The sequence below is a fragment of the Puntigrus tetrazona genome, chromosome 21 (genome assembly GCF_018831695.1).
Source record: "Puntigrus tetrazona isolate hp1 chromosome 21, ASM1883169v1, whole genome shotgun sequence".
NCBI lineage: Eukaryota > Metazoa > Chordata > Actinopteri > Cypriniformes > Cyprinidae > Puntigrus > Puntigrus tetrazona.
In genome coordinates, this window is record NC_056719.1 from 6,577,948 (window position 1) to 6,721,106 (window position 143,159).

At 36.5% G+C, this 143,159-nt stretch overlaps 13 protein-coding genes and 3 pseudogenes across 20 annotated transcripts; 7 read left to right on the forward strand and 9 right to left on the reverse strand.

The window, feature by feature from the left end:
• Nucleotides 1-1,425: 1,425 nt before the first annotated feature.
• On the reverse strand, nt 1,426-4,156 carry angptl5 (angiopoietin-like 5). Of its 2 annotated transcripts, none has more exons than XM_043221757.1 (8): nt 3,812-4,156; nt 3,320-3,479; nt 3,090-3,193; nt 2,927-3,017; nt 2,749-2,846; nt 2,514-2,634; nt 2,072-2,257; nt 1,426-1,877 (listed from the first exon to the last, which is right to left on the reverse strand). In XM_043221757.1, exons 1-8 carry the CDS (start codon nt 3,857-3,859, stop codon nt 1,558-1,560), a joined length of 1,128 nt encoding a protein of 375 aa, XP_043077692.1. In that variant the 5' UTR covers nt 3,860-4,156; the 3' UTR covers nt 1,426-1,557. The 2 variants fall into 2 exon arrangements, with proteins under 2 accessions (XP_043077692.1, XP_043077690.1); XM_043221755.1 differs by having other exon boundaries at nt 2,749-2,852; nt 3,812-4,154.
• A 642-nt stretch (nt 4,157-4,798) lies between these two features.
• cfap300 (cilia and flagella associated protein 300) lies at nt 4,799-7,087 on the forward strand. The gene is made up of 7 exons (XM_043221758.1): nt 4,799-5,100; nt 5,514-5,595; nt 5,680-5,752; nt 5,866-6,023; nt 6,116-6,288; nt 6,500-6,566; nt 6,671-7,087. The coding sequence occupies exons 1-7, from the start codon at nt 4,940-4,942 to the stop codon at nt 6,794-6,796; spliced, it is 840 nt and encodes a 279-aa protein (XP_043077693.1). The 5' UTR covers nt 4,799-4,939; the 3' UTR covers nt 6,797-7,087.
• Nucleotides 7,088-7,765: 678 nt separating this feature from the next.
• birc2 (baculoviral IAP repeat containing 2) lies at nt 7,766-16,015 on the forward strand. Of its 6 annotated transcripts, XM_043220817.1 has the most exons (11): nt 7,802-7,893; nt 9,323-9,758; nt 12,681-12,771; nt 13,177-14,140; nt 14,241-14,340; nt 14,417-14,495; nt 14,582-14,630; nt 14,755-14,997; nt 15,087-15,341; nt 15,569-15,610; nt 15,752-16,015. In XM_043220817.1, the coding sequence occupies exons 2-11, from the start codon at nt 9,598-9,600 to the stop codon at nt 15,943-15,945; spliced, it is 2,178 nt and encodes a 725-aa protein (XP_043076752.1). In that variant the 5' UTR covers nt 7,802-7,893; nt 9,323-9,597; the 3' UTR covers nt 15,946-16,015. The 6 variants fall into 6 exon arrangements, with proteins under 6 accessions (XP_043076758.1, XP_043076756.1, XP_043076753.1 ...); XM_043220823.1 differs by lacking the exon at nt 9,323-9,758 and having other exon boundaries at nt 7,766-7,893; XM_043220818.1 differs by lacking the exon at nt 15,569-15,610 and having other exon boundaries at nt 7,800-7,893.
• Nucleotides 16,016-16,021: 6 nt separating this feature from the next.
• Nucleotides 16,022-29,345, reverse strand: polq (polymerase (DNA directed), theta). The gene is made up of 32 exons (XM_043220816.1): nt 28,898-29,345; nt 28,245-28,350; nt 27,520-28,162; nt 26,977-27,159; nt 26,632-26,762; nt 26,323-26,479; nt 26,138-26,246; nt 25,829-26,042; nt 25,580-25,721; nt 25,357-25,503; nt 24,890-25,102; nt 24,375-24,517; nt 24,096-24,294; nt 23,875-24,017; nt 23,603-23,796; nt 23,394-23,518; nt 23,047-23,290; nt 20,124-22,636; nt 19,902-20,039; nt 19,635-19,822; nt 19,306-19,546; nt 18,669-18,862; nt 18,432-18,560; nt 18,182-18,356; nt 17,979-18,093; nt 17,782-17,900; nt 17,499-17,683; nt 17,215-17,326; nt 17,011-17,135; nt 16,794-16,935; nt 16,614-16,717; nt 16,022-16,523 (listed from the first exon to the last, which is right to left on the reverse strand). The coding sequence occupies exons 1-32, from the start codon at nt 28,957-28,959 to the stop codon at nt 16,410-16,412; spliced, it is 7,749 nt and encodes a 2,582-aa protein (XP_043076751.1). The 5' UTR covers nt 28,960-29,345; the 3' UTR covers nt 16,022-16,409.
• A 460-nt stretch (nt 29,346-29,805) lies between these two features.
• On the forward strand, nt 29,806-32,806 carry ddias (DNA damage-induced apoptosis suppressor). Of its 2 annotated transcripts, XM_043220949.1 has the most exons (5): nt 29,806-30,167; nt 30,267-30,428; nt 30,516-30,621; nt 30,713-30,779; nt 30,856-31,037. In XM_043220949.1, exons 1-5 carry the CDS (start codon nt 30,055-30,057, stop codon nt 30,906-30,908), a joined length of 501 nt encoding a protein of 166 aa, XP_043076884.1. In that variant the 5' UTR covers nt 29,806-30,054; the 3' UTR covers nt 30,909-31,037. The 2 variants fall into 2 exon arrangements, with proteins under 2 accessions (XP_043076884.1, XP_043076883.1); XM_043220948.1 differs by having other exon boundaries at nt 30,713-32,806.
• A 249-nt stretch (nt 32,807-33,055) lies between these two features.
• On the forward strand, nt 33,056-42,196 carry pcf11 (PCF11 cleavage and polyadenylation factor subunit). Its single transcript, XM_043220997.1, has 16 exons — nt 33,056-33,443; nt 35,332-35,457; nt 35,706-35,888; nt 35,985-36,146; nt 36,382-37,382; nt 37,495-37,678; nt 37,789-38,023; nt 38,203-39,551; nt 39,638-39,689; nt 39,808-39,924; nt 40,078-40,192; nt 40,315-40,498; nt 40,635-40,790; nt 40,878-40,970; nt 41,061-41,096; nt 41,215-42,196. The coding sequence occupies exons 1-16, from the start codon at nt 33,276-33,278 to the stop codon at nt 41,425-41,427; spliced, it is 4,374 nt and encodes a 1,457-aa protein (XP_043076932.1). The 5' UTR covers nt 33,056-33,275; the 3' UTR covers nt 41,428-42,196.
• A 1,704-nt stretch (nt 42,197-43,900) lies between these two features.
• On the reverse strand, nt 43,901-46,428 carry ccdc90b (coiled-coil domain containing 90B). Its single transcript, XM_043220904.1, has 9 exons — nt 46,034-46,428; nt 45,841-45,960; nt 45,526-45,629; nt 45,332-45,433; nt 45,160-45,201; nt 44,987-45,058; nt 44,850-44,903; nt 44,562-44,676; nt 43,901-44,320 (listed from the first exon to the last, which is right to left on the reverse strand). Exons 1-9 carry the CDS (start codon nt 46,131-46,133, stop codon nt 44,265-44,267), a joined length of 765 nt encoding a protein of 254 aa, XP_043076839.1. The 5' UTR covers nt 46,134-46,428; the 3' UTR covers nt 43,901-44,264.
• Nucleotides 46,429-46,983: 555 nt separating this feature from the next.
• On the forward strand, nt 46,984-50,823 carry alg8 (ALG8 alpha-1,3-glucosyltransferase). Its single transcript, XM_043222173.1, has 13 exons — nt 46,984-47,081; nt 47,270-47,348; nt 47,447-47,640; nt 48,076-48,182; nt 48,272-48,339; nt 48,451-48,577; nt 49,105-49,208; nt 49,303-49,423; nt 49,533-49,672; nt 49,821-49,960; nt 50,035-50,132; nt 50,219-50,291; nt 50,387-50,823. Exons 1-13 carry the CDS (start codon nt 46,993-46,995, stop codon nt 50,619-50,621), a joined length of 1,575 nt encoding a protein of 524 aa, XP_043078108.1. The 5' UTR covers nt 46,984-46,992; the 3' UTR covers nt 50,622-50,823.
• A 154-nt stretch (nt 50,824-50,977) lies between these two features.
• Nucleotides 50,978-55,739, reverse strand: guca1d (guanylate cyclase activator 1d). The gene is made up of 4 exons (XM_043222174.1): nt 55,545-55,739; nt 54,246-54,395; nt 53,441-53,528; nt 50,978-53,362 (listed from the first exon to the last, which is right to left on the reverse strand). The coding sequence occupies exons 1-4, from the start codon at nt 55,737-55,739 to the stop codon at nt 53,226-53,228; spliced, it is 570 nt and encodes a 189-aa protein (XP_043078109.1). The 3' UTR covers nt 50,978-53,225.
• A 2,985-nt stretch (nt 55,740-58,724) lies between these two features.
• dub (duboraya) lies at nt 58,725-70,573 on the reverse strand. The gene is given in 9 exon segments (XM_043222091.1): nt 58,725-59,095; nt 59,169-59,414; nt 59,449-59,574; nt 59,577-59,690; nt 59,777-59,965; nt 60,058-60,120; nt 60,414-60,491; nt 61,732-61,818; nt 70,460-70,573. Coding segments are annotated over 8 exon segments (903 nt in total). The 5' UTR covers nt 70,466-70,573; the 3' UTR covers nt 58,725-59,095; nt 59,169-59,174.
• Nucleotides 70,574-72,300: 1,727 nt separating this feature from the next.
• cysltr2a (cysteinyl leukotriene receptor 2a) lies at nt 72,301-75,426 on the reverse strand. Its single transcript, XM_043220914.1, has 2 exons — nt 75,413-75,426; nt 72,301-74,629 (listed from the first exon to the last, which is right to left on the reverse strand). The coding sequence occupies exon 2, from the start codon at nt 74,619-74,621 to the stop codon at nt 73,611-73,613; it is 1,011 nt and encodes a 336-aa protein (XP_043076849.1). The 5' UTR covers nt 74,622-74,629; nt 75,413-75,426; the 3' UTR covers nt 72,301-73,610.
• A 1,686-nt stretch (nt 75,427-77,112) lies between these two features.
• Nucleotides 77,113-101,827, reverse strand: LOC122326986 (annotated as a pseudogene).
• Nucleotides 84,347-86,350, forward strand: LOC122326049 (annotated as a pseudogene).
• A 7,838-nt stretch (nt 101,828-109,665) lies between the features above and the next one.
• Nucleotides 109,666-115,611, reverse strand: LOC122326987 (annotated as a pseudogene).
• Nucleotides 115,612-119,226: 3,615 nt separating this feature from the next.
• usp28 (ubiquitin specific peptidase 28) lies at nt 119,227-136,271 on the reverse strand. Its single transcript, XM_043221905.1, is given in 27 exon segments — nt 119,227-119,324; nt 119,326-119,401; nt 119,497-119,692; nt 120,469-120,592; nt 120,676-120,755; nt 121,026-121,104; nt 121,204-121,382; nt 121,489-121,584; nt 121,672-121,893; nt 124,738-124,874; nt 124,955-125,257; nt 126,859-127,087; nt 127,197-127,267; nt 128,527-128,741; nt 128,836-128,991; nt 129,114-129,209; nt 129,697-129,821; nt 130,105-130,253; nt 130,329-130,405; nt 131,053-131,123; nt 131,329-131,466; nt 131,665-131,751; nt 133,072-133,234; nt 134,253-134,340; nt 134,480-134,603; nt 134,861-134,935; nt 136,114-136,271. Coding segments are annotated over 27 exon segments (3,498 nt in total). The 5' UTR covers nt 136,162-136,271; the 3' UTR covers nt 119,227-119,230.
• Nucleotides 136,272-137,057: 786 nt separating this feature from the next.
• Nucleotides 137,058-142,900, forward strand: htr3b (5-hydroxytryptamine (serotonin) receptor 3B). Its single transcript, XM_043222211.1, has 9 exons — nt 137,058-137,081; nt 137,575-137,730; nt 137,899-137,943; nt 138,395-138,504; nt 138,637-138,806; nt 138,996-139,153; nt 140,786-140,996; nt 141,107-141,316; nt 142,059-142,900. Exons 1-9 carry the CDS (start codon nt 137,058-137,060, stop codon nt 142,322-142,324), a joined length of 1,350 nt encoding a protein of 449 aa, XP_043078146.1. The 3' UTR covers nt 142,325-142,900.
• Nucleotides 142,901-143,159: the final 259 nt, after the last annotated feature.

Here is a 143,159-nt window from a genome sequence, read left to right on the forward strand (position 1 = left end):
CTTTGGCAGGACAAAATTTGGCAGGATTCTTTGCTCTAAATAGACATAGTACAGATGGTATACATATACACATGTAACAACTGACATATTTACCCAAGGACATTGATGCTAATGGTGGCCCACACACCACGCAGCTTATTTCAAGCGTGTTAATTATCTCTGTCCTGCCAATGAATCAGGACAAACAATAGGCCACCCACGTCAGTGGCGACGCCGCTGTGCTCCCTTATTTCACGGTGCCAGGTCATCTAAAAGCGTTGCGTTGTCAGAGCATCATAAAATCTTTTTTCATTAATCTTAATGTATGCAGTCTAAGAGAAAGCTGAGTAAATATTTTAGGAACGCATTACTGGTTTTGTGAATTTGTCATGCAACCATGTCTTTGTTTCTGGAATTTAAGATTTTAAATCTCCCAAAGTGACTTTATGCCGCAGCGTGATTGGCTTTATTACTTATAACCGAGTTATTATAGTTTAATATAGGGTTTTAAATTTAGTTTATGTTTTTATTTCATTTTCAATTTCAAATAATTTTTTTATTGTTTCCATTATTGTATACTCGTCCGTTAGTTTAGGTAGTTACGTTAGTTTATATATATAATTAATTTCTCACACAAATAAATTACTTAGCATTTACTTTGTGTAACGTTAGAATTCCTTATTCAGTCCGGATTACTTACAACGTAACAACTTTACACACATTTTATAGATTTATGGGCAGCTGTGTGTCCTCTGATGATCTTTGACAAGGCTCTTCCGAACGAAGCTGGGTTTTAATCAGTGATGGTATTTCAGACTTGTTGAACTTTTATCAGAATTTAATTCTGCTGTACAAAGAGCTATGCAATGATATTTCTCCATCAGTTATTAAAAACCTCTTTACTGTTTATATTTTAGGGATTTCTGGGGAAACCTCATGCAACGTATTAAGCAAAAACAAAAGTATTTTAGGTATTAAAGGTTTTGTAGCAATGCATGGTAGTTTCAGTTGTTTTTAAATGTGGTATTTTGTGGTATTTGGTTTCAGTTTTAGTTTCAGTTTTGGTTACCTTCGTAACTATCAGGATTTTATCATGATTGGGACTTCATATCTTTTGAAGTTTTTTTATTTTTACACATTTTTATTTTAGATTTATTTGAAACCTTATCTCACACATACTTTATTTATTGTTTCTCTGAAAATAGCGAAAACAAGCTTTTGAACCCTTTGTAAAATCTAAAGTAAAATCTCATGCAAACATTCAGTAGAGAATTATTCCAGTGTTGATAGTTCATGTAATGTTCTTTCGATTGAATTATTTGGTTTAAGCGTGTGAATAAAACATTTTAGTAATTACACAGTTCCCTTTATTCATAACAATGAAAATATTTATATGAATATAAATCCTGGGCTGTGACCCAGGATTAAAAAGCATAGTGGACTAAATCACAATGCCAAAAGGTTTATTCTTACAAAATGCTTTTTAGAAAAGCTCACAGCTCTTAAGTGCAAGTTTTTAGTGACTCTAAATAAAATGTTGTTCTACTTCAATGCAAAAGCTTCAGAAGCTTCAGGGCCTTATTTTAAATTCGGGATCTCAGCTCTTCTGATCTTCATAGTCACTGATTTGATTTTGACAATCGTGCCATTTTTGGTCCAGGTGTCCCAGTGGATATGTGGCTGGGTCGAGAGATCTTGGTCCAGCGGTGAGCCATTCAGATTTGCCTTGCCACACTGGTTAAACCACCATCCTGTGTTGTTCTGGTTCACACTGCAGCTCTCAACGGCTTTATTAGCAAAAGTGCAGAATGGAGAACAACCGTCGTTGTCAACGTCAGAGGTACTGAAAGGGGCCGTGTCTTGATTCTGCTCTTGGGAATACCCTCGAAAAGCATCACCTGCAGAAAGAGAAAGTGAAAATGAAAGAGGAAGCGGAAAAGAAAGAGAAACTTTTTTATGTAGTCTGTCAGTAGGTCTCTAGAGTGTGCAACTCATAAATGAATATGTATATGTAGAAATTATTTGAGTTTCCCATGCTAACTGTGAAGCAAAAAAGGCAGTGTTATGGAAATAGTATTTACTATGGGCTGACCTGCGCTACCAGCATATCTGCCGAGGTGAATTGCAAAGAATTTGGTTTCGTCCTCAAGCCAGAAATTGTCGTATGAAGCATAGGCGGTGGTGTCGTCTTGAGAGACCAGAGACACATGCAGCTGGAAGCGTGTGTTTCTCTGATTGACAATATTGAAGATTTTTCTCAAACCCAACCAGTGTTCACCTTCAGAGACACAGATAAACTGACACTAACTCACTCAGAAATTACCAAAACGTTTTATACTATTATTTACCTATCTTCAAACCTGTATGGGTTTCCTTCTGTAGACAGAATTGACTTTGGTGTTACTAGCAACTGTTGTATCAACAGTCTTCAAAATATCTTCTTTCGCGTTCTAAAGAAGAAAGAAACTCATACAGGTTTGGAACAACATGAGGTTGGATTAATGTGAACTATCCCGTTAACTGACTTACTCTACCTGGCAAGTGTCCAAATCCATCCAAGTACTGTGACCACATTCGTTTGAAGTCGGTGAGGCCGTCCGTCCTTCTCTGTATCACTGTCCATCCGCCCTCCATGTAATCCATCTCACAGAACACCTGTTTAAGATGCTTAATTCATCATGTGTAAACCTAAAACCATGTTTGATTTGCTTTTGGATTAAAATAACTGTGGTTGGAAAGTTGTTAACAAAACTAAAAGACGGTACTTTCCTCAAAGGAAACATCTGTGTTTTCTGGCTGAATTATATAAATTCCACTAGGGATTTTTGGAGAAACGACACCTAGAGTCTCTTGGATGTCACTGCAATCTTTACCTGTGGATTAAAAGGGAATTCACTATGAGGATGTATAAGTGATAAATATTTTGACAGCATGTTAATCATCTCACCGTGGGACTCCATGGGTTTTACGGAAAAGTCGCTGTTGCTTCTCTGCACATCTGAACTGAGTGTGTTTACTTTGGCCATGAGCTCGATTATCTAGAAAAAGAAATCAAAGCAATATGTTAAAGAATGCAGAACAGGATATGCGGTTTGGAAATTGTAGAATACCTGACTTGAGAGAAATTCCGAAGCTTTCTGCTGTTCATCAATGAGATCTCTGATCAACTTCCTAGTGTTTCTGGTATATGACACTATGGTATGCTGGAGGTTACCTAAGATTAAAAACAAAACTACATTGTGAGAAGCGCTGTAGGTTTAAGACAGAGGAAATGCAAAGGGTGTGTGAATTACTGAGTTACACATTTCACTGGTATGCACAAAAAAAATGAAACACCTACTGCACAAGGAATGTTTCTCATCACGCATTAGCTTTGCAGTCATTTCACATGGCATAGTGCATTTGTCTGCGTCTGCGTCTCTGTGATAATGCTCTTTTTGGCCGTCCTCAGATTCACCAGTCAATATAGCAGGATCATTGCGATGAGTACTGCTCATATTCTGTTAAGACAAACAAAATCCACCCCACATTATTACATATTCTGAGTTGCATTATACAACAAAAGTTTGAATTATATAATTACAAATTATAGATCATTTGAAAAATATGATTTGACATTATTTATTGGATTTTTTAACATTAAACTAAATATATTTTCCTTAAAAAAGTATCCTTTAACAGTTGTTATACAAGTACCATATGTTATCTTGATTTTTATTTTTATTTTATTTTAATAAGAATGAAATACTAATTCATTATAAAAAATATTGCAAGAATTGAAATTAAGATTTATTAGCATTAATTACAGAAGGGATAGGTTTACAACACTCACCACAGCTGATGATGCTAGAAGATGCAGAAATAAAGTGATCCAGATCATTTTGGTGTATGCAGCAGTCCCACATGTGCAAGTGTGAAGATGTGCACCTTCCTGAGACTGAGACAGCAGTTTTCTTGTGGACTGGACTGCCGCTCTTTGCCTCCCAAAAAAAAAGAAAAGAAGAAAAAAAAAGAAAACCTCCCAAAAAAAAAAAAAAAAAAAAAAGACAAACAGCTGTTCTCACCTCAACAAAAAGTGTCCAGACCAATTCAGTTTCATTCTAAAGTACTTTTGCTTTATTGCACTTCGACAACATCCTGTATTGACTATGAAAACCAGATGCTGAAATGCGACACTTCTGTCTGTTGAGGTGGGAACCAGCGGGACCCATAGCAGCATACGTAAGTGCATTCCTTCCAGAAGCACAGTAAATACTGGACATGACAGAAAAAAACACACTCAGACATATTACCTTCAAAACAGTTGGACTGGTAAAGATGTATTTTTCTTTTTACAAAGACCATTTATTGCATGCCCGAAGCTCATTAGTGCTGTGATCAGGTAGAATATTATTCTAAGCATTATAAATATAAATGCACTGTAGGTTTTTTTGGGCTAAAAGCAAATGCCAAAAGTGTTAATGCAGCCTATATATGTAATTGCTACTGTACTGTTGACTTTTATAAAGACGTTCTTGGTCATGGTCAAAAAGGTTTTGCATTGCACTGCCCTTTAGTGCCATTCAAGGAACACATCTGTTGGCCATTAGACAGTACTGTTGCTTATGCAATATATAGATTGGCTTTATGCAGTAGATTTAGCTTACATTGTGTGTATTTTGTCTACAGCCAAACAAAACTACTTTTATTGCTAAGGTCAAAATATAATGCCTAGTCAAGATCTAATAAAGATTAAACAGAACAAAACATTGCTTATAATAATAATAATAATAATAATAATAATAATAATAATAATAATAATAATAAATTATTCACGAAAAGCACAGCAAGTTCTCAAAGGTTCTCAGATTACTTATTACAATAAAAAAATAATAATAAAGCTATTTCTTATATATAAAGCTTAATTTACTGAATTCAAACTTCTACTAAAGCTCTCCTCCCTCAGGCGTCATTTTGCAGCATGAACGCGACTCTCATTGGTTGGCATGGAAACCAGTGGACAACAGGCAACATGGCGGAAAAGAAACTTTCTTTTGAGCAAGCGTTTACCTTTAATTTGCTTCCTACTAAACGATTTACGTTTCAGCAAGATCCTACGATATCAAGACTCTTGATGAAATGGTAAGAACATGCTCTATAGGTACAACTAAACTAAACTCAAAGTTAAGAGAGATAACGCTGAGGAAGAAGAAACGCATCACATCAAAGACTCATCATATGTCCAGCAATGTATTTCTGTTTAAAATGACATGCGTAGTGCGCTGATTCACGACAATATCATATTACTACAAATGTAAAGATTTGCTAAATTATTCATTTGGAAAATAAACAAATAGGTGTTGTATTTTTTTTTATATTTATCTTACTATATCGTATTATATTTTATTACCTTAATGCCTATGTATGTATGTACTATATTTTTTCTGCACTGAATATTTTATTCCCTTTCAAACATTTTTTTTTAGGAATTGCAGTCATACAGTAAAAATGTTTTTCCTACCAAACATTGGTCAATGTTTTCAATTACCTTTTAGGTCCATGTTGGGTCGAATTACCGTCCAGGCCTTCAACTTTGACCAATCTTTCCAATCTTATAGAAGCAATGACTTTGTTTGGGTAAATATTCACATATTAATTTGAACTTTGATTGTCAAAGCGACATCAAATAATATATATCAACTTTTTTTTCTTTTTGTTCAGAACTTCTTTCAAGATCCATGTGTGAAGAGCAATTTAAAGACACTTGATACCTCTGGATCATGGACACTGCTGGGTTTGTTGATACATCTGATAATAAGGCATATTGCTATGTTTTTATTATTTCACTATGTTTTATATCTCATCTCCTTTTATAAAGGCTAATAATGACTTTTTACACATTCAAAGGTAAAGACATCACACATGCAAATGCTGAAGTTGTTCCATGCACAGAAGTATCAGTGGATATATTTGATCCACTTTACTCAAATGGAGTTTTGCGTCCATCTGGCCACATTGTCAAATGTTACCATGAAATATACTCAGACTTTGATGAGTTAAGGAGGGTATGGATAGTTTTTTTGCCACTGATGATCTCAAACACACCTGAAATGGTTTAAAATGTTGAATCTCTCTTGTTTGGCATGCTTTCTAACAGCTTTTGCTTGAAGAAGATTCTGACAATTATCATGTAATCAGTCTACATGATCGTCAGGAGTTTTTGTTCAGGCTATTTAAGCATATGGTCTTAGGTGGTGAACTTTGCCAATATGAGGATGCCATCAGTCCCTACATTGAGACAGCAAAAGTGATGTACAAAGACTTGGTCAGGTGAGAATTTTATAGACGTTATGTTCCATTTTCATACTTCACATGAGTATGGGACCAAAAGAAGTGAACTTCAATACACATAAATGTTTAAAGGAGTATTTATCTTCTTTTTGTCTAACATAAGGCCTCTTGTAATATTTCACCATGATATCTGATCAAATGTATGTATGTCATATGATAAATGTTACAACTTCTTTTATGTCTTTTAAAGTGTTCAGAAGGATCCAGATACAAAAGAGATCCGTGTGGTCACAACAATCTTGAAAGTTTCTGCTTATGTATGTAGCCCAACTTTTTTTTTTTTTGCACCATTATCCTTAAACATGCAGTCAGTATTCATTACTTATTAATTATATGTTGTATTACTGTTTTTGTTTTTTAGGATCACAGTGGATTATGCTACCCATCTGCAACAGAAAATGAGCAGACATTTGCTTACCTCTGCATTGATCCATTTAAAAGGCATGTGTATGTACTGTACCATTCATTTGGTATAGGAGACTTTTAATTGATCAGTTACTCAAGTGATAGTAGAATTAAATGAATAGTTTGTCAAACTTCCAAAAATAAGAACATAAGCATCTATAAGAATATTTCTGTAAATAAATGTTGAATGCTGTTTTAAGAGATTGGCATTTATGTTTTTTATACATATATACATACATACATACACGTGCATACATACACAACCTTGATGACACCCACTTCTACCGGCCAGGCCCCCCGGGCCAAGAGGTTGATCCACTGAGCCAGAACTTGCCAGGTGTCTCCATGCACACAGGTGATCAGGATGTTTGTTTTTCCGAGCACGTTGCCAGGATGTGCCTGAGTTCAGGGACCAAATGCCCCACAAGGATAGCAATACCAGTAATATTAACTGAACATTAATATTAATTAAACAGAATACGATTCTGTTTCTGATACAAAATACTGACCTCGCGGGGACTTTGTTGGTCTCTATGAGGAAATAAGCTTATTAATAAAAGAATGTTTTGAAAATCTTAAAATAGATTATACATGACAATAAATGTTTATATTAAAGGGTTTTTTATTTTTGTGTTTTATGTGTGTGTGCGCGCGCAATTATATATGTATACAAAGGAAAAAACTTTACAGATTTGCTCATATTTTGAAGCATTAAGAAAGTTTTTTGCAAGAATGTTATTTTTCTCTAAAACTATACAGTAAAATGACTTGAAAATAAATATATTGATAGTCGGGATCACTTTGAACAATAATTGAATTAATATTCTCACATTAATATTTCAAAATATGAGCAAATCTGTAAAGGAAAGCTTTTTCCTTTGTATACATATATAATCACACATACACACAAAAACTTTAACGTTTATTGCCATGTATAAATTATTTATAATAATTAATATACATATTGCATATACACAATAAAATAAAAATAAAATAAGCAAACCGTAAATGCGCACCAAAAAAGCAGTAAATCACCGTCTCTAGGGGGCGGAGTAAAGCAGGAAATTCTTTGGAAAGTCCCACAAATTCCGAGCTCGACGTTATACCGAGTCATTGCAAGAAATGGTTACTAAGAACTACTGACCACTGACTCGAGCTAGACTACCAACATCAACTCCGGTAAGTAATTAAAACAGACATGTCAACTAAGACTGCACAAGATATTAGTGAATATATCACAATAAATTGTAACCATTACAGACCAAACAATACGTATTACTGTAAGGATAAATTAATAAACGGTTTGTTCTTAATTTAATATTGTTTATGAAGTGATCCTCCTTAAACTTCTTGGTGATTATTAACATTTTAAAGCAATGCCTGGTTGGGAATAAAAATGATTAGTAATTGTCTCTAATTGGTCTGTTTAGCTAAGCTAAGTTTTTTTATTTATTTAATTAAAACAGTAAATTTAATACATTTAATGAAAATAACAAGATACAATTAGGAAAAGTAAGTTATAAGTCTAATAAAAATCAGCAATTTATCTTTGCATGGCACAGAAGAGGTGGCATTAATGCATTTCATGGTAACAATGTTATGAGATTATTGTTTTAGATAAAACGTTTTTATAAAGAAATGTTAAACGATTAAAATGACTCAATTCATACATATTGTTTAAACTATTTATAAAAATACAACTGAAACTCCACTACAGGTGGCAGGAAGTCACTCTCTTTGTCACTGAATCATTTATTCAACCCTTACATTTAAATGGCTGATTTTTTTTCCGGAACGAACAAGTGACTTTCTTCATGAATATGACTCATTGAATCGCTGACTCACTAGATTTGTTAAAAAAAATGCAGATTCATTCATAAATGCAGCACAGCTGTGTTTGCTTGGTTGTTTGAAACTAGGGCCTATTTTCATTGATGAAATAGAGCGCAATCAAACAGTGTTCCTAAAATGACAATTAAGCAATTAAAGTAATTTAAAATAACTTTTGTATAAAATCATAAATGTATAAAACTGTCTTATAAATTAAGTTTCACATTTGCAAACCCCCTTTATAGTCATTATAAAGCTACTAAACCTTTTGACTGCACCATGAATATATAATTTGCATCGTCTCTGCATTTAGTTTGTAATAATGAATGATAAAACGTTCAAAACAATATCTGGATCTTTGAATCAATTTTGGGCATGCACATTTCCTGAGCAAGCTTTCTGGAGAAGAAAAAAGCATGCATGTATGAATTTGGAGAAACTGAAGATCTCTTGATACGAGACAAGATAACATTCAGCACAAGTGACCATGGGCTTTTTGAACGGCTGCTGTCCATACCCAATATTGATATATGCAGAGCTGAATAAATCACAGAGGCACAAGTTGCAGCAATGGCAGCATCATCAGAAGAGAAGCTCAATTTGTGCACAAGTGCATTTTAAGCAAAAGATCAAGAACTCCTGCAGCAAACATGCAAATAAATTCCTGCAAACAAGCAGAAGACACCAGGAGGCACCAGCATCAAACCAGGAAGTCTTGTTATACTACATATGAAGGCTAGAAACAAAACAACTGACATGTTGTTCTTTGTGATCACAGCATCGGATATAGCCCTGCTGAGGAGAAAGGCATGCGTGGAGTTGGACCACATCAGAAAAGTGGAGACACTTATACCATCGCCACCGAGCTCCTTAGCATCACTATGCATATCTACAATATGTTCCACCTGTCATACATATCTGCACAAAGATCTCATATGCAGTCCTTGAGAATTTCAACCTGAGTGAAGAGAAAATCATCTACACAGTGAATAGGCGAATTGCTTAGTGGTAACGTCATGCACATGATCCAATGAGCTACGCACTGGCTGTTACATGAGCAAGGACGGCAAGACAGAAAGAAGAAGGTCGCATTGTCCGATCAGGCAGAGTCTCTCTGGAAATAAGAAGGATCCACTGATCTTCCATCAGGTTCTAGAGGGGCCATGGCAGAAGACAGCTGCTGACATTTTTAACTTTCAAGGATGTCCACCTGTGTGAGTTGAGTATATACAAGAAGTAAAAAGAAGTCCATGTGCGAAGTCGGTTGTGCATGTACACCAATAATACATTTAGGCTGCTAATAAATGATTGCTTTTGTCTTTATTTCCTAATGCGCTTTTATGTCTGTTATTGTTCATTAAAACCTTCCGTCAGAGGAGTACCCAGATTGTTCGACCTCCAAACTCACTTTATTTTAAGGACAGAATCTTGTGTTCTCATCCTAATTTTCATGTCATGTCTTTGTCCTGAGACAGCCTTAATGATTCACAGAGCGGGGTGTCTTTAATTCACTCTCATAAAAGCAGTTTAGCCCAAAATTAAAACTTTGTTGAATATTTAAACTATTGGTTAAACTGTGTGATTGACACGGGACCGGAAAATGTAACTTTCGGTGTTTTTTGAAACGAAACAAAGACCGTTTCTCAAGTGGAAGACTGCATCCACCAGAGGTCGCATTTGTAGGCTGCATGCATCATAATATCTCATTTTAGAATATTAACAGTCATACATTTGATCATTATTCTCAAATAAGAGTACATTGTTGTGTTACGCTTATGCCTCGCGAATATAGTGCTCAGGTAATTAAAAATAAACCAGGCTTGATGACGAATGCAGCCTGCAAATGCCTTCCGAGAAATGAAAAAATATCCCCCTCCCTCTCACACTTCCTCCCACCCTCTCTCTTTCGTCGTCCCTGTTTCTAAACATAAAAGTATGATATAAAACATGAGCACCGCCATAAAAAGGACAGTCCTGATATGGCATCTAAGAATTAAACTAACATATAATCATGACATCTCTAGCATTTTAAAGGCGTTAGCATGACGTCATTTCCGCTTCTCGCCCGCGCAACAGAAGAAAGGACATTTTGTTCTGAGAAAAAAATATATACGTTTTTTCCCCTCTCGGTGAGTCAGTCTTTTTAACGCTTTATTGAACAAAATCAATATTTGTTACATCTGCTGTGTATGAATCGTTTCTGGTCTTTAAACAGTATATAACCAGTTTATCTGTTATTAGAAGTCTTCAGTGAAATGGCAGCGTCACGGAAAGAGACGACCTACACAGCTGTTATTGATTCATAGGTCATGTCGTGTGGAGTTATTTCCGTCTGATTCGAATTCATCAAAGAACACGCATTTAAAAGAGAGGGTTGAAAAGGGTAGATAAACTCGTGGCGATTGCAGAAATGTGTCAGATGTTTGTTTTTCTTTTTACTGATATGATTCACACGGCTGTTTTAACTCCGTGTTTTGAGTTAATTGAGTGCAAAAAACGAAACTCTAGAGGATCTCCCTCTATTTTGTTGTAATTCAGCTGGCTGTAAAGACTGAACAACGGAAGACCTTTTTCTTCGTCTCTCAACGGAGGGCGCTATACCGTAGAGTGATTATTTGAATTTAAATACTTCGTGTTAAATAATGAAATAGCAATCTAATAAAATGTGTTTTTATCATTCTGGGGACAAATCCCTGCTATGTGCTTTTTAAAATTACTTTCACAGTTTTCAGGTTATATTGTTGGCTCGGAAAATATGTAATTGTGCATATACCCAGTAGCCGCCGCTGTTTCCCTAATGGCCTTAACCACAGCTCAAGAATAGATTAACTTTAGTGGACTTATTGTGTGTATGCTTGAAATAAATATGAATAGATGATCAGTTTGAACTGAGGCAATACAAGAGCCACAACACGGTATTTAAAGTTTGAATTTATTAAAAAAATTATACAGTTTAAAGTTACATTTTTTTTCCATGTAATCTGTATTACAAGAAATTATAATACTGTGTTATGTTCATCATTTCACTTTGTTGATATTTAAATAATGTGCAAGCGTGTCTTGATTTTTTTTTTTTTTTTTTTTTTTTTTTTTTTTTTTTTTTTTTATAAACAACCTGTTCTGGTTTTTCAGTTATATGAGGAATGTGACATCTCATCTGTATTGAAAAAAAAAAAAAAAAAAAACACGCACACCAGCTGAGCATCAAAGCAAAAATAGTGAAAATCTCAAACTGAAAAATCTTAATGATCAGTAAAATCCCTGTTCCAAAGTGAACCTTAGGCTATTGTGGCCTTCCTCAGAGTCCACAATTTAATAATGTAATGCTACTTTTACAGTCAGGTCTGCCGTTGCGCTCGTCTCGTGTGCACTTGCTTGTATAGAGCTGGTCCAGTATTCCACGACCAGGACGAAAACCGCATTGTTTCTCCTGGATCCGAGGTTTGAGTGTCTCTCCTCTCCAGTACCCTCCCTCTCCTCTCTGAATTCTCCTCTCCAGTACCCTGGCATAAACTTTCCCAGGGAGGCTGAGGAGTGTGATTTCCCCCTATAGTTGGAGCACACCCTCCAGTCCCCCTTCTTGAAGAGAGGAACCACCACCCTGGTCTGCCAGTCCAAGGGCACTGTCCCCCACCTCCATGCATGCTGCCGAGGTGTGTCCTCCAAGTCAGCCCCACAACATCCAGAGGCCTTGGGAACCTTGGTTCACACGTTATGGACAAACCGTGACTAGCACAGTCCAACAACAGAACACCACTCTGGTTCAAATGAGGGGGGCCGTTCCTCCCAATCACGCCCCTCTGGGTGTCACCCACGTGAGCGTTGAAGTCCCCCAGCAGAACGACAGAGTCCCCGGTCGGAGCACTTTCCAACACCCCTTCCAGAGTTCCCAAAAAGTGCACATAAATAGTTCCATTTATGACAAAGACACCTGCCTTTTCACATCACAATAAGAAAAGAATAGATGATCGTAGCTTCACTTTAAGGCTATAACTTATTACATTTACATTCATTATTTGTAGACTGCTTTTGAAAACTGTAGAAAGTCAACTGTAGGCTTCATGTATTTCATGCTGGGAAAAGGAAGAAATTAATTTAGACCTGTTAATAATTGTGAATTTCTGTGTTATTTTCAGGTTCCTGCATCATAGGGGGAAAGAGTTCAGACCTTCTACCTCAACCTTTAATCTGTTCAAGAGATCATTTAATTTTTTTAATAAGATTATGCTTTCTGTCATGGACGACTAGACACCCTTCATGGGGTGTCCAGCAGAGAGAAAGGCTTGAATGGGCACACCCTGTGGTCACATTTTTAATGCTTTTATGTTGGATTTCATATTGATTTCATGTTAGTGCCTATAGAAACCACCATTTGCTATTTAAAAATGTGTTTTGTTCAGTGTAGCTGTAGTGTAGTTCTTAGTGATCCAGGGTGAGCTTTTTAGAAGAAAACACTTGTTTTATGCATCACATGATGTTCATGTTGTCATGCCATCATGTTGTTTACACAACAAGGACCATCAAAGAAGGGTTTCTTCACAGAACTGGTGAATGTTGTAAGGTTTTGGTTTTTTTTTTTTACGCAAAAGGTATACTCCATCCTCTGAACACACACAGGGTATTCAAGCCTTTCTCTCTGCTGGACATCCCTTTCCTAAACTTTTTTTTGAAATGGAAATTATACAAAATAGTGCTTTTCTGAGGGGTTTGTGTCGCAATAGTGCTCCTGCAGATTTACAGTACGATCATTCGTCAGAACTCTTTCGTATATCCACATATGCTAAGTTCCCCACCACTGCAGCGGTGACAGAGAGGAGTCTCGCTCGAGCGGGTTTTTACTACACTGGAGTAGGTGACCGTGTCCAGTGTTTCCGCTGCAATGTGACCGCTGACAACTGGCAGTCCGGCGACTGTCCTGCCGAGCGCCACAAACAGCTGTCTCCCAACTGCAGCTTCATCCAGAGTTTACCTGCCACCGCAAACCTCCTGTCGTCTTCGCACTCAGCCTTTTCCCCACTTCGTAATGTAGCCATCCTGCAGCTGTCCGCCCCTGCAACCACAGGAGTGTCGACTACTGCGGCATCATCTTCAGGCCAAACAGAGGAGCAGGTGGGTTACCTAAACATGGGATTCAGTAACCTGGCACCATCCAGTCCTATTTCCTCGCGTGGAGTAGAGGATATGTCTCACCAGAGACCTCCGGCTTGTCACAATCCCAGTATGCGTCGAGAACAAGAGCGCCTTGACACATTTCAGAATTGGACCCTTGCTACAGTAACTCCAGCTGAGCTGGCCAAGGCTGGTTTCTACTACCTTGGCCAGGGTGACAGGGTGGCTTGCTTCAGTTGTGGCGGCCAGCTTAGTAATTGGGAACCAGGAGACAGGGCAGTATCTGAGCACCAGAGGCATTACCCCAACTGCCGCTTTGTTCGAGGTGACCGTGCAGATAACGTGCCGTTATCTAGTGGAGGCCTGTCCAATGTATCCAACTCTGCAATGCAACAGTGTGAAGAACGACTGCTCACGTTTGTGAACTGGCCCTCGAGAATACCTGTTCGACCAGACCAATTGGCTAAAGCTGGGTTTTACTATGTTGGTAAGAGTCTTGATGAAATTACAAGTCATTCAAGGTATAACATTTGTTCTTAGATCCTCATGCTTGGGTATTGAGTATTTCTTTCTGATTGTTTTGGTAGGTCGAAACGATGATGTGAAGTGCTTTTGTTGTGATGGTGGACTCCGATGTTGGGAATCTGGCGACGATCCATGGGTAGAACACGCTAAGTGGTTTCCGAGGTAAATAAAAGTGGCATCATTTTCTGTCATGTGATGACATTATGTGAATATTAATTATGCATGCATGTTCTTCTAGATGTGAATACCTGTTGCAAGAAAAGGGCCAAGAATTTGTTCATCAGATTCAAGCAAGATTTCCAAGACTATTTGAACAGGTATGTTAAAAATACTGGTGTCATTTGTTAATCAAACATTACAGTGCATACAGATGGGTATCTTACCTAGTTTACATGTTTCACAGCTTTTGACTAATGGAGACAGCAACTCAAGAGAATTTGTTGATCCACCTGGTACGTTTTCTATAGAGTTGACCTTTGTAATGCTAATTTCCTTTTACAATTAGTATTTGTATATAATAATTTTAGTCAAGTTTACTCTGACTAAAATAGATTAAATATGTTAAACTATGTGCAGTTGTCCACTTGGGTCCTGGAGAAGATCGTTCAGAAGATGCAGTGATGATGAACAATCCAGTAGTGAAGTCCGCATTAGAGATGGGATTTGAACGTACCCTGGTGAAGCAAACAGTCCAGAGCAAAATTCTTACAAGTGGAGAGAATTACAAAACCGTACAAGAATTGGTTTCTGATTTACTAAGTGCAGAAGATGAGAAGAGAGAAGAGGAGCGAGAGCTTCTTGCTGAGGAGATGGCATCAGGTATTTCTACAAAATGTATTTTTTACCAACTGTCTAAAGATTGAAGAGTTTGACTCAACTGAATCGAACACTCATTTTTTTCTTTACAGATGGTTTTACTTTCCTTAAGAAACATCATGCTGCTTTGACACAGCGTCTAAAAAGTGTCCAGAGCTTAATGGATCATCTTCTGGAGGAGAATGTCATCTCACAGAAGGAGTATGACACTATTCGTAATTGCACTTCAGTCAAGCAGCAGACAGGGCAGCTCATTGATTTAGTCCTGTCGAAAGGAAATGCTGCAGCAGAGGTTTTCCGCAACTGGATTAAGAAGAATGACGTGTACCTGCTCAGAGAATTGATGGGTATGTAATAAATAAATCAGATATGAGAGAAAATTTCAGTGTTACGTGTTGTTAGTCTGTGTCAGTGTGGATCTGCACGGCCAGTAGCTAGGAACACTTGAATAACTTAAAAAAGGTGATGCCTTTTGTAAAGATCCTAAAATGAGCAGGGACAAATCCACAACAAACAGAATCACTACATAATATTGACAACCAATTTTTATTTTTTGTTCTTACTGCAATTTCAGCCCAGACAAATGAAGCTGCATCACCGAGTCAAGATCTTTCAGGTATATTCAAACATCAGAAAAGGTTTTGTTTTGATTTTGCCCCTTTTTATCTCTAGCCATCACACTAAGGGAATCAGTTAGATCCCACTCTGAAACAGAGAGGTTTTATAAAGTGATTGACTCTTTCCATCATGTTCACAGATTTGCCTATGGAGGAACAACTGAGGAGACTTCAAGAGGAGCGCACATGCAAAGTTTGCATGGACAAGGAGGTCAACATTGTCTTCATACCTTGTGGTCACTTAGTGGTGTGCAAAGAGTGTGCGCCTTCTTTACGCAAGTGCCCCATATGTAGAGGATTGGTAAAAGGCACTGTCCGTACTTTCCTATCATAAAAAAACCTACTAAACTAATAACAATTCGTATGTTTGTCTAATTAAAACAAATAAAAAAAATTTAACTCCGCAAATGTCTGATGCTTGATCTTTTTAATTCATTAACATTGTATTTAAACATTAGTTGTAGACAATGTACAGAAATATTTCCATTTCAGGGATCTACACATTTAATAGCATCTGAATTTTATTTCAAATTAAAAACACTTTCGGCATATACTAAAAAATATGGCACATTTTGTCAACAGTTCATTCAAGTAATTGATAATCACAATCTGTAATTAACATGTAAAAGACAATTATTTTATATTCCATTTCATGGTTCTACACCTTTAATAGCATCTGAATTTTATTTCAAATTAAAAACACTTTCGGCATATACTAAAAAATATGGCACATTTAGTGTCAACAGCTCATTCAAGTAATTGATAGTCACAATCTGTATTTACATGTAAAAGACATTTTTATATGTCCAGGTCTTGAAGGTTACCCCAGCTTGGACCCACTTTGACTTTTACTCGAAGCTTAACGTACAATTTCACAACACACTCCATTTCTCGCTTCATAATCTGTGCAACCTGTAAAAACCGTACTATTAGACTTCTCACCACTGAACTTTTCTTGTAGTCCAAGGTATATGTAAAAATTAGAACAGTGGTCTTAATTACCTGAATGACATCTTCCTCTGCAACCTCGTAGATGAGTTCATCATGCAGTTGAAGTATAAAAAAGCCTCCTCGAGAGGGTCTATACTGATTTTTATGCCTACCACCTGACAAGAACATTACATATTAAATTCACATCTTGCATTTATTGGTGAAAATGCTATAATATAAAATTGGTCATACTTAATCTGATTGGAGGGTGTTGATGTGAAGTGGGAACTCCAGGAAACGCTGCCTCCAGTCTACGTTGGATGTTGATGGTAGCTAATTTGACAATGTCAGCGGCAGAGCCCTGCACGGTTGTGTTTACTGCCTGTCGCTCTGCCTAAAAAATGAGGACAGAAATTAAATACTAATACCACTCCAGATATATTCTAATCAAGTGATCAGGAAGACTTACGTGAGACTTTATGTAAATATTTGTATCTTTTATTCCAGGCAAAAAACGCTTCCTGCCAAGTAAAGTCTGCACATATCCATTTTTCCCACATTTCTGCACAGTTTCACGCAGAAAGTTCTGTATGCCTTTTAGAAAAATAAGAAATGACACATTATTATTATTATTATGATTTTGATCAGACACCAATTTTAAATGGTCATTTACCAGTATATCTGGATTTAAACGTCTCAATGTAACAAGCAGCATCATTCTCCTCAATGCCCATTTGTTCTCCAAGCGACTTTGCTCCCATGCCATAGATTATTCCATAACAAATCTGTTGACAAAAATTCTGAGATTTTAGTGACAACAAATACAATTTCAATAATCATTTGCAACTGATAATGTGCTGTATAGTCATTTACATTTATAAAAAAAAAAAGCTGCTTTTAGAATGTTTGTACCTGTGTGCATTACAACATGTGTAAATATATTCTAATGTTGCAAACCTGTTTGGCTTGTTGCCTCATGTTATCATCAACTGAAGCAGGGTCCACCATTTTCCACTCTGCTGCTATGCTTTTAAACACATCTGCACCACTGTTGAGCACATGGAGGAGACGCCTGTCCCGAGACAGATGAGCTAAAATGCGGAGCTCCAACTGTGAGTAGTCTGCAGCCAGAATCAGACCTCCTGAAGACATGTACAAGGTTAAAGCTGGTAAATGTGTCAATGTTTATATAAGCAAACAGATTAAATTTTACCCAGACTCCTCTAGTAAAGTTTCATACCTGAAAAAGGAACAAAAGCATGCCTCATGCTAACAGAAAATGGCATCCCTTTTTCTGGTGATTTGTCTGATACCTTTAAAATGGGTGCCAACTGCTGGTTTATTTTTGATCGTTTACTCCTGAAATAAAAAAATATATATTTGAAACACATACAGACACACACAAAGGGGAAACACTGCAATAATATAAGACTGTACCATGTTTTGCTTGCACTATTCTGTGATGGTTGACTTTCTTCTATAAGTGTTGGCATCTGAATTTCAAAATCTTTTGGGACATTTTGAATGTTTGGTTCAGTAAAACTCACGCGCCCTGTGTGAGAGCAAGATTCAAACATTCAAATTCTATCACAAGAAGATTCATATATAAACTTTACAGGGTATTTCATCTTGCTCCACACCTGTGGCAGTGTGAGACTGTGAGATTGGATGTATTCTGTCCATCTTCAAATATGAGTGCCACTTCTTCTCTCGTTGCAAGGGGAAAACCACTTTTGTCAAAGCATTTGTGATCCTTCTCCACTCAAGAATAACACCTGGTAACTGATGAAGTGGCTTGAGCTTTTCTAAAACATCCTGATGAAAAAAGGAAAGATTAGGACGTAAATACCCCAAGTTTAAATGAAAGAAAAGAAACGTTGTGGAACATACCTTAGTTGTGCTGAACTGTTTTGAAAGTTTGATACGGGCTCCTGCTCTCCTAGTGTAGCCCAGAGTCTTCTTATTCTTTGGAGCATTTAAATCTCCATTGGGAGGCAGCTTCAACTCAAGAAACAATACCTGAAAAAGTTGAAATGGGTATTATAAAAGTTTTTCATACAGGATAATGCATTTCTATGTGGGTATATGTATAAGGCCATTATTATTTTGGATGGAAATAAAGATAACCTCTGCTACATCCTCTGGACTGGTCAGTGAGAAGCTGTGTCCTGCTAGCTGATAAGCTTGGGATTCTAGTGCACTTAGCTTAGCCTGCATCACATGTTTCTGAGCTTCACATTCAGCAACGCTAAACCCAATTCCATTTAGCTCCAACAACGCCAGACAGTACTGGGTAGGCATCTCTACTTTCTTGAATACATCTAAAACAGAAAAGAACAAGACATCAGTTAATTAGTATGTACACTATTAAAAATAAAGATGCCATAAAATAACATTTTTAGATTAAATGGTTCTATAAAAAACCTTTAACATCTGAAGATTATAAAGAGATAAGAAAGAGATGCTTCTTTAAGGAACATTTAATTGTTCTTTTATGGCATTGCTGTTAAGAATTTTTTTTTAAGAGTGTATTTTTACAAACAAATATAGACCAGGTTTATTCAGTTCTGCAACTGCTGTGCCACTATCCTGCAGAGTTTCTCAATTCTCAACCAGCTAATCAAGATCTTCAAAACTACTAGAAATGTCCAAACAAGTGTGTATGGGCTGGTCGGAGCTCCTACTCTGCAGGACATTTGCCCTCCAGCAGCAGGACTGGACACCCCCATACAAACAAATCAAGAGGCTCAAATTATGTTTTTACCCAAGAAACCATCCTTTTCAAGAAGAGAGTTGAGTTGCATCATGACCCTGAAGACCAGAACAGACTCAACAGCAGCTCTGTAGCGCCCAGACAGACTGGCATCTCCATAGATCCCTAAACTCTGCACACCCTGACCAGGACTAATTCCTTCCAGCATCAGGAGATCTTCAGTAGCAAAACTAGATACCATGCTGTGGAGAGTGCGCTCTTTGGAGCTTGAATCCAGAAGCCAGCATGCAATCTATTAAAAGACAAAGAATTTAATGTAGTTGCATATCTAATTGCCACCAAATTCTGAACAGAAATGTTAATCTTTTTTTCGGTCTAACCTTTGGGTCTTCAAATGTGCAACGCAATGCAAGCTCGCATGCGAGTAGCAGTGCCTTATAAACATGTATGAAGTCATAAGAGACCATCACACTTGATTCTTTTTCCATGCAGCATTGAATTTGCTTCAGTCGCTCCTCAACTGTAAGAGTCTCATCGAGAGGTGGTGGAGCCAAGCTGGCACTTATATCTGTCAAAAGTTGGTTTGGAGGCATTCAATAGAACAAGCTCACTAAAGTAGGTCAAGTTCACAACAACATTTTTCCTACCTGTGTCTGACAGCTCCTGTTGTAGAGACAAAAAATAAGCATCTTTTGCACCCCAGCATACGGATATGCCAACGACAACAAGATCCTCATATCCTTTAAGAAAGAAGCCATCTTTTCTTTTCCTCATTGGGGTAGCAGCTTCAAACAGATTACATAAGTTTACATTTAAATTACATTTTCTTATATGTATATTGGGATTTTTAAAAAAATCTGAAGTCTTACGTTTTTTGAATTTTCCACCTATAACCGTTTCAGCTTGCATTGAGGCGTCCATCTTCTCACAGGCAAGAGCAAGAGAAAATCTGTCCTTTGTTTTCCACTCCTTTATAAATGTATGGAAAAGCCTTTTATCACTTGCTACGTCAATTATGGAAAATGTTTCTGGACTGCAGGAGTTTGATGTAGGAAGTGACTGACACTGAGAAAGTCTCGTAAAGCCATCATCAGCCAGATAAATGTTTAACTCTGATGCAGCATTTGTCCTTAAACTAGAATGATAATCGTTCTGGGAACTAGATTTAGAATTTGGTTTCAGTTCAGACCTGTGCTTGGTGACATTAAGAGGTGATTGTATAGCTGAAGTGGTCATTTTAACTCGTGGTGAAACTGGTTCAGAAACCGGCGTGGGAGGAACAAGGTCATTGTGAGTCACTGGTTTGGCTTGGATAATTACAAAATCTTCTGTTCTTGAGTTTCTTGTTTGAGTTTCTTCCTGATCAATTCTGAATTTTGTTACTGGGAATACTGCCTTTTCAATAACAATAGCATTTGGTTCTACCACAGTTGAATTTGACTGCCCTGGAATCTCAGATAGGGTTGAAAACTGATCAGACCATTTGTCAAAAATGTCCTGCATTCCTGGGCTGATGTGAAAAGATGAACTGTTTAATTGCTGTCTTTCAGTTGAAACACTTGAATGAGGCTCATCTCTTTGTGATACATGTAATTCAGACACAATTTCATCTGTATAACTGGGCTTCTCTGCACCCAATCTTGGACCATCGCCAGCCTTGACAGTATTGTTCATTTTATCAAGGTACTGCTCCCCAATAAGTAGTGAATCTCCCCATTCTGAAAGGTTGAAAGATGATTCACCCCATTGGATTGCTTCCTGATCCTCTGTTAACACAGCAGCTCTTTTATCTGGAACAAGTTCTGGAGAAGAGCCGTTTGAATTAGCTTGCGCTTCAACCACCTGTTCTTCTTTGTTGTCTTGATCCATTGCTGCTTCCTCCATGAAATCCAAGATGGAGTTGTCATAGAGACTGTCAAACAGAAAACTGCTGCTCCGGTTGAAGCTGTTGTCAGTAACATGATTAGAGGGCTCATGATTTTCCCTTTGCTCAGCAGGTTTATCAGAACTTGATTCTTCTTCAGTAACCTGGTTACTGTAATTTAAAATATTCTCCAACTGACTGTCAGTAAGAGAGATGTTATATTTTGGTTTGAATTCAGTGGCTGTGTCATTTTTATAAGGTGATAAACCTTCAGCTGGGTCTTTGTTTTGGTCTTTAGATGCTTGATTCTCATTTTCCAGGAGAGAGGACTGTTTGACAACATTTAACTCACTTTCTGAATCAACATGATTGCTCTTTTCTTTTAGATTGTTTAAATTACCAATGCTGGTGCCATCATCCCCTTGAATCATTTTCTCAGTCTGTGTATCAAGTTGAAAACTATCACCAAACTCTTCCAATCCATTTGTGTACAAGTCAGGAGAACTAAGCTTCTCAGAACAACATACTAAATCATTTTTAACTCTGGCGTTAATCTTTAAGCCAGTTTCAGTTTCATTATCTCTGCTGCTCATTTTCCCGAAAGTAAGAGTTTCTTCCTTTTCATTTTGAGTTAAATGTTTAGTTTTAGATGTGCACTTTTTCGCAGTGACATCTAGGGTTTCCCCACCCTTTTGTGGGTAATATAAGTGAGTCATTGACTCGTTGTTCAGTCTAGCAATGCATGATTGGAAATTCATCTTATCTTTATCTATTCTACAGACAGTTTCAGGTTTATTAAGGCAAAATTCTTCAACATTTGATATTAGTTTAGAGTCTTTTGAAATTACAGCCGTTTTTGAGTCACTGACTATGGGTATTACATCAGCATCCACAACACTCATCCTCCTACGTTTTGAAACTGGACTTATGCAATATTCATTGCCAAGGTTGCAGGTATTTTTTACAGCGATACTGTGTCCTAATTTCTTTTGAAGTGATTTTGAAGAGCAATCTGATGACTCAGCTGTTTGTTTATTTTGACAGCCCTTGTCTTTCGTATTTATTGATTTGAGAACTTTATGCAGTGTACTTGATTGCTGTTCACATTTCTTAGCAGGTTGACAGTCAGCAGATGATACATCTGAGTCAACATCCATTGGCTTTTCTGAAACAGTAGTGACCTCCAATGGTCTAAAAGGAGGATGGGAAAAACTGTCAGATTGTTCATCCACATTTATGGCAACATTTTGCTCCTCTTCGTGTTCTGGGCCCCTTGACAAAGACTGTAGAGGTTTTTTGGGTGAATGGGAATCTGGCTGAGACTTTTTTGTGAGGGATGCCGGGTTCCATTCCACCCCAAGAAGAGCCAAATCTTGCTGGAGGAGCAGCTGGGCCTCTCCCACAATTTGCAGAGCAGCCTCCCTTTCAGTCAAGGCCTTTTTCCCACTGACCCAGATGCAGCGCATACTCTTACGTTCTTGAGCCTCTACCTCGCTTTCATCCACTGCTTGCCTGGAGCTGCAGAGATTCAAATTATCACATTATGACTTAAAATGAACCAATATTCAAATTCTGTCCATTATACAAAATGTTATGGATGGTAAACAAAACACAAACTAAATTAACGCCCAACTAAAAAAATAAAACACTAAAAACCATTTTAAATGCAAACTTTTAAATGAATTTATGTATCACAACATTGTAATGTATTAACTTAAAGTAACTGTTCAACAACAGCAAGTGCAACAGCAAGAAAAAACAAAACAAAACAACCAAAGTCAATTATTTTAATCATTGATACTATGTATCAGCCAATAACTGATAAACATCTCTAAAATTACCATATTCTGCACTAATTAAAATGCTTATCAAATGTAAGAATACCATCAAATAAACCTTTTAAGCTGATCATCTCCTGATTTCATTACCTTTTGAAAGGGATAGCTTTCCTGAGGGCCTTCTCCACCTCTGTAACATCAGCTTTGGCTACCTCTGCCACAGTGACAAACCCAGAGCTGTAGAGAGTACGTGCTCTTTGTGCATTTAGTAAAGAAATGCGAACAAGATCGCACAACTCCCTCTGGACTCCAAAGCTCAGACGACTCTGGAACTGGGACAGAAGAAGCTCTAGATTGTGCCATCCAAGTCGATTACAGAAGACCGTAACCATACCTGAAAATGTAATTTGCCAATTTTTTTTACTTTTAAGCATTGTTTATCTCACACTGACAAGTAAGCAAGCTCATGCCTACAGTATGAAGAGATGTCAATATACCTGCATATGTTGAGGCAGACTGCTGAAGTGACTGAAGCTGTCCTCGGCTACAGCCATACTTCTTTGCGACAGCTCCAAGTGGTTCTTCACTTACCAGATCATGAAGAACTAATGTTGTGAAAAAACTGCACAAACAAAAATTTCCATCAACAAACTGCTACTTCACTGTAAACATAAATTGAAGAAGATATTCAGAAAATAAATAGTACCGTTTGTGAATGGCCATCTGTCTGCGTTGCCTTTCTGTTTTAGCAATTAATTTTCCACCAACGGAGCGGGCTAGGAAACCTTCTTGGATGCCCACCATCTCAGCCACCCTTTTCATTGCAGACGGTAGTTGCTCCCACAGACAAAAAAACTGGTACCAGTCGACTGTAGTCCAGTCCACATACACAGGTGTTATCTTAAAAATGCATAACAACATTTTTAATAACCCATATTTTTAATAAAAACAACAAATCGCTGCAGTTGTTTTGTATACCTGATAGAGAATATGGAGATCATTTTCCAACACAAATCCTTTCATTGCTCTCTGGAGATCTGCAAAAATCCCCAGGGATTCTGGAGGCGATAAAGATGAGGACAAGGTTGCAGAACCCAGATGCGTTGGGCAGTACCTCTCCACTGTGAGACAGACAATTATCAAATTAGCAAAATGTCACCATATATCACAAACCACATTTTTTGCTTTTGATAAATTACCATCTCCCTCCTTCTGTATATTTATAAACTCATTGTCCATCAGCCAGTCTATGCAGGCATCAATAGCCCCCTTGTTTCGAGCTTCTGTTTTAGTTTCCTCCTCACGTGGCTGTTCGACTGCGATACTGGCTGCCAGAAGAGTGCAAGAAGCATACATCTTCACATCCTGTGGAGAGCTGGCGACTCCTCCAACGATGATCTTCAGGCAACATAAAGAAATTAAACATGTACATTCTAACTAAATACAGTATCAAACAACATATTATAAGGAGATCACACCTCGAGGATGGCCCTGAGCATGCTGGTAGTGATGCCTTCACCCTCTCGCTTCACCAGACAGCTTCCGATAGGTTTGAGCGAGCCTTGGATGAGGCTCATGCCCTTTGCACGTTCAGCCTCTTTACAGACCAACACACTCTCACCTGAGTCAACACAGATTATTACTTGACTGTTAACTCTAAAATTTTTAAGTTATTAAAGAAAGATTGGATAAAAACAAAGACTTTTTTAATTTGAATTATTTCGTGATTAAATTGCATCCAAAATAATAAAAATTGACAGAAAAATTAGACTGGACACTGACTAAAAAAAATATTTTAAATGTTAAAAATATTTCACAATATTACTTTTTTCTGTATTTTTGATCAAATAAATGCAGCTTCGATGAACATAAGAAACATCTTTAAAAAATATTACAGTTTCCAAACTTTTGACTGGTAGAGTACATCAGGAAATGGATAATTACCACTTTAAAAATCTCTAGAAGAATGCAGTTATGAGACTGCAGCACTCACCCATGGTATCTACTCCTTTACGGCCTGCTCGTCCCACCATCTGCTTATAGGTTAGAATGTCCAACAGATGACCATTAAAAACAGGGGTTCTGATAATCACTCTTCGGGCAGGCAGATTTACACCAGACGACAAGGTGGAGGTAGCAGCTAGCACTCTAATGTGTCCTTGACGAAAAGCACCTTCTAGAATATCCCTCTCATCAAACGTCAGACCTAAAACAAGGATTACAAGCAAACACAATAGATTAGAATAGATAGGTTGCCTTGATTTTTTGACATTTTTACCATTTTAAAATGTTTTTTAAATTTTTTTATATTAATTTCTACTTAATTACATTCTTGTCTAGCTGTAGGATAATACATTTACTTATTTTAAAATAGCACAAAAACTGAAAAGGTTCATAAAGCTCAATAAAAGCACTAAAATGTTATATTTACTCCAAAATCAGTTATGTAATCACATGTACCTGCATGATGGAAGGCCACTCCCCAGGCAACCGTTCGCTGAAGCACCTGGTCCAAGCCTGCAGGAGTACGCTTGAGCTGGGCCACAACATCCTGGAGACCTTCCTGATTCAGAGAAATACTCTGCACTCCAGGGCCTGACTGCATTTCTGCAAAAGGAAACAATGTTAAAGCATAATGCATACCTGAATAGTAAAAAGCATACAACTGTATATATCTGTAAACCTTTGTGGTGAAGATTGTAAAACTCTCTTCCAATGCTGTCTGCTAGTTTCTCACACCAGTTCTTTGAAGGGCAAAACAGCAGGGCAGAGTGTCCATCCTGCACTGTCTCAAAGCAGAGGCTGACAATGTGATCATCATCTCCCTACAGACACAAAAACGAGATGTCTTGTAATAATTAACATTAGCAGATACATTCTATGTCATGGCAGATTTAGTTGTCAGAAGCCAACAAATATGTCTAGCTCTGACCTTTACGGGCAGAGCTGGGGTGAACTGTCTGACCAGGTTCATAGATCCGTCATAGACATTTGTGCCTATCTTGACCCACTCCATCAGTGGCACAGGACGATAGTTAGTGCTATAGAGCTCAGCATTTAACCAGCGAGCAAGAAGGTCCAAGTTTGGCAGTGTGGCACTCATACCAACAATCTGGACACCCGCAGAGGCACTTTGAGCAGAACCCCTTAAAATAGAAAAAATGTTAACCTTCAATAGAGAAACTCATCATTAGGACCATTTCTAGAGAATTTTTGGCTTAAACGTTGCAGTATAACATACCTTGCCGTGTTTTTTTGGCCAATGTATTGGATTTTAGTCAGCAAAAGTTCTAACAGATATCCACGACCAGAGTCCCCGATCATGTGCAGTTCATCAACCACAACAATTCCTACAAATTGGGTGAAAACTTAGTTTTACGAGAATACATTTAAGTAGTAAAAAAAAAAGAAAAGTCATTATTTTACCAAGAAGATCCAATTTGTCTTCTTCAATTAGTCTGTTGATGAGTCCATTAGCTTTCTCTATTGTACAAACAGCTACATCCAGAGCTGAAAACCCACCAGCTGCTGAAGTGTTACCCATATACCCCTCCACTCTCACCCCTGCCTCCTGAAATACATTCTGGGTGAAAATGGCAAGCATAATATTAGTAAAATCTCATTAAAAACACTGAAACACAAATTCAACAATTACCTATGTAGATACTTTGCTATGCATTTACAAACTATTATCAGTGGGCCAAATATATATGCATTCATCAAACAGGAACCAACCTGTAGATAAAACATCTTCTCACGAGCCACAGACACGAAAGGAAGAATGAACATAGCCTTTTGTCTTGTCTCCAAAACTCTCTTAAGGATCAACAGCTCAGAAACCAACGTTTTTCCTGCACTGGTTGGAGCTTAAAAAAGTAAATTGAAAATGTAAAGCTGCAAATTTTAAACTGGGGAAAAATGAGAGAAGTACATATTTTCTAGAGAAGTATCATGTAATCACGAGTACTAAAAAGTAGTAAGTTAGATATTTAGTATATGATCAGATGCTGTTTCTCAGGAAAATGTGACTAAGTACAAACAAAATACTTGCAGTCAACTAGAGGACAAACAGTTATTTACCAGAATATACCAGGTTCTGGCCCTCCAACACTTTGCCCAAGGTCAGACACTCAGCCTGCCACTCAAACATCCTCTGAACACCGAGACTCTGGTATTTCTCCAGAACAGGCTTAGGGAGACCCCAACTAGAGAGCAAAAGCTTGTCTGACTGATCGGCAGGACGTCCCATATGGATGCTTTGTGCTGTTTGGTATATAGCAAAAAAAAAATTATGTAATGTATTTAATTTATTATTTCACATTTTTTTAATGTTGTCATTTTCAATAACAAAATACCACAAGAGTTTTAAAATAGTGGAGTGCGAAAGTTATTTTAAAGAGTATTTAATTGCATATTTATTTTCATTTATCAGTTTCCTCTAAACTAATACGCAACACAACTGTTTTTAACATTGGCAGATGTGTTTTTTGATCAGCATATCAGAATGCCTTTTGAAAAATCATAGTTAAATAAATAAATATAACATGAATGATAAATTTAGACAGTTTTTTCTGTTAGCAAAATTTAAAGTCAAGGTAAACAGTGCAACAGTGGAAAGTCTACCTGCATCTGGAAGTGTAGCATCACCGAGGACACTGAGATCTAGTCCAGGAGGAGGCGTCAGCACAGAGACTGAAAGGTTTTTCATTGATCCCTTCTGCTGCTGCATGGATCGCTCTTTAGCAGCAGCCATATGTGTCGGACTGAACAGAATGTAGTCCTTAGAGTTACAGAGAGAGTCATTTGGGCTGGTATCTCTTCTGAACTTTAGCTTCTGTTTGCTGTTTGCTGCTTTAGGAGTTTTTTTGACGGGGTTGATGATCTTTTGAGGTGAAGCATATTCCTTGTTAAATTTCATCTCATGGCCACGGGCCCGTCCTCCTGCTTCAGTCTTTTTGGTTTCACTGAACAAAAGTTTCTGGGCCAAATCCTTCCAGTCGGTCTCTTTTTTGGCTTGTGTTTTTTTGCGATCTGATGGTGACCGAGCTGAGCCTGGACTTGAAGGGCTGATGTTTTCTGCTTTTTGCACTTGTCGCTCACAAATATTTTGCAGAAAGTCCTTTTTCTTAAGTGGTGCCGATTTAGTTTGTTGAATCTTTTCATCTTTTTTGAATTTCAAGACTTCTGGACCATCAATAGCTTGTAATATTTCCACATCCATCGCCAGAGTGGAGTCTCCAGGCACCCATTGCTTATTCTGGTTTTGCTTTAAATAGAAAATGTATATGTTTGTATACAGAGCTTATCAGTATCATAATATCAAATATGCCAAGGAAAAAAAAACATACTTTTGGCTCATTGCATCTTCTGTTCTCAGATATATCTGTTGCAGAGGAGCATGCCTGACCACATAGACTTGATTGTATATGTGGTTTCTCATCTGCAAGAACGAAGCTACACAAATAAAAAAACCTACCAGTTAGTAGTAGAATTACAGAATCAAAAATTAAAACTGTGTGATTTAAACACTATGGTTTTCGGCGGGAACTCATTTAAGGCTTACTTATTTGTGTACATGAAACAAAGTTCTTCTAGGCCAGTGGTTTTCATAATATAATAATATTGCTAATGTACGTAAAAATGTGTAGTAATAATTAAATATCATAATTAATTAAAAATTAATGACCTATTATGCACATTTTCTGGTTATTCAACATTACCCGTTTATTCAATAAAGACAGTTAAAAGTCATGCTTCTGAGTACTCAGTTACTAACCCGACACAAATAACAGGTTCATTTAAATTTTTTTGCAGTGGGCCGCGGAAACATATGTGTTTGGTTGTGTGGGCTGTGAGTTAAAAAAGGTTGGGAACCACTGTTCTAGGCGTTAAGATCAAACAGTGAACCAATAAAAGCTCCATGTCAACCAAGTTTGTAAACAAAACCAAGGAAACGCACACAATACAAGAACAACGGTTTTAGACTTACAACATATCTTACCCCTTTGTTTTCACAATCCGATGCTGTCCCAAATAAATCTTTCTTGTCGTTGAAGTAGTCATCACATTTAGAAATTAAATGACTAACAGTAATGTCTTTGCAATCGACGCTTAAATTAAAATATATAAATAGTCAAATAAAATATTCTGTACGTAACTGTTATATTGATACCTCCCGTCGCTCCACACAAACAATTTCATATTAATATATTTTTTAAAAAATTACTGCCATTTTCCCTTCATTTCAGCCAGTTCAGCTAGCATTTATCTTTTTTTAGAATAAAGCTGTTTACATAAGCTCATCGTAAAGTATTGAACAAGTGATATTACACTGATCCTGGCGGCTATACAGAATTTGTTTGTGTAAAAAGACAATTCTAAGAAATCAATAGAAAACAAACAAAAAAGGAAAAAATCAAATCAAAGAGCCCGCGGTGTTTGCGCACAAAATTGTCCGGTGGAAACAAGTCTACAGAGTCGAGGTTCCTCCCGCAACTGTATACAATAGCTTAAAAATCTACATCATATAAAAACTGCCTTTAGACATGCCCTTATACACTACTGCCGTCTTAAAGTTTTTTAACAGCATGAGCAGATAAAACAGTCAAATTAAGTATACTTTTGGTGATTCCAAAAATTTCATTCCATTAGATGAATTAAAATCTCGCAACACTGACATCTGCAGTACGGATAATGCTCAGGGTAAAGACATATTACATCGAGATCATAAAGAACGAACATTTCTTTAACTCATTTAAGAATACATTTCTTTTACTCATTTAAACCTGAAATTATAATACAATTCGGAGGTTTGAGATTAATCGTAGTTTGGTTTGGTTTAAAACTACACAGAGCATGTAAGGTCTAATACTGTACGCTAGATGGAGCTGTGTTCGTTGGGAACCGAGGGATAAACCAACGAGGAAGAGATTCGTGCTCGGTTTGAAACTCAAATTTTGTAGCTCACTTTTTTTTTTGTGTTTCTGGTCTTTTTCATTTCACTTTCTTTATAAGTGTATGCATTTAATATATTGCAGTGTAAAAAATATTTTAAAGGTAATTTAACACTCGAGTCCTAATTTTTTTTTACCATTTCCTTATAGAGAATAGTAGTATTATGGTCATTGTTTTTAAACCTTGCCAGTATTTTAAGCACTCATGAGCAACACACGGGCTCTGGTGAGTTGCACTATACTTTCTCTGCAAGACACTTGCTTTGTGTATCCATGTTGCAAATGCTGTCTATCCAGATTAATTCAGGAAAGCAAAAGGTACGTTGTAAAATTAAGTTACATTTTTTTATATGAGTGTGTGTGTTCAATTAAAAAGCGCATGAACATTATGAAGAACTTCTAAATCATTGTCTTTAGGGCTATATGCGGAAAATGTGGATTCACTTGTGACTTACAAAACGTGGACTACAGATACAGGTTGTCATTTAAAGTGTCCAGAAAGCAAGATATATTTGGCGTGACAGTTTTCGGGGGCTGTTTAAACCCCTTTTTTGGCATTACTGCTGGTGGCCTTCAAAGGTATGTTTTAAAGCATTTTCAAATTTGAAACATCTTGAACAAACATTTGTGTTGATTCATTGCTGATATAAACTGTGAATTTTCCAGATGTATTGATTTGGAGAAAACTGAAGGCACACATACTGTTCAACAACTGCTTGTCAAAGCCGTGGAAGACTGCTTTATTGGAAGATGTGTCATTTTTGGATTGAAGGTATGGAGCATGTCTTCATTTAATTTGGGGTGGAGCATCAAGATTATCTTCATTTTATCATTTTCGTTCATTCCTTGTTTCTTCCTACTAGGTACCTCATAATGTTGGCACTTCTTCACTGTCTGGACAGTTAGTGGCCTGCCAGATCATTTCTCCATGTGAGTCTTTGATGGGATGTACAGTAATTGGTTATTTTAAAAACCTCCTGCGAGCAAATTCTCACTCTTCCAGCAGTATCGGTCCATCACAACAGAAACACTCACAATGTTCTCAAAGAAATGAACTAAGTTTTGGTTATACCCCTCCGTCGTGTGCAAAGTTGGATTCTCAACCCAGCAGTGAAGGATTCACACTCTCAAGCGCATGGCAATCACCTGGGTTATGTTTCCCTCCAGAAGAATTAAGTAACGATGTGTTACAGCAGTCCAGACACTGTGATCGTTATATTCTTTCACCAAAGCATGAAGAGACAAAAACATGTAAATGCAGTTCCCAAAGCAACATCAGTCATTTGAAGCAGGATGAACTGAAGAATGAAACACAGAACAGTCACAGGAAACCTTTTTGCTTGAGCTGTGACATGTTTGAATCACCAGTGCATTTTAACAGTTCTACTGCATGTGATGCTGTGAATCCACTTAGCACCTTATCTTGTGGAAATAATACTGAAATGACTAAATCCGAATGCCTTGTAAGAGCTAAAACCTGGGAAGAATATGATGCACCTTTACATGAGAAGTCACTTTACAGTCTCGATTTAGAGGATGCACCTTTATCTGAAAGCTTACATGATTTTGTCAGCGCGGAGCCTCAGATATCAGAGATGAATGACACAAAGAAGCACACTTCAGGTAAAAGTGATCATGTGATTCAAATACAAAATACATGCTCACTGACTGAAAATTCATCGAGCATCTCCAAAACTATACCAATGACTCTTTATAGCAAAAAAATGTCCTCACCAATGTATGTGAACAATACAAGTTGGAAAGAGAACAGTGAAAATGATTATCCAGAAAATCTTGAAACTAAGACGAACAATGTTGAGATCCGTAACACTCACACTCTTTTGTGCGATACCAATTATTCAAAAAAGATGACTCCTTTTAGTCCTGACATTACGTGTGCATTTAATCACTCTACAAACAACAGGTTGTCTCTTTCAAACAAAAAAGTCACTTTAAAAAGGAAAAAATTAACTAGGAGCATACCCTATGTGGCTTTTTGTTCAGTAAACCATGAAAATGGCAAATGTTTCAGGCACTGTGCACAAAGTGAAGTCCATTCTGTAAATTGCAAAGTCAGGCAGGAACGTATTGTGTTTGATGACCATGAGGAGAAGTACAATTGCTCTGTAGACTTGTTTGCTTCTGGTCAGAGCAGTATGGACATGGACCTTTCCGACGTGACAGAGATTTGTAAAGGTAATGAACCAAGGCATGTCAACACATCAGAGCCTGGAGGTTCAAGTTCTCTGCTTTTTTTGCCATGCTTGCAATCCACCCCAGTTTCTTATTATAACAACTCATGTGGACAGAAGTCTAGACGAAGCCAAAAACGTGTAGACTCGTTGTGCTCTGGAAAAATTAAATGTGAATTTAAAAGCAAGATCATAGATCTGAGGTTAAGTGATGAAAGACCAAAGGTGGATCAGTTGCCGATTGTTGGGTCTACTGAGAGTTTCTCAGGCGAGTTTGACATGCAGGATGCAAGTTGTAATTTGTCTGTAAATGAGTGGTCCAAAGATCTTTTTGAAAATTCATTCTGAATTAAAATTTAGATTAATTACAATATGTGTTCTGTTTAGTAATTGTAAATAAACTGCTGGTTGATTTGTTTATAAATGTTTATGGAAAGATTAATTTTTATTATTATGATGAATACATACACAGAATTGTATATTCGTATGTATTTATATTGTGCAAATTAAACAGACTCAACATGTTTAATTTGAAAAGTTTGACTTAAAAATGTGAGAAAACACGTTTGTTTAAAAAAAAAAAAAAAGGAATCCATTTTGCTCAGCGTCATGTCTACCAATACTTCAGCAACCTTGATGTATTAAAATAGACAATCAAAATGCCATATTGGTAAATTAGTGATAAGTAAATCTATTTCCACATGTCTGAACAGCGTATTGAAAAAATAATACCAAGATGAAAATATTGTTTTGAACCCACTGAACCTCTTCTGTGCAAACTACCCTACAGTGTTTATTTCATTTTCAAGGTGATGACGACATTGTACTCTCTGTTGTGATTTTTGTTGATTTATTAAATTATTTAATTCTGATAGGCTCTTCTTGAAAATAATAGTTCTGTTTCGACCAATGGCAGTGAGCGCATAGTCTCCATCGCCCAATCATACACGAGAGTTTCAGCGCAGCCAATCAGGAAGCAGTGACGCTCGTTCAACTATAAAACATTTCAGATGACGCGCAGTCTCCGTTGAAGTACGACGGACATTTTGCAACGCTTTATCCAAACAGAAAATATCGTTATTCAAAACGCAAGACACGAGGAGTCACGGCACTACATTCGACGTACAGAGGAAACCAAGAGGAAATACAGATGTTTAAGAGGACTGTGTTGCAAGTAATGTTTGTATAATAGTTTAAATTGTGTGGCGACAGCCTTCGACTCAACGGCTCAAAGATGTCGGACGAAGGCGCGAGGGAGGACGCCTGCCGCGAGTATCAGTCCTCGCTGGAAGATCTGACTTTCAACAGCAAACCGCACATCAACATGCTCACCATTCTAGCCGAAGAAAACATCCAGTTCACCAAGGATATCGTCGCAATAATTGAAGCACAAATTGCCAAGGTTTTTATGAAAATAGATTTATTTTTGTTCCGTTTCAGTCATCGTCTTTTAGCTCGAGTGTGGCTAGTTAGATAAATGACGACATGACATGAGGCCTGTAACATGGCGGCAGCACGACTAGTTAGCTAACCACTTTGTATAATTGGTTTTAATGCTATATTGTCGTTAAATAGTATTGAGTTTCTTAATATATGCAGGCATTTTTTAATACTAGCCAGCATCGTTTTTTGTAGTTGAGGAAAAGCACACATCGCTCCATTTTTAAATTAGGCCAGTTGCAGCAGCGTGTTTATCTGCTCGTTGGGTCACAGCTGCTCATAAAGTCGGACTTACTGTTGACGCACATTTGGCTTGAAGTTAATAATCCATGTTTTACCTTCTCAATAAGCTTATCGGATAAATATACCAGCACAGTGGCTTCACGTATAGTCTTGATAGTTCGTTTAAATATTATTCGATTTAATAAAAATAAACGCACATTATACTACGTTCTATTGTTCAATGACGATATTTAAATCTTTTAAATTGCAACTTGGCATATGGTTTTATGCATCGTAATTTATTCATCATAACCCTAGTTGGGGAAGATACGAAATTTCCGTATTATGCAATCAGCCCGAGTCATCGTCGTGGTGTAGTTGATTTGTGTACTTCGAGTAGTAATCTTGTAAATATCGATTGACTAAATTTAAGGTGATAATACAAACCGTGTTGAAATCAACAATTACTCGGGAATAAGTTTTTGCATACTCATGGCTGTAGTTATGTCACCAGCTGGTACACGTGGTTTGCCGCCCATGTACATAGATGCATGGGTGTTAAAGAAATTCGTGGAAAGTTTTCATATTTGTTTGTTTGCAAACTATTTGACATCTTGCATTAGTTCGGGTAGTCGTGTTGGGCTGCTCCGTGAAAACGAGCACGCCTGAATTTTAAAGTTTAATACAAATGTGCGCCATTCAACTATCTGTGTACTTGAACCAATAAAGGGTTTGGGGTGTTAGATTGCTGAGTAATTATTCATTCTTTACTGCAATGTTAATAAATGGTATACAACTGTGACAATAAACTATGTGAAATGTCCTTTTGTCTTTATTTCCCAGTGTATTATTTTTGTGGTAATGTTTGCTATATTGATTTCATTATAATCTAAGTGCTCTTTAATACGAAGACATTTACATTGATGCATTGTCAGTTCTAATGACATTCCAAAGCTGAATGTGTAAAACTACTTAAAAAGAAACATCAAAAACTGCAAGATAATACGAAAACTGTGCTTCCCTCTGCACTGGGGCATGTTGGTTACAACTTGTCAATTTTTTTTATGGACTTGCTAACTGTAAAGACCAAGAAGTTTTTTTTTTTTTTTTTTCCCAAACATGAAGATCAAATCTAAACTTGAGTTTAAATGGATCCCGAGTTGAATTCCTGGTCAAGTACAAAAACTACAAGTGAAAAAAGCTTTAATTTTTTTTCCCACTTTAAAGGACTTGGGCTTATTGCTAAAATGATGCCAATAACTAACTGAATTGTACTGACAACCTAACAAAACTTTTCTACTTGATGGACTGAACTTTGTGAAGAGTGAACATTGAAGAATTTTAACCCCTTCCCCCTTTTTGTTTTGTGTTTAACTGGGACATGGCTATTTTTTTCTTTCAGCATCTGAGAAACCTTTTTCCTGATTTTTGATGGATCTGGTTTTTGAGGAACTTTTTTTTTTTTTTAATCTGCAAACAATGGACTTCCCCTTAAGTGCTTGATTTTTGTTTTCTCTGCCAGTATTTTTAATCCAACTTTAGCCATTTAATAACCTCTACTTAATTTTATGTAGTTGTGCATTTCTCCCATGTTGTTCTCTAAACTTGTCAGTTTTCTATCACTTTAGGCACCTGCTGTTGAGAAGCTCCCAGTTTTGTACTTAGTGGATTCCATAGTGAAGAATGTTGGAGGGGAATACCTTGAAGTGTTTGCTAAGAACCTAGTCAATTCCTTTATTTGTGTATTTGAGAAGGTACATAATTCTTTGAAATCATGTCCATGGTGTTTCTGATTGAACGTCATGTGCTCTTTGTTCTCATTTTAAATACTGTATTGTGCTAATTCATTACTTTTTATTTTGATAGTTTTTCACACCTTTAATAATAACTTTACATTTTTGTTCACTTTTTGAATGGTAACTTATGTAGTTTTGTCAGTGTTCTTTGAGAATAAACAAAGGAGTCAGATATTCTTTCCCCCCTTTCTTTTGATTCACTTTAGGTGGATGAGGCCACTAGAAAAAGTCTCTTCAAATTGCGTTCCACATGGGATGAAATTTTCCCCTTGAAGAAACTATATGCACTAGATGTGCGTGTGAACTCAATAGATCCTGCCTGGCCTATTAAACCATTGCCACCAAATGTGAATGCCAGCATACATGTCAACCCCAAATTTTTAAAACCGGTAAGCATTTGAGTTCTAACTAATTTGTTTTACCCAGAGGTGGGAAGAAATGTACTGCTGTTTTTTTTTCTCAAATGTATGTTTATCTCTTTGTAGACTGAAGAAACCTCTCCGAAACCTCCTCCACCACAACCTCCAGCTCCAAGCTTGACACAAGAGCAATTGATAAGGCAACAGTTGCTTGCAAAGCAAAAACAGTTGTTAGAACTTCAACAAAAGAAGATAGAACTAGAACTTGAACAAACGAAAGCTCAGTTGGTGAGTTTATGTGCTTTGTAATGAGACAAACTAGAAAGCGCTGCATGTTAATATTTTAGAAGTATAAACCCAGTTTTCTGTGATATCAGGCACAAGTGTATGCATATAGGCACAATATGTAGCAGCATTGTATAAGAGCTGTAGTTGGTCTAATGGTTTGACCGACATTATTCATACTACATAAATTCTTAAAACAATAGTTTTTTTTTGTTTTGTTTTTTCTTTAATTCTCAAGGCTGCCAGTCCTGCTGTTTCATCAAACCACCAAGCCGGTGCTCCTGGACGCTTCAATGTCTCGTCACAAGCCACTCATACGGTTCCTGCCTCACAGACAAAACCTTGGCTTCCAGCACCATCAGAAAAAATAGCAACCAGGGATCCTAGATTAAACAGACTTGGTGCAACTGTAAATGCAAAGGAACAAGTGCATAAGAAGGAAAGTCAGGTCACACCAAACTTTCCGACTACTTCAGAAAAAAGAGGACAAGTCTTAGTTGAAAGACAAAGTAAGTTGGAAAAGTTAAGGATTCCCAAAAAGGATAACTCTGCAGTTGAGGAAAAACATAAATCCAAGTCAGTGTCACCATCTGGAAAATGTGTTGTCGTCAGACCCAGAGCGATTGAGTCTGAGCATTCAAAAACTGCTGAAGTGAATAAGAAGGACCCAAGGCTGCATAAGGAGATGCATAACAGGACCGATTTAAAAGATGATGATGTCAGAGAGAAGAAAAGAAGTTCAGAAAAGAAAGATAGGGATGAAAGTATCAAAAACGTGGATCATCAGAAGTCCAGCAGTGCTAGGGGCAAGCTTATAAATGGCTCTGTAAACAAGCATGAAAGACTCGAGACATTTCTGAAACAAGAAATTAAAGTCAACAAAGCAAATGTCAGAAAAAGGTCTCGGTCAAGATCACGGTCACCACCACTGCATTCTCCTAAAAGAAAAGAGAGACGGCCATCTCCGAAGAGAAAAACCAGGAGTATTACTCCACCTCTCAAATCTGGAAAGGCTAGGATAAGTAAACATTCACATAATGATGATGCTTTTCCACAGTCAAGTCTTAGAGATGAACGAAGCGTCAAGAAAAATGCCCCAGAACCAAGACGATCAAAAAGGCCACTTGACGATAGAGCTGCTGATCAGAAAGATGGACCACAGTTGAGAATTTCTCCCGCGGAGCATAAAGACATAAAAGATAGCAAGAGATGGAGGAGTGGGTGGGAAGAGAATAAACAGTAAGTGGCTTTTTTTTTTTTTTTTTTTTTTTTTGCGTCATTACTTAAACATAATTTGTCTTTCTGTTATTAAACATGTTATCACATTCAGACTAATAAACTGTCTCTACAGTCCTAAACAGTCAGATTCAGATCTATCCCATGGACGACTAGGCAACCAGAGACACAAGACTTGGAACACTAATCAAAGACCGTCCACACCTCGTACACCTAAACAACATCGCTTAAGTGTTGATAGCAACATACAAATACCAGAAGCACTTAATACTGCAAGTAAACGGGACCTTTTAAGAAAGGTGTGTCAATATATTTTGTAGTTTTGTAATACACTTTTCCTTTCTAAAACATAATTAATTTACAGTACAATAATTTATAATATTTCTAAACTGGACATTTTTCATTTCAGGCTAGCAAAAGACATGCTGATGGAGAAATATCCAATGATGAATTCCTGAATGTAGCCCATCAAATAAATCAAGTTTTTCAGTATCAAGAGGAAAGACAGAGGTCTGACTCTTGGGATGAGTCGTGTGATGAGGGAGTATATCAGTCAAAAAAGAAACATGAAGCCATTTCTGATGCACAGCTTTCTTATCTTGAACATAAATCAAAGCTGAGAAGAACACAGCTTCAGCGTCCAGGTGAGATTTGTCCTGTTTTTAAATATTTATGCGAGTAGTAGCACATTTTTAATATTACCTAAAGTTTTAGATTTGTATTTATTCATTCGACTTCATCATGGCATGTAATATTTCAACACACCCTAGGTTGTTGGTCGTGTTTTATAGATGGTCTAAACTTGAATTGTTGATTTCAACAGTGCAAAAAGAGGGCCAGTTTCCTTTGGATGAAATTCTTTATCAGCCTCAACATGAAATGTCTGAACAATACAGTGAAAGCTCAGGAGTGCATAAAATGACTGGTGATCCCATAAAGCCTGACCGTGAAGATCCTAGAAGAACCAACAGGCCTCCATCATGTACAGGTTCCACATTCAGAAATTCACCAAGTCCAGTCAACTTAGATGGGACCTGTGGAAAATCTGCAGCACCACCATTTGAACGGTCATCATCTCCAGTTGAAATGGATCAACAACCAGGGGACATTAGTCCACGTTTTGAAAGTCCCAACAGTGTGCACTCTGGTACAGGTCCAGATGATGGTCCTATAAGTGTAGAAGGTCTTCCAATGCAAGATCATTTCTCTGAACTGGGAAGAAGTGGACGAAACCATGAAGAATCTCCTGGGAGTACACCAACGCACTCAACAGAAGGATCTATGGCACAGGCAAACCCACCACGGCATGAAGGACCAAATATTTCTCAACGATTTGATAGATATAAGAGTTCTCAAGCTCCTTTTGATGGTCCACCAAGCCACATGAGGGAGCAGAGGTTAGATGGTCCTCCAAGACCATATGCTCCTTCTCGGTATGAAGGCAATGCAGGCGGGTTTGAAGGGTCTGGTGGACCCGTAAGGTTTTCTGGACATCGCTTTGATGCCCCTCACCGATTTGAGAGATTTCCTAAAGCGCATGAAAGACCTGTAAGATTTAACAACCCACCAGTATCACACAGGCCATTGAGGTACACAGAGCCTCACAACATGAGATTTGACTCTCAAGCCCCGATTCATTATGACCACTCGATGCACCAAAACAGATTTGTTAATCCAGCAAGGTTTGATAATTCTCACATGCAACACGGTCCATCAGGATACGAGGAACCACGGTTCTCGGCTAGACTAATAAATTATGATGAACAGCAGGGTGCAGTTAGATTTGATAGTCCATCAGGTGGAATGCACTTTGAGAACCCTGTGCAGCCTGAACCTTTAAGATTTGATGCACCGCCTGTCATGCCAAGATATGACCCACAAGGTCCTCCAAGATACTGCAGTCCAAATATTGCAAATCAGCTGAGACCACAGGAGCCAACAATGTATGATCAAACTCAAGGTCAAGCTCCTGTGATAAACCCTGTTCCACCACCTAATTTTAACATGCCACCCATAAACACGTATGGTGGCCCAGCCCAACAGTTTACCATGCAGTCTAATGTTTCTCAAGCGTCTAACTTCAGTGTGTCAGGTCCTACATCATCAGATTTTCAAGGTTCATTTAGACCTGCTTCATTCCCTGGTCCAGGTGTTGGGAATGTTCCTCAGCCTGTAAGTATTCCTTACTCAAGGAGTCCCACACTTTTTAAAGTTTTCTTTGTTAAACATGGAAATTTACAATTTAATTTATGTCTTAGATCATAGGAGCTCAACCCTTCATGCCACCAAACCAAATATCTTTCCAGCCTGGTAAGAATGTTTATTTTATTTGTTCACACATCCTGAAAGAGAATTATGCACTCTTGTTTGTTTTGACTGTGACGTTCTACTTTAGATCTATATTATAATAAGTGAATTATTGATTCAGGTTCCCAGTTTCAGCAGCCTGAGGCCGAGCCACTGAGGCAAATAGATGTGAACGATCTGTTGTCTAAACTCATATCCACTGGAATAATAAAACCTGCACAAACAGACTCAATCACTGGTAAGCATACTTTTATTTCTTTTAAATAAGTAAACTTAAGTAATTTCTTTTAATTAACTGTTATTATCTCCTTTCTTACTATTGGGCAATTGAATTGCATTAGTTGCAGTCTTATATTTCAAATTAGCTTAAAGATTTATATATCTGTTGTAGACTCTACTTCAGCAAGTCAGACTTTATCTGTGCCTGAAGAGGAAGAGGAGGAGGAACAGGAGGAAGATGAAAGTGTCCCAGATCTGACTGGCTTCGTTTTGGACGAAATGAAACTGTATGTACATATAGTATCTACATACGCTCTGGAAAGTTGAACATTAGTGAATCTGATAAATACTTTTACTATGGTGCTTCACTGAGAATGACTTAATATTTTGTGAAATTTCTGTGTTTTAGGAGACATGACAGCATCATCACCAAACTGTATACAGGAATCCAGTGCTATTCCTGTGGCATGCGTTTTACTGCATCTCAGACGGATGTGTATGCAGATCATTTGGACTGGCACTACAGGCAGAATCGTTCAGAGAAGGACATCAGTAAGAAAGTTACACACCGTCGGTGGTACTACACTCTGACGGTAAGCTGGACACTATCCTACTTCATTTCTTTTATTTGATTTTGTATATTGTCAGACAGTTGTGCCACTGAGAACGAAAATGACCTCTTGGATGGAAAAAAGGAGTACCATGAAGTGCTTTTTTTTCCTTTTTAAGGATTGGATTGAATTTGAGGAAATTGCAGATCTTGAGGAGAGGGCAAAGAGTCAGTTCTTTGAAAAGGTTCATGAAGAGGTTGTGCAGAAAACTCAGGAAGCAGCCAAAGAGAGAGAGTTCCAGAGCGTAAAGGCTGCAGCAGATGTCGTTCACGAGGTCAGACGATGTACACAGACTGTGTGATCATTTCAGAATACTAGAGAAATTGTGCAAAATTAAAGATTTATTTTTCTTTCTCTATAGCTGTGTGAGATATGTCAGGAGCAGTTTGAGATGTACTGGGAGGAGGAAGAGGAAGAGTGGCACCTGAAGAATGCCATCAGAGTCGATGAAAAGGTAAGAATTCCACTAATTAAAAGAGCAGATCAAATGTTGTGTCTCTTGGTGTTTGATAAAACTCTTAAATTGTTTTCCCTTCTCTTTTAGACATATCATCCCTCATGCTACGAAGACTACAAAAATGTAAGTGTTGATTTGGACTCTTTATCATGTTGTGTTTAGTAATCTACTTATGTGAAGAAAAACTTTCCATCTTAATTTTCCTTTAGTCAATTTAAAACGCTTCCCCTTTTTTCCATAGACATCCTCTTTTGTGGACTGCACACCTTCACCCAATAAAATGCTTACAGAAAACCCTTTAACAGCTTTCATAAAACAAGAGCAGGGTGATGAGGCGTCATGCTCCAGTATTAAAGAAGAGCCCCCCGAGGATGATACAGAAGCACCAACGGTAAAAGAGGAGGTTCAGGTTAAGTTAGAAGAAGAAACACAAACCAGTGCAATTATTTTCTAACTATGCTGCTCCTTAGCCACCTCTTTTTTGTGGTTACTTTAGCTGGTCTTTTGTGTTTTTGTAAAGAAGGATATTTTTATATTGCAGAGCTCTGGGGCCGGGACCTCAGCTAGTCACTTTAAATACATTTTTGTATTTGTATTTGCCTGCACATTTCAGGTTTTTTTGCCATGTGAATGCCCAATGAAATGTACTGTGAAATATGTACGTTTGGGGTAAATGTATATGTATAATTTAATTTATAAATAAAGATATTTTTGGTATTCTTTGTGTAGTATTGATAAAAAAAAAAAAAGAATTTGAATTAGTTTTTTGGGTTCTCGATGAGATATTTTGTTTTTTGACTTGGAAATGGTGGTTGGATACTAATTTATGAATGACTTTTTGTTTTGCCTCCAAAAAACAAGGGAAAGCCCTTTTCAGTCACTGATAATTCCTTAAATCCAGGATTGGGGCTGATTGTAAATTAACATAATTTACTATGAGAATTTCCCTGACCTCAATATGTAAATAGTTATCTCGTTTACTACTGTATTTGATTCAGAGTAATGTGTTTAGTTGAAAATGGAAAAAAAAAACATCAGGGTGGGTTTTTTTCTCTTTTTGCAGAAATTCAAAGAGCAATTTTTGGTTTATTCAGAATATTCAATAAAAGAAATTTGAGGAAGAAATAGCGTCTTGTGTGTAAAGTGATTATTGTGTGTTTTTGACTGGTTTAAAGTTGTCAGTTTTATGCATAATCCTAAATAAAGTTTCAGTGCTAATGAAACGGTCTCTGCTCATTTTTTTGGTTTTGATTTATTATAGCCCATGTCTGTTTAAATGTCTTGCGAGTATGAGAATTTAGTTAAAACCACATTTTTTGTTTAATATTTATAAAGCAAAATAATACATAAAATTGTCTGTGAATTAAGCATAGTTTGCGTAGTCTAAAACCGAAATATCTTAATTTCCTTTTATAGAAGAAAATGAAACCTTGGTCAAGCAACATGATAAACAGCTGTTTTGTGACATGACTTCCCTTCAAAAATGTCCCACAGTGATATGGATGTGGCTCTAAAATCCAGAACCCACGTGATATGATTGGGCTGGCGCTCATGGACCCTTAAGATGGACATTGTTACATATATACAATGGGGCAAAAAAGTATTTAGTCAGCCACCGATTGTGCAAGTTCTCCCACTTAAAAAGATGAGAGAGGCCTGTAATTTTCGTCATAGGTATACCTCAACTATGAGAAATTTTATGACATTTTATTTGTAAATTATGGTGAAAAAGAAGTATTTGGTCAAAAACAAAATCTCAGTACTTTGTTATATACCCTTTGTTGGCAATGACAGAAGTCAAATGTTTTCTGTAAGTCTTCACAAGGTTTTCACACATTGTTGCTGGTATTTTGGCCCATACTTCCATGCAGACCTTCAACTCCCTCCAAAGATTTTCTATGGGGTTAAGATCTGGAGACTGGTCAGGCCACTCCAGGACCTTGAAATGCTTCTTACGAAGCCACTCCTTCGTTGCCCGGACCGTGTGTTTGGGAACATTATCATGCTGAAAGAACCAACCGCGTTTCATCTTCAGTGCCCTTGCTGATGGAAGGTTTTCAGTCAAAATCTCACAATACACGGCCCCATTCATTCTTTCATTTACACGGATCAATCCTGGTCCCTTTGCAGCCCCAAAGCATGTTTCCACCCCCATGCTTCACTGCAGGTATGGTGTTCTTTGGATGCAACTCAGCATTCTTTCTCCTCCAAACACGGCAAGTTGAGTTTTTACAAAAAGGTTCTATTTTGGTTTCATCCGATCATATGACATGCTCCCAATCCTCTTCTGGATCATCCACATGCTCTCTAGCAAACTTCAGACGGGCCTGGACATGTACTGGCAGGGGGAGACGTCTGGCACTGCAGGGTTTGAGTCCCTGGGGGCGCAGTGTTACTAATGGTATCCTGTTACTTTGGTCAAAGCTCTCTGCAGGTCACTCACTAGGTCCCCCTGGTGCAGGTCTGCAGTTTTGTTTCCTTTGACAGCTCTTTGGTCTTGGCCACGGTGGAGTTTGGAGTGTGAATGTTTGAGGTTGTGGACAGCTGTCTTTTATACTGAGTTTTTTTTTCTTTTCACATTTTGTCTCCCATAATTGAGGTATATACCTATGATGAAAATTACAGGCCTCTCTCATTTTTTTTAATTGGGAGAACTTGCATAATTGATGGCTGACTAAATACTTTTAGCTCACTGTATGTAGTAGGTGTGTTAGGATTAAAATCAAGATTGATTACAGCAATAATTTAAGGAATATTTGGCTTCATGCATACAAACATTCTTTAAAAATATTTAAACCCTTCAAAAACATGTTCACTGGAAAAAAATAATAAATTAACCCACAGTGACCTTTGTTTTAGACCACCATTTCATTTAACACCACCAACAAAAAAAAGCAAAGACAAATGCCATTAAAGAATATTTCCAATTTTTGTTTTAACTTTTTTATTATTATTCCTTTTAAATGTAGAGGGTTTTTTTATTTCAATATTATACATTTGGACATAAGGCAACATTTACTTTTCGACCCATGGACCTCAATCAAGTTTGATTTTTGGCTCTTTATAGTTAAACACTGAGGCCCCACAGATCAAAAGAAACCTGAACACATTTACGCTGTTCACATAAAAACATAATATTGAAATATATATATATATATATATATATATATATATATATATATATATATATATATATATATATATATATAAAATACACACACAATTAATACAAAAAGGCGGGAATTTAAAGATAAAAACTCTAGACATTAATTCTCTCCTGTTTTGTGAGATTCATTTCCAGAAGCGATAGAATCCCAAAGCAATTGCCAAGCAAGTGAAGATGCATGCTGTCAAAAGAAATACAAACAAAAGAAAATGTATTCAATTGAACATTGTCAGTGCCTATAAAAAGGAACGGGCATCAACAAACTGAAGAACCACTAATAAAGCAGTTAAGTAAATGATTTTGTCTGTTATCAAATTCAGTGTGTGTTATCTGAAGGACTTTACAAACAAGTCACTGCTAAGTCAAATATGTGTAGAGGTACAGTAGCTGTAATCAGTTTGAAAAGCATCTTGAGTACATACCTGCAAGATATCTTATTGTCTCTAGCTTGAGTGATTCCAGGAGGGTTTTCAAAGAGGCAACCTGTATGTCTATTTTCTTTGAGGTTTCCACGGCTTCACTTTCTATATCTGCATTCTTAAAAAAAGACCTTCACTGTAATAAGTTACATTTTTTCAATAATTATGATAATAAGCATTATGTAATTAAACTGTAATTAAACATTATGTAATTAAACTCATAATTTCATAATTAAATTCATAATTTAAGTGTTGCTGTAAAACATGTCGTGAACTATTTTTAAACCTTACCATTTTTTGGAATTCTGTTTTAACGTCCATAAGTTTCTTCTCTTGTTCTGTAAACTGGAATAAAAAAACTTTTTTTTTTTTTACAATGAAAGCATTCAAAGATAATACAAACTTAAACAAGTAATATATACACATACCATGTCTGTAACTCTACTTCGCTCCAAATTAATGTCTAACTTTGCATCTGCTCTGATTTTATGGCTTTCTTCCTTCAGTGTAAACATAAAAATATAAATAGAAAAACAATGGCAATAAAAAGTGCAAAATAGTTTATCAAATTCACATAAATTCCTAAAGTACTTCTACTCACCAGTAGACTGTTCTTTATTTGTTCCAGCTCTATTTTCATTTTCTGCATGTGAAATAATTGAGAAGATAAATCACCAAATAACACTGTCTACGACACATGGTGTTAAATTAATAATACTACTTTGTACAGCCAACAACAAATTATGAAATACAGGTTTCAACTTTATTCTTACTGCATTTTCGGACCGTAAATTGGCAAATTCACTCTTCTCCAGGATAACCATGTCTTTCCTGATAGCATCTAGATGAGCCATGATTTGCTGTAGAGCTATTTCCTAGGCCAGATGAAAAGAAACCAGAAACCGTATCATTCAGTAGAGTTCATTATTAGTCATTTCTACTGATGGCGGTTTTGTTGGTTGTATACCTGATGGGCTCCGGTGACCATGTCTCTGTATACAATATCCATATTGGCTGAAGTAAGAGTCACCAATGCAGTGACGATCACCTCTGCCTGTCTCTTTTCAAAGCCTGAATTACATGTGCAGAAAAAATAAAAAAAATTACAAAAACATTAGTGCGTTTAGTACATTTAAGTGACTTTAAATCTCAAATTAAGCTTCCATTTGTGTCTCTAACAACAAAAGGTAAGATTGTCATTGGTTTTCACCAATAAATATTAAACTGGCTTGCCGTGCCCATTAAAAAAAACTATACAAAGTATTTAGCAGCCTTAACATACCGCTGGATTCCAGCTCTTTCACGAGAGCATGTGAGTCAAACGTGAGTTTCCTCTGCTCCAGAGGCGTCAGCTCCACTTTTCTTACATCGTATGTCTTAACGGCACTCGTTTTATGGAAACCTAAAAGGGAAAAAACATTTATGTAAACCCTTGAAATGTGCAACTTACTGCAATGTATCGTCGAACAACTTACCTCTCTGGTGACACACTGGTTGAATATTGAGTTTATGCAGTTTTAACAGCGAGGAGGAGAACTGGTATTGTTTCCGAATAAACATTCCCCAGTATGACATTGTTGTATAGAAAGCTATGTAGGTAAACTATATAAATATATGATTATCTATGTGAGAACTAACTGCTTTGTGCATGTAGCTTCTGTACTTTTTGTAAACTGCTCAACAACAGCCAAAGACGAACTCTTCCCCTCTGCCTTTCTTTCCAGGTCAGCACGATTCACCTTTCAGGGTCAACTCGATTAGCACCGTCTTAAAAACTCTTCAGATCTGTTTGTTTACTATACGTGGGTTCCTGTTTTGGTATACTATAAATGACGAAGGTGGAGTTTTTCTTTTTGATGGTAGAAATAGAATAAACAACTAGAAAGGCAGTTAGCGGGAAACAAGTGAGGCGTGGTAGCCCGGATGTTGTCTCAATTTTGTCAGGTACGGTGGTTCTAAAGAGTATTTTTCTACTTTTAACTAGTGACTATGTATTTTAAATAAACACACTTTTGTTAATTAATGGGATAATGCAATGAATTATTATCTTTTCCAGAGCGCTACTGAAGCGTTACGCAAAAGGACGGTATATGTTACTTATTTCAGCGCTTTTGTATAATTGACCAATCACAGTCGTTTACAATCCCTGTATAAGCGTTCCAATTCATCAATTTATAAGGATTTCTGGTGCGGATTTCTTATTGTATATTAGCAACCAACTTTTTTTTATTTAAAAACAACAACAACAGTGTACAAAATATTGGGCGACATACAAAACAACGTCCTGATGTGTACATTTGACTCTAAAGAGCTTTCAACTATTTGAGCCGCAAAACGCCCCCTGCAGGATATATTTATGTCAGCAACATTGAGCCACCCAAAAGTTGTGTTTCGGCTTTTAGAAATAAAGTTTTCTTTTCACCAAGGGACTGTCATGGCTGCGCCCATGACTAACGATCAGAGCTGTTTTTTTGCTCTTGCTTTCGGAGTTTCATTTCTCAAATGTCTTTTGATAAATGCATAGTAAGTCAATTTATCTCACATAATATACATTTTCTCTCATGTGATCACATTAAAACGGAAAACCCATTGTTATGTTAGAAGAGCGACCAAATACTCGACAGTCATTCATTTTATCTTCCCTTTAGGAAGAGGAAATAATTGTTTCGCATCCTCTAATCCTAAGCAATTTAATATTTATTGTATTTCAGCCATTCTACGGATTTTGAAGTACATAGGAATTGGCTTGCCCTGACTCACAGTCTGCCAGTATCACAGTGGTATTATGAGGTAGTCATATACGAATATGAATTATATCGTTTTCAAGCAATTACATACACGGGTTTTAAATTTGTGGTTTATTATTATTATTTTTTATATAATTTCAGGCTACATCTGAGTGGACACTGGATTATCCTCCCTTGTTTGCTTGGTTTGAATATGGACTTTCCCATATTGCCCGTTTTTTTGATAAGGAGATGCTGGTTGTTCACAACCTGAATTATGCAAGTCCAGCCACAATCCTGTTCCAAAGACTGTCAGTCATTGTGGCTGATTTGGTCTTCTTTTATGCGGTTAAAGAGTATGTAGCTTCTTTGTGCCATCATTTGAATGAATATAGTTTTTGTGCCAATGTCTTTTTAGGTTTGAAAGACACTTTTAAAGAAATAGTTCACCCATAAATGTAAATTCTGTCATTAGTTAATCACCCTCAAATTGTTCCAAATCTGTATGAAATGTCTTTGTTCTGCCGAACACAATAAAAACTATTTTATAAAAAGTTTGTAACGAGTCTGTTTTTGGTCAACACTGACTTCCATAGTATTTCTTTCCTACTGCAGAAGTCAATAGTGACCAAAACAGCCTGGTTACAAACGTTTTTCAAAATAGCTTCCTTTGTGTTTGACTTAAGGGTTCATAAATGATGACAGAATTTACTTTTTTGGGTGAGCTATTCCTTCAAGGAAAGACTATGATAAAGGCTTGCTTTTAACTATTTTATATTATTATTATTTAGATGCTGCAAATGTTTGCGAGAAGTCAAAGGAAAGGACCTTCTGGGAAAGCCATCTTTTATCTTGTCAGTGCTGTTGCTGTGGAACTTTGGCCTTCTAATTGTTGATCGTATCCTTGGAGATCATGCATGCTTTGATGTGGCTCAGACATCTGTTTCCCTTACCTGAAATTAATTTTGCTTCACTGAATTCCTGCAGATATTCATTTTCAGTATAATGGATTCTTGTTTGGAATTCTTCTGTTATCAATAGCGAGACATTTCCAGGTATTAGCTGTAATTTCTATTATTTAGTGAGTTTCAAGACATATCTAATAAGCTGAGATTTGGAAAGTTTATTTAATTTGGTAATTTATTTATTATTTTGTGTGTTAACAGAATAGACACTTTGAGGGGGCCTTGCTGTTTTCAGTACTTCTAAACCTGAAGCACATATATCTGTACATTGCACCTGCATACGGTATCTACTTGCTGAGATGTTTTTGTTTCACCCAGAGCAATTCAGGTAATGATCACACACACACACACACACACACACACACACACATTTGAAGTTAAAAACTTAAAACTAAAACAGTACCAGTTCTTGTTTTATGACAACTTTGATTCATATGTTGCATTTGATATACTTATATATATATACTATATATATATATATATATATATATATATACATATATATATATATATATATATATATATATATATATATATATATATATATATATATATATATATATATATATATATATATATATATATATATATATATATATATACATATATACATATATATATATATATATATATATATATATATATATATATATATATATATATATATATATATATATATATATATATATATATATATATATATATATATATATATATATATATATATATATATATATATATATATATATATATATATATATATATATATATATGTATATATATATATATATATATATATGTATGTATGTATATATATGTATGTATGGAAGATGTTATATAAGTTTTGTTTTTCAGATGGCTCTTTGCAGTGGAGAAGTTTCAGTGTTGTGCGGCTTGTAACACTAGGAACTATTGTCTTGTCTACATTTTCGCTGTCATTTGGACCCTTTATAGCACTGGTAAACAATCTTTGTAAGCACAATTTGATTTGCATTTGTTTGCATTTTTCACAGGGGTTCATTGATCATTTTTATTTTTTATTTATTCATCAAGGGTCAGCTTCCACAAGTCCTGTCTCGACTCTTCCCTTTCAAGCGTGGTCTGTGTCATGCGTACTGGGCACCAAACATCTGGGCACTTTACAATATAGCAGATAAAGCTTTTTCCATCCTGGGTATGTTCAATAACTCAAACAATTGTGTTGTATTGCTGTAGGTTATTATAGTATGTTTATATGTCAAGTCCATTTTTTTATCCTGATCATTGCTAATTCACTTATTTAGGTGTGAAATTCAAACTGCTTGATATAAACAAACTTCCCAAGGCCTCAATGACTGGTGGTCTGGTTCAGGAGTTTCAGCACTCTGTGCTTCCTTCTGTCTCTCCTTTAGCAACCCTTGTTTTTACGTTACTCTCAATATTGGTGAGTTCTTTTTGATTGCTAATCTAAAAATTCAGATAGATAGCCTTGATTTCATTCATTGAAATAATATAAGTAATGATACAAAAGAGAAAGTTGATTTCTAAATTTGTCAACGCATATACCATTTTTGACATTTTGTCTCTCGCAGCCTGCACTTTTCAGGATATGGCATCGACCTAATGGAGCAAGAGGATTCTTGCACTGCCTTGTCATCTGTGCCCTTGGGTCCTTTATGTTTGGTTGGCATGTGCATGAGAAAGCCATCCTGATGGCCATACTTCCTTTAAGGTGTTAATCTGATGGCATTGTTACGTAACCGTGCTCTGCTAGCCGCCTACTAAAAACGGTCTCTTGTTTTTCAGCTTGCTCGCTGTGGAGAGCAGAGAGGATGCCAGGATTTTTCTAATCCTAAGTATAACCGGTCATTATTCCCTATTTCCGCTCCTCTTCACAACTCAAGGTTAGTCTCATTTATAACATCTCACAACAAGAATTTTGCATCGTCACTGACTGTAATCTTTAAACATTTCAATTCTTAATTTCCAGAGCTGCCCATCAAAATATTTCTCATGTTGCTTTTTACAATCTTCAGTGTCACTTCACTAAAAACGCTGTTCAGGTAAGTACTTTTAAAACGGGACTATTGGACCATTATTGCATTTATGTTTGAGCATCAAGTATTGGTAAAATGATTTTTCCTCTTATTATTTTTAGGAAGGACGGTGCTTTGTTAAACCCACTGGAGGCGTCGTATCTATTGGGCCTAATTCCTCTTGAACTGATCTGTGAGTTTGTTTACCCACTGACAGTCTGGCAGAAGACCTTTCCCTTCTTCCCTCTCATGCTCATCTCCGTTTACTGCGCGTTGGGAGTGACATACGCCTTCATCAGACTGTACATTTCATTTCTGACATGTTCAGACAACACCAAAAAGATTAAAATGCAGTGAATTGTGATTCAGATGCTGAAGGCTATTGAACAAAAAAAAAAATATTGGACCAAAATGAATGATTTGTAGTTTATATCTTGGGATTTGTTTGTGGGATATGGGTTTGTGTTCAGTTGATTATTTCTTTAAATAATTATATAATGTAGTGTATGGATACAAATGTTTATTTTTTAAGGTGTTTTATAAATGTATTTGCTTAGAATAATTGCCTATGGCCTGCCATTTTGTTATCAACTGAAACTGGGTTTAAAAGCTGGAATAATTAAATATTACACTGAAAAACATAAAAATAAAAAATGTTGCTGAAATAAATGTACTACAATACAGTACTACAATTACTAAAATTAAAATAAATAAAAAAACAAACAAACAAAAAAATACTACAAAAGCGAATAAAATTATAAAAGCATATACCTAAAAGAAAATATATATATAAAAAAGCTAATTCAAAATATAAATAAATACTGCAAAAAATATACAAATAAAACTAAAAGAACCTGCTTTTAAACATTGGTTTGTTTAAAGCATTTTATTAATAAGGCAACATAAATATTCCATACCAGTTGACATATTACCTAAGTATGTAAAGATTATATCTCATTTCTAGAGTTCAAATCATCAAATACAGAGATTCGTCATTTTAGGCAGGGTTTGAAAACGATAATCTCAACGCTTCATATTGAGCATTTGTGGCTTCCATTATAGACATTATTTAGAAAACAAAGAAATCATAAACAATTCACACTTGTCTTCTTGCGAAGGTGCCAACTCAATATAATAAAAACAGTCAGGGATACCACATCATGCTGAAGAAATCCCATCTTACTGCCTCAGATCTGAGACCTCATTTATAACACACAATCTACACAATGATCTGATTTAATTGATCACTGATGTGTGAAAGTGCTTAGTGTCACTTCAGGTTCGTGCACTTTTTATGTGCACTTATACACTTGTTCGCACATATGCATATCTGAGGAATGGTCTTAAATTAAAAATAAACATCATTTTATAAACAAGGCCCCCGATCTCTGATGTGCTTTCAACCGAACAATGTCTCACTAAGCGTTAACCATACTCTATGCTATGGTTAAACAATTAGAATTTAGTGCTAAAAGAACAAGCCTAATGTTTTGACAGACATATTAGTGATGCTGTTCAAATATTTTCGAGAGTAAAAGCACTTTTAGACCCACTTTGTGATTTGCCTGTGTTTTTCAATGCAAGGCTTATCCAAAGGACTCAAAACACAAACCCATGCAGACCTCTAAGCAGCAACATATATACATTTAAATATACTTTTAAATACGCGCATTAAAAATATAGAGTTTTGAAGTCAGTAAGATTTTTTTTAATTTGCTATTTATAGGCTGCAGTTTATAGTAACCGTTTTCTGTTTCAATGCTTTTTAAAGTATAATTCATTCCTGATGCAAAGCTGAATTTTTTTTTGCATTAATTCAGTTTTAAGTGTCACATGATACTGGAACATTTCTAATATGCAGATTTGATACTTTTACCTATCATTAGCAATATTGAAAACTGCCGTGTTGTTTAATTTTTTTTGTGATTAAAAAAAATAAATAAATGAAAAAAAAAATCTTACTGAACCCAAACATTTAAATGGTAGTATATAGAAGTCTGAATATGCAGTTAATAATTTTTAAAACTTTTAGTTTTACTGTTTTGACAGCTATGTTTATATCAGCTAAAAAGATGTGTAGAAATGAATGTAATGAATTATTATTTGTGCACCTACTGCATCAGCTAACGTTTATCAGGTAATTTTGATACTTTCCTTCAGTAAAGTTTTATTTGTGGTGATGTATCAGTGGTTCTCAACTGGTGGGTTTCAAAAAAGAAATGGGTCTTGGGTCTGTTCTGGTGGGTCGAGGACAGCAAAATAAACAGGCACTAATTCCTTTAACATAATTTTAACATAATTAATAATTTAACATGATGTTTATGTCAACATTTTGTTGCCAAATATTGTGTAAATTTAATTTGTGTTAATTATTCAGCCTATTCAGTTCCTTGTCATATACAATATTTTACAGAAATTATAGTTAACGGGTACATTTTGCTCAATAAACTATTTTTGTTCTGTGTTGGTTGCTATTTGATGTCCAGCGTAAAACAATTGAGAACCACTGCTCTATATAATTTAATTTCACAGTTTCAAGGGCAATTCAGGCCACGTCGGCAATGGACTGTCTCACTGTCTGAGTTCACTCTCAGAGCAATAGCGATGCCATAAACAGTTCATGGATTATAGGATGTGCTCACCCAATGAAGGTCACTAGACATGTGCTCAGTGTTCTTCACTGAGCCTTTCCTTAAAAAGCCCCACATTGCTCACTCCTTAAGCATTGCCAGCAGTTCCTTAGTCTCCCTTATAGCATTAGAAGATCAATGTTCAGCTGAGGACAGCTCGGATGCAAGGTATCTCCAATGGGGTCAGACAGCTCCTTGCTTGGGCAAAAGTCCAAGTTCCCCTTTTGATTTTCTGTCGAGGAAGTCACTCAGGTGTGGTGGGAAGCTGCATCTGCTCAAACAGATGGAGAATTCTCTGGTTTCTCTGTCTTTAAGATAGAGTTTATCCAGCCTAACTCTTTATTGGTTTCTGTCGCCCTTCGACTATAATGACCAGGACTGGAGTGAGGTCCATCAGTTGCTTCAACATATCCATAATATCAGGGTGATCTTTGGCTCCGTCAATGAACTCCTCCAGTGTCAGTTCACCTGAACATTTAATTAAAGAGAGATGTAGATGAATAAGTGCTTAATGATGAGGATTGTAATAAGTTAACTGGTTCTCACCTTCTCCGTTAACATCAATTTTTTCAAATATAAGAGCCACTACTTCCTCCGGCACGAGGTCTCGATTTCTTGTGATGTCTTGTATGGCCTGAAAAAAACATATAATTTCAGAACTTTTCTTTTTATACAAACACACATTGAAATCTAACACAATATCCCATTTCTAGAGCTGCAGCATTATTGTATGGAGGTGTCCAGCAGCCACCTGAGGTCATCTGAACATGACACGCAACACTATTTCCGCTCTAAGAAGTGTCAGTCTCAGAAACCTCAGTACAGAAACAGCAAAAGGAAGACAGTTCTCTAACTGGATTAAATTAGATCATCTACAAGTTAAGCAGACTGATCCAGTGTCCATTTTCACCTGACCTGCCCTGACCTGCAGTCAGGATCTATTTTTGGCTTTCTATTTTTGGGTCGTTCACAAAGAGCTGATGTGGGAGAAATACATGTAATACATGTAGATAATTCAGTGCCTGCAGAGGTTACGTCCCATGCTGATGAACTACTCTTAAAAAAAAATAGTACGAGTGGAGTGATCGCTCTAAGATTTCCAAAAAGAGCGCTTTAAGGTGCACTTTAAATACCTGCACTTAAATAACCTAAAAACAAAGTGTGTAATTTTGCACACTTCATGCATTCTAGTAGTGCACTATGTAGTGAAGGGCTCGGGCTGTCCGTTTCCAATCATGAACGAAACACTACGTGGTTGAGTACATGCATGTTGAGTGTATCTGGCATCTGTTGTGTTTTGTGCAACAAAAAAGAAAGGAACCTAAGAATGGTATTCAAAATGTTCACTTACAGTAAATATTGTTTCCAATTCATCCTTGTCAATTTTTCCATTGCCATCCTGGTCAAAAAGTTTAAAGTACCACTTGAGTTTCTGGTTGATTTCCCCCTTGAGCATTAAGCTGATAGCAGCGATGTATTCCACAAAATCTATGTATCCATCCTAAAGAAAAGACATGGAGAGAGAGAGAGAAAATATTTTTGTTAGGATATTTTAGTGCGTAGTTCAGCCATGAAACACTAGATGGTGCAGGCTGACGGTATTGACATAACTGATTACATACACAGGGTTGACTTGAATATCATGACTTGGCACAAGCTGATTGGTTCATGTTTTATACACAGCCAATGAGCTTGCTACTTTACATTTAAATGGCTGGCTAGCATTCCTTTGAGCATTTGAGCATGTCTCTCTGAAGCCCCCAGCTCCACCTGAATAGATCTGCTACAGGTTTATTTTATATTCTATTTGTACAGCAGCAGCATGTCTTAAATACTCATGGCAATGTATTGCCGTATGCACTGACAAATAGCAAGTCGTGATTGAGATGTGAACAATCTGGCAAAGGAGATCCAGGCAAAATCATTACGCTTAATCAGTCTGCAATGAGATCTCAGTGTTGTATTTGATCAGTAAACCAATCAATTTAGCTTAGAACAACATGTAACCTTCAAATTTCTTAATAAACATCACATATCATATTGCCTGTTGTTGACATAGTTGACATAAAAATAAAACAAAATGGTTAAACAATGCTAGAATAAATGCTAGAATGTTACATACATTTAGTTGCTATTTTTAGCTATATTTTAAATATATTTATAGCTATATTTTAAATATATTTAAGCTGGCCATATAATGCTTTAAAAGTAGCATTTTGCATGAACTCAAAATACATTATAAGACAGGGATTTGAAGTATTTTCCCAGCTGTTGAAGTAAATTTTGTCATTTTCTTAACTAAATCTATTTTCAGTATAAAAATATTTTTTATTTTACTATACATTTGGCAATGTACTGTACATTTATTTATTTACTACAAGTATTTGATGTATATTACGGCCTATTCTTTATTTATTTCTTTTGCAGAGTGGGTCAGAAGGCTTTTGAACATGATAAAAATAACTGTACGTTACTAAATTCTACATGTGCACCAGAGATCAAACTGCATACTATTAATGTTTACAAGTCTATTTGATTCATCCATTTAAGATCAAAAAATAAAGGATATCTGTGTAACCGGTCTAAGAAAGATGATTTGCAAGATTGCATTACTAGAACCCAGATAAAACCCTTCGAGAATGAACCTCACCCCATCCATGTCGAAAGTGAAGAACACCTGGTCAACATAGCTGTTAGCATCCTCAGTCATGCCCTGCAGTCCCAGGATGGACTTGAGCTCAAAAAGTGTGATGAGGCCTGATGGAGACTCCCGCATAAACTTGTTGTACCAGTGGTGCATGTCCTCAGCGAGGATGTCGTCCAGACTTGCGTGTGCGTTCCCCATGACGGTGCCCTGCAGCCCTCGCTGGTCCAGGCGGTTATCGTCCTGTGAGCTCTGATGGCGAGCTGCAGACTGTCCTTCGGGATACTGAATGTCTGAACCTATTAGATCCAGGTACCAATAAAAGGCGGCACCTTAAAATAACTGGTACTAATGAGATAATGGCAAGGCCTGACCGTTAAAGAGTAACTGGCACAGAGAAGAGAATGCTTATATAACAGCGTTCAGCCTGCAGATGAACTATTGTGTGGTCAGTGTAGTCCAAAGTGCATCAGAGGCCAACTCTTACTATGCTTTAGCCTGGGAGCTCTAACAATTATAGCTATCCATCTGTCTCTCAATGCAGACTTTAAATAACTCTTAATTTTCACAGAAATAGTCCAATTTAAATAGGCTTGCTAAAATTTGGTCTGATACGGATTAATGGTTTAATTAAAATGTGTGATAATGACACATTAAAATTCTGTACTATTTTGTCTACATAAAAAAACAATAATTTAAAAGACTACAATTGCATAGTGTTACATAAACATAGCATAGTGTTATATGTCTACACTTTATATTAGGTGGCTTTAACTACTGTGTACTTACAAATCAATCATTTGGTGCCACGCACTTACATGTTTTTACAAAAATATGTAATAACATCTGTAATTAAGTTCTGTAATTACATTTATAAAAGTAGTAGTATAAAAGTTATTTCTAAAGGAATGCAACATTATGTAACTAAATAAGTTACTTTTTATGGAAACTAATGCGTTATGGCACTTTTTTCTTGTTACCTTTTAAATATGAGCAGGGCTTGATTGTTTGTTTTTAATATAAGTTGTTCTATTTATAGAAAATGTAAAAGGCCTTTCACATCAAAAAGTGTAATGAAAAAACCTTAGGCTGAATTCATGTCTGTACAGCACATGAGTTAGTTTATCTCAAGTCATTTTTGCTTAGGACAGTTAAACTGTATCATCAGAGGTCAGCAGCAAAGACATTAGTCAATGAAATGGTATTAGAAACATTTGTATTAACATATTTAATTACTGCAGGTTTGTGTATTTTATATTTATTTAACTGCTTTAATTGAGTTACGTGTGATGAATTAAAGCACATTCACATTCATCCCAGCCTTAAACCTTACCCATGCAACCAAACCTGGCCCTAACCGTACACGTATCCCACCTCAATAGCAGCAGACGTTTTCAACACAATATGAGCACAATAACTAAATTGCACTTATTTTTACAAATTAAGTACATCAAATTACATTTTATGACAAGTAGTAAAGGCCACCTATATATATATATATATATATATATATATATATATATATATATATATATATATATATATATATATATATATATATATATATACACACACACTCACATAATACAAATATATTGTGCATCCCAAAGTTCTTTTGATAAATGCTTGCATGTAGTTTCTGGTCATGCAGAATCAAAATAACATTTTATACTTTACAAAATCTTATTATTGTAGGATTATTGTTTTGCATAATTCTGACATAAATTCAATTAAATACATTATGCAGATAAGACATTTTGCGTAACCAGCTAAACAGTTTTTGCAAAATCCAAACTAAAAATGTTTTATATCTTTAGATCTATGAACAACAATCGGCTGCAAATTTCATAATTCCTTTTTAAAACGAAAATGGTGATCATAGCAAATGTACACTGCATCACTGGTGAGAAAATTGTTGTTGACTTCCACATATAAACCACTTGGAATTAAATAGAAATGAAAGGTGAGAAAGCATTTTTTGCAATTCACTGGTAATGAAGTCACAACACTTTAATGCAAATGCTACTGGTGATACGACCTGATGATCTCCCAGCTTCATTCTGTCTGCAAGCCAGTCTGATCACTGACTTTTCTCACTTGAAAGTGGTGACGAGGCAGATCTGTGCTCTCCGTTAGGGTCTTAATGTGGTTTGTAGCCACTGCAGTAAATGGGATTAAGTGACTCTGGTCATTAGCTCAAACGTTCATTGTGAGCATTAGCCTGAACCTCTCAACTCATTACTTTCCTGCCATTTCTAAAAGTCTACCAGTAAATTAGGGATTCTGGGATTCAAACATAACATAAAAAAACTAAACAAATGAAAACATTGATGACATGCAAACACACATAATTACAAGACAGTGAAATGTGATTAGCTCGTGTGCTATGCATGCTTATCCCTCACACAGAGAGCAACAGGCACATGTCACTCATCTTTGGAAAAGATTTTATAAACCGTATAGCATAAGCCAATCTCTCCGAGCAGAACAGTTAGTAAAGCAAAAAGTCACTTCTGTAAAAAACATTTTAAATTCTCACAGCAATGGCTATTATCCTAATCAATTTCATATTTTTTATTTTTACATCACATTTTCTCGTAAACAATATTAACGATTAGGACGAACCAAAAAGGCTGCTAGTATTTCGTTGAAAGCCAGATTAGGAAACATGAGTTGATCCACAGTAAATCCTTCCTCTCCTGACCTTGAATATCTGATTCCAATCTTTAATTAATCTAATTGCTATTACTGGATAATACTGCATCCTTTCACAACTTAGAAAACCAGCATGATATTTGGGTCCAAGCCATAGTTAAATATACTAGTCATAGTAGTGTTCAATGTGAATAATTAAACAGAACACTTGCTTAAAGAGCGAGAGAGAGCTCTATTTAAATGATAAGCTGTGCCTCTCTAGAGCTTCCATGAGGTCAGGTCCAAGAGATGAGAACAGGACTAATGCTGAAAATCTGTCAGTGACCTGATTACAAGATTTTATAATGGAAATGAGAAGATTCTGGTACTTACTCTGAACATATATGTAGCTAATATTACGACCAGAATACGACCAGCCAGAATCATGACCTCAAGATCTCATCTTTATGATCCTTTCAAATACTATTATATTTTTACATCCAACATTGCACAGAGAAAACTACAATATTTTCCAATAAAATGTGGAAATGATTTTTTTTTCATATTCCCATTTTTTTATTTTTTTTTTGATAGGAATACAACTATAAACAAAAACAGAATAAAAAAAATGTCCTTTAGTGAAGACTATATACAAAAGCACTAACCAAACTAATTTGTCAATTCACACAAGAGGCTCAGAATAGACCGAAATATTAATACAACTGTACAGAAGAGAAAATACTGTTGTTCTCTGCACCTGCCGGGTTTCACTTGCTCATTCAAACCGCTCAAATGTTTGAAGTCCAAAACCAAGTTATTCACATTATTCATCTTTTCCTGATGTCTTTGCTTTGGGTAAGCACTGAAGAGTTCTCCGGTCTGAGGCAGATCTGTCCCTTTCTTTATTTAGAGGCTTTGCAATCCTGCAAAATACAAATGGTGAGTAAAAAAAGTTGGTGCATGTAACTAGTGTGAACGGATGTGACTCGCACTCACTTGGCTCTACTGGTTTACTTCATCCTTTTTCTGTTCCTCTTCTTTCTCATCTGTTGTGTCAGGTTCTGTTTGTGGTTGTGTTTCTGGCTCTTCACCCGTTTCTTCTGTACGGTTAGCCAGCTGTGGTTCATCTTCACTTTTCTCTTGTTTGTCTTCTGGGTTTATTTTCTCTTGTTTGTCTTCTGGTTCTATTTTCTCTTGTTTGTCTTCTGGCTCTGTTTTCTCTTCTGGTTCTCGTTTTCTCGTCTTTCTCTTCTTCCTGTTCCTTTTCTGAAGTCACAGTCTCCACTTTTCCCTCCGGTTCTGGCTTCTCAGAATCTGTGGATTTCATTTCCTGCTCAATCTGTTCTTTAAAGGATTCTGGGTCTGCCGACGTCTTGTGCTCTTCAAACACGTCTCCTTCGTGTGCCCGTTTGGAGTCGTTTGATCGAGGAGGGCTGTTTTATCCACCTCTTCATCCGTACTGGACTTCCTGTGTCGTCGTGACGGCGGGCGGCGTTTGATGGAATGTCGAGCTCTACCCTGCTCAGATTTAAAAACACGTTCAAACACTGAGCGGCTTGTATTGGTTTGAATTCACTGACATGTGAAATGTCGAAGTCTCAAACCTTGTTGATGCTTTTGAGGACAGTTCCCTCGGCGGGGCTCTCGAAGCTGGCAGGACTTTCCTCTTGTTTGGGTGTGACAGCTGCAGGAGGACTAGAGGGGCTGCTGGGAGAGCCGGGCACCGGTAACTTCACCGCCCCTGGGCTCTTTGGGAAGGGCGGAGGTCCCGTGGGAGAAAGTGTAAGGCTGGCCTGTGTGAAATGGGATGGAAAATCACTTTTTATTATCTAAAGCAACACTGACTTCTGTCCACTAGAGGGAAACATTGCTGTGAACAACCAACCTGCAGTTTCTCAATGAGGGCAGAGTTTCTGTTCTTCCTGGTTGATGCAGTTTCAGCTCCTTTCTATACAGTTATAAATAAATCGGTTACGTGTATATATATATATATATATATATATATATAAAAACATAACAATACTAATGTTTTAATTTGAGAAAAAGCACTGAAAATCTGCATTATTGCTACAGTGCATTGCATGTAATTTATTATCAGGTAATAAGAATTAGTAAATAGTAAAACATTTTTACACGCATTCATCTACCAAGGATATTGTTTTAACTACACTGTTAATGACAGCTAGTTTTATTGCTGTCAATGTAGGTTTTTTCCCCCCCGTCAATGAGGGATAGTCTCACCTCATCCTGGCCTTGACCTGCATCGTTACCGGAAGGCAGCGGCAGAGAACGAGGGGGTCTTCTCCTGACAGGCTTGTTCTGAAACAAAAGCAGAGCTCAGGTCCACATGCCTAAACACGTACATACCTTACTAGCACATTACTTCCACAGAATTCCTAATGATCAAAAAAGAGAAAGAGAGAAAAAAGAACACCCCTGAACATTTAATATTTAAAGTAATACAAATAAACTAAATACAAATACACAAAACCTGTAGAAATAAACAATTAAAGACCAAATAAAATTAATAAAACATTTCATTAACAATAATATTAACAAAAGAAACATAAAAAACTAAAGTCAACACATAATATTTAAAACAAAATAATTCCAGTAATACTACACTATAATATAGAAACAAAAAATCTTACAATATATAAAAAATATATATTTTTAAATAAAATTGATAAATATATGAAATATAAAAAAATAAAATATAAATTTTAAAATAAAATACACTCTGTAGATCAAACATTAAGATATGCACACATACGACTGAAGGGGAAAGGGGGCAAAAGGCAGAGGAAAGGTAAAAACCAAGATAAGCCATCTGTCACTTGCATAGACATGCAGCATAGTGGTTCTGCATTGCATAACATTCACCCTTATTAATATCTGTGCTTGAGGGCACCTTCCTTCGATGTCTGTTTCCTAAGAATGACACTTTGCCAAGCAGTTCATGAGAATTTGCAATATTAAGTCTTAACATTAACAATTAGGCACATATAACAAGAGTGGCACATTCATAAAGACAAAAATCTGGGTGGCACAGAACCAAAAATACATAGCAAAGAATGAGACAAGAAAGTTTGCTTCCTTGTCTTCGGTGTATGTGGCTGACATGAAACCCTTTGAGATTTTCCCCTGAATTATACACTTCCTCTTGCTTAATGTGCACTGAGGGTATCAGAAAATATATCATACAGTTATACATTCTAGACTTAAGTACATATACTAATTATACTATTAAGTACAACATATACATTCATTTGCTATTGATAAATTTAATTTTTCACGTCTTTTTTGCTTTTCCACACTAAGCCTTGGGGCTAACTGTTTTGTTTTTGTTTGTTTTGTCTTTTTTTTAAAAAGAAAAGACAGCAGAAAAACGGAAGATTAAATACAAAAATGGTAAACTATAAGCAAAAGCAGGAAAAAAAAGGTTAAAAAGATAAGACGACTTTGTTAAAGTCATGAAAAAAGGAGATGGGACATATTAGGAAGTTGAAGTGCGAAAGAAGAGAGGATGTGATCATATTCGGATAATATGAAACCTCACCACTTCAGCCTCTGTCATGTGGGATATTGGACAACTGAATTTTCCAGCTAGTTCAGCCACAGAACGCTTTTTTACAACAGAATGCTCCTGAAATATAAAAATGTTAGTGTGAATGATAATGCCGCTTCTTTTTGATATATTTTCTTAATAAGATTTTCTTTATATTTAATAAGCATTAAAATCCTTGACAAAGCACTCTAAAATAAACGCATTAACTGTAAAAACACCTGCCACCTTTATATATTCATAACAAATTCTCTTAAAACGTATGAAAACGCGCAATATTGCAAAGAGCAAAGCAACACCTTATATTAGAGGATATTAGTCCAGCTTTGACTTTTTAATCTTCTAGTAAAGATTTCTAATTACAAGCCATTAGGTTCTGTTATGCTGACAGTGAGGCTGAGAAAATGTCTTGTTTTTCACCACAGGAAACCAGCCGTGAATACTCATTTGAGCGAAGTGATGAAAACAGCGTATTTCAAAGGAAATCTTTGAGAAAGTGCTTTTTGAGCCACGCAAGCATCCTCGGGGGGACACGGGATGACTTAAGCCCACTGTTATCATTCCCGTCTCAGGCTCTTCCATCCACAGGCTTCCATCTATGACCATTAGCACTCTCACTATCAGTGAAGGGAAACCAGTGCTGCCTTGTCAAAAGTGATAGCAGAATTTGGTATTTTAGGGCTGAGGCAATGTCTATGGACATTCACAACTGTTTGTTTTCAAGAGTTTCAGTTTTAGAGCGTTGTGGGAACCCACTAACACTAAGCTGCATGCAGTCTATACCTTACAGGATGTTGGTTATACAATGATGAGGCAACTTATGATAAGACTGAAGTATATAAGAAGAGTCACAAACAGGAAGGGTGTTTGAGCAAACCAAACCATTTTTGAACAAAGTTATTCATGAATACAACTTTTCTCATGAAGTTTCTCAGTATGCAGATAAAAAAATGTTGGTAATACTTTAAGTGCCTCTATTACAGATTTTTGAAAATGACCTTTCATGAAGTGTGTAACACAGCTCTAAGTGAATGAAAGCATCCTGCAAAGTTTTAAATTTGAAAGTTTCATGTTGACATCAAAATGAAACATTAGAGTATCGCCCACCCACGTGGTCTTTTTGCATTCATCTGAATAAAAAAGCTAATTCATTCCTTGCCACTAAGTGCATCTTTTGAAGTGTTAAAAGCTCACAAACACTGCTTTAAATGAAATCGACCAATCACGGAGAGCTTTGTAAAAGTTCGTAATTTGAACAAATCGTCAAGTCATTAGAACAATTAAAGTAAAAATAAATGCATATTATAAAACTAAAGTGTTTTTCACCTTGCATGCATGTCAACCTATTGTTTGGACTCCCAAAACAAAAATATGAACCTTTCATAATCCATAATATGGTCACTTTAAAGCCTTTCTGTATAATGCATTATAATTATTCATATTGTTTGTTGTAATAAATTATATCTTCTTGTAAATAATTTTACAGTGCATAGAGAAAATAATTATAAGTGGTATAATGTATTAACTGTGGTTATAATAATCGTGAGGTGAATTAAGGCATAATTATCGCAGTAAAATATTAATGCATTAATACACTAAAACTACTTTTATAATGCATTATACAAAAAGGCTTTAAGTAAAGTGTTATGCTTGTTTAAAACAGAAAATGTATCATCATCCCAAAATACTGATCTTCTCAATGACCTGAAATTGCATGATGATCAATGGCTGTCAAATTAATATTATGTTTTATTTATTCTTATATACAAACAACAGTTACTTTAGAATCAGTAAATAGCAAATTTTATTATTAAATTTTTGAATCGTTCAAAACTGCTCATTAATCCAAGAACAAAACAAGCGACTACTCTCTTTGTGAGTGAGTCATCGAATCATTTTGGATTTAATGATTCAAAAAACAACTGATTCAGTAACTCAACTGATTCAAAAACACAGATTCATCCAAAATTGAAACACTACAGAGTTATGCTTGTGCTATACTTCCACCGTGACTTAGATTGGGGTAAAAACTGTTAGACGATATGTTGGTCAGTGTAAAATTTTATTTAATCAATGCTTTAATATACTTTTTTTTGAACCCGAATCTTAATTTCTACACTCCAATATATCAAGCTAACACAAAGTACTACAATTCTTTCAAATTCTTGCTACGGTGTCCATGTACACCTGGTAGCCCTTTTAAAAAGGCATATGACAGCCATAATAAAAAAGCCAAATAAGAGCTGGTAAACACCTGGTACCTTGATGCATTTAGGCCTCCATTTAAATAAAAAAAAACACTTTTGCTCAGCCTCTTTCTATCTGCACTGCTCTCAGTGCCGTCTGTGTCTGCTGCCCATGTGTTCCAGCTCCACTAGATCCAGTCCTCTTTAAGATAAAAGCATTCCATCATGACATCATTTGCCTTATTTAGTGCCCAAGATGGACAGAAAAAAAAGCTTGTTCTGTGAAATAGCTTGTTGCCATTTTAAATCGAGGCATGTTTACAATTCACTGATATATCAGTACAACCCTCAAAAATTGATATTCCATGTATCTGAGTAGAAATTGTGTTCACAGGAACACAATTAAGCATTTTAGCTGATATCAAGCAGTCAAGCATGTATTTTAGCACCCAGCTCATTTCAGACTCCAGCCTGAGAAAACATTCTCCAGTGTGACCCCCAAGAAACATTCACAGAAATTTTTAGTGTCACTGACAAATTGACAAATTTATGCTAACCGCCAAAAACAACATGGGAAGATGATGAGGACCTGCCCCAGAGACTGAAGCGCTCCCAGAGCAGAGCTCCCATGCTCAAAATGCAACATAAGAGCATGCTTGCCATTTTTAACAACAGCAACTGAGAAAACACAACTAATTTCCTTCATCCATTTCCCCTCTATAATCAGATTTTTGGTTTTTCAGTAGATATAATGCAAGTATGAGCATAATCTAGCATTGCTAACATTTATTTCTGCTCTACACTGTGAGAATATTACATCAAAAACTGCCAAAAATACATCTTGGATTGCCTGAGGGGAGTAAATAACCAGCCATGTTTTCATATTTGGATAAACTATGTCTTTAAAACATGAACATAAATGACAAATGCTATGGTCTTTGCTTTTGAAAGGTTTAATTCATACTCAGTGTGTATCTCACATGTTAAGTACAAGGCATTGAGCTCATTACTACTCATTTAAGGCTGGGTGTGGGCAGCTCTTCCCTTGAGACCCAGTGGGTGGTGAGATTTACAGCAAAGAGAGTGTGTGTGTGTGTGTGTGTGTGTGTGTGCACCTGGTATTTATCACGTTATGGGGACCAAATGCCCACACAAGGATAGGAACACCAGGAAATTTTGACCCCCCATTTTGTCTCCTCATGAGGAAACAAGCTTATAAAACATACAGAATGATTTTTTTTTGAAAATGTAAAAATACCAGCAGTGAGTGAGTGAGTGAGTGAGTGAGTGTGTGTGTGTGTGTGTGTGTGTGTGTGTGTGTGTGTGTGTGTGTGTGTGTGTGTGTGTGTGTGTGTGTGTGTGTGTGTGTGTGTGAGTGTTAAACGTGTACACATCTGCAGAGGTGACCCCTGAAGATGACATCACTGCCACTAATAGTTTCTTCAACAATTTTACTACCTCAATAAACACTGTTAGCAACAAAAGAGAGATTCATTCCAAAGCTTACTTTCTCTTTACAAGAGCTGGCATCAGTCAGATGACACGGGGTGAGTAAACAATGCTACAAAAACATAATCAATTCAGCATGAGCCTTTCTTCATCTCCAGAACAGGGGCATGATCATGATGACATACTCGCTGTTAAACCGCACTGCAGAGCTGAAGCAAGAATCAGCCATCATGAGTGTGGGAGCAGTTACGTGTAAAAAAAAACCAAAAAAACATCTAAGTTAGGCTCTCGGGTATTTGGTCTGTGTTTCATCCTGAACTGTTTCAGCCGTGTTGTTACCAGCTGCAGTTTGTCAGAGGCAACAAGGGAGGCAGTATCTCTTAAAAATAAAAATAAAAAATGAAATGTGTAAAGAAATAAATTGCAAATAACACTTTAAACTGGACTTTTAAACAAATGGACTTTTACATTGTCACAAAATATGGTAACACTTTAGTATAGTGACCGATTCTGACTATTAACTAGTTGCATATTAGCATGCCTATTATTAACATATACCTGACCATAATAAATACCTTACTAACTATTAATAAGCAGCAGAATAGAACTATATTGAGGCAATGGTAGGAGTTAATTGTTTGTTAATAGCAAGAACTGGACCTTAAAATAAAGTGTGACTCAAAATACTACTATTTAAATAATGTTTTTGAAAAGTTACCTTGAATTAAGCAGCAAATTAAGCTTGACTTATTATTCATGTTTGATAATAATATGAAATAATATGTAAATACCACAATGATTTCTTAAGGACCACGTGACATTGAGGACTGCAGTAATGGCCTTTAAAAATATAGTGTTGTCACTTTACAATGCATCACAGGAATAATTTACATAAAAATGAATAAACTGCAATAATATTTCTCAATATGACTTCTCACTGTATTTTTGATCAAATAAATGAAGCATAAGAGACGTTTTTTCAAAAACATAAAAACAATTCTTACCCACCCTATTCTTTTCAATAGTAGGGAGCCTTTGCCTTGCCTTTTATAAATACTATTATTACCATATAAAACTTAATTATTCTAAGTATCATTTTACATATGCACGGTGTTGCATCTGTCTTTAACCTGTGAAAGCGTTAAATGTGACTGGAACATTAAATTCAATATGTAAAAAAATAGTAATAAAAAACCCTCGATCCTCCTCATTTTAGAAGTCCACCAGTACATGCTGCTGATTATGAGCTAAAGAGTGGAAAATAGAATCTTATTAGTGTGCCACAAAGAATCTGTTGTATGTCTGAGGGTTGAAGGACATGACTCAATTTACACAAATACATTCCCTAATGGGAAAGGACGCACAGGGAGGAAGACAGAATTGTATAACCCAAAACATATTCCACAAAAGGCACCGAATGTAGGCTCTTCTACCTACAGAGACTCTTCCTCTTCAAAACATGCCAGAATCCACTTTATAATATAGAGGTACAAACTGCATTCTTAGCATTGCTGCATGGGATGCACAGTAGGAGTATAAAGAAATTCATAACTGAGCAAATGAGAGGTTAACCCTGGCCATCATATATCTCAGTGGAAGCTTGACTGGTGCAGGACCCAAGTTGTGATTTGCTCTGCATGCAGGCTCTTATTTCAATATCTGTGACACTTTAACAGCATTGAGTGGTTAATGGCACCACAAGAATAATCACAGAGCCAAGTCCTTAACTACCAACTACCCTGAGCTGGGATGTTAAATTCAACACTCATTACTCATTATATAAATAATATCATATTATCTAAGTTATATATGATATTCTTTATATCCAGTCCATTCTATACTCTTAGAATGGTCAAAGGGATAGTTAATCCTTTAAAATATTTTGAGGAATGCTGGTAACCAAACTGACCTCCTTTACAAAAAAAGATGACAAATTTCACAAAAAAATAAAACTGAAAAATAACAATAAACAACAAAAAGGTAAATTGTCAATTGCAAAACATCTATAATATGTTTACAATTATATTTCCGTGAAAACCCATAAATTTAATGATAATACATTGCTACATTTAAAAAGCAGTCAATAGGAAAAGATCTTCTCCTGGCTGGGTCATGCTAACTAGCCAAACCTTGACCTCTTTAGTTAAAGTTAGCTAAATGTCTGTATGTGTACAGCCAGTCCCCCGAACAACAATCATAACGCCACCAACATTTGAGGTTTGTTACACCCACAATAATGCAAGGTTGAATGTTACGTATAGCAAAACCGAACATTTTCGCATTTGTATGAAGTATGTTTATGGCGTAAGTCACCGTTTATTTACTAAAAGGCAGCAGAGTTCAAGGAAAATCACGTTTTTGTAGAGTGATCTCTATCCAAAAGTGCCCCAGTTCTATGACCTCATGTACTGGCTCAGAATACTTGGAGCGGATGGTGTGCTGGAAAAGTCGAGGCTTCGCAATACACTCTGGTGTGAGTCAGTGAGTTATGATGACGGACTCCACCTCAGGATTTGAATCAGTCACACAGTGTTCCAGGAGTATGTAATGACTCCATCTACAGAATAGAAGTCCACTTCCTGTAACAGCACAACCTGCATCCACTTGACATTATCTGACAAGGTCTCACTGATCGGAATGACTATGAACCAGAAAAGACATAGACACCGTGTCTAGCCGTGTACATTTACACCGCTTGCTAATATTCCAAATGAAGTCATGTCCCTGAATTTTGAAGGGTGGCTGGGACAAGTTCACACCCATATGCTCTCACAGTCTCCCAGCACAAAGTTCAGCAAGTTCTTTATGAGGTAATGAACGATCGCTCTCCTAAATGCACGGAACGCTCTCCAGTACACAGAACTAACAAAATATACACATTTTTTTTTTTTTTGGGAGGAAGCTTGTTGTAATCGGTTAATGTCGTGTTGCAATAACATTTTCCTTCTCCAAATCTCTCATCTATGAACACACTCTGTGGTTGCGTACAGCTCTGACAAGAGAGGACCGTCGCCCTAACAGCTGCTGAGGTGGGACTGACACTGACCCGCATACTCACATAGCTGACATTCAGGAGATAATCAACTTAAATATCCCGACGTCCGCGCGGTACAGCGCTCTGAGAGTCAACACGACCCAACACAAAGCTGTAATCAATCCAGTCATCACAACTCCAACAGCCATGATACTAGCCATTTGAAGTGGATCAAAACCTTTCAAAGTCGTCCTAAACCTAAAACCAGAATGCAACTTTGATTAACTTTTTTCACCCACATCAAGTGTATATTTTTAAGGTGCATCTTTAAATGTGGCTCAGCTCATAATATATTCAGAAAATGGTTCCTCAGGCTTAAAAGTGTGCAAAAAATGAGTTGAGAGATCAATTTATTTTGTCTTGTTTGTGAGGTTTGTGCTACTTGGCATTGCATATCTGAGTCAGCAAACAGTTCTCCTCACCACAACGTAATTTTCAGAGCAAGACAACAGAAGCACATGCACATGTTGTTTTGTATGTTATAATTCACTTTCCAAGAAGCAGCAGCACCTTAAATTTAGCTTTAATTAGTATGCTATGATATTGTGCAGCCCCATACTGTTCCCTTAGTCTGCATGGTCAGTAATTGTAAACAAACATGATAAAGCGCCAAATATGGCACACTATTAATGTTGATGACTTTAACCCTTTCATTTCATAATTTGCATGAAAAAGATCTGCATTAAATAATAATAATCATTAAGAATATCTTTTATTTTGGTATATACAATTCAAACAATCACTGATATCAGAGATATTTAGAGATTTTATTAAAATAACCAGTTTGCAAATGTCTCTGACTTATGTATGGCAGCTTCAGTGGGATATAATAATATGTAGGGCCTATGTAGGTCATGGTATAAAAACATTCAGAAACCTATGATAAATGTAACATATTTTGCCCACAAGTCACTAAAACTGCACTCAAAATATTTAGCAAGCCGTCAAAGCTCTTAAAAAGGCTGTCTATTTGTAGGCCAATTGTTTTTCTATAATCGCTCAAAAATGTCCCAAGATGGAAAAAGTGGTTTGAGCATTCAGCCACTAAATTAATCACAAACTGTACGCTGAAATCAGTCGACAAAAACTTCCAATCTGCAAACACAAGCACGTGGGTCCACCATCCAAACCCGCCATTTTAATCTGTCATACGGATGAGGTTACACCACTTCCTGTGTCAGTTAGCTTGCTGCCATTCCAGTCATACTTTCTAACTTGAGACATGTGAGGGAGGCAGTGTCAAGTCAACAGGATTCACTGGTCAAACAGAATTCAGAGAGTTACTGGCACAAACACAACAATAAACTGCTAGACATGAAAGCAGCCTCTGCAAACAAGATTATGTAAATCAAAGGAGGTTTGCAGGTGGCTTGGCCGATATGGATGACGTAGCCACAGCTATGCTTTATTAATTTTTCACCCACTAAACACCCACTATTACTCAAATACACGCTGAGAGTGATATGTGGAATGTAAACAGTTATCTCTTAACCTTGACAGCACATAATTAAAAACATAATTATTCTGTCTGTAGTAAAAAAATAAAAAAACCAAAAAAACAAAAACGTGTTAAATTAAAAAAATACAAATACAAAAATTTAACTTGTGGAATATAAACTTATGGATACAATGGAGTCTAAAAGTTTAATTCAAACTTTTACTAAATTTGTAAACAAAATGCTATGATGTGAACTAAATAAGGTAAAGTTCAACATAATCAAAGCTTTATACAAAAGTGTGGAGTTCGTGCAGCTTTTTGATATTAAAGCAATAGGACAAATCGATACATATTTAAAAAATATATTTTTTATTCTGTATCTTTTTTAAAAAAAAATACTGAAATGTACACTATATAGCATAATGCAGTAATTTCTATGACATCTGTAATTGCTGATGCTTTGCCATCTCGAATCATCTTGTGGCATCTTATGGACTGAAATGCAACAAGTTTTGTTTACTCTGTAGCAGACAACGCGTGAAGAGCAGTATAGAAAATAAACTTTTGCAAATAAAACAACAGTTTGAAGCGCAAGCACAGAAAATAATTTCATACCTCCATCTTGCAGCGCTGTTGGCGTGTTCTCAACTTCTTGTCGCTGTTTTGGTGTGACACTTGCTGAAGCAGCGCGCGCGCTTTCTCCTCACACGGGCGCGCGCGCGCTCTCTCTCACAAGTCAAGAGGGTGGTCGTTAGTTATATTTAGGTCTGACTCTTACAACATTTCCATGGTCAAAAGATTGTGCCATACTCTGCTAGAAAAGCTGTTGCAGTGAAACTGGCTGCAGTTTCTTACATATTTTCCCAGACTCGTGAAATGTGTGCTGTTATCACCAAGGTTCATTTGCAGACATGTTTCGTAAAGAACGGCACTTTTGACAAATGGAATTAAAACCCTGTTAAATTCATGAGGACTTCATACATGTGTTTTACAAACAGCTGTTTTATTCTACGTTGAGAAGGTCGCCCCCTCATGGGCGCGGCCGTATTTACATCAAACGACATGCCATGGAATGGACAAAACTACCATCACCAATACTACATCCATTTATTTATTTATTAGTTTTTGTTTTGTGATTTTTAAACCTCAAAACAATTTCTAAAATAGAAGACTAAATCTAAAAAATAATACGGGCTACTATACAGCCCCTTAGAAAACTTCTAAGAGGGCCTCAAGATAACTTAAAATGACAAAACATCGAACAGAGCTGCGTTAACAGCATTGCACAGAAGTGTGCAAACACAGAAACAAAACCGCTTCGTTGCGGCACCAGAAAAAACACTGGTACTGTTGGAATAAATAGGTTAAATGAAAACAAAAAAATTAAATGCCTGATTGCACCTGAAGTTACTGTTTGTATCCATTTGTTAATATCCACATGGTACTAATGATAGTTTCTCTGATTAATGATTAATTAAAAAAAAAAAAAGTCATAAGACAAAATATTGGTAAAATTTAATAAACAATGTAGGCAAAACGCAGTCAAAAACTGATGATACACTGGGCAACTTTAGGAAATGTTGTCTTAAAGGTCAACCAGGTGAGACGCAGGGCCCAAAACTGATCTAAATTATCCAAATAGAAATTGTTTACCCATTCTGAATTGAAAAGTGCCCAAACAACATTGCTCAAAAAGTTGCCCAGTGTCTCATCAGTCTAAGGCTGTGAGATTGTGAGGCACAACCTTTGCGTTGAAGCAGAGAATGTTTCCAATGTACTTTGCGCAGTATGCACCATAATGGGAGGTGCTTTAGTAAAGGAACAGCGGCTTAGTGATTGCTAACACTTCCATTTATAGATAAATGAAAGAGGAAACTTTAATTTTATTTTTTTTTACAGACTGTTCAATGTTTATGTATAAAAGAAAACATGCTATGGAAACAGTTTCCTGGAGATCGTCTCTTTTAGCATTGCATCTTTTAAAAACGAAAAAATGTGTTGTGGATTATACATGGGACGTTTTTGTAATGAGATTTGACCATTGACCATGACTTTTACTTTACTGTAACAAACAACCCACCCATAACCCCCCCAAAAATGCTTAAAAGACAGTTTCACCTAGAGCACAAACAGTGAAAGGATGTGCAGATATGAAAACGTGATATTCACCACACAAAACTAAGCTTCCTCATGCAAAATCTGATGACAAACAGTGTCGATGTCTACCACAAAGCACAACTGTGTCAAGTATGGAAACCTAAACAGAGCTATGTGCGCAGTTTTAATGTGGCAACAAGAAGAGCTGCAAAAAAAGGTGAATGCAGAAAGGCACACGCTTTGCTAGCATTACTTTTAAAGCTTTGCTAGCATTACTTAGGTTTCCTGATTGCACAGACTTCAACATGGGACTCTGCAGACACGTGCCATAGACGCACAGAGAGAAGTGAAACCTTCAGTACAGGACTAAAACATGTTTAATTGAAAACAAACTGAAAACATAACATGTGCTACAGTAAACACCTATGAGTTTAACAATATCGCCTAACTATTAGCATCATTAACATTCAACACTATAATACTGTAGAGTTTCCACTAACAGTGAAGAGAAAAAAAAATAATAATAAGTGACCGTTCATTCAGTTTCATAGAACAAGAGACTGCCCGGGAAAGCTATCACTGGCTGAGCTATGAAACTGAGCAAAATGAACTTCTTAGCAGTGACGCAACATGAAATATGGCAACAGAAGTGCAAACAGTTCATTGCAAATCAACAGCATTGGCGACATTACAACAATTTTTGGTGCCTTCAAACTACAAAACATATTTTTAACTTAACTCCTACAAAATGACAAATAAAACTGCACATCATATGTAAAAAAAAAGAAAAAATTAAACAAACACACATATATCAGGGATTGTACACCACTACCTTGTTTTGTACATGCAAGTAGTTTTCTAAGTGGGAAAAAAAAATGCAATTTACCTCACCGACACACATATAACACTTGTAAAAGACTCCTAAATCTTTCTGACATTAGTTGAACCGTTATAATAGAAGTAAATAGGGTTAATTTTTAAAGGCTTTTTCACTCATTTAACTCTATAAAAGCACTCTCTCAACTGGTTTCACACTGGTTTAGATTAAATCAGGATTATGCCTTAAATTAGACAATGATGTAGAAAACATTACTGAAGATACTGGCATATTGCAAGTTGCTTTCAGTTTAGACCGTTAATGTATTTTAGTCTAGGACTTGGCTTAAGTCTTGTCTGTGAAACCAGGCATTAGAGTTCTGTTTTAACTAAAGCTATGAGCTATACTAACTCGTATGGTCAATTTAAAAGTTTATGACATTGTGCTCTCATTCTGACAAAGTTGTATAAAATACAGGTTAGTATTTTCTCCCCACACTAAAATCATGTAAAGACATGTAACTTGAGGTCTTGTTGTTTAGAAATGAATCTTAATTCAGTTTCATGTTTGTTAGTTTCTTAACCTCTTGAAGACCCCTCATCTTGCCCCCTCAATTTACTCCAAAAATCTGTAAAAAAATCCCCAAAAATGCCGCAGGGCTGAAGGGTTCAAAGAGAAAGGGATCAAAAGTAATTTGCAGAAATTAAAATTTAGTTGCCTTGTCCCAACTTGACTGAACACGGTGTAAACAAAAGCCAGTCAAAACATGAGCCTTTTATGCCGTACACCTACTTATGAAGCACACAAAAGAAGAATGAGGTACTTCTTTGTTATCTGTTCAGCCATTTCCATTCAGTTCTGCAAAACCTGTAACTCTTCCTGCTGTAGGTTTCTCCCTGCAGTGCAAGTGCTGTTTTTTCTTCCTCCCGTCCATTTAGCGAAGAACGATCTGAAATTTTCACCGACGCAGAAGAACAGGATAGGGTCCAAACAACTGTTAGACGTGCACAAGCAATGCGCTATAACAGCAGCCCTGCGGATTACCAAAAGGTCGTCACACGAGTCTTTGTATAAACTCGTCTGGACGTGCTTCTCGGTGTATAAGAAGACTGTCCGCACTATGTGATAAGGCAAAAAGCACACCAGAAAGATCCCAAGGCTGATGATGACCAGAGCGCAAGCCTTCTTCCTGCAAGGTCTGGTCCTACCGAGCGCAGGACTAGGCCTCAGAAGGTTCTTCGCAAGCAAGACCGAGCAGAAAATGACAACCACCAATGGAAACACGAAGCCCACCGGAAACGTAACGTTGTTGATGAGGAGCAATTGATCCACGTTGTCTTCCGCCAGCTCCAAACATCTGCTTTGGTTTTTTTTCTCTGCGAACAACAGCGGACTGCAGGCTAAACCCATGAAGAGCCAAATGAGAGCACAGACGATACCTGCGACGTAGTGCGTCTGTATGCGTATGTACAGGTACGGTCGCACCAGAGCCAGGTAACGCAAGATATTCAGGGCCACTAGGAAATACACAGAGCTGTACATATTCAAATAATACACATATGAGATTACTTTACAGGTGATGTGACCAAAGATCCAGTGAGAGTTCATCATATAATATGAGACCCTCAGGGGCAGAGAGGACACCAGCATCAGGTCTGATACCAACAGGTTCACCATTAGCAAGCTGACTGGAGTGAAGCTCTTCTGGGTCCTCCATTGGCTGAAGAAGACGCAGACGGATAAAGAGTGACCGGCGACTCCCAGGACAAAAATGAGAATGTATGCTGCAGGATACACTTGGCGTTTGAAGACATCAGTGCTGTTGGAGCTCAAACAGGAGAGCTCTTGAAAAGATGCATTCATGTCCTTTCCTGGAGAGTGATTACAAAGTGTCAGTGATTTAAAAAAAACAAACAAAACCCTTATGATGTTCTAAACCTTAAACCTAATGTTCTTCTAGATCCAACTAACTTTTATTGCATTTTAGGAATATCCTTTGTTTCGGAATAAGCAAGTTTTAGTTGAAATTTCCCTAACCTTAGAATGTTACTAAATACTTTTTTTTGCCATCATGAGGTTTCATGAAGAACCTTTTTATTTTACGATAGGTTTTTCAGAGTGGAAAAATGTTCTTTTAAAAATGTACACTAAAGCAAAACAATCCACTACAGATTCTACTAATGTTAACTCTGAGAGTACTGTTAGGATTAGAATAAGTTTCTCACAGTCAGTACATTGTATGTTGTGGATCAATCAAATAAAGCGTTAGAAGATATTAGGCAGACAGACTGCAAGCTGACATCAAGTCAAATAGTTCAATAAAGGTTCAGAAACTCAAAATGTTTTTTTTTCCTGCTAGCAATCTTTATTAAGATTGTACATGCTTTGTATTTTTACTGAATGTATCATTTGCATTTTACTTTTATAAGCGATCCTGGAAACAGGTTTTTCTAGCCTTGTGAACTATATCCTTCACAGTTCCATTTAGTAGAATCTTATTAAAAAGAAATATAAAATTATTTTCTAAACTTCACTCCACAGTAGTGCTCGCATATCATGTTAACACACAGATGAATGGTTTTGAACAATTGCAGCGATTGATTTAAAACAAGGTGCACGACTTCACAGCAAACTGTAAAAGCTAAACCTCTTACCTTTTCTGCAGAGTGGAGAGAGGTGAAAGCAGGTCGTCCAAAAACGCTAACAGTTTGTCACTAGCCAAACCAGCACAGAATTGTCAGCTACTAGAGGAGGTATGAAGTAGAAAACAAAGTAGAAGGAGGATGTCCCAAGACCGCCTCCCATCATCACTTTAATCTGTATAAAAGGTCTGATTCATTTCCTTCTATAAGAACAGCAGCCTTCCTTATACCTGCATTGTTCAGTAAAGCAGCTCTTTCAACTGCTACAGATGAAACTTTTAAATGATGTCTTTATATACAGCAGGTACGTAAAAGTCCAATGTCCAATGCTTATCATTAGGCAATTGACAGAAGCCATTCAGATGCAAAACAAAACGCAGTTTACTCTGAACTGTGCATGCCAGCTTTAAACCACAACTATATATGCAAATGTGCATTTTACAGCCCCCTTATTCGTTTCCTAATGTAATGTGAAAGTTTGGTTCAGAGTAACTGGGTTAAATTCCATAAGCACAAGCACTTCTGATAAAGATGTACTGATAACCTTTTAAAAGAACCCACTGCTGACAAAGCAGAGCCTTTGTGAGCGTCTATGCTATGACGATAGCAGCACGTTAGTAACCCTAAATGATGCGAGGGGAATTTGAGTGAACATATTAAATTTCATCTCCTGCCTTCATGCACAGACATGTTCCAGTCATCGTTCAGAAGATTAACCTACTTAAGAAATCAACGCTTTTGCAACTTTTGGGAATATGGGATGCAGAAATGATTTCAAAGTAAAAATGATCTTTCAAAACAACCCCCAAAAAAACAAGACGATGCGAGATCAATCTCTGAAGTTTAAACGCTACTATTGTGAGAAAGACATTTGCGAGCATGTCATTTCTTGACAAACAGCATTCCGGTAGGAAGTGTATCTGCCAACACAAAAGAAAAAACAGGTGTGATTTATCATTTTAGCACCATGCGCTATGGCTACGGTCTCAGTTTGTGGTTACAAGAGGCAGGCAAATGTGCCACTGTCTTCTTTAAATCAAAACAGGACACATTTTATCGTTCTTTAACAAACAGTTGTTAAACATTTGAGGCATTACATAATTTTTCAAAAATGAACATTTGAGGTATAACATAATTGTTTTGAATATTAGTAACAAAAGCTCTACAAATCCAACAGCAAAAGCTCTTAAAATCCAACAGTAAAAACAACAATGCGGTCCAGGAAGAACATGAAAAGTCAAACAGACAATGGTCTGTGTTGACAAACACGTGCACTTCCACGCACACAACAATCACATCCTAAAACCCCAGCAATGCTTGAACTGCAACCAATTTAGAACAGTTTCAAAATTAATTCCATTTACTTCTATAAGGGGGTCCTCAAAAGAAATGAGAGAAGTCACCAGCAGGGTTCAATACTTGATTCAAGGAAACACTGTGGCGTAAATCTCAATTTCCTGTACAGCAATGAGGAAAAAGTAGGCAGCTTTAAAATGAATGAAAATTTAAAAAAAAACTAAACAAAACAATAAATTATCAAGACACACTAAATCAGCCAGATTGTATACGTTAGTAGATCAATTATCAAAGAAAAGTTCAACCAAAAATAAAAAATTCTGTCATCGTTCTCACCCTCAATTTGTTCCAATTTTTAGTTACCTAACAGTTCATAAACCTGATTGACTTCCATTGTATTTTCCGCCTGCACTACAGAAGTCTATTAACTTTGGTTGCAAACATTCTTCGAAATATCGTCCCTGGTGTTCAGCCGGAGGAGGAGCAGCAGCTTGGGGGGGGTGAGTAAATGATATCGTTTTCATTTTGGGTGAACTGTCCCTTTAAGAGGTATGCGTCACGTTACTTCCTCAACATAAACTACTAAAAGTATAAAACCTCCTTCATGGGCCCTCACACACTTAAACCTAAAATTAAATAGCACAGGTAAAGCACCTATGCTATCTCAGGAAATGCAGTGCACCACTTAAATATTAAAACATGTGGAGTCGTCCAAAATGTAGCAACATATAACACTCAGGCAAGTCAGCGTTTCCCTTTCAATGGCGGAGTGGTTTTCTTCAGGCATTAAAAACTGTATTTATTTAGGGCTCTGGATGCTCTTTAACGGACTCCTCCTTCAGCTTCTGTTCCTGCATACGAGTACGCGTCGAGCCTAAAAAGACAAGAAAACCGTTTAAGTGATAGGCCTAACGTGGCACTGAATGATTCTTCTACACTGACTGATTACAGTATTGTGCAAGGTTTCTATTAGAAAATATATTCTATTCAGAATATTTAGCATTCTTAATTATAAAAAGGAAAACTCTGGAAAAGGAAAGAAAAACTGCACAGAAATATAACATCTATTAATAATAAATAATATAGTAAAAAATAAATATTGTGAAATATCATCTAATTTAAAATAACTTTAAATTTAAAATAGTAAATTCTAATTTATTCCCGTGATGGCAAAGCTGAATTATCTGCACACATTACACCAGCGCCCAATCCTGTCACATCTTTTTTTCTTGCAGGATATATAAGATATATATTAGATACAATTGCTCCAGTCCTGGCCGTTAACCGGTTAATAAAACCAAAATGCACAACTGTTTTTGCTTTAAATTTAATAGTGCAGCAAAAGGCGAAGTAATGCAAAAGTGCAGAGAAGAATGCATCCAAAACAAGACCAATATGAGGATCTTGTTATAAAGTGATTATTGCTTATCGCAGGTATGTATAGCTCATTTTTTAATGTGGCTCAACATGTTTTACATGATGTAAGGTTGTTATTTCACTGATCCAAGACTTTATAATTCCCTTACAAACAATATTTTCTCCACATAAACAATAAAATAATCAAGCAAGCTGAAGTATGTGTTGCTTCACAAATATTTAGTTTATCTGATTATTTTTTAAATTATTCAGACTGACTGACTCATAATGAAAAACTGCCAAAAAAAAAAAAATAGGCAGGAGGAAGTGTGATGGGTTGAGTGTCTTGTGGTTCTGGGAAATCCAGCTCACAATTTAGACAACAGACACGCATGAAGACTGCAGGAAACTTACTCATCTCAGCCAGCTTCTGGATCAGTGTTGACTACACGCTGTTTTGCTAAAAATGAAGAAACATTCTTGATGATTCACTGGACTCAAAATAAGAGAGATAAATAAAAAAAACCCCAGAACATAAATAATCTCACCTTCCATCAGCTTCATCTTGTCCATCCATGTCAAAGCGTAACCTCTTCAGGGGCTTGGGGGCGGAGCCTCCATCCAGACTTCTCTTGAGGGACCAATCGGTGCTGCTCACCATCTCATTAATCTTCTGAAATTTGTCTGCAGACTGTTGAGATGAGAAAAGAGATTTTTAAATAAAGTCTAACACATTTGAAATAGACTGAACATTTAATAAGTGCTTTTTATCACTAACCCCAAAGGATTCGCCAATAGATATAAGAATTCTGTCCAGGACACCATAAAAAAAAAGATACAGCATGATTAGTATAAAAACAACTCACACAAATTCACATAATCAAGTGAAAGCTTGTCAACAACTGTTTATATATATATATATATATATATATATATATATATATATATATATATATATATATATATATATATATATATATATATATATTATATATATATATATATATATGTGTGTGTGTGTGTGTGTGTGTGTGTGTGTTTGTCTATCAACCTAAAAAGTTGTATTTTTTTATATACATGTGTAAAAACTGTATAATATTTAATTTTGGCTCAGAAAAACAAAATTGCAATTAATTTAAAAAGAGAAAAATTTTTAAATTTAGGTGGAAAAACAACAACAACTAACAGCAATATTACACTTCTTGTTGTTATGGTTAAACCCGTTTGTCTTTGACCTACATGCATGTGTTTGTATTTATATATGCATAATAAATATACATAGTGCCCCAACATATGTTACATAACTTTTATTTTGTATGTAATTAATCGCTTAAACTAGTCAATCTCACTGACCACCACGCCAATAATATAGCAAAAAAGAATTCTTGTCGATAGACTATTCAGGATTTAAAGAGTCCAAAAGTGATAGACGAGCTCCTGATTGCACACAGACCTGCTCCGTGGTGTCATGACCACTGGGGACATACGGCTGCTTTTCAAAGGGGAGACATAGACGTTATTGCTGCCAGGCACCCGCAGAGGAGAGTTCTTGTAGGGGCTGCAGGGGATGCGGGGAATGGGAGACAGAGGAGGAGGCTACGAGACAAATGAAAACACCCTCAAGTCAACCAAAAGTTCTACTGAATTCTTTATTTCATTTAAACATCACTTGATGCCACTAGGGGGCAGTATGATACAAGTAAAGTTTGCTTGATGAAAGTAAAAGCGAGTATCTCACCCGAGAGAGGAATACTGAAGAATGTTAGTCTTCAGCTTCTGCATGAAGACCAGATTGTAGAAGACAATGATGGAGTCGTACTGCCCCCTCTCTGATAAGCACACGCTTAAATGTCTGACACATTCAGGAAAATAAAGAGTTTAGAGTGTTTCACTTTAGATTCGTTCTTTAATGCATCATCAGAATCCAATCATTTAAAAGACAGGTTGACTCTCACCTCTTGATTAGTATTAGGCATCTCTTTGTAAGCGGTAACTATCGTTTTGAAGCGCAAGTCCACATTTTTCACCTTGCATATGGCATACATAGCTGACATAATCAACTGTAAATAAAACAAGCAGTTGATGGTTTCAAATATTGTGTTTAACATGCATTTAAGTTAACAGAACGCAAATGCAGGATATTACAGCATTCATGAAAAAAAGAGCTGGTAGTACCTGATCCAGGTGTCTGTCACGCATTAATTCATACTGTTCTGGAGGGTGTGCTGAAGCAGGGTCCATATTATTGGCTCCAGTTCTGGGTGTGAGGTCAGCAGATGTGAGAACAGTGTTTTCAGTTGCAGGTATGTCATCCTGTACACTGAAAAACAGAAACAATTAAGGATTTATTTCCCTGGTAATAAGTATATATACAATATAGTTCAAAAGTTTGTAATCAGTAAAATTTGTAATGTTTTTTTTTTTTTTTAATAAGAGGTTTCTTATGCTCATCAAGACTGTATATTTGATTCTTTAGGATTCTTTCATTTATAAAATAGCAAAAGAAGTTTTTTCACAAAAGAAATGTTGCGTTTCAATTTACACTACTATTGAAAAATTTGGGGTCAGTAAATGTAATTTTTTTTCTTCAACAAATAAATCAGTGTATTAGAATGATTTCTGAAAGATTGTGTGACACTAGAATAAACGGCTTATGAAAATTCAATGCCATGTCACAGATATAAATTTTATTTTAAAGTACATAAAAATAATATTAGAACAATGAAGATTAGAAATTGTAAAAATATTATTTTATCAAATAAACAGCCTTGATGAGCATTAAAAAAAACCAAAAAAACAAGGATTGGTAAGAGTATTTCTAAAAGTGCTGTTGACGTTTTCACCAGCCAACAACCCTAGTAATTCATACATACATACAAAAAAAAAAAACCTAATAATTTAAGAAATTATGTTATTTGTAATAAATTGGAATGACACAGGGGAACACATGAAGAAAGGGAGGTTCAAAAAGGCATGGAAAAACAAAGACCCCAGCTGAAATCTATCAGTAAATAGAAAGAAAACCTGCCCCTAGTCAGTGGAAGATAATACCAGCTGGTATAGTCCCAACAACTACAGTAACAGGATGGAGATAAAGAGTGGACATATCCGCAATGATCCCAAACACAGCCAAGGAAATTCTCAATTAGTTTCAGAAAAGGAAAATAAAGCTGCTAGAATGGCCCAGCCAGTCGCCTGACTTGAATCCCACAGATCCTTCAAGATTTGAGTGTACGGGACTACAGGAGGTGTCTTGAGGCTGTCATTAATAAAAGGCTTCTGTACAAACTGTATTAAATACATTTCAGTAGCTCAATACGCTTAATTCACTTTTCCTGTGCCATTCCATTTCATTACACTCAGTTTGTCTTGTTTGCTTTGTATGTATGGATTACTTGGGTTGGTATCGACATCTGGTGAACATTTTGTGTCAACAGCACCTTTAGAAATATATTTGATGAGAAACATGGTGACGTTCAATACTTATTTTTCACCCGCTGTATAACATATAAACATTTATTTTAGGAGAGAAAATCCAACACAATAAATTATAAACTAACAAAAAAACAGCTTTACATGTCATTTACATGCTTTGCTTTTAACCTACATTTTTTGTAGAAGAGGCTCAGAGAGTTTGAGCGGAGTGCTCTTGTGCCGGGTGTGGGGGGCTCTGCCTCTGTCGCTGGGGATGATGGCTCGGCCGCAGGAGACAGATATCTGAGAACGTAAGAAGGTCAAACACATCACATTCACATTTTGACAAATTTCCCCCTCAATAGAAATTGCCATCCGTAGCCTTTCCAGTGGTTTCTCCGCAGTCCACGACTCCCCAGACTGATTTAACTAAGCTCAATGATCCAGTCACAGCAGTTTTTAGGAGTTAACTCACTGGAGGGGAAGATATTTGTTTGCTCATGCAATAACTTTGTTTCAAAGGGGATTTTAAAACCACAGACACTCTGCACAGTGAGAAAATATTAATGCAACGTGATTTTGCATGAACTCAAATGTCAACTGTTTCCACCACTGCAACAAAACTAGCGTATGAGGCCGACTGTGTGCAAGTGGTTGACCATTTTAGACACACACACACACACACACACACTCACACTCACACTCACTCCTCACACACCACACTCACACACACACACACTCACACACACACACACACACACACACACACACACACACACACACACAGAGCATAGCAAAGAGCCTAACTATTTATGAGCTTGTTTGAAAAAAAGAAAAGAAAAAAAACCCAGACTGGTTCTGGTTTTGGTTCTCTGTTTTGTAATCAAAGGAAATCACACTACTTTTTTCTCACGCAAAAGGTCACCCTAAAACATTAATCTTAAAGTACAGCAAAACACTAAACCATGACTAAAGCTTTTCATAGCTATTTCAACAACTATCTCTGCTGCGAAACTAAATAAGTCAAAATAATTCCAAAAAGCATTTTTATTATCAAAATGAACTACAGTCCAGAATTAAACGGAATTTAATAACAGAATTAAATATAATCCCTTAAAAATGGCCCAAAAAGTGTCAATTATAAAGTAAAAATCAATAAGTAAACTATGAACATTTAAAGCGCCTTTTTAAATTAAGATTAATGCTAAACCTATTGTGCTGAGGTACTTTGTGTCAAAGGCTGAATACCTTCAGGTCCTCATGTTTGAGCATGAGAGAATGTTAGGAAGGAGGCATGAATAACTGAATTTGAAACTGATATCAAAATAATTGATTTCTTAATTTCAGTTATTTCTAGCATTAAAAAGGTAAGTAGTACAAGAGTTGATTCTGTATCATATGACGTCATATCCTATTGAACAGGATGTTGTGCGGTTCAGAATTGCACAGCTCTAGGTCTGACGAATCATGACTTACAGGTCAGCAGCGGTGTGGTTGTGATGCAGGGGCTGGTTTAGAGTAGCGGGGCTCTGCTTGTTCACCAGGTCCTTCCTCACGAGACTGTTTGAGGAGGTCAAAGAGAGGAGAGTCCTGCACAAAAGAAGCAGTTGCATGATTGATTTTAACTTGAATACTATGTGATTTACACACACACACACACACATATATATATATATATATATACATATATATATATATATATATATATATATATATATATATATATATATATATATATATACATATATATATATATATATATATATATATATATATACATATACATATATATATATATATATATATACATATATATACATATATATATATATACATACATATATATATATATATATATATATATATATATATACATATATATACATATATATACACATATATATATATATATATATATATATATATATATACACACACACATATTTTTTTAAGTAATTATAATGAAAATAAAGAAAAGAAAAATAGAAAAATTATTTTCCTGGTGTTCACATTTTTACAAAATTTGAAGAGGAAAAGGGTAAAGACTGGATCTTTTTTTTTTTTTTTTTCATTTAATAAATTTCATTCAAATAACCAGTTGGACAAAAAGTAAAATGAACTTGACGCTCCCTTAATTCACAAGCTGTATGGGTTTGCATAATGTGTTACGTATGATGTCACACAGAGTTAAAGTGTGAACTTTGGACTGGCAAGCCCTCTTTATAAGTGCCTAGGAATCAGTGAGCAATGTGCTCTTGCATACAACACACAACACACACACACACACACTTCTAATCAAAAAGATAACCAAGGAACAAATCAAAATAAAAACAACAACCCACTTTCTAGCAAAGGTCTGAACAATCAAAATATACTGTGTGACTATAACATATGCTTTTCTAAAACTAAATTAAACAGTGGATTCACCTTGATTTTTAAATAGAAAAGTCAAACTTGTCTCAAAAACTGCTTATTCTAGCATCTGAGAATCACAAATACTTATTACATACTATTGTGCTTTCCTCAAGCCTTTTTCCTTAAGTAATGACCAATGATACATGGTTTAGGTGGCACCAATCTTAAGATATAGTCTCTACTATATATCATCCAATTATGCAATGAATATCTAATTATGTAATGAAGCAAACAAACAATTTAAATTGGGAGGAGATAAAAGTTTCTCTTTAACATTACAGAAGTAATGCCTGCCTATAATAGTCAAGCACGATTCTAAAAGAAGCATTCAAACCTGTGTGAACTCGACGACAGACAACTCATTCTCATGTCTGGTACGTGCATGAGAGTGTAACAGATAAAGAGGAGGTGCTTTAACTCCAGCCCCACCCTCTCGTCTATTTCCACTTGTCACATGAAGAAAAACTCACTGTGAAAACCAGAGGCTGAACAGTAGGTTGGGCTTTAAAAGCCTCAAATGGCTACAACAAAGTGACAGGCTATGACTAAAATCTTGACGAGACAAAGATGATCACGCCTCAAGTCACGCACCGAGGGGAAGCCAATTTAAAGGAACATGAAACTGAAATGAAATCAGACTGTTTGGTGGAAATTTCACATCACTCTTCGTTGTGAAGATCATCATCAACTGAGTATGGATCCTCCATTCATGAAAGGCTCAAGACTGAGGTGAACAATCTTCTAAACTATTTGGTACTGTGGATAAGAACAAACAACCATCTTCCTGTGCCGGTAAACAAGGGCGACTACCTATTAAACCATGCGCAAAGCATCCATTATGTCTTGAGAGGAAAAGAAATCAAATTGACGTGGTTTGCTCATGCATATGCTTGCAAGAGCTTTTTGCACTCTGACAGTAGGATTACGCAACACAAATGGTAAGAAGCTTCTTCTGGCAGCTTTGCGAAATGTATACACACTGGATTTGTATACTTTTACATGGAGTTTCAATGAATTTCATGTTCTGGTTCTGACCTTTAAAAGCACTGACTGATTACTTTGAAGTCAAACTCTAATCGACGACAATGACAGAGAACAATTCAAACACAAACTGTACCAAAGATGACTTTAAATATGTGTTATACAGCTCCGTGTTCAGTATTGTCTTTATTCTTGGGCTGCTCTTCAACATGGTGGCCATGTATATCTTTCTTTGCAAACTGAAAATATGCAACGAGACCACAACATACATGCTGAACCTTGTGGTCTCAGACACCTGCCGTTTTCAGCTTGCCTTTCAGGACATTCTACTTTATTAACCGACAGTGGCCTTTTGGTAATGCTCTCTGCAAAATCTCAGTGGCCTTGTTTTTACACCAACATGTGTGCGGCAGCATCCTCTTCCTCCACATGCATCAGCGTGGACCGCTTCTTGGCGATCGTTCATCCCTTCGCGTCAAGAACGCTTGAGGACCAAGCGCAATGCTAGAATCGCCTGCTGTGTGATCTGGGTGGTTCTGCTGTCGGGAGGCCTAACTGCCGCAAGTTTAGTAATGGACACTACTTCATATAATTAACAATAAACGCATTGTTTGAAAACTACTCAAATTCCCAGTGGAAGTCCAAGGTATCAAAAGTTGTGGTGTTTATTGAAACTGTGGGCTTCCTGATTCAAATTGATGATCAACTTTACTTGCTCCATGAAGGTCCTACAGACCTTCGACACCCAGAGACCATCAGTCGCGTGGTGGGCAGCTGAACAAGGCTAAGATATTACGTATGATTGTGGTGCACTTGCTCATTTTCTGTTTTTGCTTCATTCCGTTCAATGTCAATCTGGTGTTCTGCACGCTGGTTCGCAGTCAGGTTATTACAAACTGCACTCGCGGAGTCAGTGGTCAGGACAATTTATCCAATTGCGTTTTGCATCGCTGTAACCAACTGTTGCTTTGACCCAGTGATCTATTACTTCACCTCTGAGACAATTCAGAACTCTATTAAACGGAAGTCTTACGCTGTCGCAAAAACACGTTAAACAACACAATTGGCGACAGTGTTGAGACGAGCGATTCGATGAATAAAATCAAATCTCTTAAAGTTAAACTCATCTCATAGAAGAGTCTACAATATAACCAAATCAGGCAGCAATAGTTTTTTTTAATACTATTTCATATTCAATTCCCTAACCTGACATACGCAGCCAAAGTTAGGAATTGGTTGGCACAGGACATATTGACTGATAACTTATTGAGAGACTGACTAACTTGCAGAAGTATGAAATTTGAGTATCATCTTGGTGCTAGAATGGATGCATGTTTACAGGCTTAACTCGACTACCATTTTCTTTAACAGATTATTGAACCTGTAATTGCATGAGAACTGTATATTACTGAAATCTGACAAAGAAAAGCCAGTATTTCTGTACAAAGTGCTATATTTAGAGACAAACAACAGATTAAATGAGCCTTAAACTTTTCAAGCTTAACATTCACAAAGTCTAAATGTATCATGAATTGACAATTAAAACTTTACAGCATTTAATAATCCAAGTTTGTATTTATTTCACAAGTTCATAAATTAATTTATGTTCATTCAATACATTAGTAATTTGTACAAAATACATATGTAGAAATCCAACTGTTAAATGCTGTTGTTCACTGTTTTTCATATGAGATAAATGTTAATTGAACCTGTAAAGTGTTTTACATTTCAATGTATTCATGCCATACACCTCTAATTTATGTATATTAATATTCAGCAATATTGCCATATTACTATGTGTCATTTTATGTTAATTGTTGGGCAATTCGGGACAGTTTGTATTGTTTTTCAATCGCGATTAGGTAAACAAATTCCATTATATCCGTTTAGCCTGACCCCAACAGTTAGAGGAAAAGGGAGTGACTTGGGAATGATGACATTATGTGGGCTTTGGTCTACTGATTATACCAAGGTTTGTCAGTGTAACAAATTAAGCTGATGATGAACAGGCCTGCAGGGTGTGCGCTTACATGTGGTTAGAGATTTACCAGCAAATAGCAGTATTCTTTATTATTATTATTATTATTATTATTATTATTATTATTATTATTATTATTATATTTATGGAAATTTCTGATTCACATTATCCTATTCTTTTTATTTTTAAATATCCTTTTCTGAATACGGTTTTAAAAGCAACGATGAAACAACTGAACGTCCCAAATCAAGCTGCATTTCAGAAGCTTTTGACAGGACTGAACAGGCCCTGCTTAAACACTCACACTGCATTCCTTGTGCAATCACATGGTCGAGGGGCCACACTCACACTCAAATCATACCTCTTAAGGGCATTTAAACAGTGTGCGATAGGCAGAAGGCTTTGCATTTGATCTTGCTACCACACACATAGGAGTCTGAATGGAGCGCAGGCAGAGCAACACTGGCCAAGACATTTCCAGCTCAAAAGTTTGAGAGAGCTGAAACCTGTTGTTCTTTTTCAGAGCAGTAAATGCTAATAAAATGAAAAACTTCAAGTAAATGTCATGTGTTTATTTCTTGCAAAAATAAAAAATAGGACAAAGTTACAAAATAAATGATTCACAAAATGTCAGACTTAGGAAACTATGGCTACGCTGCCTAAAATGTTTTGGTTTAAAAATAGGTATCTGACAGATTCACCGTATAGATACCAATAGTATCTTTGTTACGTGTGTGCCACTAGCAGCAAGACTTCGTGAATTAATTTCTCCAGAGCAACCCAAATGGCATTAAATGCACTGTGTGAATATAGACACTATAGTTGTGATACTCCAACAACAATATGGTCTGAAACTTAAGTAAACATAAGTAAGATAAAATATATTTTAATCTGATCTACCTATGCAATGTGTGTGATGATTTGTCAAGATTTGTTTCTGAGAAAAATTGTTAGGAAATTGTTCACTGAATTCAGATGAATGAGATGAGTTTTTGTATACGCATAGCAAAAGTAATATTTCCTGTGTAGTGCTTAAGACTTAAATAGGTCAAAACATACAAGTCCTGGAAAAATTCAGCGAGACAGCACAAGGCCAGCATCCTTGACCGACAGACAAGTGAAAGTAAAAGCAGAAAGGGTGACAAAAAAAGTGCAGAGAAACTCTCTACAAAAAATAAAGCAACCACTCCCTCCAAAAACTCCTACACGTATAATGTCACAAATTCATTTTACAAAATTATGGCATACGAGTAAAACATTACTAAATTGGACTTATGGCTTTTAATATGATTTAAAAAATAATTTTCAGTTATGTATATATTTTGCAAAACTCATATGCATGTTTAGTAAGATAATATCTCTTGTGGGAAATGATAAGATTACAGACAACCAAAAAGGTTATGGCAAGATCAAAGTCAAGTAAAATTAGCAGAACATTGTTTGATCAACTGAAGAAGTACTTTAGGTGCTTGTAAATCATGCATTATGAAACTGTATCTAGTTTGATCCAAAAACAAATATTAAGCAATAGAATAAATTTAAATGACTTTTTTATTTTTTCAGTCTGTAAACAACAATCTTAAAATTGAAACTGGAAATATCATCCACGATACACTTTTGGCTCATATTTTAAGTATATTGTACAAGCCCCAGAGCTTTCAACTACTATATTAATAATAACCCACAGCCCTATCCAGATTTGAACAGTTATATGGCAGGATGCACGACACACACACACGCTTATTGGATTTAGTGTGACTCCTACACATATAAAGACTTCCAATATTATCTGTTAAATGCACCTTCACTAGCTTCTTGAGAGGAGTGCAGAATATACTGTCAGATCCAACTAAGATTGCAAAGAGATTATTTAGCCAAAGATGGATGGGATAAAGCAAATGGTGAGTTTATTATACTTTATCTATGCTATCTAAGCACCTTTCTCATTAAGAAACAGCTGCCTCTATGAGTTTGTTAAAGTTTATTTATTCTATATACATTCAATGGTTCTATATACAAACAAAGATTAACCCAAAGAAATTATATTAATACACAGCATATGGTATATAGTGTAATTTGACATGACTCAATGATAGGAATCTTTAGAATAAAAATAAAATAAAAAGCAATGGTATAAATTGGGGATGTGATATAAGCAGACATTTGAGCTGACTCAAATTATATAATCTTAGGTATAGATTCCAAAATGATCAAAACTATCTGTCAGCGTTTTTTGCAATACATTAAGCTAAATATTTAAGCATTATCAATACAGCAGACATTTTTTTTATTCAATCAAATTCAATATATATAAAAAGAATAAATGCGCAAAATGTCAGGCAGTTTAGCTTTCTCATTAAATTCTACGCTTTTTTACTGGCAAGGTTCAATAAAGACCTCTCTGTCATAATTCATTCACTTTACATTTACATTTTATAAACCCAGGTTATATAGACAATAGCTGCCCTGGGCTGATTATGACCATGTGCAGTTTTTCTTTATATGAAGAGGAAGTTGTAACTTTGTAAATTTCTTTATGCTTTGAGGTGGCTGGATTGTACTCTCAATTTTTTAAAAATGTCTCACAACATACTGCCTGAAACTCTCCTATTATATTCTAATTCAAAATGTAAGCATTTACTAACAATACAGCTATTTTCCTCTTGCCACAAAGATAGGTTCTTTATAATTAGTTCTGACAGTAAGAAGTGCAGGTTTTGACTGGATGCAAACTAAGCCCAGCTGCTTAAAAAAGTGATCATGGATTCCATAATACAACGCACATATCCATTCACAATCGCACGGTGGACACTAGTTACCGCTACCTACTACAAGATCTCGGCAGCGTGATTCTATTCGTGTAGCCAGCAATGCCACAGCACCCGCGAGGTTTTTTGTGCCAAATGCCTCGTGACGTTCACTTCAGCACAGCCATCTACATGGTCAACCTGGCAGCTGCGGATATCTTCTTTGTGATCTCCTCCCGCATCTATTACCACTACAACAAAGACGCCACTAACCTAACATCACCAACGACTGGCTCCCAGGAGGTGCTTGGCCAGCTGACCTTCACGCTGGGCTACACCAGCCTATATGGGAGGCATCTTCTTCCTGGTTTCCAGGCTTTGGAGCAGACCGCCACTTCTACGCGGGTTCATCTCTCTGGCATCAAAGCATTCATGAAAGGTTCGCGACCGCTCTCGCATGCTCAGCGCATTGGGATCTGTGCTTGGTTCTGGCGCTCAGCCTTAACTCTCCTTGCTATATTCGCATCTCGATGGCATGGTCATGCCTCTGATCCGCCCAAACGCCATCGTAGTATAATCCTAGCTGCCTTAGGGGTTTGCAAGTAGCTTTCACTGCCGTCTGCCATTGCTCCTCCTTTAGCTACTGCAGCATACTCCGTGGTGTCTTGGCGCCGGCTGCGACCGCAGGGAAGATCCGGCAATGACGGCGACACTCACCGCCGTCATCTACTGGGTCCGTGGTCTTTTTCTGCTTTACCCCATATCACCCTCACCTCCATAGGTTGGTACTTTGCCACAGGTGGGCTCGAAAGCTGCGCCTGGCCTGGAGCCACAAAAAGTTCTTCATCCCGTAGTGCTCCTCACGGCTAGTACCAATTGTTGCCTGAACCCCTATCTACTACTTTCCAGTAGTTTGTCTACAAAGAGCAGACAGGCAGCAGAGGAAGTGCTAGTTAAGTAGTGCTAGTGTTTGCCTGATTTTAACTAGAAATTAATGTAATAGAGCATGAACAGCTTAAAACATCATTTAAAGGAGATCTCGTTGTGGCTACTTTTTACAAAGTGCATTAAGTCTCAGGTGTCCTCAGAATGTACTACAAAGTTTCCAGCTTAAAATAATTTATTGTATCACACTAAATGCCGATTTGAAGTGTAAGCAGAAATTACGCTGTTTTCGCATGTCTTTAAATGCAAATGAGCTTCTGTTCCTACCCTCTTTCTCCAGAATAGGATTATGCCTTTTATAACTTGTACCTCAGATATTGCAACAAAAATCATCTGTTTTCTGCTGAATTATGGTTAAAACAATATAAGTTTAAATCTTACGATATACAATTTTCTAATGGCATACATCTGAATTACGGAATTAGGGCTGCAATGACACTTGAAATGAAACTGAAAAATGCGAGTAAATTGCAATTAGACAAAGATGCAATTGTTGTGCATCCTTTAGTGCAGCAGTGGTTCTGTGGTTAGTAAATAAATTTCCCTTCCGAAATACTATGAGGGCTCTCAAGGAAAGCCCAATCAAATTTGTCCTGAAGAAGAAAACCAGGAAATGCCTATTAGATATTTCTGGATAAACAGTAATTTTCTACCATATTATTATTATTATTATTATTATATTAATTATTAGAATTTATAATTTTACAATGAGGAAAATTATATCTTAAAATGAAATGTTAATCATTATAAATTTTATCACTGCTTAATACTATGAAATATTGATGAATATTTCAAAACACCCACTGATGTTATGAAGTGAGTTTTTGGAGTAAAACATGCTATTAAATGTGGTATTTCACTTCAGAATGAGCAGCACTTAATACAGAGCCTTTGTCCAGTGAGAAGCTACACAAACAGCTGTCACACGAAATGTAATGTACTGTGCCTACATCAGCATGCCCTCTGCTAACATTTTTTCCATGGTTTTGTAACTGGTGTACATCACACACATGTGAAAACTGGCTATGGGTGGAAACTTGTAGAGTAATATATATATAAGATTATAATAAGATTCCTCATCTATGCAAAAAGGAAGAGCTGAATTTGAGCTACTGTTTTTTCCACTAACAGAAAGGTTTACTGTAAGGGTTGTTTTTATATACAACACATTTCCAAAGGGTCACCTGCCAAGGTTGCAGTGTAACTAAACTAAAATCAAGGCTTGTTAAACAGATGCTTTACTGACTGAACGAAGGGAACAATCCAAGTAAACATCAGTGTACAGTTACTCACCGCTTGCCAGACTCTCCAGATGATGATACGTTCGCACTGCTCCAGGTGTTTATCATGCTTCATGTTTGGTGGTGGGCTCGGCTTTAATGAAGCTCTCAACACCTTGTAGAAGTTTAAAGCAGGCAGCCAGAAGACGCCCAAGATCCAGGGGAAGCACAGATCCGCTTCCACAGAGTCATGGGTCTCTGTGCTGCGGCCACTTAAGGAGTTCCTAGAAAAGGGAAACATTTGTATAATGATACAAGACTGTTCTTAAAAATGTAAATCTATAAACTGCAGCCTACAAAAGGCATTGGACCACTATGAGTTGTAAAAGCAGTAAATGGCAAGGATCATCGACATAGTTGCCACAACTTCCCAGGGCACAAGCAAGCATGAGGTATGGAATACAACAGCATGAGAAGTTTACTGTGTGCTGCACATGATTAATTGTCAGTGTATATTCTATAAGATTATTTATAATGTGAATGATCTGATAAATGATGATTAATGATCTGAGATGATGTTCATATTGTTCTTACTCAGTTTTGAAGATGATAATCTTCTCCTCCTAAAACAGTACAAATGTGACCACTAGAAAAAGTGATGACTAATAATATGATTGAAAGTTTTATTAAGGCTTACTGACGGCATGGACTCATGACTTTATAGTAGAGCTTTGGGGCACCAAGATTAAACCATTGGAAAATACACTACTAGTAAAAAGTTTGGTTTCATTGTTGTGGCTGGTAAGCTACATTTACCATTCAAAAGTAGTTTTTTTTTTTTTTTTGAATATAAACATTAACAAGATAAAAGCTTTAAAAAAAATCCCTGTCAGGATATTTATTTTATCATTTTATCACAGATTTGAGTTTTTAAAACTACATTCTCACAATTCTGAAAACCTTAAAACCCATAATAAGAGTAAAATTAGTGTTTTATGACTTTTATCAGTCCACAAGAACAGAAAAAGAAACACATACTGAGAAACGGGTTATTGTCTGTGCAAAATATTAAATTATAAAATAAGGCTTTATATTTTTGTTTCGCTTTCACGACTCTGATATAAATAAGCCAATGTTAATAAACTCGTTATGACATCAGAGCGGAACAAGTAAGGGGGATCCTGCTGATCACGCAAAGTAACTATTCTAAATAACTAATCAGGTTCTATGTATAGAGAGTTTAGCTTCCTCACCTTTATACCTTTACAAAGTAGGTACTTATTTAGCTGTAAGTACCAAAATTGGTACGGTATGGTTCGCCTTGGTACCATCTTGACAATGGAAACGGATTCTAGCATCAGAATACTGTACCGCTTCAGTATGCTATTAGTCTTATTTGAAATCTTTGTTAGATTAATTAAAAATCTTATAAACCAGTTACTGCTATCTAATGCGGTTATTTATGGATTCACAAACATCTATATAATTTTAAAAAAAGGTGCAATGTTTTGCACACTTTCTGCCCAACCTCAGTGCTGGGCCTACAGCCTGTGCAACCTCTGATAAAGACTCGACCCAGCTTCTTCAACCCTATTTCTGATCTCTTCTAGATGGGCCGGGCCAGTAGTTCTGATAAATACATCTAAAAAAATGACATTATATGACGTCAGATAAAATATATTATACGCTTTTCGTATAATATCGATCTGGTTTTTCCATTTGGAAAATATAATATTTTTTAAAAGGAAATAATTCTGTAATAGAATTAGGAGATTGGGTTTTGAGGGCTGGTCACTGGCTGAGGTAAGACTGAACCCTGACTGCTGTATAGAGTCTATTGCATGGTGCCCTGGAAAACGAAGTGATAGTAAAGTGTTTAGTTTAAAAAAAGGTTTTATTACGATAAAATGTTTTCAATGACTTTGCCATTGGAAAATAAACTTTTAAATAAAAGCAAAGATTTATTGTTGCTCTTATACATCCCTTTTCAAGAAACCACCATTGATATGCATTTATAAAAGCTTCTCAGCTGAATAACATCCATTAAAGTAATGGTAAGCGTTAGTTATAAGCAAATCCCAGGATTTGGGCTTTGAGGCCAGAAAACACCAAAACCAGATCTCAGAGGGAATCCTCATCATGTGGCATGTTTAGAGCATTGGCAAACTGCTGGGTGAGTTATAATGCCATTCTACAAGTGAACCTGACTATGAGCAACTCCCAAGTGGCTTTTCAAAAGCTTCTCAATGATTTAGAAATCACCCTTATATTTCCTTTGATTTAAATACTTTCATTGATATGCTTTTTACTGATGTTTATTAAAAGTCGCGACGGATTGGGGTCTGTGGAATTGGAATTTCGCAACATCATTCTGGTGACAGATTCTTTCTTGAGTCATCACCTTTGACCTGGAAGTTAGATTTACACTATTCCACTACCTATCGATCCGCACAATGTGTGACAATAATATTTTCATTTGAGATCACACTCACTTCTGTTTTGCTGAAGAAAGCGCCTCATCATTAACCAAGAACAACCTAGCATCGTCCTTTGTTTTTGTAGTGTACAGCTCTTCATTGCTTAGAAAGGGTTTCCAGCTATAATAAAAGCAAAAACAGATACAAGGAAGCATCACTTTAATTCAGGATTTGAAGGAAATTGTACTTGCGTTCTTTCATAGCTGTTACTTTATTGTTAATAATCAAATGAATCCTGCAATAAATATTCATCATGCAAACAAAAAGTCCATAAAACTGTGTAATATAGTCCAACGCAATGTTTATAAAATACAGGCAAGTCTGGACCATAGTCCAAAGTGGAAGTACTCTCACAGGGATTTGATTCATTATCTAAAATCTCTTAGCTTCTCAAAAGTAGAAGTTGCTTATTTATGACATTCTACAGGTGAGGAAGCCTTGGAGACCTGATATATTCTGCTAATGAGTCCAGGGAATGTACAAAAGGTCTGGTACATTTTTCTACCCAGCAATTACACGAATACTTGTTAGGAAAAACGCTATGCAAGTTCCTGTGCGAAGAGCTGTTTTTCAGATAATTGTTATGGACATAGATGAGATTGTTAACAAGACTCCATTTTATGATACACTAGCCGTGTTTAAAAAGCTGGTAAATCTGTGCTCTGATTGTGTTCTAAATGAGTGCAGACTTATCCACACTGCAGTCGCCTTGCACAGTGTTTCAGTAACTGCACGCCCATCTCCTCGGAGTGACGGGTTTTGACTTTGCCTCTGATTGGCGCTGGATGTCCGGTTGGAGGACTCAAGGTGGATGAACTAACTGCTGACTTGAAAATAGAAGAATAATAACATTACCAAATATAAGGGTGGTTAATCTAAAATCTGAAATTACAGGGTTGTTGTGTTTGAAAAGGCCTATTCTTGAGATATCATCACTATGCCTTTAAGCCATGCAGTTAATCACTAGTCTTTCAAAAGCAGGAAAAGGTTGTTTTAGGTATGTGTCACAAAAGCAAATCATATAACTTAATTTCCAAAAGGACACTGCAAATATTTCCGTTAATGTGTACTAAAATGTAATTTAAATAAATAATTTTTGTATGAAATTTTACTTAACTCACGGCATTTAAAATGCGGTTCAAGCAGAGGAATGTGAACACTTGCATCGTATGGTGACTGAAGCAGAGACGGAGGAAATGCTTTGGTGAAGAACTCCAGAACACACAGAAGCTAAATTGGAAGGCTATCACAAGGTCATCCTCCATCTGCAGAAATGTCTTGTTCAGGATATGAACAAAACAACAAGAAGTGACAATGCGCCAAGGAGGATACTTCATCCATGGCACACAATCTAGAATACTCCACTTACAAAAAGGAGTAAAACTGTAAACAGAGCTTATTATTTACATGGACAAACAAATGGAAATGTGAGCAAACATTTCCAGTTTTCCTTAACACCCACTCCTGGCCAAAAAGGAATATGGTCCAAACTAAGCTTCAAAGCCTGTCCTCCTTAAAGAAAACAAACATGGACAGCAGATCACTGGTGTTTCACAGAACTACTACAGAATCTTCTTTGGCAACTGTGTCATATCAATAACAGAATAAAACAGGATTTTAATTTCACTTTGTTTTTGTCAGGCTTTCTGCAGAAATCTTTTCACAAGTCCTGGAGAGAAATTAAAATAGATTTTAAGCAACCAGCACGGCTGAAGAACATTTGGAAAAGGATTTTATACATGCCAGAAGGACGCCTTGCAAGCAAAAAATAAAGAAATGACGATTATTATTAATAAACATAACAGCACTAATAAAAGCCATCAATATTAATACTATAAATTACAATAATATTTAATATTTTTATTATTTTTTTAGCTATTAACTAAAATATTATTATTTAATCATATTAAAGAAAAAGCAAAGTAGACAAAATCATAGCCAAACGCTTATCCATAAGACTTTGACATGGAAGAAATTAAATCAAGGCTGAACAACAAATGCACTTAAAAAAAGAACTAGAATAAATAAATTACATAAAATATCGATTCATTCAATAACTCCTAATCCATAACAAAATAACCTCAATATATCTAGATTGTCAATTTAAATTTTGGTGCATCATTAGGACATAGCTGCAGGCATTATCACCACAGATTTGTTCATTTCTAACTTAACATCTAATTCTCACCAGTAAGAAAAATGTTAAGAAGCGTATTGTTTTGTAGAAGAACATCACTATATAAGACATGAGAGCAAGTTATGGTGTTCAAAAGTACAATATTTAAAATATTTTTTTCCTTCTCAAACCTTGTCTGTGGTGTAATAAACAACTCCCACAACACAAAACCTCAGAGGGCATCATCTTACTTGATAATTACTGTAGTTACTATGTTCAATGTCACATCCTCTTAGATGCACTCCATCCAATCGGACATTTAAAAAAAAAAAAACATTACCGCCTCAAATTTAGCACCAGCAAGCTTATCTAGATTTGCTAATAATTATCTAGAATCAGTTAACAATATGTACTAATTTAATTATTTTCAGCAATGTTGTTGTTAACCGTGGGAATATGAACGCAGCATGAGTATTTTATTTAAGATCATTCGGGCTAAGGCGATACAGTGCTATAAGAATAATATGCGTTTTATGAATGAATCAAAGCAAAAGTACTCATCCCATGTTTCCTGAATGAAGTAAAAGTTACTAAAAATAAAATCATTCGTAAAGTATACAGATACTTGAAAAATTGTACAGTACCAAAGCAAACTACTTACTAGTTACCGTCCATCACTGTAATCACGCAACAAAGCAAATAACAAACTGAACTGGGGCCAATACAAAATAACCCACAAAGCGGTATCTCTCATACCGAGACAGCTACACCTTCAGGCTTACAAATGGAAGAAGGTCTGGTTTTCACAAAGCAGAAAATTGCCTAGGTTTGTGAACCTTCAAAATGACTACATGAACAGACATGATGCGGATCATGCACAGTGAAGGCAAAGAAAATAAAAACACAATGAATACAGATTTAATATGGTTGCCAGGGTTTCCCATCACACAGCAGGATGGAGATGAGTCGATTCTTTGTAATGATACGCAGGTGGGCATTATCTAAATAAAGGATTTGCGGAGGGAAGGACGATAATAATTCCCGAGGCATGCCCCAAACATCACCCCCACACAAGCGTTTAGTCATTGACTAAGGAGCCTGTTAACCCGGGGCGTAAGGTGGCTGTATGGTGTTAAAAGAAACAGAATGATGACAGAAATTTAGGGGTCTAATTTAGTTGGTAGGTAGCTTGAACACACAAATAATTTTATATATGCTTTCTATGTTTTGTCACTGCAATGCATGCAGAATAAACAACAATATCACTATCATGGACGCAAATATAATTATTGTTATACTCATCGGTGATATTGACGGTTTTAAGCCATTATTTAAATGTCGAATTAAAACTGTTGCATTATGCCCACTTAATTAGGTAAACTGGGCTATTGACCCAATATACATTATTATTATTCAAAGGTTTATGTAGATATAAAAGATCAAATGTTTTGTCTTTGCACTTAATTATCAAAGAATCCTATAAAATATAAAATGTATTGCTATTTCCACCAAAATCTTTAGGCAGACAACTGATAATAATAGATGTTTCTTGAGATTCAATCAGTACAGAATGACTTGAATGATCAGCTGATATCCAATATTACATTTTAAAAGTATATTAAAATCATAAACAGGATTTTTTAAAATGTGTAAAAATATTTGGAAAATAGTAATATTTTAAAATATTACTATATCTTTTAAAATAAAAAATTACTAAAAATATCAATAATTGAAAAACTGTACAAATATAGGCCACAAACAGATTCATTACTGAACTAGAGTATAGCTTTATAGTAGCTATAGCTTTACGTTACTTTAATAATACCATGGTAGTAAGCACTGATAAATATTGGCATGTCCAATTATACACTAAAGTAAATAAATCAAAATAGAAGCTATGAAATATCACAAGAAACTATATCACTTATCTAAGCTACAGTAATTACAATAAAAAGTACGTTTGGTATCTTATTCATTCATGCTGTTTGTCGCGCCGGACAGCTTAAAATATTACTATTTATTTTATATTATTTTTCATTTATTGATGGCTAGTAGATCTTGAATGATTTCATCAAACTGTACAAAAAAGCCAAACACTGCCAATTAATCTCATTTAATTCTAAAAGAGATCACTTCATTAATAATTTCTAAAGCAAAACTGCATAACAGCAATTTACTTCGCATAAATCTTTGGTAGAGAGCCAGTGTCAAGCATCGTGATTTGTTTCCAGTCGCTTGTGAGCAGTGTCTACTTTAGGGCTACAAACTGACGCCACGCCCATCTTCACATACAGACTGATGAATCATAAGCCACTACAGAGGAGAGCAACTTAGTTAAAGCCATCACGCATTATTAACACACCTTAAAGACATAATCACGCCGATAGCTCAACCGATCATCAAGTGAGAAAATCCAGACATGATATTTAATAACCGCGCTATTACACCTCAGTCCAATCCACTTTCAGGTACTGTGTGAAGGTGAGGCTGATACTACTGGCTCCATGCTCAAGTACAGAATGGTGCGTTCCTCTACCGCTGTCTGGGTTTGAATACAGACCCAGCATGGAGGACAAGCGGTTTCAATAATAACACAGTTAAACGGTAACGCAGATATAAGAGAACGCGCATTTGCCTGGTCCATCGACCTAAAACAAATTTCCATGCATGATCACAGATGGGATTTATGGCCTGGAGCTCCTCTACTGAGAGACACAAACCCAGCCCTTTGTCCTTGTGTCTAGTAAACAACACAGTTGACAGACATGAGTAAACACATTGTGGGGTGGATGCTGACACTGGCGCTATCATGTGCAGTGGTCGCTTATACAGCGCAAAACATTTGCCGCTGCCGTGCGGTGTGGGATATATTAAATCATTTGACTATTTTACGCTTGTTACTTTAATAAGGCAGAGGTCAGAATAAGATAATTATCTGAAAAAACATTAAAAGCAGATGTTTAATATGTAATATATAAAATCACTTGTAAATGCTGTCATTTGGGATAAAAATAGGCTTTACATAATACAATGCTGAAATGAAGTATCTTGAGTTTACTATTTAGAGGAAAAACAGAAATTGTGTGGAAAATATGCAGGCCAATAAACAGATATACAAACCAGTTACAGTATAGTATTTTAGTACTACAGCTTCTAATTGGTGGTTACTGTAATACTACAGTAGCACTATATCATTAAGGGTCCTAATTACTGCATACTAAAAGCACAAAAAAATAGAAATAGAAGAGTTACCATGTTCAGAACCGTCATTTAACATCCGCTACAGCACAATGAAAGCGTAAGTTTAGCTTCCTCTTCCCTTTCCAGATTTGGCAGACCATCATTGATTCATACCGTTGGTCGCCATTTCGCCATTACCACTAGTTATTAACTAAAGACTGTCAGGACTATTCGTTCATCAGCAGCGCAGCTGCATCCGTCATTCTGGATGGTGGCAGTGGCGGGCGCGTTTACTGTTCGGGCCCCAGCAGCACCGCGTTCTCGCTATTGTCTGGAGATCCGCCTTCGTTCCTGAGCCTTCTGCGGGCCCTGCTGCCGCGCTTCTCGGCGGCATGTCGACGGCGTCGCGATGAAGAGCGCTTAACTCACAGCACAGCGAGCGATCACGGAGCTGCTGTTGTTGTTGTTGTTGTTGTTGTTGTGGTTAGTGGTTGTAAGTCGGATTCGAGATCGCTTGCTCTGCGTCCGCAACTCTCCCTACTATTTCAACTACCCAAAACGCGGAAATTCGATCGACGCAACATCCGTTACTATCGCGTCACGTCCGGATTCTGCGCCAACCGACAGCAATTTATCGTTGCAGTTGTTTTAAAAGATTTTTCCATTATGAATGGCTATATTCAGATTAGCGGATAGTAAAAACGCATATAGCTTAGCGGGAACGCTTAGAAGAACTATGAAACATAAACGGGAACTGTTTCAAAAGATTTTCTGCCTGATTCTGAAGTCGCCAGACGGCAGCGCACGTCTACTTTTAAAGTGAAACTCATTGTAATATGCTTTATAACCATTTTGGTTATTATTTTCAGAACACGCAGTATACTCCTCTACATGAAGAAAACATGTTTACATGTTCGCGACATGAGGCAATAAAGGATGTTTTTGAGCATTTATGAACAATAATTGCAGTAATTTATCGATTATAGAATTGAGAAGAACGCCAGAACATTAGACACTTTTTATGGAATATTACATTCACATTATGATTAACTCCTTTATAGAAAATGTGTATTTCTAAATGTAAATCTAGGTAAATAATACGCTGTACGACATTGTAGGCCAGTAAGATTAAAACAAGTTAACTTTATAGAAACAACAATGTGCAAATATATAATATTTAAATGTCTATCTGTTTATTCTTTTCTATTTTTTTCCTTTCATATTATATATATTGATATAATATCCTCATGGAAAAGTTTGTCCTAATTGTAATTGACTGCATGTCAAAACAACCTGGTATAAGCTGTTTTTTTGTTTGTTTTTCTAGAAGATACAAATAGGTATATCCTTCAGTGTTTGACCCATTTGGGAACCTCTTTGTTTTCCACAGTTTATTTATAACAGCAGTTCACCCATGAATTGGTGCGCTATTCATTAAAGAATGACTCTGGAAAATATAACAATTTAAAAAGAAATACCACAAAGAGTAAATAGGAGCAAAGGCAATTACTGTGCTTGTGTGGGTGAGAGACGATGTACAAATAAACTGCCTATATCAAAACTCTGCCTACATACCAAGAGAGTCTCAATGAAACAAAATCCATCAAGTGAATGCACCAGATATTTAACTCATGGAGTGATAGTCCAAAATGTGTATGACTACTTATATAAATATAGAAAATAAACTCATACACTGAATAATGTGTCATAAATAAAATTTCACCAGCCAGACAATATTTGGGTACACATATCCCAGATCCTACTGACTGGGCTCTCAGATGAAAGGATACTCATATTGTGCCAACGAATGTGCCATTGATACATGGAAACAAGTCAAAGCTTGGTAGGCAGTAGACTATAAGACTTGGGCCATGGACACAGACATTATTCTTTGATCTAAAATGGCAAACACAGACTCTACGGTTGTAATAATATCCTGAAGAAAGATGAAAAACTTTTGCATTATCCAGCATTATCTTCTGAAACTACAGAAAATGACCTTAACAATCACTTCTCATAACTTTGGGTTGAGAGGTTATTTCAGGCTTTAGGCTTATATTGACAAAATATATATGAAAGGAGTATGTATGAGAAGGAAAATAAAAATGAAGGGAGAGAACCACCTGTTATAATTCCTAGGGAAATATAAGACATAATAAAATGAGAGAGACCTCCAAATCTGTGAAGTCCACTGCTTTTTCTGTACATGACCATTTAAACTTGCTGCTCACAGGAGCATGGTGAAGGGTTTCTCCAGGAACTTATGAACTCGGGCTAAAACACTGCGCTCTAACAGCGCCATCTACCACCCTGGCGTGATCACAGCCTGTGTGAGTCACAGACATCATGTCGCTACATCAAACCTGCGAGGACACACACAAAAAAATAAGGAACTGACTGGGAGGAACGGTTTAAACGCTATGCATATTAGTAAGGCTGATGGTAAATTAACGCCCATTCTATTCTCCCATTGCTTACCCTTTCAACACAAGTCTGCAGGCAGCAGTCTCTTCTGAGCTGCCCACAGCCAGAATGCAGGCTTGAGGATAAGCATAATAGCTGGGAAATGCTTGATGCCATACATGCTCAGATTGGATATATAGCAAAGTGCACTTGGGAAAACTAAAAATGTTTTAGAAAATGAAGGAAAAACCCACAAAAAAATATTGATGCTTATTCTTCATCATCTTTATAGTAAAAAAATGCAGTTAATAAGCTATTAGTCTTAAAACAGACTACCGGGGGCGCATGGTCCGAGAACTGTATGGATCAGATCCGCGACTTAATCTCTACTCCAAAAATATGAACTTAGAAGCTACCTGAAATACTTCTCTCCCTACGATGCATGGTTTAAAATCACCAACAGTTAAGTGAAATAGCCTGTGAAAAGTACAGCCGCCATATACTATAATATCGTGGGTATTGTTGATCACACAGGCATGTATATGACGATATGAAAATGCAATATATTGGCCCAACCCTAATATATACACATACATAGATACACATTGTTAGGGTCTGTGATAAAACAATAGAAGTCTAATAAAGTACTCACAAATATAGCAAAACAACGTGTGTGTATACTAACATAATAATTTTTTTAGTAAAGTTGTTTATTTAAAATGTTAAATTTCAAGTGTTAAGAAAGGTACAGGTTGTTACTGGCAAAAAAACACAGCATAAAATCATTATTTTTATATGTTTTAACAGACTCATTCCAAACGCTTCACCTGGAATCTGCGGTTGTGAAGGTTCTCTCCTGCTTTAGTAGCTAACAACGGGTTACGCCTTTGCTTATAGACGCAAGGCCCTTTTAATATGGGCATTAAATACAATGGGAGGATTAGACTCCACGGTGTACTGACTGAAGTATAATTAACATCCACCATGATTTCTGTGCGAAGAGGACAAAAAGCATTTGATTTTAATTCAATGACACATCAGTTACTTTATCTACTGATAATTGACTTAAACGGTTAAGAGTAGAATTGCATTGTGGGGAGTCCACTCACTGTCTGATGACTGTATCCATCCAAGAGGAGTTGGCTCTGGCACCTTAAACCAGGCCAGAGCCGAGGCCTTGATGATGAAGTCATTGATCGAGAGTTTGACATTTTCTGCTTTCTACCTCCTGATCACGAGGAAAATAAAGGTATAGTCTAAATTTTAGGAATACTATAACGAATGGAGTTCACTACCACGTCACGATCATCTGAACAGAGTTCACTCTGCTGCATTGAGTTCTTTCCCCTGAGTTCAAGAACTTGGTCCATGTTCACACTGGAGACAAATAATAGTGAGGAATAGTCTGTTTTGACTGCATCAACTCTGGGCAATCACCTAGACAGAAGAGCAGTATGAGACATGGCAGGAAATAGAGGCCAAAGTATGGCACATAAAAGCCTTTACGCTTGGTATAGTGAGTATAAAGTGGTTTCCTGTGGTGAGTGGACTACTTCTATGGATGCTTTTTGTTGATGGGGATGTTGGTGATAGTCCCTTTGTAGGTACAGTGCAGCAAAGCAGCAGGCAGGGCTGGGGTGGAGCAGGTGTATATAGCATGTGTCTGTGCATTAAACAAAGGCTATTTGCAAACAATGAGTAGAAAAATGAAAAAGAAAAATGCTTTCAGATTTCAATAAATGCAATATACCTAATATATATTACAGAATTTACAGATTTGCATATTCTAAACTGATCTGCAAAAAAAAAAAAGTAAAAAAAAATTATTAAATAAATTTGCAAATATATTCTATAAATCAACTTATAGGATGGGTCCAGTGTTATTCTAGTTTTTATCTTATATGATATTAATATTTTAATTGAAGCATGAATTAGCCTTTTTTATTAGTAAGGTCTATATTTTTTTAATAGTTTTAGTGGGATTAAGGACAAAGGGTGTAGAGAATTGAAAACTTTGACGTGGCAGGAATTCTGTGGGACCAGTTGCATTATGATACATAGATTTTCAAAGGCTTTTATTATTGGGAAGAAAACTCTGCCAGTTGACTAAAATTTAAATGCTATTATTGGGGTATTAACTATACACGGCGGGTCAATTTCTGAGAAACATCACAGTATTTTTTTGTTCATGCAATGAAAGTCATTTAAAAGCAGGCCACACAACAATTAAAATACCTTATTGTATCGTCACTGGTACAAAAGAAAGTAAATCACAGGTTTGAAATCAAAGACAAAAACTGTTCTCTCTTATGACGGGCTTTAATAAAAAGTTCTCAAGATTTTTTCATAAATTTTTTAACATTAATTTCTTATTCACTGAACTGTTCTTTTGCGACACTTGTGTATTATTGCCATAAACTTATACAGCAAAAGCACTTTCTTTCCCATTATCTTGAAATTTCAGCATATAAATTTGCTTTCTTATGGAAGGCGTCCCGAATCATATTTGTCAACATGAATGAACGGTAAGATGACTCACAGGTCTAGGGGCCAGTGCATTGATCATGTTGTGTTTTCATAAAGTTAACTTAAAGTTCCCATAAAAACAAAAGTTTTTTGGATCTGGTATGAATTTGACTTACTGGAGTAAGTCAGGTGAACTAAACTGTCAATATCTTCCTGGTGACTTACTGCCTGCCCAGTTCCTACAGACATACATACAGCATTATCCCATTCTTAGTGAACTACCCATAATGATACAAGTAAAAATAAAGAAGCAACACTCAATGCCAGATAATGACATCTCCCAACATTATTCAAGTTTAACTGCTCCTACTCAGACCTGGGCAATGTCAATTCCCCTTCTCTGCAGCCAGCTTCTGGCTAGAGGATCATAACACCCTTCCCTTCCTAGGGGCAGCAGGGGCGGTGCTGAGAAGGCGGGTGCTGGGTGGGAGCTGTTGAGCTGGTAGATGGGGTGGCACTGAGAAACAGGCAGGCAGATTAAAGTTTCTGTGTAAAATACCTATCTAAAACGCATTATTATTTTTTGTTACATTACAAAAACTGATGAGAAGACATTATGTTATGTGGTTTGCTGTAGCTGGTAGTTCAGCAGTTAGAGCACATGCTATACTATAACCTTAAGTAACTATATGGAAGAATTTCTAAATAAAATAAAATATCTTAATATCTAGCCAAAATCCATCCTGCGCTTTGTTGTACAGCCACCCTTACCAAACTGACATGGCATGATCGCAGAATTTCAAACACCGGCAACATATCAAAATGAACTTTCACTTTTAGTTACAGCAAAACTGTTGATATAATACTGGCGTGCTAAAACATGACCTTGAATTTCCAGCAGCCTTTAGGGGGTGGCTACATATAAAGTATATTATATCACATTGTGCAATTGCAACTCAAATGAACACAATGCCTGCTGGTTATTGTTAATCTTAATCAATAGCATTATGTGCATAATTAACATATTATTAATTACATAAACAGTAGAGCCAGAGCTCTTTAATGCGTGAGCGGAGGCACTGCAGCCACCCCCTGTCTCTACATAGTCAGCAAACGCTAATGCTCTGGATTCCTTTTTCCACAATGATGCAGAGGAGGCAGTTTAGGAACATCCTGGTGTCTCACAATCAATATCTTGGCCAGGTGTTCCCTCCTCCTGTACTCTCAAAACCTGAAACTAAGGAAGAGGAAATCACATGAAGTTTAAGTATGGTCTATGCGCATTGATTTAACTGTGTTTATATAAATATGCACTACCATTAAAAAGCTTAAATAGTATATTTTAATACTTTCTATTTAGCATTTTTTTACAATATTTTATAACTGCTATCAACCTTAAAAGCATAAAGCATGTACCAAATCAGCGATTAGAATGATTTCTCTAATTGTTATCGTATATGTTTAAAGAAAAGAATTGACAGGTTACCGATTGTTGCCTTATCGGTCCCGGGATTTCAGCCAAACAGGTCTCCCCACCGAAGTTTCACCCACCTTCTTCTCCCAGCGCCTGCACAGTGCCCATAGTCATGGTGGGGGAGAGAGCTGGAGAAGAATCTAATGAAAGCAAGACAGAAAGTCAGACACAGTGCATGTAATACTTCATGACTGCTTATACTTCAAACTAGGGCGATACATGTATCAATATATCATGTGCATCCCGTCAGTAAAGCTAGTCTCTTGATTAGCGTGGGAATCTCCATTAGCTGTTTTAGCGTTAATCTCATTAGCTCTGAGCCGCTCTGGTTTTGCGGTGATTCATTAAGTTGGGGCTTCATTTACCGCTAATCAAAGAACTGCTTATTGACAAGATGCGATGAATATATCGCCTCTAGCCGAACTTAAAACTGCCCAATATCCCAAAATACACTTCACTGCCTTACCAGAACCAGTAATTCAGCTTGTAGTCATTTTCTATATCTGGTCAATATCTCACCCATGTGAGGGTAGAGCCCCAGGAACCTGTGGAGAAGTATGGAGCAGCCATATAGCATGATGGAGGGGGAGGCAGCTGTGGCACAGGGGCGGAGCTAGCGATTTTATCCAATGTAAGGTCTTAAAATGCAGGATGAGGCTGTGGACTAAAAGTCAAGATAGATGATGGATATTAGTTTGAAAAAAAGATCAAATATAAATCCTATTTCACACACACAGTTGTCAGAACATGCAATTTTATGTTTACAAAAGCCAAGGCACAGTGATCGCTTAGGTGCATCACTAAGCACCATTTCTCTGTGGTACTACAAAATTGATTGGAAGGTTTCTCTCATCAGTTCAAGCATGGCAAGTTTATTACTGTCATTTTAAATGATTAAGAAACATCGCACAGCAGACAGCAAATAGCAGATCGTGGTTATGTCTTACGTATCTTGGCAGTGCAGGTAAATGATGTTGACTTGTCAACCGTAATACAAATGACGCCCAATGTATGGCTATATCTTTGCAATTCCTGAGGCACTAAGATCTTGGCAAGGTAGCACTTCCAGAATTTCAAATCCAACTGTGAGTCTTATCTGTTTCTAATCCTGACCAAACTGAAGATAAGAACAGGTAGAGTTCAAAATGATACCATGGGGCTGCTGGAGAGCTTTCCTGATCCTGACTGGTTAATAAGATGTTACGAGGTGCCATGTCTACACAAGTGCCCATTATTATATCAGATGTATTACTGATATACCAAAAACATCAATTTACTTAATTTTATTAATACTGTAAAAAAAATTATTAAATGTAATAATAAAACCAAATATTGATAGTAGAAGCAGTATTTTTGATAAAAAGCTAAATGTGCTCTACTCAGCGATCAACCTCCTCATTGATTTTGGTCATCTTCTTTCTTCCCAGCGCACTAGTGCCCATCTGCATAGTGGGGGGATAGCTATAGAGTCCCACCTGCACAAGAAACAAACCGTGGTTATACTTTTCTGTGAAGTTGTATGTTTCCATGAGAATGAATTTAAGTTCTCTCATGGAATGCAAATACACTGACAGTCAGAAGTCAGGAATAATTAAAGGGGCTACTCCACCTCAAAAGAAAATTCTGTCATTTATCACTTACAGCCATGTTGTTTCAAACCTATATGCTGGTTTGTCTCAGAGCAGCACCTAACATATTTAGGAGTTCAATTAAGATTATTTAGGGTTTGTGGACTGTTCCATTGAGTAACAAACACCGGCGGCCAGAAATAAGGGAAAGACATCATCAGATTAGTCAATCTGCCATCAGTGTTTCATCCAATTCCCAAGTGAAGCTAAGAGAATACTTTTTATATGCAAAGAATGACTTCTGATTAGGTTGATCATGTGGAATACAGAAGACTGAAGTAATGGCTGCTGAAAATTCAGCCTACTTCAATACAGGAAAGAATGACATTATTGTATATAAGAGACTTCTTTTGGGATGATCTAAAAATCTAAATAGTCACTCCATTATGTCTGCAATGTAAATGATCTGGCTCCTGAAAATGGAGATTCAATAGCTTCATGCTGTTTACTGCCATATGTTCTTGATATTCCAGGATCTCTCAACTTCTAATTCTAATTCATAAAACGACTTCTTCTACCTATTTATTTAATTTAAAAATTTATTATATATTTTTAAAAAGATTTTAATTAATTATAAAGACTAATTATAATTTGCTGATAAAAAAGTTTATAGCTGAGCAGCAACATAATGTAATAAATATAGACTAATAACACTCTTTCTATAATTCTTAATTATTTTCCTAGCATGTAGATCTATGATTGAGGCAACAAGGACCCTGACACTCTAAGTAGAATTCATGATATATATATAATTACAGCTATGCTTTAACATCTGAAGGTGACACTACTGAGAAGAAACGCACTGATGCGCTATACCAGTACTCAGTTCACCCTCAAATGTTTAAACTCATTCCCATAATGATGTCTAAATCTGTACGACTTCATTTATTCTGTGAGTCTAAAGAGATGAGATAGATGGCAATGAAAGTAAATGATGACTGATGACTGTCATTATGTAAAATGATTGTGTGTAGAGGCCAAGCAAAAGTGACTGAGCTCCAGTCTCGTCTCCAACATTTACTCTTGTGCTCCACAGTATGTGTGTGTGTACAAGCAAAGCTGCATTATACTATTAATTAGCTTAGCTTTACTTCTGTGTGGTGGCAGACTGCACACTCGCATGCTTTGACTGAAACTAGCCGCCCGGCTTCGCAAGACCAAGATCTGTTACTGAGGAGTTGCTGAATATACGCCGACCGTGACACAGCCCGACCCGCCGGGCCGTTGGAGTGGTATCGCTTGGAGATGATGGCACGCTGATAGCGGTCCGGATCGTGGACTAGGCAGCAGCAGGCCCGACAGGACACTGGGCCGGCGAGCCCGGCACAGGACGCACTCGCAGCGCCAAAACGCAACATTCTGAACGTGAATAATTTCAAAACCACGCTGGATTTGAGTAGGCCACCTGGCATTCAGGAATATCTGACACCTGTACTAGAAGTGGCGGTCTATTCCCAAACGTACTCGGGAACAACCTCCTTACCTCTTCCAATGACCTCCTACCTCCAAAAACATCCCACTTTACGACAGTCCTCTTGCCGTCCTCCTGGTGACGCACTAGGCCGTTGGGGATACATCTTATGATCTACAAACCTCCTGTTCAAGACTTCTCATGACTGAGTGAATAACATTTGTTGCAATCATGAAACACGACGTGCGTTTAATTAACACGTCCTTGACTTAGCATCTGGAGATTATCAAATGAAAGAGGCATTTATTAATACGCGATGCATCATTTTGAGGGATTCTATGACTGTAATTTTAATGCTACGGCAACCTCTGCTGTCGCTGGTGCCGTAAAACTGTCAAGCAAGCGCTGACGTAAAAATGCCGCCAAATAAAAGTTTAACTATGCACACCTATCTTCTATTACTAATGTGCATCGAGACTTAAATTAATATGACTCCTCTTCTATTCTTAGCCTTAATTATTTTAACTAAAACACGCGCCTCTCGCGTTGTTTCAACTCTCTAAGAAAAAAAAAACGCCTAATTGATTACACAGCTTACGCCAACTTCATATAATTGCTGCATTTTATTGAGGTATTTTTCATATTAATCTATACTGACAACAGGGCATACTGATAAGAGCAGGCATGTGCTTAGAGCATTTATTGTACGCATCTTTCAGCAACATAGAAAATATAGAATATAATATGTAAGGAAAAGCTCAAGTAGCGTTATTTTGCATTGGTCTTGGTTTATTTGACTTCATTTTAGCGAGAGGGCTGCTGCCTGCCTCTGTGTTCTTGAACAGGGCTCGAATGAGGCTCTCATCTCATTACAGGAGAACTCCACTGCAAGAGGTCCTTCTCTGCCTACCTAAACAAGAGGAAGAATACGCTTAACGTGAGCTCCAAATGAAATCTAAGTGAACTCAACACATAATCCTAAAAATATAATGAAAAACCTAATAAGATCCATAAAATTAACCATATATAAACAATTAAGTGTCAATACCCGTCCACACCCTGTAGATTAGCATTTAGCACCATGGAGATCTCTTTAAGGTCATCCATTTCTTAACATACACTGGAACCCTCTTTCTGATATTTTTTGTTCTTGTTTTCATCCGCAATGGATTAAAGACTAGCGGCCTTCTTCTATGATGGTTTGACACAGTGTTCTCAGTCGCTCACCATCCACGTAGAGATGTCCTGAATGAGAGCACTTGGTTTACACCTCGAAACGTTAAGTGGTGTCATTACCAAACAACAGCAGCAGCATTACGAGATTGCCTTACCTCCAACATCATAATTTTGTTAATCAGCCTGATATTGCAGCATTGGAGAGAGTCCGGCTACTTTGCAGTATATGTTCACAGGCAAGACGCCTGCCAAACCTTTCCTAATCTCTCAGCTGGTGAATTACCTAAAAATACACAACATAAAAATAAAAGTGATACACTTCCAGGCACAATATGCTTATATACTGTTATCCACAACGAGTAAAAAGCTTCTGCCATTTATTTAAGGACAGTGAATTTGTGGTGCTTGATCGCATTTGTCTGATAGCCTTGCTTTTCGGCTACAGAGCAATTGTCTTCGCCATCCGCTGGAGAAGTTACGTGCAGGACAGTCTCTCCAACATCTCAGCTTTTTTGAACGCTCATTTGTGCCACAAAGCATCGGGCAATCTTGTTTAATAATAGAAAGAAAACCCTTGAACATTGCTATTTACACTACTGTTCAAATGGCTAGATTTTTTTTCTTTGTATTTAATTAAAAATATGGTAAAATAGTATAACAATATTTTAGTGTAGTATAACTTAATAATAATGTTTTTTTTTAATTATAGTTTGATTTTTGAAACAAACTACACGTGAATTGCAATGCATTGTTAATTGTATACATTTCTTATTGATGTTTGAACTGTATCATAAAATGTGTCAGTGCACCCTCACCTAGTCTTCAAGCCTGGGACTAAGTCTACAAAATAAGCCACCTCATTTTCAAAGGAAGGTGAGGTTTAAACTGAAACCTAAGGTTAAAAGGTGGTGAGCTTATGAACATGCAGTTATTGTGTTGGAATTGCACAAGTAGGCAAATCCCAGAAGTTGTCCTAAGTTATGAAAACAGAATCACATTAAACAAATAACAAACAGTACACCAAGAATACTGCTATTTTAGAGAAAACCTTGTTTGTGATATGGTAATTTCCATGATCGTAGAACAGGTGGAAAATGTTCTGACCGTGGTAGAAAAAGCTGACTGCATCATAAAAATAAATACAAATAAATTTATGAAGTTACACCGCAGCTTCCACACAGATAAAAGCATACCAGCATCCGCTTACTGTAGTGTCTGTAATGCCTACTACTGCACTCACTACGGGAGACTGCCCACTGTCCCAGACAGAGTCTGGAATGGCAAGCTCAAGGAGCTGCTACAAAATTGACTCACCAATGCGGCAGGAAGGCATAGAGTGTTGGGACTCAGCTGCTTCTGGTTTTCCAGGCTCTGGCTGACTGGGAATGGCCACTTCTCTATTATTAGACTCCTTCCTTTCTTCTCCTCCACTGAGTTCGGTAGTTCCAGGGACAGTTTATACTCTGGGTGATCACAGATTATTGAAAGAGCATACAGAAAGAATCAGGGTGTAACAAAAAAAAATGTTTCAACAAACGACATTGAGAATTTAAAGAGCGCACTTTTACTGTGTTGTGCATCTCAGTGTCATCATCGCTGTCACGTGTTATCTTGGCATTTTGCTGCAGTGGCAGTTGATGTTCCTGGCATATTCAAGAGATCCGTCGAGTCCCCTGCGGTAGTACATTTCTTTCAGACTGTTCTCAAAATCTTCTGTCTGTTTGATAACCTGAGAATACAATTGTATAGTATTACAAAAGGATGCTGCATAAATTCTCATATGCCGACAGATCTCTGCAGCCACATACCTCACTATAGTACCAACTGGCAGACTACTGTTAGCCGGGTATGGAATGAATCCAGGCATTCACGAATGATGCATTCAGATATCTCCTCCATATCAGGTCTCTAAAATCTCAGACACTTCTTTTTCATCTATAGACACATCTGAAGAAAGAAAGAAAAAAAGCTTTCCTCAGTCTACTGGAAGACTTTTTAAAACCACTTGTTTAAAGTGATAAACTAGTGACACTCCCTATAACCGAGTTGCATTTAGGCCTGAGTCTGACCAATAATAACCTGCATACAGAATCATAACAGTAAATGTGAGTTCACATACAAAAAGCAGAAACAGATACTTGTGCATGCTAGAACACACATGATTGGTTCTAGTGTTGTGTAATGTTTACCATATATTTGCTCTATGTTGTGTCTTTAAATGTGAATAAAAGTCTAAATTAAATTTGCTTATTTGCTTGGATTAAACTGCTCGATTCATATGGAATAGTTTAACAAGGCCTTAGTTAAAGATTAGTTTGGAAAGACAAGAGCTTGAGTAAATGATGACAGAATATTCATTTAGATTTTTTATCGTATTCATTAAAAATATAAACAATAATAATAATAATAATAAAGAGTTATATAATAAATAAATGTAATGTGCAGATTTTATAGGGGACTTCTAAAACTCAGCTTTACAAAGTTTGAAGTTAACTTAGTAAACAGATAGTTCAGCCAAAAATGTTGAATATGCATTGCAAGTATTAGTCACGATAACCCGTCTACCTGTAAACAGAATCAACTTTTTTGGTCACCAAACACAACATACCAAAAGGTGTTCATGTAGCGTTTAAGCACGGTGAGCACTTTGGTATAAACCTGGCTGGGATCAGGGTGCTCTGCTTTGGTTTCTGTACACTGCAAGCTCAAGACAGCACCCTGCTCGGCTGACTGCTCACTTCCACCACCAGCTTGAGAATTTACAGGATCAGAGAAGCTTCAGCATGTACTTAAACAGCACTTGCCCTAAAGGATTGACAAAGAGTCAGGCAGTTAACTTACAGACCAAACTGTGAACAAATCGATCTAGTGGTACAAATGTGCCGTAACACCCAAAACTTATTCTTACCAAAGAGTTTAATCTTTTTATGAAGCTCTCTTTGGATGGAGAGGGCTTGGAGAATGCTGGGGAGGAAGAGCATGTGGGACAGATTCATCTCCCTTAGGTCCTCCTCTGTTCAAATGAAGTGCTGTCTTCAGGAAAGACTTCACGCTAGTGAGCTTTCAGCTGAAAAAGAAGATCAAAACTAATTAGATCGCCAAACAGAGACAGAACGTTCTTAAGATACCATTTTTTTCTCTAGTTAGATATCAGCAACAGTATTGTGTATTGTGACATATCTGAGTGATTACTAAAGAAAAATAGATTAATTGTAGGCTATGGACTTTTATAGATTTAATCCAATGATTGTTAATCGAATGGAGGCAGATCCGATTGTTGAGTTTGCAGTCGATACAAGAGAAGGACAGGTTTAAGCGAACTAAATGACTGGAGAGATCCGGCATTTACCACCAGAACAAGTCTGTCCTTGCACTGGAAGAATAAAATATGACATTTGAAAACAAAGAAAAAAATGACATTCATGTTTGATTTGGTCACAATAAGATAAACATCATGCATCAGTGACAGGGTGAATTTCATTTCATACCAACTTTAAAGTAAAATAGTTACTTTTAGTGGAAGGCAATTTCAGACTGCCAGTTTCTGCCACTCTTCCCAAGGTGATAGATGAGATTCTCTCTTTGTATTGTGATCTCTCAGAGCTGAGGCCCGAACTAAAGGCAACTCTGTGTCTTTCCAGGATTTCAGGGCATCCACACAAGCTCGCGCTGCATAAGAAAAACAGGAACATGTGATTAAGACACTGCATAGTAACTCATAGAGCTATTAACTCACCAAAATGCTATTCAAATTAAATAAACGATATGCCAATGAATCACATTTAAGATGTGTCTAACTGGAGGAACATTTTAAATCATAAATAAATTAAATATACAATTAACTAAGCCTGTTAAATTCACATGGTGGTAATGTGATGAATGAATTGAACGTTGATTGTGACTGACCTTTCCATGTTGCTTGGCTGCAATCACATAGTTTTTTTCCTGCAAGGCCCTGTGATACTCCTCTATTGCTGTGTCAAACTATAAGAGCATTTCAAAATAATGACATTTTCTGTTACACAAACCATGTGCCACAGCTTATGTAAACAAGCAAATTATTGTGAACTGTTCTTACATAGCTCACTGCATTACAAGAACACACATGCTTTAAATCGTAAGTCAACTTTATGGTTAGAAAATCCACTAAGCCTATACAAAATCCCAGTAGCATACCTCTTGGAGATGCTGGAGTAGGTCTATAACTGCAGTGTTTTTCTCTAGCAGCTGCTGTTTAAGCTTAGCGTATCTCTGTTACGGCATCGTGGAGGTTCTGCTGAACCTGTAAATGCAAACACTTAATTTACACATGCTGAACTACCGTAAAGAGTTGTTTTTGCATACCGATGCATAACTGTTTATTAACAGTAAAATAAAAAGGTACCTCATTCTCAATGCAGCTTTTAATAAATCAATGTCTTTGGAAACTGATTCAACTTGGTCCAAAAGCTCCTCTGCTCCCTCCATGCTAGGTATAAACTCAATATATTTTTTATTTATCATATCTGTAACCTCTTCCTGTATGGAGCAAAGAGAGGCCAGTTAAAGACACAGAAACATAAACCAATAATAAACTCCACACACACACATACGTGGAGATTGCATTTGTATTTGTTCACTAATACACAAGCATAAACAAACAATCTCTCCGATCGGATAAGAAATATGAATAGGAGAGTTCATTTGATAGATTTAATTCCATTAAGGTTACAAAAAGCCCTAAATTTAATGTCATGCAATTAATGACCTCTTCAGACAAAAACGTCGCAGGTCCCTAAACAAGATCAAGAATAAAACTAGCAACTTGATGGGGGAAAAAATAAACCCAGACAGATCTTTTACTTATCTGTGTTACACCGTCTAAAGACGGGAAAGAACACAAGCACGGGTGAAAGGAGGCTAATCTGTCTGAAGTCAAGAGCCCAGACTGGCACTGACAGCCAACGACATCAGTAGCGTGACACGTCAGCCAGACAATGTCACGACAATACCGCTTTATTCCCGATTAAAACACGAATTAACAAAGTGTTCATTGTCCAGAGGAGCTTGTTACACGTTTGTTATTCTCAAAGTTAAATGAAATCATGACACGAGAAGAGCGTTAGCCTCACTTTGGTTAACGGTCGGCCAATGTAACGTTAACGTTACGCTAACATTATTATCAAAGAGTCAGCGTGCAAACAATCAAAATAATATAATTTTTAAGTAATCCAAAACACCGATTATTTTTACCGTCAAGTTAACTAATATTGAGGTTTTTACAGCTGCTAGCTAACTCCACTACACTGTTTACCTTCGTTTCTTCCACTTTCCGTGACAGTTTGGAGATTTTGCAGGCGAGGTCATCTTTCTCCAGTTTTCCTGAGCTGGCGAGGACTTCTGTCACAAACGACGACATGACGGTAACGGGTAAACGACTGAACGCGCAGGACGGTTTACCGCTTCATGCCACAACCCGCCATTCCGCGCGCAAGGGATGCTGGGAGTCTGTGTCTGTTGGAGAAAAAACAAAGCTGTAGTTGATTTTAAAAAGGGGGCGGCTGGAAATGCTCGCTTCTGTCCGGCGAGGTGCTTTTAAACTATGAAATGAGGTCATTCGGTCATTTTATTAGGGCAGGTTATAGACGAGACAGAAAAACAATGAAATGCGTTAGTTGTTTTGGACTGCTTTGTCTGTTTTAGTGGATATGCAATCATTTCAATTTAACTTCAAGCCAGAATGAAAGTGAATGATTAGTAAACTATTAGTAAAACACATTAAGCATAAGGAATATTAAAAATAACGTTCAGATATCATCAGAGTAAATTTGGTTAACGTTATAGCTGATTTATTTGCTATTGAATATTATAGCTATTGATTTTGGTAACCTGTAATACGGGTTTGCCAGATTTGGTGACCCTTCTGTATGTATTAAGTTGTTCACATCAGACCAAAATGCTTTTTGGGGTTCATAGATAAAGTATACATGACCATATATAATTGAGGTGACTCTAAATCTTTTCTGAGTTAATAGAAATATTTCCTTTGTTAACTTTTAGTACTGCTTTGCTCTCAGCTGTATGTGTGTAGTTGTTTACATCAGACATCATGGTTTTTGAGATAAAACATAAAGATTTTTAGACATAACAAGAGAGAATTTAGGTGTGAAATAGAAGGGAAACAGATTTCAGTAACTTCTAATACGCCTTAAAGAGTATCGTTGATCCTGCTGTATGTGTGGCGCTGTTCACATCCAGACCAAAAATGTTTTCCATAAGTATGAAACAGGAATTTATACATTACCGTGTGAGGTTGGGTAACATTTACAGTCATTCTGTGAAACAGATCTGGTTAACAGACTTCAGTAAGCTTTAATACAGCCATGCTGGATTTGTTGACCCATGAATAAAAGTTTACACATCACTAGATTGAATTTTGGTCACATTACAGCTATTGTGCGTGGAAATAGAGAGGAGTAACAGATTTTGATTACCTCTACTGCTGCCTTGATGAGTTCTGTGACCCTGCTGAATGTGTGAAGCTGTTCACATCAGATCAAGATGCTTTTGATGACTTTGTGTGACATTACCACTATGTGTTGAGAGGGTACAACCTCCAGTATTGCAGCATATGAAGTTTGAAAGAAAACAAAACAAAACTGACAAATGTTTAAAAAAAGATACAAAGAGTTGGAACTTCGACAATATTCCCAAAACTTTTAAACGCTGTCAAGTTTCATTCTTTCTTTGTGTAATTGGATAAACCATTAAAAGAACAGATCTAACAACCCCGAGGCTTATTTCTTTCTATTCTATCAAGGATGACAATCATCTCAAATCGAGGCATTTTCAAAGACCACCAAAAGAGGTGTTTTCATCCCATATAATTATTATATAAGTTTTCATCATGCTCACATATAACACGGTGTGTAGTGGAGATTAGAACCCTGTTCTGTGGCCTAGAGATCTAGCAAACATGCAATCGTGCCATCATTAGCACATCAGTAACTGAACCAGTGCGTAACGTTTACCTTTACATATGCACTGTTAGCATGTGTAATACTGAATATTAAGCAAATGAGCATTGTGACAATGACTAGCCTTTTGTGATTCTGTGACTCTATTTGATTATCTTCATTCTCACCACAAAACGCCTATTCCTAAAGCCATCCTGTTACTGATGGAGGACAGTAAGTGCCTTTTTCTCTTGAGAACAGAAGATAGCTATTTTAAGATTATTAATTGTATGCATTACTGAGACAAATTAAACTCAAACAAATATTAGTAAAACCGTTCTGATTCTGAATACTTATTGGAGGAGTAAATTAGCCGTTAAACACTCAACTGTGGCCACAGTTCTTTATTAATGCACTATGCCTCTTTGGCAACCATGTTTGCATATTATTATTAAGGAATTTAATTGGTTTCTTTTATATTTTTTGTTGTCTAATATAAAAAGCCTCTTCATGTTTTGTATGGGCAAAGAAGAGCGTAATCCTGATAAGACTGTATAATGACATGTTTGTGAAACTTAACAAGATGGCTCCAATGCATCTTATCTTTCTTATAAGCTTCCCATGTTGCCTTAGAAGACCACAATCCGCTGTGCAGTGCAGCATTTGTTGTATCAATACAATCATGGCTGTGTTCAAATTCTAATTAAACTCAGAAGATTATGTCTGATTCTCTAAATTAATCCAGGAAGGAGAAGGCAAGAAGCGTTGTGGTGATGCATTTTACAAGATGCTTTTTTCTGAAGATTTAATGCAGATTCATGAAAAATATACAGCTCAGTTCATGAATTCTTTACGTTTTCACTCATGTGCTGTTTATTAACACAGTATTTTCAGTTTTAGATGGGAAAACACAGTCTGACTTAATAGTAATAAAAAAATTGAAAGACAAAACGCAGATTGGGATATTTCTGTTGATGAGTATAATAGTAATTTGACGCAGTTGCAGTCTCAAAATGTCTAATTTTTCATGGAATTACTTAACATTTTAATATCTTGTTAGAAATGAGCACAATGCTATTGGAAATTAAATAAGTCTAATTAATGAAAAACAGTACTATAATACTACTTCATTGTAAATAATACTTATAAACTCATACAATTAGCTGCTCTTTGTATGTGTGTGTCTCTGTGTGTGTGTTTTATTAACAGGCCATTCTGAAATCTTTTAACCTATTGAAATAAGTTTAAGAGAGGAAGGTAAAACTATTATTTAAATGCAAAAACTATTGCTTGACAAAGTTATACTTCTTTGAAACATACATTTAAATCACATATACATATACACATATATATATATAAATAAAAATAATGGCAAATATGAGGAATATGATAAAATATACGCTACTAAAATTTGTTAATATAAAAATATTTTAAAATCTTTATTAACGGTATTTTACAACATTTGTATATTTTGTAAGATATATTAAATATACACATCTGAATATATATGTTATGACTGCAGAAGCCATGATGTGATGAAACTACAAATAAGAGTTCACATAGATTTACTAATAAATGTTCGAGTCTGTGGTTTCTTACATAATAACTGGTTATTATCAATGGACCTGCAGTACTGTATAAATGGAAATCCTTCTAGAATAATTACGAGAAGAAACAGGAAGAAACAGAAGATGAGAACAAATAGGGAGAAAATACTAAAGAAAAAAGGAGAACTCACAGGACAGGGTGAAAAACAGAGAAATCTAATTTTTATTGAAAGGTAAAAGGGATAGAACAAAGGAGTGGAATATCAGACAACCTTACTGTACAAAGAAAGAATAAACAAGATCTTCAGCTAAGTGTAGACTGAAATAAAGTGGCTCCAGCAAATCTCTATAAAAGACTATTTTCACGTTGTCTGCTGCTCACGTGAAAAGAAGAACAAGGTAAAAGCTTTCACTCTGCCTTCACTGTCCTCTAACAAACCTGGCTTTAGAAAATGTCATCTATTTGATCTTTCCTGAGATCAAACACCTACAAAGACCGAAAGCAGCCAATCAATCTCCCTTAAAGGAATTCAGAACACAGTGAATATGTGTACCGTAGTGTGACAGAAAACGTCATTGTGCAGTGAAAATAAAATCCAGCTCAGCCTGAAGCAGAGGACAGGTGACCTTGTGACTGTGCCTTGATTTTTTCTTTTCTCCTTGCCTCACTTCACGGTGACGACCGAGGTGCTGTGAATGGACTCCATGACGGCAGTCAGGCGGCTGCACAGATCATGGGGAGAGTTCCTCACTTTGGGGCTCCTTCAGGACCACCATTTCTGCAGAACAGTCCAGGACTCTAGGCAGGAATTCGCTGAGCTTTTCCTGAACAGAATCTGATCATACGAAAAACAAAAATGTGAACAACAAACTAAGCTAAGAATTCATTTGTAATTTTTTTATATATGAAATCTGGGGGAAAATAGCACACCATCCATGTCCTGCCCCAGGTAGGAGCACCAGCAACTCCTGATCAGCTCTATGATGTCCAAGTCCTCTTGACTGATGCTGTCTCTGACCATGAGGTGCATGCAAGGGATAATGCAGTCATTCATGATGGTCACGGCCTCTGCCACGTCATTTTCATCTTGGCTTTTAAAGAGCGTGGCTGCGTTCTCATTCAGCTCCTGCAGGGTGTACGCAGACGTTTCATATTAGATAAGAATAAAATATATAGAACCAGTCCAGGTTTTTCATGAGCCTAAAATCTTTTGCTCTACAGGCTTGTGACAAATTTATATGTCTATATAGGAATGTCTTCACAAAACTACCTATACTAGAGTTACAATTTTTGGGAACATCAAAAAAAGAGAGAAATCAATACTTTAATACAGCAGTTATGCAATGAATAAAAACTTTATAAAACATTATTAAATATTATTCATCACAACTGTTCATTACTCATTTTATTCCGCAACTATATACAAAAATAATGATAGAGCGGTTTCTGAAGACTGGAGTGTGGCTGTTTTTGCCATCACAGGGAAAAATTACAATTTAAAATAGATTAAAATTTTTATTTTTAATTATAATTATATGTAACAATATTACTGTTGTTTTTGATCAAATAATTGCATTTGGTGGACAGAAAGTGACACTTTACAATAAGGTGTCATTTAGTTGACATTAACTAACATGAATGAACAATGAACAATACATTTATTACATTATGTATTAATCTTTCATAAAAATACAATCATTCATTGTTAGTTCATGTAAGTTCACAGTGCATTAAATGCATTAAACAAACACAATGTGATTTTAATACTGCATTAGTAAATGCTGAAATTAGCATTAACTACGATTAATAAATCCTGTAGTATTGTTCATTCTTAGTTCATGTTAACTAATGAACCTTATTTTAAAGAGTTACCAAAAATCTTGATTATTAATGTGTACATACTTTCAAACACTTTCTTCTGTAAAGTGCTATAAGTGACTGTTCCACTCCTTTCTTCTCTCCTTTCCTAAGAAGGACTGAGTTGTCCTGGTGTGCATGTGCGAGATAATTCAGGGCTTCTCTTATCCTGCAATGAAAAAGGTAATTGTTGTAGTACAAACTCTCCAGTTTAATGTAAAGGCAATGGCTCTTGTCCCTGAGTCTACATACTTTCCGTTCTGATACTGCTCGAGACCTGTCAACAGGTATGCAAACACCGTCTTGAACATGCTGTAGTCATCATGCCATTGCTGGGAATAGAGGGGAAAAATTTTTCAAATGATTAAATACATGCACTACAGTTCAAAGTCTCTTATTCTAATCAAGGTTGCATTCCTTGGATGAAAAATAGAGTGCATACTATGAAGTTGATTTAAAACGTAACATTATAAATGTCTTTATTGTGACATTTAATGCATCCCTGAAAAGTGTATAAAAATCTAACTAACAAAACATTTATTAACAACAGAATTTATTATATATTTAAAGAGAAAAAGAGAAGAAATAATGTTTGATTTTACCAAGTACTCATCCATGTCCATGTCTTCTGGTTTAATGAGGCGGATTTTACATCTGGCCTCTCTCATGATACTGACAGCCCTACAAGGAAGAAAATACCAGTTTAGATTAGTCCAATTATTTAATCTCAACCTATTAGCCCTCAAAATATGAAGTAGTTGATTTAAAGAAATTGCGCACAGATCATCAAAACTCAGATTGCGATCCGCAAACTGCTCCAGTAACGTCCTTTCAATGACACGGTTAGGTGCCTGGTTTTGGAAAAAGTAGACCAGAACATGCTGGAGTCGAGGGTCCTGCTGGGGTGTGGTCTCTTCCTGGGACACCTCATACAATCTGGAATATTCCTCATGAAATGCCTGATCCAAAAGATTTTCCAATAAATAAACAGAGTGAGTTTGTGAATTATTATCTGAATATATGAGAAAGGTGTGTTCAGCTGCAGAGTATTTTCAAGTTGTATACCTTTATGAGTCCTGCTTCAGGTCCATCTTTGTCAAAGACCTGTCTTGCCTTGGCAATTGCAAAAATGACTCCCTGCATGGCTGGTGTTAGCATCATCTAATCATTACAGAAAAAAAAAAAAATGCATTTCTTGTCGAGATTAATGTATCAGTAGCCTAGCAGCCTAATTCTTGGAAGCTTTACCTCTTCATTGTAGCCATCGGCATCGGAGCGCACCAGAATCTTGCCTACGTTGGGTATCTCGACTTCAGACACGTCATTCTCAGGCTGGCTGGGCGCAGCCATGGCCTGGTTCTCCTCCGGCTCTGCCACTGGTCCTCTTTCATCACTGATGAGCTGCTCCTCCACCTCCACCTCCACCTCTGACTCAGATCTATCTGTAGCAACTGACTCCACCACAGGCTGCTGAGAAACACAGAGAAATAGAGGGTTGAATGACTGTCAATTTTCTGATCCACTCATTATAGTCTTTAGAGATGTTCACTCATAACGTCAATTTGTAGGCAAACCAGGAAGTCTAATTCACCATGGGATCCCTCTGAAATTTCTAATTGGTTTATAAATCAGCGGAAAACTCCGAGCATCATCTGACTAGAGTTATAGCAGTTTTCACCCATCAAAAGACTGTTTTGGCTGTCTTTGAAGAAACCAGCAGTGAAAGTTATTATGTTGGATAAGAAATGTATTTTCTTTTTAATTTATAATTTATTCCTTTTAATGCTTTGATGAATGTTTGAAAATAGTGCAGCCCACTTTCTGTGTATACAGGATTGTGGGGTTTTTTGTGTGCTTGACAGTTATTGACACTAAAATTGAAACAATTAAAAAGTTTCCAGTTAGTATGTAAAATTTTATTACATGTAATACATGGAATTTCATTGTAATATACTTCACATTTTGGAAGTATGTTTTATGCATAAAAAAAAAAGTGTGAATAGTATGAAGCAAAAGTATGATGAGTATGAATTTATTAATTAATATGATGAATTTGCATATTACATTTACATAGTTTATAGGGATATGCATAGTTTATTAAAATATTGTTTAAATTATTTGTAAAAATACATATATTTTTCACATATTTGAGTCAATACAATTTATTAAAAACTTACATTTAACAATCACATTATTATGTTATATGTATTAGCGTTATGTGTTTTTGTATGATGGTTACATTACGATAAATGAAAATAAAACAAACTATTAAAACATTTTTTCACTACTTAAATAATCATAAAATAAAAAACCAAAAACTTAATAAATAAAATATTTTATTTCAGCCAGTCAGCTGAAAAGGCAACGTTTTTCTTTTAATTTAGTTTAAGCTCCAGTACTAAAATAACAAAAACTAAATAAACCAAAAATTTAAATTAACATAAAAACTATACAAACATAGTTAACAAAAATAACATAAAGAAACATCAATATGACTAAAATGTTAACTAAAATTTTTAATAAAACAGAATATATAAAAAAAATGTATTCCCTATATTAACAAAAACAATAATAGTGTATCAGTAACACTGCTGCTTGACAAATAACATCCAATTTATCTGACCACTGATGTTGTCCTTATGCTGCAACATTTTCGTTTTAAACAGATTCACCATTCATGTTTGTGGTACAACTGCATGCATCTTTTAGGACATTCTTTACGTATTTTTAACTGCCTTATTTTGCTTAAATATCCTTGGATGCAATATGAGATACTAACCACAAGAGGTCCTATTGCTACTATTTATGACAAGCCCTAGCAACTAGATCATGTAGTGACAGCACAGTCATAAATCAGGAGCACCAATAAAATCAATGAGTCAAAGAAAGGAACAGCAGATATATAAATCCTGTGTAGTAAGTACAGAAGGAACCTGCTTGATAGAAACACTATATACTAAGTCAATAGTATCCAAGATTACGCTCCCTAAAGACCAGAAAGCACAAACTCGTGGTACTTAACAATTGCCTGTTGATTGAAGCATCAGGAAAATGTCCTCCACAATCATTTAATGACTGCGGAAAGGTAGGAATCCAGTTGATCTTGATGGTGAACGCAGGAAACACAGAGCTCAGGTTCTATTTAAAGCTCTTCTCTGACACACTGTCCCCAGCAACCCCACATTAAACTTGAACCAGAAAGACTGAGGAATGTTGGATGGCTCTCAGTTGTCCGATGAACCTTATCCGCATATTCCTTTCCAAAACGTATCCTCTTACTAAATACCAGAGCTTTTGCACAACACAAAAAAATCACAACGCAACAGATAAAACATTAAACATTAAGCAAGCACAAGCAAACAAGTTTGTAGTGATTCAGCCACTAATGTGAATCGTTGTAATCATTTCTACCATATTCCCATACATAGTTGCAAAAATACACACAAACATCTTTTTTATATTTAAAAAAAAAAAAAAAATACACTAAACATGTTCAGAATTGTAATGAAAAAAATCTCTATGCATACTATATACACTAAATAATCATGTAAAAGGTCCGTATGCATTATACAGTTTACATTACAGATATACAGTTAAAATGAAAACATATTTTAGATTTAATATGGCACATGTAACTTTTGAAGTATGTTTTACATCTAAAATATGTTTTGTAACGTAAAAGTAAGAACTACTATTTATTTTATGGTATAAATTGTATATTATATTAAACAAGACGAACAATATAAATATAAGTTGTTTATTAAAATTATTGGTAAAACTTTATAATAAGGTGATTAGTTAACATTAGTTGTAAACATTTGTAAAAATTAATGTCAGGAGACATAATTTATTGACAAATGATAAAAGCTCCTGATTATATTTACTTTAAGTAGTTTTAGACATATTTAGCTTAACTTACATTTAGTTAAAATGTTATCACATATTAAAATGTATTATTTTATGGTGACACTGTATATTATATTTAACAAAACATGTACAGTATAAATTTATTTTGTTTTTATAATTATTTGTAAAAATGAATGTCACATGAGTCACATTACAATTTATTGACAAATGATAAAAGCTCCTGATTCTGTTTAATTTGAATAGGTTATTCACATTTATCTTACATTTAGTTAAAATGTCATCTTATTGTTTTTGTTAAATTAGTGTTGTGTGTTTTTGTGTGATGGTACGCTGTTGCAGTTTACGTTGAGGAAGACAACGGTGACCCATATGTACTGCACGTGAAGCCTCCAGTGCTGTATATGTGACCTACTTTCTGCACGTCTCAAATAACGCTTTAACACTCACCTGACTCTGATCTGGCTTCTCTTCATCTGGCGGGCCATGTGTCTGGCTGCTGGTGATACGCTCCTCACCTCCCTCTTCCACATTCTCACTGGGTTCTGATGATATCGGCTTGAGAGCTGCTGAATTGGCCATGGGCTCTGGGAAGGGGAAAGCACCTTGAAAATATACCTGCAATGAATACATGGACAACATCTGACCCCAAGAAAAAGATTCTGACCTTCACTGTCCTGGGCCGGTGCTGGTGCTGTATCTGTGGGTGGTTCTTCAGACACTTCATTTGTTTGTTCTTGGGCTGTTTCTGGGTTTGGCTCCTGCTCTGGGTTCTGTGGCTCTTCCGGGACGGGTTTCTCGGTGTTGGTTTGAACTTGCGCTTCTTCACGTTGGCCTTGGCAGAACTGCTCTTCCCATTCTCTCAGTTCCTGCTGGAACCAGCGGTTATCCTCCCGAACATAACGCCTCAGGATAGACGGGAGGGAGTCCATTCCTTTCAGAACTTGCCCCGTCTCATCGTCCGTGTCTTCTGTCATTAATAAACATGAAAAAAGTCATGCTCAATGAGATTACATTATTTTAGCAGATAGGAAAAGCATTACAAAGGCCAAAATTTTACCTAAGTGACTGACAACCCAAATATCCCAAATAATTACTGCACTGCAATTTTATCTGTCAAACTAAGGCTTTCTGAGGTAAAAAAGGTGCTGTTATGGAACTGCAGGCCAGATACTTGACACCCAGAGTGGCTAGTTAATGGAGTCTTGTTCATTTAGCTCATAAAACCAGCCAGTCATTCTCAAAAAGTGACATTGTGTCTTTTAAATCTCCATGTTTTCTCAATAAAATTAAAACATTTCACAAATGAAGTGTGTGCAAACAGCCAGAAGTTTATATGGCAGTTCTGCTTCATTCTCAGAAATTTGAGAATATTTGATTTATTTCCTATTTATTGAGATTTTATTGTAAATCTCAATTTGTATACTAAATGTGATTTTTTTTTTTTTAAATAAAAAGAACCCGCTCAGACCCTTTTCATTTGTCAGCCTCCATAAATGAAAAGAAATACGTGTGTTTTTCCGCCAGCTGGCAACCCGGGTTCTGAAACACGATTGGGTAAACTGGCGGTGGGCGTGTTTCACCAAAACAAAACAAAAGGCAAAATTCTGGTTAATATCAATTGACTGTAGCATTGTTTTTCAGATAAACAAGTATGTAAACTTGGCATGTTTCTCAAGTATCTACAAACATATTATAGTATTTTTATGCTTTAGTAGAGTCAAAATTCTACATACAGCAACTTTAATGTCAACGTTTATTACATGTTGACTTCCCTTTATTTTCACTCTTTTCCTGTCTTCTGCTGTTACATTTAGTGTTTCAAAATAACAATCCAATACAAAGCTAATATAATAAGCTATGATAAACCGTAGGTCCCTAATATTTCAGTGACGCCACTGAATAGGAATCCCTTCATAGAAATAGAATTTTCTGTATAAATAATATATAATACATTATTAATTTTGTTAAACCTTTACTAGATTGCTGTTAATATTGTAAATTTTATTATTTAATTAGACATTTTTTTATTACTTTTTGATGAATACAATAAAATTCAACCATTAAAACAGTCTAGAAAACAAAAAAACTAAATACATTTTGGAAAAAATAAAACTGATTTTATAGATCCCTAAAACTGCATTACAAGTAATTTATTCCAAAAAACAAAAGGCAAGTTAGCTTGCAATGTCATTTCGTTTGACAGACACTTTTTATTGCATTTTAATATAAAAAAACATTTACATAATGCATTAAACGTCCACCCCTACTGTATTTATTTCCACTAAATATTCATAGTAATTTTCTTTTATAGAAAATACTAAAAAAGATATTCAAAATAAAAAGCATTAGATAGTAAAAAGCATTAAGAGTATTTGATGTTCACAGCTTGGCAGGGACTCTCATATACCCCCCAAAATAATAAAGTCTGCCAGCAAATCTATTAGCATTAATTTCTGAAAGAAATCAAGAGCTAGAGCCAAAGCCTTAAATCAAGTGTGTGATGTGCTTGGCTCCTTCAGCAAAATCTAAGTGCAGATGCGTAATGTGAGAAGCCCATGGGGAAAGTACCTGCTATGAGGTATGGCAGCTTGTCGTTGATGTACATGAGGCAGTAGGCGCTGGCGTTGGTCATGCCACCGTACGAGTCTCGAACCAGCTCCTCCCAGGTCGACTCTGTCACCATTACATCGTTGTACTTCAGCCAGCGTTTATTAGCATGATCATAGATGTACGCCCAGTAATGGCCAGCGGAGGCCTGTCCTTCATGGACGAGCACAGCGTGTAGCCTATAGGGCACCTGGAAGCATCAAATAAAAAGTCAGGGTACATTGAGGTGTCATGCAAATTTCTTGAAAGGGCTCAGTCAATATAAAAGTACCAATGAGTGTTCAGGATATAGACTTTACCTGACACAGACTGTTATCTGAGTACATGCCCTCCAGGGCCTGGCTGACCTTGTCAATGCTGGCTTTCAGCTCTGCACACAGAGAGGGAACACAGATCAATACGCTACGCCTGAGGCCAGGATCCTGATACAGTCACAAACGCATTAGGATAACTGCTTGTGAATAACGATGGCCTTCAGGACAGAAAAATTAAAATGCACATTACGGCTCGAAACCTACCGAGCTGCCTAGCTGCCTGCTGCCTACATAGACAGCTGTCTTCTGTGGCAACAAGAGCTCTGCATGTCAAACAAATAGCGCTCAGCATGCAGAGTGCACAGAAGATTTGACTCACAATTGATTTCAATACAGGAGGCAAAAAAGTTATGAAAGCATACAGGGTTGCCAGGTTTTCTCAGCAAAACCCGCCCAATTGCATTTAAGTAAGGAGGATTCCCGGTAAAACACGTTTTGATGTACAGCAAAGTACATGTTTTTTGGTGGGGTTCCCCTGATTAAAGTTGCCTTCCATGGGCTAAATATAACGTTACTGGGGTCGCTTCAACCCACAGACATGAAAAACATCCTGCGGAAAGAGCATTACAGTAGCCCAATTCTACACTCAAAATGTAAATAAACACAGTGAGCAATTCTTGGTAAAATCGTCAGTAAATTTAAAGCATTTCTATTAAGGGCTTCCAATACTAAGAAGATAAAAAAAATATATATATATTCTCAAAGTATGTGTATTCCACTATTAACTACAGTAGTAGGAACAGTAGTAGTAATACTGTTTTTAATAATATTGTGGAATATTACTACTATTCAAAATGGCAGTTTTCTATTTTAATATATTTCTGAATGTAATATATCAAATTAACTAAATTTTCATCAGCCATTACTGCAGTCTCCTGAGTCACATGATCCTTCTATAATCATTCTAGTAGGCTGATTTGTTGCTCGTGAAGTATATTATTATTCTTATTATTATCAGTGTTGAAACAGCTGTGCTGTGGAAATTGGGACTTTTTTTTAGGATTCTTTGATGAATAAACAGCATTTATTTGAAATGGAAACCTTTTGTAAGATTACGAAATCTTTATGAAGTCTTTACTGTCAGTTTTGATCAATTTAATCAATTCCTTGCTAATGAAATGCATTTTGACGCTGCACATATAACATATTGCTTTCTACATAGGAGGCAAAGTGGCACATTCTTAATTACACTGCATTATCTTTTAGAACAGTTTTTTGCATCTTGAGTGCACCTATAACACATTACAGTCACTAGGATTTGTTTATGTGTTCATTTTAAAAACACTGATCCAAGGCTCACTCAGCGAAGATCTACCGTTTATCGTGTTCTCCACTTCTGCTCTCCAGCGCTGTAAGCAGCTCCTGACGAAGTACAGCTCCTCCTCGGTCACGCTGTGGGGGGCTGGTTGCAGCGGCACCTCCATGGGGGGTCTGCACTGAGTAAAAGGCTTGTGTATGGGAGTTCTCTGTGTGGCTGTCTGAGGGCAGCCCGAGCCATCTGATGAGCCTGCATCGTCTGGTTCTGTTTGACTACAGCAAGAAATTAAACATATAGAAGGAAGGGAAAACAAACAACAGGCACAGTTTGTCACACAGCTGACGAACGCAGGAAAAAGGGCCTTGCCTGCTGTCACCTGAGCTGGGTTCTGTGTGCGCGGTAGGGTTTGTTGGTACTGAGGCTGGAGACACGTTTGTGGGTTTCGTGGTGGCAAACTCCAGCACATACTGCAGCATATCTGCCAGGGGGTATTTGGTTGGCCCTGAGCCATAGTTTTTGTATCTTTAAAAAAACAAAATCAAAGTTTTAGTATGTAAAAACAAACCACAAATAACAATTTGAAAACATGGCTTGCAGTGATGATTTAGTGAAGGATTTAGCCACTGTTTGGCTTTTAAACGTACCCCTCAAGTTTCTGCTGTAGAACTGTTAACTGGTCCTTGAGTCTCTTAACTTCTCCTCTCCTACCATGAGTCTGATCAACATTTTTGTGGAGGTATCTGGTCACAGAAAAAGTAGATTGCCATTAACTTGCCATTTTTTATATATTTATATATATATATATGTGTGTGTGTGTGTGTGTGTGTGTGTATATATAAGATAAATTATACATTTTTATTAGTGCTGTCAAATGATTAATCGCATCCAAAATAAAAGTTTTTGTTTACATAATATATACGTAAACACATGCATGTATATTTATTTTTATATTAAATACATTTATATATAAAATAAAAATAAAAGAATATGAATAAATTCATGTATAAATGTATATATTTTCAAAACATATACTGCATGTGTGTGTACAAAATAAATATACACATTACACATACATATATAATGTAAACAAAAACCTCAAATATATCAATATATAAATATATTAATACAAAAATACACATAATAAAAAAACTAATAAAGTAAATACACGAATAGATAAATATTCAAAATAAATAAATAAATACAAGCTGTAGTAATGATATTTCTCACCTGTCCATATAGATCACTTGGGAAACTCCAGTTTTTGTGTATTTTTCAGGGCGCCCTAAAGACTGATTGAACTCAAATCTGGACAGCTCAAAGGTCAAAACTGGTGGCAGCTTAGAGAACCACCTCTGCAAACAATGAAAAACCACATAATAATTTACAAGAGCATGTGCATGATTCACAGTAATATCCTTCTTCTGTTTTCATTTTAATAATTTGATATCTTTGAGCCTTCAATGGCACAAGAAACGCCGAGAACAAAGGGTTTGATTCCCAAGGCAAAAAAGAGTAATACATTGAGTACCTTGAATGCAAACTCTCTTAGGATAAAACGGTCTTTCAAATGTATAAATGTGAATGCAATGTAAACATCAGAATAATAACAGTTGTAGTTAAAGTAGAAAAACTCACCTCTTGGCCAGAGGACATTGTCTGATCTGAATGAAGTGACTCAATCTCTCCTTCAACCATGGCACCCTCCAAACATTCATCTAAATTATTAAAGCCATTCACTTGGAGAGGGTATTGTCCAAATTGTTCAATGTTGGACACAATCTTTCCTGCACACAATTACACAACTATCATCAAGGCCTGTGATGAACAGAATAATTACAGAAGAAATATCCTTCTCTTACCTTCATGAAGTCTCTCAGCCACAAATGTGCCATAAAACAGCTGGACCATGGGGTTGTTTTGTTTATCCTCTGGGTTACTGAAAATAACAGCTGCCATATTGTAATTTTGGGGAAAAGGAAAAAGCCTGGCAAGTACATTAGCAACCAAATATACCATAGGGTAATTATTCACGATTCTTTAACAAATGCTACACTCATTACCATTTATTAATTAACCCTCCACAGCAAGATGTTGCCTTGGGGTAACAAACACATTTTCTTCTTCATGTTGCAAGCACATGATGCATATAAGACGGCAATAAAATTATTATAAATAAACCATTAAAAAGCTTTGTTTTAGTCACACTATCTTTTTAAATACATTTTAAAATCACTTTCTGGCATGATGCACCCTGTGGTGGATTTATGTGCTGGAGAAGATTTTTAAAAGTTTTCCACCCATAAAAAATGATTCACATCACAGTAAGTAAAGCTCATTTTAAAAGTTCATGAAGAATAGCTTCAAATGTGTTTCTTGGAGTTATATCGCTGTTATCAAATACCAAATTAAATTATTATTTTGTATTATAGATTTTTTGCATTACATTATATTATACATTCACTTTGTTAACATTAGTCATTTTTTACATTTAACCGAGCCATTTAACATTTAAAGCATCACAATTAAGTCATGCTCACTCCATCGAAAGCTATTATTATTTATAATTAAATTTTATGAACTTACTTTCCATTTGCAGCCAGCTGGAAAGCATCCTCGAGCCAGTCAAGCAATTTGTGCGTGAATTCACTGACATCCTAGAATAAGCAAGCTTAAAATAAACACCGTTTTCCAAGAATACAACACATGTCTGTTTAGAAGAAGCTCTAACGTAGCTTGATAAAGTACTGCGATTGGCAAACATTTCAAGATACCTTTTATTAGCCTGTCATTTGCAACTGCTTCATTTTAAAATTAGCCCCCTACAGAACAGCTGTGAATCATATTATTCAAATGATGTACCTGTTGTGCCTCACTGGTTCTAAATGCATCCCTGAGAAGCTCGACTGCTGCAGAGGGGTCTACAAACCTACGGTTTGAGCCCACCATCAAAGCAAAGAGACAACGCAACTCCTGCATGAAGGCAATGTTTCTTTTCTCCTGCAACAGAAATCCAGTCAGCGCATAGTGGAATATTTCACATATATACTGAGCAATATTGGCTTAAAGATATTTTATTTTAATTCGGAGGAATTGTTAAAAAAAATTAACATATGCTGAAAACTCAACATATATAAATGACATTCAATAGTACTCAAAGACTAAACGATAGTGATGCTCTTCTGGCAGATTACTCACTGAATGACTCTTGCATTTCTCCAGCACACGCTCAGACAGGCAGTAATTGAGCACCAGTCTACGGAACACCGGCAGATGGAACAGAGACTAAACACAAGACAATTTTGTTTTTTAGTCCAATTTGCCCTCTTCTTGAATGCATTAGGGGATGAACAATTACAGTCTCGCTATTCGACCAGTTTTATAGACACGGTCTGGGTTGACACATGTCTTGTTGAGTATTAGACTTATTCTGTTTCTTGTACCAAGTTTAACGTATTTTATGTTCAGTGTCTTTTGGGTAATAGATGTGATACAATTCACAATTTAAGAAGCTAACAAGAATATATGCACAGCAGATTTGCAATAGCAGGAAACAACAATGTGTGCTCATTTTGGTGCATGCACAAAAAAGATAAAATTATAAAATAAAAAATATATATATAATTCTACTTTACAGATGCAAAAAGTGTTTTCAAATAATGAGATTTTATGTTTTTGAAAGAAAACTCTTATGTTCACCAATTAAAAAACAAAAATACAGGTAAAAACAGTAACACTATGAAATACTATTGCAAATAACTTTTGAACTATTTTAATGCATTTTACAATTTGATTTAATTCTAAGATGGCAAAGGTAAATCACCAGTATCACGTGACCAATCAGAAATAATAAACATTTTCCTGATGATTTGCTCAAAAAACAATATCAATGCTGAGATCAGGTGTGCTGCTTTTTTTTTGGATTCTTTGATGAATGGAAAGTTTAAAAAACCACATGTATTTGTCAATTTGGTAAATTTTGTATTTTAAATATTTATTTAAAAACCTCAATTGAAAACTTGGCAGTGATGCTTTTAAACTAGAGCTATTTATTCTGTGCTGGGATTACTTTCAAATGACATTGTTAAGCTGCATTGGGAATGAAAAAAACATTTTGTTGCTTATCTGTGAGCCATAAACTCACTTCACGAGTTCATGCCTCTCTTTATCATCAAAACAATGCTCTATTTAATTAGCTCAGACATCTATCAATATCAGCGATGGTTTATATTTCAACACAGACATCGGAGAAGCCTCGCTAAATTCAGTCTGAAATGGGTATAATACAATTACAGCTCTGAGACGCTTCTGCAGTCAGGAACAGAAAAAAAACAGACACACTCCACCTGATCTTCTCTATTCTCCAGTCATTAGCAACACCGCAAATTTAATTTATACTATGGCCAGATGATGTAACAGTTTAGAAGAGAACCATTACTGCAGTCCTTTTGTATTACAGTTGGATTGCCTAATAAATCCGTTAAATTATTCTGTAAAATTAAAAAGTTCAACATTTACAATTACACGTATTTTCATGATGCAACTCATTCTAAAGATTCAGTTTACCAAAATGGCAAAACCTTTGTGATCAAAAGCTCCACGCACCTGAATGACGGCGCTGAACCAGCAGGTATTTCCCACATTACGGATGCCCACAGGACAGTCCTCCAGCCGGATCCAGTCAGCGGGGCTGCAGCTCTCTCCAGACCCCTCGCACCTCTTTCTTTTCATGCGGGCCGCATTCTCTTCTGCACTAACCTCAAGAGCCCTAGAGTAACAATAGGAGTAGGTAAGACAGCAAGATCAGAGTCTGATATTTACAGCTGCCCATGATTCCCAAATTCACACAAAACTGCTGTAACGGGAGAAAAGGGCAATTGTAACACTCCGAACTGTTTCATTCACACTTAGTTCAGAGTGATGGCACTTGCTTAGCATACGGTTAATAAAATTCACTTTGTCTGCCAGAGAAAAGGGTGTTAAAAGGTTCAAAGGTTTTCAAAAATTACCCTGTTCTGGTGATAACCATCTGGTGTTAACAGAAATGATTTTGGAAGCAACGGTAACACTGAAATTAATTGTAACATGGCATGCTGAGGAATGTTTTGACTTGTCATCTGATTAGTGTATATTAGTAAAGACAGTTTAATTTATTTCAGACACTTACTGTACTTTACTATGCTATACAGTTTCTTACAGTTAAAAATTATATTACGGAACAGCAAAAACCATTCATTAACATTAAAGAGTATAAAAGTAATAATATTATTTTAAGGTGTGCTCTTATTTGAGACTGCATTCATATAATTTGTCATACACAAATCGGCCCTAAGCACTGCAACAATTATCTTAGAAGTTTTATAATATAGTCATAAGATATTGTTCTTTTCATTACAACTTTCAGTCTTTGGGGTCAGAAAGATTATTTTTATGCTTCTGAAAGAGGACTCATTTATTTGCCGTTGACTAAATATAGCAAAAACATTATTATTCTGAAAAAACATTACAGTTAGTTTCTATTATAGTAAGCTACAATGTAATTTATTCGTGTGATGGCAAAGCAGAATTTTCGGCAGCTATTGCCTCGGTTTTCTGTGTATTTAATGTTTTATTTGATGTGTCCTTGCTGACAAAGGGTAATAATATCATGTGGAACAGCAATGTACTTTTGGCACATGCAATTATTTCTCGTGCCAAAAGCAGATGACTTGTACATTTGTAGTAGTCAACGAGTTGTGAAGGAAAGTGGTAAAAATGTTCAATTTGCCCCTAAATTGGTAAAGAACCTGTGCAGCTCTCTCTGCTCTGCTTCGGCTTGCTGGGACTCCTGAAGACTAAGCTCAATGGCGGTCTGCAGATCATCTTTAGCAGCACCTAAGAACAAGTCCACACCACGTGAGCATAAAATAAACGTCATGGCATTATCTGTCACACTGCTATATAAGTAATTGAACCTTTGCAAAATGTGGTGGCATGAACGTCATTTGATATTAATAGTGTTGTATAAGCCCACCATTCTCTGTGTTGGAGTTGTCCCTCTCATTATTGGCTTTAGCTGGTTCTTCGGGCATGTGTTCCTCTTCTGGGGGCTGGGTGGTCAGTAGCCCGATGGCATGGCTGATATCACCTTGACTTGCCTGGATTAACACAATTTCTCACAATTAGTCATCACTACTGAAATACACAAAAATGTTTTGTTTTAGCACATGCTGCATTTTAGTACCACATCTAGGTTACCCAACCATCACCGTTGAACGTAAGGGAAACACATGGTATGATTTCCATATTTACAAACATTTGTCAGGCTTATTTTCTATTTATAGCCATGTCAGTATCATTACATCTGCTGCTCGTGTTATAAACACATGGATGAGTGCTGCTGCACTAAACATACGTTCAGGGCGCTCTGGAGAACCTGCAGATCCTGAATGCCAGTAATCTCTTTGAGCTGGTTAAGCAGCATTTGGCTCTGAAAAGACAAGCAAACATGCTGTTTTTTAATTTCTGTGGATCAAAAATTCAAATGCTTTGCCACAGGCATATTGAGGATACTTCTGTTTGTGATAACAAGACCCACTTGAGCAATTAACCACTCAATAACAGGATCCGTTCCAGAAAAAAAAGAGCAGGTGTGAACTGATCAAAACAAGAATATGATATGAGACGCAATTTGCACTTGGATTTATCACCCGGCATAACCGCATTTCTGACTCAGGTGTCAAATGAGCGTGGGTTGGAGGAGTCTATAGCTGGCCCGATCAACAGTTATGAAAGCCCTGGGCATGAAAATGTCTATATCTTCTATTAAATCCACATCTGATTTGATTTTTTCAAGTACAGTACGTCTGAAAATAGGCATTAGCATGTGGCATGTAAACATAAAAAAAGACTGTGGCCCAGATAATAGATGCAGGAGCAACAGAACTATATAAAGACTTTCTGACAGCAGGTGGGAATGTCAGCATGGCTGTGGAGGCAGCCAGACACCCTAGGCTGGGAGCAGAAGACATATATGGTGAGCTGGAGGCCTGTGAGCGGCACTCAGAGCTCTATTTTGGGCCTTCGACACAGATAGAGCTTGTGTTTATCATAGCTGAGCTCAAGTGACACAAGCAAACACATGGAAATTCACTAATTTCATTCAGAAAGTAGCATTGAGTAGGTAAACACTTAGCTTAGAAGAAATTTTAAGCGAACATAGTTTAAAGGAAAAATACTAACTGAAACATGTAAAACCTTTCAGAAGAGAATCTCAGTCTGTACAAGATTCCCACAATAGTTTTGTATCATAATTACAAAACAGTCATAAATAGGATCTAAAAAAATAAGTGCATAAAGTAGATATTGGATGCTACACGTGATTCAGAATTTTGTGTAATGCTTGTCATTACTGCACAAATTATTTTTGAATGAGAAAGGGTTCCACGGGGTTTAATGGATGCGTTCCAAATTCCTACAGTATATGTTAGGGATTTTATAAACATATTTGTTACACATTGCGAGTTCGCTCAAATATAACCTACAACATCTACTAACTGTTAAGCAAATAAAAATATGACAGCCATTGCTGTGTCTAGATCTCATGAACAACCACCGTGTCTCCCTTTTTAGTTTGAATATATTTTCTTTAAAACACAACACACTCACCGAGTTTTCAGGCGTTTCTCCATGTTCAAAATCCTGTTCAACTCTCATGGCAATGGCTTTTTAGTAAAATAGTTCTCCAGATTGCTTCGCCCTGACTTCAGAGTGTGACCTACTCCATATGCCCCCTCGCACACACAAACACAAACACACACACACACACACATACTCAAGCGCGCGCGGAGAAACATCGTGCGCGAGCTGGGAAACATCGTGCGCGCGCTTGGTAAACAGTCAAGAAACGTCAAAAGAAACTGACTAACGCTGTACTCACACTTAGACAGAGGTAATGACTTAACTAAAATAATTTTGGCTTGCTAAAAAAAATATATAGACATTAAACGATTTTATGTAGACTTCAAAAGTGGTGCTATGGTGTAAAAAACAACAACAACAACAAAACAGCGTTTAGTCACTAAATAAACTGACAGCTTACACGTTTTGAAAGACATCTCACGGTTTATGAGGCTTCGTTTAGTTTATGAAGCTTAATTTTTACTTAAAGACAGTGACTTAACTTGTAGCCTAGAAATATTGTTACTTTAGTTAGGGTATGTAAACAAACAAATAATAATAAATAACACCACATTTTTAGGACCAATATTATGAATAATATTCTTCATGGTAGCTTTATACCACAATATATCACACTGCACCATTTAAAATACATTACAATGACCTTAAAATACAGACACGTTTGTTTTGATTTGTTTGTTTGTTTTAATCTCATTCTGAAAAGCAATATTAGAACTTCCTGCTCAATATATAAATAAAAATAAATAAAATATGTATTTTATGGTGATTTTACTGATAACTCATAATTGTATAATTATGATTATGTATGTTTTATAGCCCATTATGTTCTAGTTTACTATGCTTAGGGTCCATGAATTGAGCAGTCAGAGTACACATCCTATTCACTAAACCCAGATCTTCTTACCGTCATAATGGAAAATCAATTTGCTAGAGTGGTGAGCAAGTTGCTGCTGTGCATTTGTTGCAGTCATGTGTACAACGACCGTTCTGATGCTCCATAGCATTGCTCTGGAATAAAACACACTTTGTGATAGGGTTAAAATTTAAAAGCTGGAACAAAGGCAGTAAAAACCGACTTGAATCTGTTTGCAGTTTTCTTCTTAATTGTCAGGATGGATGCAGTCCTTTTGTTATCTTTGTTACTGTCAGGTAAGTCCAGTGGTTTTTTTCTTGATTGTATTGCAATTTTTAAACAATCGTTCAGTTATGTATGTTGCATAACTTGTAACGCTGTTTGCATTAACATTTAATATTAAAAAAAAAATTGAAACATTTTAAGACACCTCCTATCCTATCTGTGAATGACATTTACTGTGAATTTTATCATGGAACAAATGTGAATGGATTCGACGTGCTGCCAGACTGGACTGATAATTCAAGTCAAGCAAGATCTACGCTGATTAACATTCCTGTACAGTTATTCCACAGGCTGAGTTAGTCCCAGAGAAACCCAAGAGATCTGCTCTGAACCAACTCACCAGGTTACTGCTTCGCAAATATAACTGTGGAGTCCGGCCTGTGCAGAACTGGACCAAACCAACTAAAGTTTACATTGACCTTATAATTCAATCTGTTCTAGATGTGGTGAGTGCATTTCAACCTTTAGAGAGATTACTTGTATTACTTTTGTATTCATTTGCATGCTTTTTATATGCACTGCACAGGAATGTTAACTAAAAAACAACATCGCACAGTTATTAAAGTGTATTTTCACGTCAGTAAAATAAAGTCAATTTGCACATCTTTTCACAGGACGGACAGACTCAGAAAGTGACCACCAGCATTTGGTATCGCCAGGTTGGTATCAATTAATATTTCTAATTAGTGGTAACAGTTAATGAATAAATACACAGCAGTGTTATTGCATATGGCATAGTTTATTCAGACTAGTCTGATTCAGGTTGTGGTAGCTGTTTTTCAAATGCTTTTGCGCCGTAACCTCTTGAAAGCAAACCTATTGTTTTTTTGGCTGTTACCTGAATATTTACTTCCCATTTTATCAATAGACCAGTATATGAATAAATCAATGTTACACATCACTCTGTATTCCTTTAAAAGAAGAATGCAATGAAAGAGCAGGTTTCATAAAACACATTTAATCTTATCTTCACCAGACAGATCCAGCAAAGAAACACATACACAATAATCCGATTTTGAAATGCATGGAATCTGATATTTGAGCGATCAGAATCTTTCTCATGGGACGAGCCAGGTGGTAACAGTAAACCGCATTACTCTAATGTTTCAGATATGGAACGATGAGTTTCTTGTTTGGGATCCCGAAGAGTTTGACGGAATCACTGAAATATCTCTGTCCTCGGATGCCATCTGGGTGCCTGATGTCATCATAAGTGAATTGTGTGTACTTGATAGATGTATCTCTCCAGCCTGCATCACAAGCTCCTTTTGTGTTCTGGAAATGAATTTTGTCGAGTTATACTCTCATTGCATCATACGTCTTCCTCTCTCTCTCTCTCTCTCTCTCTCCAGCGTCGATGTCGGCAAATCCCCAGTCATCCCATATGTTTATGTCAACTGCTCAGGAACAGTAAAAAACTACAAACCCATCCAGGTGGTCTCAGCCTGTCACCTGGAGATTTATGCCTTTCCCTTTGACAAGCAGAACTGCACTCTGACCTTTCGCAGCTGGCTCCACTCAGGTAAATTACTCACTCGTACACAGCGTGTGCTTTGTACACAAGCTGGCCTCCGTATAATGAGAGTTGCTGTGATTACAGCGTGTTTTTGATCATTCTTTTAAAAGCTGACATATTTTAAATAAGCTCCTCCCGACGTAAACACTTAATTGAACAATAACGCAGTGAACCGCTGATGTGTTTCTGTGGCAGTGAATGAAGTGGATTTAGCTCTGTGGAGGCCCGCCGAGGAAATCGCCAATGATACCAGAGAGTTCATGAACGATGGTGAATGGGAGCTGCTGTCTGTCCCTTCTCACTACTGGACACTGAATCTAGAGGACAGAGACTACGCGCAGATTCAGTTTAATGTGAGAATTAATACTGAACTTATTCAATCTGTACAAATGACCTTCACCGGCAGCTTTACATTTCCAGTTTTCAATTTCAGTCTTATCTGTATAGTGCGTTTCAAAAATGTGACACACAATTTGTCAAACCAAATTTCATATCTTTGTCTTACTGTCACATTTAGGTGGGTGATATTATCATTTGCCTTTTGCAATGATATAATCGCAGATATTTTCTGTATAGTTTATATCACCTTATATGACTGTATACGGAAGACGTTGGACATATTTATATTACACTTTAGCAAAAACAGTTGGACATATTTATATTAAACTTTATATAACTGGCCTTTAATGTGACCTTTCTTTGAAAAAATAGGCTTGTCTCTGCTAAAATAGTTAAAGCTTTCCCCAAACATTTCGATTGGTTAAAACCCTGTCCCTTTCTTACATTCGACTACAAGCTCACAGTGAGATCTCCATCCAAATTAAACAAGTCTCTGCCCTACATTTTTTCTTTTTCAATTCTGTTTTACTTAGATGCTTATCAATTAAATCAATTGTAATCCAGCCATCTATTCTTCAAACAGTTTATCCTCTGCAGGGATCACAAAATCAAATGCAATTTAATAAAAAAGTATTTTCTATTATTTAGATATATATATACACATATATATATATATATATATATATATATATATATATATATATATATATATATATATATATATATATATATATATATATATATGTATTTTAAATTAAATATAATTTTATTTTAATTGTAAAATAAATAAATATAGTTATATATATTTTTATTTACTCACCACAGCCAAATTTGACTTGCTGTTGGAGTCTGGTGAATGTTCATTTTGGAGCCTGACTGAGACATTAGTCGCGTAAGGCCAGACATGCTAGAGTATTGACGTTAGTCTGACATGTGTCACAACCCTTCTCCAACCTTTGCAGGGCTGTTAGTGGACTCGCACTAAAGCTAATAGATGAGGCTTAGCTGCAGACAACACACAGAAAGGATGATGATAATGAGACTGTCTTTCTGGCATTTGATCAATGAGCGTCGTGTTCAGTGGGAGGAATGGGCCAATAGCTCAAAGCTCGTGGGCAATCCACCCTGTTCCACTAAGATGCGCACACCATGGAAACGGCTGTGTACTTTGATTACCTTTGCTCTGCGGCTCATTGCCGAAGCCATTTAGGGATCCATATTTGTGTTTTTACTCATTGGCCAAACGGGTGGGGAACATGTTTAAGTCGGTATGAAATTGCTCTTTGTTGTACTGTGGAAGCTTAAGCAGCCTTAAATAAGGAAAGTGAAATGGATGGTCCTGATCCAGATGAGGGGCATCGAGAGGAAATAGCTCCGTGGCAGAGAGGTTGATCAGGACGCTCGAGAATCAAGTCTGGGTTCTCAGGGGGAGCTGAGGTGTGGGAAAACAATTTCAGCTCTAGAATGAGAAATTGGACTGATTTAGCAAATCCAGGAAATGGGGAGAAGGCTTAAGCTTGTTATGTAATTCCCCTTTAGACACAGCCAACTCAGACTGCTCCGTGAGCACATTACTCTGAGGGCAAGTAATGGAATAAATATCACCCAGAGAGAGAGCGTTCCAGCCTTTTTGTCTCTCCGTGTAGGTGCTGATCCGCAGGCGCCCCCTGCTGTACGTGGTAAGTCTCCTCATCCCCAGCATCTTCTTCATGGTGGTGGATGTCACCAGCTTCTATCTGCCTCCGAACAGTGGCACTCGCATCACGTTCAAGACCAGCATTCTCTTGGGCTACACTGTAATCAGAGTCAATCTGATGGATGAAATCCCTGCTACCGCTATTAAGACACCCCTCATTGGTATAGTACAGCAAGAGCTCTTCCTAATTACAACGTTCACCTATTAACAACACTCTTGATGGACAGCAGCCTCACCTCAATGACAATAATGTCTGCTCTTTTTGCCACAGGGGCCTTCTTCGCTGTCTGCATGGCACTGCTACTGCTGAGTTTGGCCATGTCCATTTTTGTAGTGAAGCTTTTGCATTACAGTGAGAAGGAAGTCAAGGAGATGTCCGTGTCTGCTTGTTTACTAGACAAATACGGCTCAATGGATCAGAGCTTTATTGAGAGTGCTTTCACATCAATGAAAACACTGGATGATATGGAGCAGTCTGGAGGTAGGAGAGATAATATTACCTGTATATACAGCAGGGTTCTATAATTTGAAATTATGTTTTTATGTCAATTCATTTGTTGATTTCTGCATATATTAAAACATTTAGATGTAATCTTTAACCCTCTCTCTCCCACTTCACTTCCTGGCAGCTCTAATCTGTCTATCGTAATAAAAAAGGCGAAAATGCCAAACATAGATATTTTTAAAAAGTTAATTTCATAATATCATTAATTATTACACAGTTCTTAGTAATTATTCTGATTGATCATTCACTGGATTCAGTAGATCCTCTCAGCAGAGAATGGGCGCCATCAGAATAAGAGTCTAAACTGCTCATTCGTGTATAACTTGTGCATTATTGTAATGTTCTTATCAGTGGTTTGGTCTCTCATTCTGACGGCACCCATTCAGTTTAAAGGAATAGTTCACCCAAAAATTTTAATTCTGTCATTAAATACTTATGCTCATGTTGTTCCAAACCCGTACACAAATGTTTGATGAGCTTTCTGACCCTGCATAGACAGCAATGCAACTAACATATTTAAGGCCCTGAAAGGTAGTAAGAAAATTGTTAAAATAGTCTAAATGACATTAGTGGTTCAAGCATAATTTTCTAAAGCTACGAGAATGCTTTTTATGCGCAAAGAATACAAAAATAACTGCTTTATTCAACAATTTCTTCTCTTCCTGGTCAGTCTCGGCCACCACAAACAAATATTAATTGCATTCTCTCTTTGATTCAGGCTACGAGTTTGATCTCTCTCCAGAGCCAGACCTGTTCTCCCTGACAGAAGTCTCAAACAATGACTCTCCTCTGGAGAAGATCCTGGAGGAGGTGGTGTCTCTCAGACTGTACCTTCAGGAGGAGGACAATGAGGGCAGCTCACAGTCTTACTGGGTGGAACTGTGCCTGAAAGTGGACAAGCTCCTCTTCTGTGTGTACCTGCTACTTATGTTCATCTATGTCATGACTCTACTGCTGCTCTGGGGTGTCTGGAGCTCTGCCTGAAAGTCTGAAGGAGGTGGTAGGGCAAAAGACATGTAATGAAAAGAGAAGAACAAAACCGAGGTAGAGATGAAGGAGAAAGTAAAAAAGTAGGTTCAGTTTTAGAGTACAATTAATTACATTTGATCCTATTAACAGATTTTCATCTATGATATAAAATGAACAAAAATTATATAGGTGGAGTCCTTAATTGTAAAACGTGATTAAACTTACCTTAAAGGAATAGTTCACCCAAACATGAACATTCTGTCATTTACTCAGCTTTGAGTAGTTCCAAGTCTGTATGAATTCTTTGTTCTTCCGAACACGAAGGAAGATATTTTGCAGAAACTTTGTTACCAGGCTGTTTTAGGTCACCATTGACTTCCATAGTAGGAAAGAAATACCCAAAACAGCCTAGTTACGAAATCATAATGACTAGCTGCGAGCAAGTTGCCTTCATGTTGTACATGATTATTTGCCACAGAATAAAGAAAAACAAACTAATGAACAAATGTCTTCTATGCTTCTCTTATTTTCGCTAATAACACTCAAATGTTTTATTTTAATTGTAGCGTTTGATGATAAGAGAATGTCTCACTGAAATAAACCCCTATTCATAAACAAGGATATCGCTTTTATGTTAATACTCCATACAGTTATGGATATAGCATCTATTTTTAATGCATGTTTAAATAGAGATTTAAATTTTAAAAAGATGCCTTTTTACTTACATTTTAAATATGCTTACATTTCTCTATATATATTTTTTTTGTTCATGGAATTAGCAATAAAATAATATTGTAAATAAATAGTGCTTTTATTATATATTCACATGTCCTGATGCTGAATGCTATTG

Coding starts and splice junctions, on each gene's coding strand:
- angptl5 (XM_043221755.1), bottom strand. CDS start 3,859: ATGATCTGGATCACTTTATTTCTGCATCTTCTAGCATCATCAGCTGTG. Junction 3,018..3,089: donor CGGAATTTCTCTCAAGTCAG/GTATTCTACAAT, acceptor TTCTTTTTCTAG/ATAATCGAGCTCATGGCCAA. Junction 1,878..2,071: donor CAGATATGCTGGTAGCGCAG/GTCAGCCCATAG, acceptor CTCTTTCTGCAG/GTGATGCTTTTCGAGGGTAT.
- cfap300 (XM_043221758.1), top strand. CDS start 4,940: ATGAACGCGACTCTCATTGGTTGGCATGGAAACCAGTGGACAACAGGC. Junction 5,596..5,679: donor GAAGCAATGACTTTGTTTGG/GTAAATATTCAC, acceptor CTTTTTGTTCAG/AACTTCTTTCAAGATCCATG. Junction 6,567..6,670: donor TCTTGAAAGTTTCTGCTTAT/GTATGTAGCCCA, acceptor TTTGTTTTTTAG/GATCACAGTGGATTATGCTA.
- birc2 (XM_043220817.1), top strand. CDS start 9,598: ATGAGCAAGGACGGCAAGACAGAAAGAAGAAGGTCGCATTGTCCGATC. Junction 9,759..12,680: donor TTTCAAGGATGTCCACCTGT/GTGAGTTGAGTA, acceptor TGTTATTTTCAG/GTTCCTGCATCATAGGGGGA. Junction 12,772..13,176: donor ATTTTTTTAATAAGATTATG/CTTTCTGTCATG, acceptor ATTCAAGCCTTT/CTCTCTGCTGGACATCCCTT.
- polq (XM_043220816.1), bottom strand. CDS start 28,959: ATGACTACTTCAACGACAAGAAAGATTTATTTGGGACAGCATCGGATT. Junction 19,823..19,901: donor ACAGGAGCTGTCAGACACAG/GTAGGAAAAATG, acceptor AACTTTTGACAG/ATATAAGTGCCAGCTTGGCT. Junction 17,136..17,214: donor GTTTAAATCCAGATATACTG/GTAAATGACCAT, acceptor TTTTTCTAAAAG/GCATACAGAACTTTCTGCGT.
- ddias (XM_043220948.1), top strand. CDS start 30,055: ATGAGCAACACACGGGCTCTGGTGAGTTGCACTATACTTTCTCTGCAA. Junction 30,429..30,515: donor ACTGCTGGTGGCCTTCAAAG/GTATGTTTTAAA, acceptor TGAATTTTCCAG/ATGTATTGATTTGGAGAAAA. Junction 30,622..30,712: donor GTGTCATTTTTGGATTGAAG/GTATGGAGCATG, acceptor TCTTCCTACTAG/GTACCTCATAATGTTGGCAC.
- pcf11 (XM_043220997.1), top strand. CDS start 33,276: ATGTCGGACGAAGGCGCGAGGGAGGACGCCTGCCGCGAGTATCAGTCC. Junction 36,147..36,381: donor AACAAACGAAAGCTCAGTTG/GTGAGTTTATGT, acceptor TTAATTCTCAAG/GCTGCCAGTCCTGCTGTTTC. Junction 39,552..39,637: donor TTGGGAATGTTCCTCAGCCT/GTAAGTATTCCT, acceptor TTTATGTCTTAG/ATCATAGGAGCTCAACCCTT.
- ccdc90b (XM_043220904.1), bottom strand. CDS start 46,133: ATGTCATACTGGGGAATGTTTATTCGGAAACAATACCAGTTCTCCTCC. Junction 45,961..46,033: donor ACCAGTGTGTCACCAGAGAG/GTAAGTTGTTCG, acceptor TTTCCCTTTTAG/GTTTCCATAAAACGAGTGCC. Junction 44,321..44,561: donor GACAATAAGATATCTTGCAG/GTATGTACTCAA, acceptor TTCTTTTGACAG/CATGCATCTTCACTTGCTTG.
- alg8 (XM_043222173.1), top strand. CDS start 46,993: ATGGCTGCGCCCATGACTAACGATCAGAGCTGTTTTTTTGCTCTTGCT. Junction 47,641..48,075: donor TTCTTTTATGCGGTTAAAGA/GTATGTAGCTTC, acceptor ATTATTATTTAG/ATGCTGCAAATGTTTGCGAG. Junction 49,424..49,532: donor TAAAGCTTTTTCCATCCTGG/GTATGTTCAATA, acceptor TCACTTATTTAG/GTGTGAAATTCAAACTGCTT.
- guca1d (XM_043222174.1), bottom strand. CDS start 55,739: ATGGGGAACGCACACGCAAGTCTGGACGACATCCTCGCTGAGGACATG. Junction 54,396..55,544: donor TCACTTTCGACATGGATGGG/GTGAGGTTCATT, acceptor TCTTTTCTTTAG/GATGGATACATAGATTTTGT. Junction 53,363..53,440: donor AATTGATGTTAACGGAGAAG/GTGAGAACCAGT, acceptor TTAAATGTTCAG/GTGAACTGACACTGGAGGAG.
- cysltr2a (XM_043220914.1), bottom strand. CDS start 74,621: ATGAATGCATCTTTTCAAGAGCTCTCCTGTTTGAGCTCCAACAGCACT.
- htr3b (XM_043222211.1), top strand. CDS start 137,058: ATGGAAAATCAATTTGCTAGAGTG. Junction 138,807..138,995: donor TCGCAGCTGGCTCCACTCAG/GTAAATTACTCA, acceptor TTTCTGTGGCAG/TGAATGAAGTGGATTTAGCT. Junction 139,154..140,785: donor ACGCGCAGATTCAGTTTAAT/GTGAGAATTAAT, acceptor CTCTCCGTGTAG/GTGCTGATCCGCAGGCGCCC.